At 42.6% G+C, this 120320-nt stretch overlaps 3 protein-coding genes across 12 annotated transcripts; all 3 read right to left on the reverse strand.

The window, feature by feature from the left end:
• Positions 1-27189: 27189 nt before the first annotated feature.
• Positions 27190-45155, reverse strand: LOC143514628 (CMP-N-acetylneuraminate-beta-galactosamide-alpha-2,3-sialyltransferase 1-like). 5 transcript variants are annotated; one of them, XM_077006049.1, is made up of 7 exons: positions 45033-45155; positions 40541-41418; positions 38756-38949; positions 37546-37725; positions 37244-37289; positions 36983-37102; positions 27190-27933 (listed from the first exon to the last, which is right to left on the reverse strand). In XM_077006049.1, the coding sequence occupies exons 2-7, from the start codon at positions 40820-40822 to the stop codon at positions 27751-27753; spliced, it is 1005 nt and encodes a 334-aa protein (XP_076862164.1). In that variant the 5' UTR covers positions 40823-41418; positions 45033-45155; the 3' UTR covers positions 27190-27750. The 5 variants fall into 5 exon arrangements, with proteins under 5 accessions (XP_076862164.1, XP_076862162.1, XP_076862163.1 ...); XM_077006047.1 differs by lacking the exon at positions 45033-45155 and adding an exon at positions 44762-44824; XM_077006048.1 differs by lacking the exon at positions 45033-45155 and adding an exon at positions 44758-44815.
• Positions 45156-65759: 20604 nt separating this feature from the next.
• Positions 65760-72812, reverse strand: LOC143514629 (CMP-N-acetylneuraminate-beta-galactosamide-alpha-2,3-sialyltransferase 1-like). Its single transcript, XM_077006052.1, has 6 exons — positions 71943-72812; positions 70010-70203; positions 67827-68006; positions 67435-67480; positions 67173-67292; positions 65760-66884 (listed from the first exon to the last, which is right to left on the reverse strand). Exons 1-6 carry the CDS (start codon positions 72204-72206, stop codon positions 66687-66689), a joined length of 1002 nt encoding a protein of 333 aa, XP_076862167.1. The 5' UTR covers positions 72207-72812; the 3' UTR covers positions 65760-66686.
• An 8019-nt stretch (positions 72813-80831) lies between these two features.
• On the reverse strand, positions 80832-106889 carry LOC143514631 (CMP-N-acetylneuraminate-beta-galactosamide-alpha-2,3-sialyltransferase 1-like). Of its 6 annotated transcripts, none has more exons than XM_077006053.1 (7): positions 106733-106889; positions 87091-87868; positions 85164-85357; positions 82886-83065; positions 82504-82549; positions 82242-82361; positions 80832-81953 (listed from the first exon to the last, which is right to left on the reverse strand). In XM_077006053.1, the coding sequence occupies exons 2-7, from the start codon at positions 87409-87411 to the stop codon at positions 81756-81758; spliced, it is 1059 nt and encodes a 352-aa protein (XP_076862168.1). In that variant the 5' UTR covers positions 87412-87868; positions 106733-106889; the 3' UTR covers positions 80832-81755. The 6 variants fall into 6 exon arrangements, with proteins under 6 accessions (XP_076862168.1, XP_076862173.1, XP_076862174.1 ...); XM_077006058.1 differs by lacking the exon at positions 106733-106889 and adding an exon at positions 106635-106715; XM_077006059.1 differs by lacking the exon at positions 106733-106889 and adding an exon at positions 106267-106374.
• Between the last annotated feature and the right edge of the window lie 13431 nt (positions 106890-120320).

A 120320-nucleotide genomic window follows, 5' to 3' on the forward strand; every position in this document is an offset into this window, starting at 1 on the left:
CCGTGACAGAACCCTCCACCAGGGGCTCGCTACTCCCGGAGCGTCCCGCGCAGCTGGAAAGCCCCGAACCTACACCGACGGGCAGATCCGGAGCCGCCGGGCTCACGGGCCTCCGAGAGCCGTCTCCCCCTTTGGTGGGAACCGCCGTGAACAGCTCTAGTACACCCTCCCTGGGAAGACAGGGGAAAATACATTCAACACGGGCATGTTGACAATCACACACACTGGCACGTTAAACACGAATGGCACAAAAGGGCATATAGGGTTAGGAAGAAACATAGGGACACACACACAGACGGGTACAGGCAGCCATGAGAGTGCACTCCCCACTTGGAAGCACGCAGCCAGCGGCGCAAACGCTCCCAGGGTCGCAGGAAAGACCGGAGGTGGAATCCCTCCGGTCCTCGGGGTCGGTCCCCCAGCGCGCGCAGCGCTGGGTGTTGCTCCAGGCGCACCAGCGCCTTCCTGCGTAGCTTGCGGCGCTCCTGCAGCTCCTTTGGGTGCCACCGGAGGACTTTCCTTTCGCCGCATGCTGGGATCCGTCCGAGGCGGCGCTCCTGCCGCTCCTCTGGACTTCACCGGAGGGCATGCCCTTGGCCGTTTGCCGGATGCCTTACGGGGCGGCGCTTCCACCGGCGCACCGAATCCCCACCCTGGGCTGCTGGCTGAGCCGGTGCCTTCTTGCACCTCTCGGGGCAGCTTTGTCTCCATCTCCTCCTCCTCGGAAGCCTCCTGACCGAGAGACATTGGCTCTTCAGAGGGCGGAGAGGGCGAACAGCTCATCTCGCTCCCAACCGAAGGAGCACGCAGAACTTCCTCTCCCTCCGGGCGCGCCTTCTCCGACCTGACGGTGTCCTCAGAGCGGACAGAGGGGCTATCGTCTTCCTCACCTCCGCTGTTGAACGCGGAGGAAAGAGAACCAACGGATGGAGAGGGGCTGATCTCTCCTTCCCCTTCGCCGTAGTATACGGTAGGTGCCGTATAAACGGACGGAGGGGGACTGATCTCTTCTGCGTTGGTCTTATCGGGAGCCCCCGACCTGGGGGAACAGCCGCTAGCCTCACCCTCGCTCTCTTCCTCTGAGCTTACGGAGGGGGGAGAGCTCCCTTCCTCTCCGGACTCCTCACTCCCGAATTCAAACTCGGGAGGAGTTAGAGCGAAGGCGCCTGCACCTACGATAATGGGCTCATCCGACTCCACCTCGGGGTATGCCAGGGGGATCGACTCCCTCAACAAGTCGCGGTAGCCCTCTCTCCACGCAGCCTCGTCAAACACGTCCGCATTCTTCACCCGGGCACGCGCCGGGGCAGAAGCGGGGGAAGACGTGTGTCGGCGCTTGGCCTTCTTCTTCCCTTTCTTGTATCCTGGCATAACGTCGGTTCGTCTTTCTGTGACGGGTGAAGTAGGAGGCACGACGAACGTAGGTAACGGTGAGAAAAGACACTTTATTCAACACAAACACAAAAAGCCCAGCTCTGACGGTGTAAGCACACAGACACGGGTGCTCACACAGGCATGAACTTTAGACAAAGACGAGCACTAGACACTGCGCGAACGCACATTAAATAGGTGAATTACACAGACCCACGTGACCTCGAGACAAGGCACAGGTGTTACAAACGAACACGCTCACAAACGACCCACGCCCACGGAAGTACAAACATGGACATAACGACACGCAGACGACATTATGACACGCCCACAGGGAAGGGTCCGGAGCTGTTCCGTGACAATAGTGATAACCACAGCAGTAACCACAGGGGAGCAGCCGGGAGTGGACCGGGCTCGACCAGCCCCCGACCCAGAACCAGCCATCCGCACTCATACACTCAAACTCATAATTACATTCACCCTTATACACCCACAAAACCCCTTATATACACCCCTACCATGCACACACCCACACCCATCCCCATACACATACACACACACCCCCAAACTCATCCTCACACGTAGACCCTCACACATATACACCTACACACACATGCACATTAACCCCAACATAAATTCCTCCACACATTCGACCACACCCATATACACTCCTGCGCACAAAGGCACACCCCCAAATGTACCCAAACCCCAAATGTACCCAAATGTATTCCCCCCAACATGTACTCATTCATCTACCTATACAAAAAGAGACAAGGACAAAGACACACATTCATCCAAACTAACACACCCTCCGTGGCGGGGGCAAATGGCTGGACCGGCAAGGACCGGTAGCAGTTCTAGGATGCCACCAGCCCAACCCCGCGCTTGTGACCCATCCCCGCTCCAGCAGGGAGCAGGAAGCAGGTGGAGGAAGGCCTTCCCACCCCTCCACCCCCAGTGCTGTGTTGTGTGTAGGTGTTGGTGTATATGCATGTGTGGTAGTGTGTGATACTATGGTGCAGTTAAAATTGAGGGGACTGGTGCTAGGACAAACATGGGCAAAGCCCCAGGCCACTGGTCAGTGTTTGTCCACACCGTCCCCTCAAAGGCCCTCAATGTCTAAAGTGCAGTAAAAACTGAGGGACAGACAGTGGTGAGGAGACGGGTGAACCATGGCAGCAGGCCCACCTCGTCAACCTCTGGGTAACATGCCTGCCCCCCAGGATCCAAAATGTACAAGGTCTGTGTATGTGTGTGTGTGGGGGGTGGGTGGGTGGGAATGCGTAGGTCCAGAGGAAATGGTTGCTAGCTGGCTCATTGAGCACCGAGCCTCACTGAAACCCCCCACCCCCCCCGGCACGAGGCAGGGAGTGGCCGACCCGGGGAGACTGGGGGGACACCCCTCTCCGTCACAGCATCCAAGCCCAGGCCCCCACCACCCCCACAGCATAGAGTAGCCGGTCTGGACATCCACATACACCTAAACACATTCTCTTTCACATACGTATACCCCCACACACACATTCATCCCTTATATATATCTGCACACACATATACACCCACACACGTTTGTCCCATATACACAACACACCTGTGTAAGCACCCACAGCCATACCAATCGCGCAGTAATCAAACGACAGCAGACATCAACAGGATTGAAGACATGCTGGTCTGAGTCCGGAACCCAGTGCCACCAGCCCAGCCAGATGCCCCCAACCGCCACCGCCCCACTCCCACCACCCAGGCACCTCTGAGCCCCAAGGCCCAGACCTGACGCCCCGACACAAGGCCGACCGACCCACCCCACCCAGCGGTGCGCCCACAGCAGCGCAGGCCACCCCGCACGGGCAGGGCCCCAGCACGGGGTCGGATGACCCCAGGCACCGGGCCCTGGGTCCCGCCACCTGGCCCCGCAGGGGAGGCCAGCCACCCTGCCCAGGGCCAGCACCTGCTTCCCCCGCACCCCCGGCCCCGCACCCCAAAGCCCAGAGGCAGCGCCACCCAAGGACCCCCCCACCACCGCCAGCCAGAGCAAACACACAAACATCCCAGGTCGGAAGCCCTGGCCCTCCAGCCCAGAAAGTGGCCGGCACGAGCAGTCCCCTCGGAGTCGACCCCCAGCCACCAACCAGCCACCTGGGAGCTGAGGCCCCAGCCAACCACCCTGACTAGCTAATGGAACTGATCAGTGGGAACCAAAGAGAATTAAATTCTTCCAACTGGTCTTTAGAGGAAGCAGACATTCTCTCCAGACAGATGTGATCGAGTAATACATTTTTGTAATGAGTAATATGAAGGTCCTTTTTTGCTTTCCAATTGATAAGAATGGTTTTCTTGGCAATGCATAGGGCAGTGAGAACTATGTGTGATGTGTTTGCCTCTGTAGTCAATTCACTGACGTCTCCTAGGATGCACAGTCTGGGGGATGTTGGGATGCAGCATTTAAGCCACGTGGACAAGTCTACACATATTTTCTGCCAGAATTTCTGGACAGGCCTACAATCCCATATAGCATGCATATAGTGATCAATTATATTGTCTGTACAGTGGGTGTATATATTTGACTGTGCTAGGCCCATTTGGAACATCCTTTGTCCTGTATAGTGTGTTCTATGAAGGACTTTGTATTGTATATGTCACGGTGACAGCTCCGGACCCTTCCTTGTGGGCGTGCCGTTACGTTGTCTGCGTGTCTCTATGTCCATGTTTGTACTTCCGTGGGTGTGGGTCGTCTGTGAGCGTGTTCGTGGTATCACCTGTGCCTTGTGTGGAGGTCACATGGGTCTGTGTAATTCACCTATTTAATGTGTGTTCGCACAGTGTCTTGTGCTCGTCTTTGTCTAAAGTTCATGCCTGTGTAAGCCTCCGCATTTGCATGCTTGCACCGTTTGTGCTGGGCTTTGCGTATTGTGTCATTAAACGTTTTATGTTCATCGCAAGACGCTCGTCGTGTCTCCTCCATCCTCTAGCACGCCAGCGTCACAGAAAGATGAGCCGTTTAAAGAAGACGTATGCCAGGATACGCCACCCGGGCACCGAAGGGAAAGAGAAAGAGCCGGCGTCACCACGGCTCTTCCCCGGTCCGGCGCCGCGAGGTCTCCGTCATCGAGCAGACCATGAAGCAGGACCCTGTCTGCACATACCTGCTCTGCGCCGCTCGAGAGACAGAAGATGCAGAGATGGCTGACTACTTCCGCCGATCCGCGTTACGCATATGGGAGGAGAGACACCCCCACGCGTCCCTGGAGCTGCCACCCATGGCTGTGGGCAGCAGCACAAAGGAGAAAGAAAGCGCACCGCTCCTGGTCCTCCCCGAGGAGGAGGAGACCAGTGAGCCATTTATGGTGGGTGTAGGCGCCTTTGCCCTCACCCCTCCCGAGGTTGAGTTCGGTAGCGACGAGTCCGGAGAGGAAGAGAGCCCCCCCTCCTCCGTTCGTTCGGAGGAGAGTGAGAGCGAAACCAGCTGCATCCCCTCCGTTCCCGCAGCTCTCCGGACGACCGAGGAGGAGAAGGTCAGCCCCCCATTGTCGTTGTTCTCGGAGTCGACGGTCGACTACGGGGAGGGTGAAGAGGACACCAGCTCTCTTCCCTCCAGCCACACGTTCTCCACTGAGGGACACGATGCAGAGGAGGACATCAGCCCTCCCCCTTCCGTATTCTTGGCTCCTACCGTATACTACGGGAAGGGGGAGGACATCAGCCGCCCTCCGTCCGTTTGTTCATAACTAGGCCTGTGTTGAAAAAATCGATTTTCCGATTCAGACTCGATTCGCATATGATGATCTGATTATCGATTCGTACGTCCAAAGATCGATTTTTTTGTGAACTTTTACCCCCGCCTCGTCACTGAATTCACGCAGGCGTGCTCGGTCTAACTAACTGTAAAACGACTTGGCGTCGGACAGTGCCGGTAACGACGATAGTCAAATCGGAAATCTAAAAACAGAAGGACAGTTTATCCAGTGTCAGTGACTATGTACAGTCCGTGTCACTGACCGTTTACCCAGTGTTTTTACAGTTTAAAAAAAGTTTAAAATGTTCTTGTAACGTTGGGCGCAAGGCGATGGACGAGACAGAATCCTTTGCACTTTCCAAATCATTACGTTTATTACATTTACCGAAGCGCAGACAGCGCACATAAAACACGTTTACATAGAACATGTGTGACTCAAACAACGACGAGCACAGGATGCTGCACGAGCGCAAATTAAATAGACAAACCACATCAACCCCACGTGATTACGAGACGAGCCACAGGTGAGGACTATCACAAGACGCACCCGCACCCACGGAGATACACCGACGTTAACACGCCCAAAGACGCAGACGACGTTAACACGCCCAAAACGGAGGGGTCGGGGACCGTAACGTGAGAGTTCTGTTCTTATATTCTCACTTTAAAGAAAAATACACGTTTACATTTTATACTTTCAGTTTATTAAGTGTGAGCACTTTTAAAATAAAAATGCATTTGGTAGCAACAGCTTTTGGGTGAATTCTTAATTATTTCAATCATAATAATAATGCACTGGTTAGTGTCCCAGTAGGAGCCCACTGTTGCAGATATAGACACCTCAAAGATGTCCTCTGTTTATTGTCCTGGATTACCTTTCTTGAAGGTAGATTTATGATGACCCTTTTCACCAGTCTTCCAGCCATCAGTAACTACCAACTACCAGTAACTATTTGCTGATTAATATCGATATAATACTAGTTTTAACATGTTGCTTCTGTACACAGTCAGGAAACAGCTCAAATACATTTTTAATAACACTAAACCCCGAATTAGATCGAATCGGATCGAATCGATTAAATCGGATTAAATCGGAAAAAATCGATTCTTAATCTTCAGAATCGGAATCGGATCGATTCTTGGAATTTGAATCAATACCCAGCCCTATTCATAACCCTTTGAGAGCGAGGACGAGAGCGAGGGTGTGGAAAGTGCCTCGGGTTGTTCTGGGAGCACCGTGCACCGCGGGAAGGAGGTTCCTTGGTCCCCCTCAGTGGCAAGCGGCATGGACTGATCCCGCTGCCCGACCCCGGAGGAACCCATGTCGCTGGGTCGGAGCGTCTCTGAGAGCGAGGAGGAGATGGAGACGTCGGGGGGCGAGGCAAGGGCATCCCCAGGAGCGCAGGGGGTTCCTGGTGTAGCCAGCGGTCCAAGGTGGGTGTGTCACGCGCCCTTGGAGCCGCCGCGGACACCAGCCAGCGCGCGGCACAAAGCCAGGACTCCGGCCGCGCCCCGAGGGAGGACTGAAGCTCCCCAAGGGAGGCCACCGGGAGCAAGGTCAGTGGGAGCCCAGAGCAGTGCAACACGCGCGCGGAGTCGGAACCCGAAAACCGGAGGGACTCCGCCGCCTGTATCGCCCGCTGCGTCTGCGCTCCCAGGAGGGACTGCGCCACTGTTTGCGCTTTGGCAGGCAGCCGGAACGATGCCATGGCTGCCTGTTCCAATATGTTTGTCTATTCCCCTGTCTCTCCCTAATTTCCTTTTCCCGTTCATACCTCTTGTGTTCCATGTACCTGTGTGCGTATTTGTCGCTGTGCCATTGTTTAATGTTTTCTCCCCTGTCTTCCCAGGGAGGGTGTGCTAGAGCTGTTTGCGGCAGTTCCCACCATCGGGGGTGACGGCTCTCGGCGGTTCGTGATCCCGGCGGCTCCGGACCTGCCCGTTGGTGTTGGTTCGGGGCTTTCCAGCTGCGCGGGACGCTCCAGGAGTAGAGAGCCCCTGGTGGAGGGTTCTGTCACGGTGACAGCTCCGGAACCTTCCCTGTGGGCGTGCCGTTACGTTGTCTGCGTGTCGCTATGTCCATGTTTGTACTTCCGTGGATGTGGGTCGTCTGTGAGCGTGTTTGTGGTATCACCTGTGCCTTGTCTCGAGGTCACATGGGTCTGTGTAATTCACCTATTTAATGTGCGTTCGCGCAGTGTCTTGTGCTCGTCTTTGTCTAAAGTTCATGCCTGTGTAAGCCTCCGCATTTGCATGCTTGCACTGTTTGTGCTGGGCTTTGCGTATTGTGTCATTAAACGTTTTATGTTCATCGCAAGACGCTCGTCGTGTCTCCTCCTTCCTCTAGCACGCCAGCGTCACAGTATAAGTTGTAAGTTGAGGCTCTTACTTATTTTGAAGATATTTGTACATATGTCTGTCCAAAAATGTTGATCTAGATTAATAGATAGATCTCGTTCTCATTTTCCCATCGGAAGGGAGATTGAGTCATCAAATTTTACCAATAATTTATACAGTTTTGATTTATACATTTAATTTATACTGTTATTTCTAAATTCAGTTGATTGCGGTTGAATCTCTTTTGAATGATGGATTTTAATTGTTGATATTCGAGAAATCTACTGTTGTTTATAACGTACTCTGATATAAGTTCCTGAAATGTGGCAAAGTTTCCATCTTTAATAACATGTTCTAAATTTTTTATTCCCTTATCATGCCACGATGCGAAATGTAGTAATTTCTTGTTCTGACAGATGTCTGGATTGTTCCAAATGTGTGTTAGTTTGCATGGGATGAGTGGGGATCGAGTTAATTTAAGGAATTCCCACCAGGCTGTCAGTGAAATGTTTATACTGAGGCTTTTAAAACAGTCCTGATGCTTAATATTAAGGCTAATGTAAGGGAGGTCTGAGAGTTTTAATTTCCTGCAGAATGCTTGTTCTATGTCCAACCATGGGCTGTCTATTAAGTTGTACTTTATCCATTTTAAAATGTACTGTAATCTGTTGGCTAAGAAATATTGATAAAAATTTGGTAGTTCTAAGCCACCATTGAGTTTTGGCTTTTGCAAGGTTTTCAGACTTATTCTTGATGGCTTGTTTTTCTGTAGGAATTTTGAGATGTTTGAGTCTAAGGATTTAAACCAAGCAGCAGAGGGTTTATTTGGGATTAGTGAGAATAAATAATTAACTTTGGGTAGAACCATCATTTTAATGGTAGTGACTCTCCCCATGAGTGATATAGGTATAGCGTTCCAGCTTGTGAGATCATCTTCTATTGTTTTTAATAGAGGGAGATGATTTAACTGCACTAATTCTAAAAGTTTAACAGAGACATGTATGCCTAAATATCTAATATTACCTGATTGTAGTGGAGTGGTGGTCGTGTTCTGGAAACTACAATTTATAGGCAAAACTGTTGATTTACCCCAGTTGTTAGAATATTTTGTTATAGAAAAGAAGCTGTCTATAAGTTTGATTGTATTTGGAAGAGAAGCTTGTGTGTTTCCAGGAAAAGTAGTACATCATCTGCGTAGAGACTTATCTTATGGTTTGTGGTTCCTGTGTTAATTCCTGTAATATTTGCATTTTGTCGAATTGCTGCTGCTAATGACTCAATGAAGAGTAGCCCTGCCTGGTGCCCCTCTGTAGAGTGAAGCTTTGTGAGGTGATATTGTTTGTCCTAACACATGCATTAGGAGAGCTATGTAGGGTTTTGATCCAGTTTATGAAGGATGAGCCAAATCCAAATTTGTGTAGAACTGCTAATAAATATTACAGGATACAATGGTAGTCTCTAATTTGTTAATTGTGCAGTAATCTATTATGTTTATTAGTCTGTGTGTATTGTTGGCAGATTGTCTACCCTTGATAAAACCTGTTTGGTCTGGATGTATTATAAGTGGAGTGATTTTCTCTAATCTTCTGGCAAGTGCTTTGCAAATAATTTTAAGATCTATGTTTATGAGCGAAATGGGGCGATAGGTGGAAGGAAGTGTAGGGTCTTTGCCTGGCTTTAGAAGTATGCTAATGTTAGCAGAATTCATGTCTGGGGACAGTACGTGATCATTTTGAATTTGAGTTACCATTCAAAAAAAGGTTGGTTCTAGCACAGACCATAATTCTTTGTAGAATTCTACCGGAAATCCATCTGGTCCTGGAGCTTTGTTATTTAGTAGCTGCTGTAGGGCAGAATGTAATTCGGGCAGAGCAAGTGGTAAATCCAGTGCAACAACTTGTTTGTTTTCCAGCTTTGGGAGATTTATAGCTATTATTAATAAATTCTTCAATAGCTGAATCAGATGGGTTAATCTGTGATGTATATAGGCCTAAAGCTTTATAAAACTCTTTAAAAGCTTTATTTATTTTAGGAATGTCCTGATCCAGCTTTTTGAACTTCCGATCCGATACCGATATTTATTTGCACTTCCGATCCGATATCGGCCGATACCGATACCGGCCTCTCCGAGCATGTATTAAAGTTTAAAGTTATTTAGCCAACTTACTTTGAAAAGCGTTTTACTCTTGATAACAAGTAGCCAGCTGAATTAGGTGTGTTTGAATAATACACAATGGTTGGTAAGGAGAAACTGACCTGTTTATTTAGCAATTAATAAACTCAAAATAGACAAAATATTAAATAACAAACAGAAATAGCATCAGTAAACCAAGGATTAAAAAGCCACAAGTGCAAATAATATTGTAAATTATATTAAAAAAAGCAAAACACACAACCTGAGTGGAAAATAGTCTATTAACAAATAGTCTATTAACATTAACATCCATCAGTGCTCTTGAACAAGTGTAAAGCAAAGCTTAAAAAAAATCCGTGCACATATCGTAAACTAATTAAAAGCAAAATGCCTTCTATTCCGCACTTTGCTGCTCCATCCCCATCTATACACTTCCTTCAATTCAAACGTTTCTGCCAGTGTTAGTTGTGTAGGACCTTTCTTTTTGTCTTCGGTTTTCTTTAGAAACTCGTCATGTTGTTTATGGTGGTATTTCGCTAAATGCTTGATTAGATTGGTGGTATTAAAAGTTCTTACAGCTTTACCACCACGCTTGATTTTACTGTGGCATATGTTGCACTCTACCTCTTCGTCTTTGTCATCCTTTAAGGTAAAATAATCCCACACAACTGACATTTTTACCGATAACTTCAAATTTACACGGTCCGAGATGCCACGGAGCTAAATTGGGGCAGACGCTATGCTCGTGTGCTGAAGGTGTGCTGGAAAATGCGGACCGGATTTTACTCTCACTGGCAAAACCACAGCAAAAACTGGAATGGATTATCTAAATGGGTGCGGATCGGATCGGACTTTAAAGAAAACTGGATCGGGAGTCTGGATCGGCATTTTCTCGTGCCTGCCGATCCGATACCGATACGCATTTTTTGCTAATATCGGCAGCCGATCCAATTCAAATATCGGATCGGGACAACCCTAATTTATTTGTTGTGGGTCGTGAATAATGTTACCTGTTGAGTTCTTAATAGAGGAGATAGTTGTTTTTTCCTTATTAAGCTTTAACTGATTAGCAAGGAATTTTCCGGATTTATTGCCATGTTCAAAATTCTGCCAACGTAGACTTTGCTGTAAAAATGTTGTCTTTTTATCGATTATTTCATTTAATTCCAGTTTGAGTTTTCTCAGCTTGTTCAGTGTGTGTTCTTGATGTGTAGTCTTTACCGATAACTTCAAATTTACACGGCGGTCCGAGATGCCACGGAGCTAAATTGGGGCAGACGCTATGCTCGTGTGCTGAAGGTGTGCTGGAAAATGCAGACCGGATTTAGTTTAGATGTAGTAGCATGGGCAGCTTCTAAAGATTTTATTTTTTCTTCCAATTCTAATACCTGTGTTTTTTCTGTCTTTTTCTTATGTGTGCAGTAGGATATTATTTCCCCCCGCATTACTGCCTTCCCTGCTTCCCAAAGAACACACGGTGAGGTTCCTGGTAGATTGTTATATTCTAAATAGGTTGCCCATTCTTTTTTGAAGTAATTAATGAAATTTATTTTTATTGTGATTGCCTTCCTTACATATTGTACAGCACTTTGTGTCAGCTATGATTGTTTTAAAGTGCTCTATAAATAAAGTTGAAGTTGAAGTTGTTCCCCCAGTGGCAAGCTTGAAATGCACTAGAGCTGCTTTGCCATTTAAGATACACTGACTTATATATTGACAAGTGTCACAATGTGTGACCAAAAAGATGTACATGAAACTGGTGGTACATATACACCACCATCATGACTTGAAAGATGTGGACTTATACAGAACTCCTGTTGTTTATTTACAGTCATTGTGTGTTCCACCCACACCCACAAAGTTTTGGCACACACAAAGTTCTTTGCTTTGTTTGATTTTATTTGCAGCACAGTTCCGCATACGGAGGTGAAAAGGCACAGGCCATTATCTGTCATCACATCACTGATCATACAGAGGTGAAACAGCACAGGCCATTGTCTGTCATCACATCACTGATCATACGGAGGTGAAACAGCACAGGTCATTAGAGGGTTTTCCATCCACCGAGTTTTTGCGCATTTTGAAAATGCACATGAAAAAAGCTGGATGGAAAAAGTCCAAAATTCGAAAAAAGCCCCAAATATCGCAAAAAGATTTTTACGCTAGGAGGAGGTGGAAAAGTTAGACTATCGCATCGCCAAAATTCGGAAAAACTGGATGGAAAAGGGTTTTTCGCATAAACGATGACGTATCATGCCTCCGTATCATGAATGGAAACAAGGCTTAATTAGCATTTTTTTCTGCCGAAACTTGGATATTGCGCATTATTTTTTCGAAAGGTTTGGATGGAAACCCGGCTATTGTCTGTCATCACCTCACTGATCATACGGAGGTGAAACAGCACAGGCCATTGTCTGTCATCACATCACTGATCCTTGGCATGTGGATGGTATGAGAGCAGAAACTGGTGAAAACGAGGTCACACCTTTGGTGAATGCCATGACACTGTTTAGTTGGAAATTGTCCAAAGCAATCCACACTACAGTAGATTAATGAATGGCTATAGAAAGTGGGCAACCTAGTGAAGCATTAGCACTCATGGCTGGGAGAGCATGTGTTAATTCACTATAAACCATCGTCAAAGACAATACTTATGAAATGACCATTTAAAGGTGCCAACATGGGCGTTGTCACCAGTCATTGGTCATGAGAGACAAAGAAGACTTTGACCACAAAGAGACAGAAAATATTTCATTTACATTTCTGTCTAGTCACACACAAGCAGGTGCTGCTTCTTTCAAAGGGTGTGAATTCTTGCATCATCTCTGTCCCACAGAGGTGACAGTCATGGCCTACCACACCAGCAGTGCTCCCTTGAGAAGGCTGGAAAAGAGGTACTCTTACATCAGAGGTGTCCAAACCTTTTGCAATGAGGGCCATATCATTGAAAAGTGAAACTGCGTGGGGGCTGACCATTATTATATTCTCACCATTAACAACCCTTTTCTGGGAGACAGATGTGCAATCTTTATATTTCTACAGCAGGAACTTGAATTACAGAATGCTACAAATTGCATTTTGTAGTTGCATACATGTCATAATACGGGCCCTCGTCCACAGCGGCAGTTGTCCTGTTGTTGTGTTGTGTTTGTCCCTCAGGTCAGCACTTGACTGCTGGTTACTGTATCCTTATATTGGATCATGTGACGGGTCTTTAGGTGGTGCACGTTATCATTAAACCCTCCTTTTCCCCTGAGACTTAGCATGATGTCGAGGTGTCTATCTTACTTGCGCAGATTTTACCTACGTGGTGAATAATAAGCGGAGCGGAGTTTCTCAATTATTTATTTTTCTTTATTATTATAAACATGGAACTGAACTTGAGCATGACTGCTCTCTTGAGCATGTTTCTCTTGACTGACAAGGATGCGTCATTACATCACACTCTATATTACATCAGTATAATTGATTGGCTGCTGAATCATATACACAACATTCCATATCAAAATAAGTGCATTACATCATATTTAACACCCCCCACTCTCTCTTATTCCATTGCATCCCATAGAAAACAAAATAACAGCTCACTAAACCAGAAAATATAACTCATTATATTCAATTACCAAACATGTGTCTTGTAAAACTTCTTAATTTCAGCTTAGTAGCTGGCTTGGTCAAAACATCATCAATCATTTGCTCAGTAGGACAATACTCCAAAATAAACCTTCCATTATTTACATTTTCCCTTATGAAGTGGTACTTAATGTCAATATGCTTACACCTCTGCCTGCTTACAGGGTTCTTGGCCAAGGCACCTTGGTTGTCTTCGTACACCTTTGTTTGTGCATACTGGTAATTGTCAATACCACTAAGCAGTTGCTCTAGGTAAATGCCTTCCTGGCTGATGCTAAGGCCATATTTTCTGCCTCATGTTGATAAAGCCACTGTTGGTTGTTTTCTTGTTTTCCAGGATATCAAAGAGCTACCCTCATTTAAACTGGCACAATACCCTGACATACTTCGGCCAAATCTGAAGCACAATTTGCATCACTAGGCCTAGTTTTTCAGTGTCATTTCTCCTGAAGTACAATCCTTTTTTCATTGTACCTTTGAGGAATCTGAACACGAGTTTGACAGTGTTCCAGTGCTCAACAGTTTGTTTTGCAAAGTGCAGGGAGAGTTTACTGACCACAAAACTAATGTCTGGCCTTGTGCATGTAGACAAGTAAATTAAGCTCTCTACAGCCTCCCTGTATTTTCTTGGTTCTTGCATTTTCTCAGATTTTTCTGTGTATTCTAGTTTAGGCTCACATGTTGTTTTTCAAGGCCTGCAGTCCTGCATGTCAAACCTTGCTCACCAATCTCTCCTGTGACATTGGTACTACACCATTTGTTTGTTCGAAATCGATCCCTAGGAAATGTTTCAAGTTTCCTATGTCTTTCATTTTTAACCTTTCAGTGACCATCCGCTTAACCTTTTTCATCACATTCTCATTAACCCAAATTATTAGTAGGGATACACCGATTCACATTTTTCACTTCCAATATGATTCAGATATCTGAGGTTTAGTATCGGCCGATATCGATCCGATAGAGTAAAACAGTCATGAAACTTGAAATTTTTTTAAAAAAACACAGACATACTGAATTACAAGTTTATTGAAAAATCTGCACCAGTACAGCACATTTAAACACACATGAAAACATATAAACAATCTATGTGGCTAGTTCGCTAGCGCAGACATCACGCAGAGCACAAAGCATGTAATGGCCAGAAATATGTGTACTACTGTCTCTTTAAGAGAGCAAGTTGAGTGCGCAGGCGCAAACTGTGTGTGTGTGTGTGTGTATATATATATATATATATATATATATATATATATATATTAGTGCTGTCAATTCCAGGTGCCGCGATTAAAAGTCCTCACCAGGATTTTGCTCAAGCTTGCTAGATTTTCTAATTAGCAATCCAGGTAAAATTAGTGGAATCAACGCAATCCAGGAAGCCTGAGCAAAATTAATCGCGGCACCTGGAATTGACAGCACTAATATATAATATATATATAATATATATATATATATATCAGTAGCGAACCGTGACCATTAAACCTGGGCCCGCTCTCATCCCCCCCCCCCCCCCCCCCCCCGAAAAAAAATTGCTTCCTTTCCGAAATTAACTGCAATAAATAAGAAATAAAAAAAAACTGAGACGACAGTACAGCTTTAGAAACGCAATACATAATAACATATGTACTAGATAACTTCTTAAGCAAAATAAGGTTCCAACAAAATAAGGTTCACAGTGTTACGACCTATCTAGGCTCTAGGCCGTAACAGGGGTGTGAAGGGGTGGAATATGGATGACAGTGATTCGAGAAAATGTAAAGTATTGGTGTATTTACAAATATTCACAAACAGAATATATTTACAGGACAAAGTGCACACAGGTACAAACGTCAGAAGTGACCCAGGCCAAAACAACTAACAAAAACCATACTAGAAAGAAACAGACATAACTACACTAACAGGGTGAAACAAAAGACAACACTACTCTGACTCCCTATGTCCAAAACAGATACAAACCCACAACCCAAACAAAATGGCAGCCACTTCCTACTCACCGTGTGCACACACAAACCACCAATATACATATATCTATACACAACTCTATACAGTTATATTAAAGGAGCACACAAATCCAAATCCAAATCACAAGGTCATACACAGTATATCCCCATGTGGACATGTTGGCTGGGCTGTAGCGTGTTTAGCTCCACTCGTTTGATTGTGCAACAGCAGGGTGTGATTTATTAATGTGTAGTAAGGAAGATGCCTATTGTTATTGCGCAAACATAATTTTTGATTACCGTCATTGGTGAGTATGCTACTGTTCCCTTTCTCTAAGATCACCGTTGCACCTCATGTGGCTGCTCTCGACACTGAGAAGATGTCCTGTTGGTATGTAGGCATGTAGAGTGCATCCCGGAGCTGTGCTCTGCGTTGCTGTCCTCTGCTGTCCAGCAGGTGGATCACCGCGTTTCCTCTCTGTTGTGCCATCCTGTTGCACCTGCTTCCATCCGCTAACTCCACGGAGTGGGTGCTTGATTGGAACGAGTGGTCGAAGCTCTCAAAATTGCTGATGTCATTGAAGATGTGAGAAGTCACTTCCACGTCCACCATGATCCCCTTTTCTTCTTCACATGGCCCAGTGGTTTCTCTCTCTGGATGTAGTTGGCCATGAAGAGGAAATCGTTGGCTCCATTTCGCTTGTAGCATTTTCGCGCTCTGTGTCCCTTTGTTCCACACTTGTAGCACGTAATGTCTGTATCGTGGGAGTCTTGGAGGGGGGGGGGGGGGGGGGGAGTTATCTAGTAATAGGCTTTAAGTTTTATTCAAAATCAAGTAAATACAGAATTGTTGTAGCCAATTACGCCACCCTGGGAATTACACCCAGAGAATTAACACAGGTTCATGGGTACCAAAGGGACAAAGAGACAAATTAAAAATAGCAATTTTATTAAACCAAATATCAGACAAAGACAAACAATAAAATGACAAAAAGAAAGAAACCAATGACTCGGTGCACAGACCTCCAGCAAAATCTCCTGGCCGCTAATAGACAAAAATAAAAGAAATAAGACCAGCAAGGCAGAGGCTCACTCGGTGAGGCACCTTAATCAAAAATAAAAAAATCACAACCATTCACATGTACAACAAAAGAAAACAAAATTCACAAATCACCCACAACAAAGTGAAAAGAAATCAAATGCTGACCTCACCTCCTGGAGCCCTCCGCACTTACCTTCGTAATAACAGAAATAAAACAGATAAAACAAGTCAATAGCAACTGCACAGACTGTAGTATACCCAGCTATCATCAAAGATTGCAGCTGTAATTCTATACAGTTCCTTGCTCAAACTGCACTAAGTGCACTAAACCTGGGCCATGAACGTGGTTACAGCCCAAACTCCCCAAAACGAAAGAAAACACATACAACAACACACGAAGGACAACAAACAAAAATGCCACTATTGCAGTACACCTCGGGTCAGCTGGAGACACATTCACACTCCCAAAGCACTTTTCTCTGAGGCAAAACGGCAGCTTATTCCCCAAGACTGGATATGGCTGTGCTGGAATAGCAACTGGTATCGCCCACAGCAGCGACTAGCTCCACGGAGGCACAACACGAATGTGCGCAGAAAGGTTTCGATTGGTCCAAACGCCAGCAGTCCCACCATGGGCGGATCTACGGGCGGGCCTGGGTGGGCCAGGCCCACCCTGATTGGCAGCTGGGCCCACCTAATCACAAGCTCAGAATACAGTTTTCCATATGAAAATTAATGAAAATAAACTATAATTGCTGCAGGATGGCGCCTAGCACACGAGTCATTTACTGACCAAACACCCTGCCCACCCCGAACAACTTTCGTTCGCCACCCCCCGGCAACAAATTTCGTTCGTGCTTGCCCACCCCAATTACACTTTGGCCTGTCCAAAAACTGCCGGCTGCATCCGCCACTGAGTCCCACTATAATTTGCATGGAAAACCAAACAAATCAATAAGGACAGATACAATGCAGTAAAATGATATTTTCATATCTTAGTTTGTCTTTACCTTAACATCTAAGGCAAACAGGCTCAGATAATGAAAATCGCGGTATGGTGCGGTGACGATAGACTTTCTAAATAATAAAAAAAACAATCAACATCTTCTGAACAACAACTACCACATGCGTCTCGACCGCATGCACACACACCTACCTCAGAGCAGAGCAGCGACCTGGAAGGGGAGGGGTGGATCCAGAACAGCCCTGATGGCCTCAATCGAGCCCCTTTTATAGGAGCCTCGCAATTAAAAGAAACACTAAAATATATATATACAGTGGGGAAAATAAGTATTTAGTCAGTCACCAATTGTGCAAGTTCTCCCACTTAAAAATATGAGAGAGGCCTGTAATTGACATCATAGGTAGACCTCAACTATGAGAGACAAAATGAGAAACAAAATTGAGAAAATTATTTTGTCTGACTTTTAAAGAATTTATTTGCAAATAATGGTGGAAAATAAGTATTTGGTCACCTACAAACAAGCAAGATTTTTGGCTGTCACAGACCTGTAACTTCTTTTTTAAGAGGCTCCTCTTTCCCCCACTCATTACCTGTATTAATGGCACCTGTTTGAAGTCATTAACAGTATAGAAGACACCTGCCCACAACCTCAAACAGTCACACTCCAAACTCCACTATGGTGAAGACAAAAGAGCTGTTGGAGGACACCAGAAACCGAATTGTAGACCTGCACCAGGCTGGGAAGACTGAATCTGCAATAGGCAAGCAGCTTGGTGTGAAGAAATCTACTGTGGGAGCAATAATCAGAAAATGGAAGACCTACAAGACCACTACTAATCTCCCTCGATTTGGGGCTCCACGCAAGATCTCAGCCCGTGGGGTCAAAATGATCACAAGAACCGTGAGGAAAAATCCCAGAACCACAAGGGGGGATCTAGTGAATGACCTGCAGAAAGCTGGGACCAACGTTAAAAAGGCTACCATCAGCAACACACTACGACACCAGGGACTCAGATCTTGCAGTGCCAGACGTGTCCCCCTGCTTAAGCCAGTCCATATCCAGGCACATCTGAAGTTTGCTTCTGGAGCATTTGGATGTTCCAGAAGAGTATTGGGAGAATGTCATATGGTCAGATGAAAAAAGTAGAACTATTTGGTAAAAACACAACTCGTCGTGTTTGGAGGACAGTGAATGCTGAGTTGCATCCAAAGAACACCATACCAACTGTCAAGCATGGGGGTGGCAACATCATGCTTTGGGGCTGTTTCTCTGCAAAGGGACCAGGACGACTGGTCCGTGTACATGAAAGAATGAATGGGGCCATGTATTGTGAGATTTTGGGTGCAAACCTCCTTCCAGCCTTCAGCAAGGGCAATGAAGATGAAACGTGGCTGGGTCTTTCAGCATGACAATGATCCCAAGCACACTGCCAGGGCAACAAAGGAGTGGCTTCGTAAGAAACATTTCAAAATCCTGGAGTGGCCTAGCCAGTCTCCCGATCTCAACCCCATCAAAAACCTTTGGAGGGAGTTAAAAGTCCGTGTTGCCCACCGACAGCCCCAAAACATCACTGCTCTAGAGGAGATTTGCATAGAGGAATGGGCCAACATACCAGCAACAGTGTGTGCCAACCTTGTGAAGACATTGCCAACAGAGGATATACAACAAAGTATTGAGATGAACTTTTGTTATTGACCAAATACTTATTTTCCACCAGTATTTGCAAATAAATTCTTTAAAAGTCAGACAAAATTATTTTCTCCATTTTTTTTTCACATTTTGTCTCTCATAGACCTATGATGTCAATTACCGGCCTCTCTCATCTTTTTAAGTGGGAGAACTTGCACCATTGGTGACTGACTAAATACTTATTTTCCCCACTGTACCAATTAAACTACCTCAAATAACACTGATCATGGATCGACCTAATTAAAAACAAACCACCCTGCTACACCAGCGTAATGTTCTCGCAGTGTCTTCAGTGCTTTTCTGCCATCTTCAGTAGCCTCATGTCGGATTAGCGAAAGGCTCTTGTCATCGATTAGCATTACCAGTTCAGCGTAGCAGTCAACATTCTTTTGTCGGTCATTATCGGTTGGCTGATCTGGATCTTACAATATTGTCTCCTTTAGTTTCAGGATGTGTAGGCATTTCAAAAACCTTGTTTCCCACAGGTTGTATTTCTCCTCAGACCCGTCGAACAGCAGCTGTGGTACTGGAGCCCCAGTGGCTCGGCTAACCATCTTCACCACAAGCCCGCCAAATTTTCTCCTCAGTTCCAAACTTTACTTTGCCGCGTAATTCGTTGCGCTTAACTAACTACTCATGCTCGCTAATCTTCATCACTGGGCCCATAACCTGTTGAGGTGTCTATCTTACTTGCGCAGATTTTACCTACGTGGTGAATAATAAGCGGAGCAGAGTTTCTCAAATATTTCTTCTTTGTTATTATAAACACGGAACTGAACTTGAGCATGGCCGCTCTCTTGAGCATGTTTTACTTGACTGACAAGGATGCGTCATTACATCACACACTATATTACATCAGTATAATTGATGAATCATATACACAACATTCTATATCAAAATAAGAGTGTTACATCATATCTAACACATGATCGCTTCTTTTTTCGTTCGCCTTGTATATCAGTCCCTGTTTCTCCCATGTCTGGTTATCGGTGGTTTTGTTTTCCCTGTTCACAGTCCTGGACTCTGTTCGTGAGTTTGCGCTTTGCATTTCTGTTTCCCATGTTCATCTGCCTGTTCAGTGTTTTCCCTGTCTTGTTTAGTTCGTTGTCCGAGTATGCCTGTTTACCTTACTTGTTCTGGCTGCCCTCCCGGTTTGACCCACGCCTGTCCCTTTGACCACGGTTTCGGTATTCCCTTGAATAAATCTCGCTCTTCTCAGCATTTATGTCCGTCTCCTCGCTCCGCAGCGTGAGCTGCGTTACACGCAGGAGTGAAGAACTCAAATAAGCAAAGGTTCAGAGAGAAAGATTGGTGACGACACACTGAGGACACACCAAGAGCGAGAGAGAGAACTGACTGGTAACCAAGCAGCATGGAGGATAATCACCCCAGCTATCCTCCTAAAGTAGCAATGAAGACAGCTGTGGCTCATCACTGCTGATTGTGGGAGCTCTGCCTGGAAGTGGCTCGCAAGCTCCTCCCTGTGGCGGCAGGAGGATACGCACTGGAGCCAGCCCTGACAGCCAGTACCCCTGCATCAGGTGTTCAGCTTCCGGAAGGTGCAGGTGTGCTGGAACCTGGGCTTAATCTGTCTCCCGGAAACTCTGTTAGGTGCAGAGCTCTTCTGGCCCCATCATCTGAAAGACTGTATGTCCTTCTGACATCCAAACATCCCCATTATCATCTGGCCCTTCATCAGATTATCTTGGATATTTATTAGCACAGTAATTATGCTTTCTGGGTATTGAAATGTCTCCTTTGTGTTATAAGCACCCGACTAGATACCTGCTCTACCTGTTAATGGGTAACGCACCTTTTCAAAGTCCTCATGCTTTTTGTATTTAGTAGTACCTCATAACTATAGTAAGTCTCCTGGAATGTCCTATGGAAGGTTTAATTCTGTTGCCAGAATTCTGTTGGATGGAGAAACCATGTGTCATATTTATCCATAGGCGATGCATAGGCGATGCTGATCAAACACATCAAGTCTTTAAAGTCTCCTTACTAAACGTCCGCTCACTCACAAACAAGTATTTTATAATAGCTAAATTAATTGAAGATTACTGTCAGGACTTTCCAACAGAGATTTGGCTTGATAGCAATGGAGCAATTGTGCTAAATGAAGCTTCGCCTCCCGACTTTAACTATTTTAATGTCTCCAGAGTAAATAAGAGGTGGTGGTGTTGCATGTTTTTACCATAAAGCATTCTGCTGTAAGCAGATCTCATTAGGGGAACATCCTACGCAGTACAACTCAACAGTACTTATTCAGTTCTTTTGATTGTTATCTATCATCTTCCCAGACTACATGCAGATTTTCTTGAAGATTTTGAAGAAATGCTTTCAAGGACTTTAATTGATTTTGATTATGTTTTAATCCCTGGGGATTTTAATATTCACATGGATATATCCACAAATCCAATCACTTCAGAATTCATGAGGATGCTTAACTCTTTTGACCTCATACAGCATGTATCAGGCCCAACTCATAAGCATGGCCACATTTTAGATTTGATCATTTCTAAACGTATAGAGGTTAATAATACTGAAATTACTGATGTTGCAATCTCTGACCATTTTGGTGTATTTTTCAATATGTCATTATCTACTAGAACACTCAGTGAAAAGCGCCCAATAACCAAGTGTTATCTCAGTGCTGGCAGTGTCGTGGCCTTCACAGACATGATACAGTCCCTCCCTCCTCTCTCAGAAAATGGGAATGAGCTAGTTGAAACATTCACACACAGAGTTAGGAACTGTATTGATGCTGTGGCACCAAAGGTAACTAAAATAATCTCTGGTAAAATTAAGATGCCCTGGAGAAACACTCCATCTATTGTAAAATTTAGGCAAGATTGTAGGCAGGCTGAGAGACGTTGGTGAAGGTCTAAATTGCAAGTACATTTTGATATTTATAAAACAACATTGCAGAATTACAACAGTGAAGTGAAATCAGCAAGGAAAAACTATTTCTCTACCTTAATCAATTCATCCAATAATAACTCAGCTGTCTTGTTCAGAAGTATAGATCAGCTAGTAAACCCCACCTCCTGTGTCTTCCCTGAGACAGTTTCAGTTGAAAAATGTGAGGAGTTTGCTATATTTTTTAGGGATAAGATTACTAATATAAGGCAGAACATAGCAACAAGCACTAATAGACCATCAACCCTTACATCAGTTACTCAGCCTCCAAGAAGTTGACATGGTAACACTACGTGATGTGATCTCATCACTAAAATCCTCTACTTGTGAACTGGACCCTTTACCAACATGCTTTTTCAAGCAGGTTCGGAGCTCATTAGCAAATGAAGTTCTAACAATTGTTAATCAGTCTCTGCAATTGGGTGAATTCCCTAAAATTTTTTAAACTGCAATGGTTAAACCACTATTAAAGAACAGAAATCTTGATCCCACAATTCTTAATAATTATCTACCTATATCTAACCTTTCGTTTCTTAGCAAAATAATTGACAAAGTAGTGTCAATCCAGTTGAATTACTATGTCAAAGTAAATCAAATAAATGACACTTTTCAATCTGGTTTCAGAGATCTCCACAGCACTGAAACAGCCCTAGTTAAGGTAGTAAATGACTTGAGATTGAATAAGGATGCAGGCAAACTCTCAGTCCTTTTTCTGCTAGATTTAAGTGCCGCTTTTGACACCGTTGATTATGAAATACTTCTTGATCGACTACAGAGCTGGGTAGGCCTTAGTGGCTTAGTCTTAGACTAGTTTAGATTGTACCTAACTGGGCGTGATTACTATGTAGCATTAGATACCTCTTCCTCCACACGTCAAAAAATAACTTGTGGCATCCCCCAAGGATTGATTCTTGGGCCGTTACTATTCAACCTATATATGCTTCCGTTACCACACATTATTAATAAACATGGTATTAGTTATCATCAATATGCAGATGACACTCAACCTTATATTTCGCTAGAACCTAAAGCCCTAAAATCAATTTGCTCACTGTTTGACTGCATAGATGATATACAGACATGGATGTGGATGTCTGACAATTTTCTGCAATTAAATAAACAGAAGACAGAGGTTCTTGTTCTTGGCAGTGATTCACAAAGGAATGATGTCCAGACTTATTTAAATCAAATGAATCTGAATGCCAGACAATGTGTTAAGAACCTGGGTGTCACCTTTGATAATGAGCTCAGCTTCAAATCACACATCATGATTACATGCAAGACAGCTTACTTTCACCTTCGAAACATCGCTAAGGTCTGAGATATGCTCTCTCCTGCTGACAGTGAAAAACTTGTCCATGCATTTATCACATCAAGGCTAGATTATTGTAACACTGTTCTATCTACTCTTCCAAAGAGCTCTATTTCGCACCTACAGCGAGTTCAGAACGCGGCTGCAAGTGTTCTGACCCGCAGGAGAAAGAAAGATCATTTTACACCGGCACTCCACTCACTGCACTGGTTACCTGTCAGCTTTAGAATAGATTTTAAGGTTCTAGTCATGGTTTTTAAATGTCTTCATGGTCTTGCCCCTCTTTACCTCAGTGAAATGATGGTTAGATATGTTCCAGTTAGGTCTCTCAGGTCTTCAAACAGTAATCTACTGGTGATTCATAAAAGCCGATTAAAGATTGGCGAGCGTGCTTTTAGCCACTATGGCCCAAAGCTCTGCAATTCTCTTCCTGAAGAGCTCAGAGGCATTTCATCCCTGCATAGTTTCAAGAACAGTCTCAAAACATTCTTGTTTAGATCTGCTTTTAGTTAAGAAACTCTCAATCTTATTTACTTTATTACATTATGTTGTCTGTTATTTTCTAAATCTAATTATCTTAATAGTTTTATCTTATTTACTTTACTTATTATGATCTTATTTACTTTACTTTTTATGTTATTTTAATATTTTTATCTTTAATTTCTTTTAACATTTTCTCTTTGTCTCTTTGTCTTATCTCCTTTTAATGTTTCTTTTTATTTATACTGTAAAGCACTTTGAGTTGCATGTATGTATGAAAGGTGCTATACTTATTATTATTATTATTATTACCCATGCCCGTACCTATAGTATGATGATCCGATGTTCTCTGAGGCAAATAGTTTTGTGCCAAAGGTCTATCACAAAAGCAGTTTTTTTTATAATATGTATTAGGTTAGGATTTCTGAATATGACCTTACACATATGGTTTTGACAAGGTAGAGTACAATGGGTGATTCATGTCTACATGACATCAGTACTGACCAATCACTGATGTGGTTGTAATGTTGTTTGGTTCTTGCACTGGTGTTTCAGTGAGGTGAAAATAGAGTTTCTGTGTTTATTTTTCACATTCCCACTGTCATTATCCTGTCAGCCAGATTTGTGGCCCACACTCTGTACACACACTCACACACACACACCCATAACCACACCTAAACATACCCTCCTCCTTCTTTTTTGTTGAATTACTCCTAAAATAGTTTGACTGACAATTACTCAATCAAACAGGCAGAAAAAGATAAAGTACTGTGGTGGAATTCAATTCCAAAGTTCCAATGGTGGAATTCACACCCCCCCCCCCCCCCCCCCCCCAATCTCTAACTCTAAGGGCGTACTCACACTAGGCACAGTTTGCTGGTTCCATGCTGGGGCCCGGTTATCCCCCCTCCCCACTCCCCCTCCGGCCTGCACTCACACTGCCTTCATCAAACCGGCTCGCACAACACGATGGAGTTCACAATTCTCTTTTTATTGTATTTTTGAAGTCATTTTGGGAGTGCAGAAATATGGTGCAAGCACAGATTTATCGATAATTTAACACAACGATTGTCTGCTAATCGCTTTGCCGCTATGACTGTTTAACGTGAGCGTCGCATCACTGACGTCATGTTTGAGTTCCAGCGAAATGAACCAATCAGAGGAGGCACCAAGCGGGCCCGGGCACGGATAGCGCTCACACTAGAAGCGAACCGTGCCCGAGTCCACATGAATCGTGCCCTGGCCCACCTCTTCAAGCGGGCCCGAGCACGGTTAACTGATCCGGGTCAGTTACCTCTCAGCACTGGGGTCTTGGGTTCAAGTCCCTATCTGAGTGGAGTTTCCATGTTCTCCCCGTGTCCCCCGCAGACATGGACATTCTCCCCGTGTCTGCGTGGGTTACCTCCAGGGTCTCTGGTTTCTTCCCACAATCCAAAGACATGGATGTTAGGTAAATTTGGAAGTCCCTGACAAATTCTCCCTAAGTGTGTCTGTGTCTCTCTTTTCAATAAAAAGCAGTTGTCTGAGTGTCTGTGCATGAATGTGTGTGTGTGCTTGTATGCCCAGTGGTGGATGGTGCTCTGTCACTAGGGTCTGTTCTCTCTCCCCTTCCTGCACCCCAGTCAGTCCCCCAGGGGGCTGTGGATCCCAGCAGAGAGTACGTTGTGTGCAATTGGCTGCCGCTTCTCGTCGGTGTGTGTGTGATTGGTTGTGTGAGACTTGTACCTGGGTTAAAATTGTAAAGCGCCTTGGGTATCCTGAAAGGCACTCTATAAATTGAACATCCATTCATTCATTCATTCACCAGATTACATCCCCTTCTTGAATCTTATATTGATGTGATGTCAAAGGGGGGTGAGTTATTAATGAATGTTTCTTTCTTATTTTGTGCAATTGTATTTTCATTATTGTAGTTATTTGCTGAAGGAGTTGGGGCTTGTGTGAAATGTGTGAAATGTGTAACATGCCTCCACCTGATGTATGCAAAGATATAATCTACTGTACATGTACTTTAGCAGTGGCTAAAGCTAATATTAGTTTTCATCATCATAATAGCTTTGCTATTTTTGCTATTTGTCATGGATGGCAATTATATTCCAGTTTCCCCGACTTAACAGTGAATTGCTTTTCCTAAGGTACTTCAGTAGGCCTACATATAGATTATATCTTTGCATACGTCGGGTGGTGGCATGTTAGTTTGGAACATTTCATGAGCTTGTTTCATATTTGTGAGGTCAGACTGTTTAACCAATTAATCAGTTTTGGTTTGAGGAGTGAACACAAGTCTACAGAGAGGAATCCCACATGATACTGTAGAAGAGTTTTCAGCCAGGATCATTATGAAACTATTGCACAGTGCATAAATGTTTTCTCTTTCATAACCAAAAGCAGTGCCAAGCATAATTCTTCCAAGTGTGGTCATTTAACATGGCTGTTTTTCTTTTCCTGTTCATGTCGTCTTAAGTGCAATAAGATTGTCGTGATCTTATAATATTAAAATAATACTGCAAAGTCATCACAAAACAATTCCTTCATTGTACTTTACCAGAATGTCTCCAGCCTGGTCTGTGGCTGTGGAATAATGTGGAAAAGCGCTTTGCCCCAGTTGGCACAATGAAGCAGTGAAACTGCAGGCAGCAGTCTTTAATTTGCCCTCCTGCTGCAGGTGCAGGAATGGACCCTTGAAGCCAATAATTCATCATTGTAATTAGTTTTTAGATCGACACCAGCCTTAAGAATGCTAACTGATGACTGTTGAACTTTTTTAAACATTAGCATACCATGATGACTATACTTGAGAAATTGCATCGAATCAGTGCCGTAAGGGTTAAGGTGAAACCAGGCTAACGATGCATATGCCAGTAAAGGCCAGTAAAATGACAGTGTGATACAGGCTGTGACAAAGGGGAGTTTGAAAAAGAACCAGTGAAACCAAAAGTCACCTTAGTTTTAAATGCCCTCTGCACACTGGTCTTAGACTCCAGCATGAAGACTTACATCTGGTCAGACTGAGCATAGGCAATGAACCCACATTCTTGAATCCCACCAATTATTTATTTATTTGTATCTAATGCATTTGGTAAAATTATTATGCATTTATTATTTTTTTTAATCTGTTGTAGTTTTATTTTGTGAATATCGGAATTTATGCTAATCATTATCATTTTTTGTTTAAGTTTTTATTTTTCTTTACATTAGATATTTTTATACCTGGTTGAAATTGTATTTTCTCTTTTTGGTTAAAAGGACTAATTTATTTTTATTTATGAATTGTTCTTCAAAGATTTCCCATTTGAATAATACTCAGATGGTGCAGTAAGGTAGGTTTGTAGTCTGTCTGGAGTGTAGTTTACAAGGTGCTAAACTGCACAGGATAAATGATGAGGTGTGGGACGTGGTCTCTTCTGTTTCCACATGTTGGGTTTAGTTTGAACAGTCAGCACTACAGCTGAAGTGTGTTTCCATAATCATCAGGTCATACTGACTGCTGGGGCTGTAGAAATTTACTGAAGAAAGCAAACCCAGATGATGTGAATCTGTGGGCCAGTCAGAAATGTATTTATATGTATTTTTAAACTACATATTTATTTTAAACTAGGTTATAATAAAAGATGAAACAACAAAATGTTTTTTTGTTTTTTTTTTATTCACAGAATTACTTTATGAATTGCAAAAAGAAAACATCACAGAATGTTTCTGTATTGCTGGTGGGAGTTGAAACAGCATAGAACAAGAAACAGAACGGAAACCCAAACATCAAATATTCATGCAATGTAAAAAAATTATTAGATTTTTAATTTACAAAATTAAAAGCCACTTTCTAAAAGTGTAACATCTGACACAATGCTGAAACAACAAACTTTGTGTCTCTCATGTACTCTCCCTGTTATTCTGTAAGTGATCAATGAAGTGTTCAACTCATCATTGCTGAGAATGTAATCTCTGAGATACGTCTGACTGAGATGCTATAACAGGCACAATGTCCTGTCATGTATCCCCGCTGGGAAAGGAAGTGTCTCTTCTTTACAAAAGGTGAAAATCCAAAAATCTAAACCTTCCATCACCATATGTAAAATATGTAATATGTAACATTTCTAGACACAATTTCTAGAGACTCTGTCATTTAAGTATGGATAAAAATCAACAGGAGGAAAAGTCTCTTTTCTTTGCTGACTTAGTGTCTCAGTGTGCACTGAAATTAAGACCATGTAATTCCTTTGAACACTGTAATCTTGCCTTTTTCCGCTAAAGTCTGAATGATGAAGTGCTGTTGGTCTCCATCGTGGACGCCCGTTTTCCGGAAGCCTGAGGGAATAGTGTTCTTCTCCCAGTAATGGTGCCAGTTTCCATTTTGATCGGCTCCGAACCCAAATACATTGACCTGGGAAGAGAGCATGTGTCAGGGTGCACACCTAGAGGAGTGCCAGACCCGCACTGGATGTCTCTCTATGTCAAAAATCATATTCATATATTTAATTTTTTCACAACCCTTTAATGGATCACATTTATTCAAAATGTCTATTTAATTGTTATATAGCTTCTTGCTGTGTTGCAGATCACCTGAAGTCGTCATTTTCATTTTATTACAACCCCTGGCAAAAGGTATGGAATCACCAGTCTGGTCATTCAGACATTTTATTCTGTAGAACAAAAAGTGCAACTTGTTGGCTTTCAGAAACACTAAAAGAAAAAAAAGCATTGTGGAAACAAAGTAAATGTTACTTTTATTGAGCAAGCACAGGGAATAAATATGGAATCACTCAATTCTGAGGAAAAAAATATGGATCACTCAAATTGGATGTAAAAAATAAGGACAAACCCAGTAAATTTCCATTCCCTAAATGGACATCTGCCTCAGATTAGATCTGCTCGTTAGTCTGCAGTTAAAAACACCTGCAGTCATGACACCTTGGAGGGCTGCTGGCCGAAGTGGAGTGGCAAGAACCATGGCTCCAACAAGAGAAATGTCTTTGGAAACAAAAGAAAGGATTGTGAAACTTCTTGAAGACGGTAACTCTTCACGCATGATTGCTAAAGATGTGGGCTGTTCACAATCAGCTGTATCCAAGATATGGACCAAATACAAACAGCATGGAATGGTTGTTGAAGCCAAGCGTACTGGTAGACCAAGAAAGACCTCAAAGCGTCAAGACAAAGAACTTACGGCCAATTTTCTTGAAAACGGGAAAAGAACCTAAACAGATTAAGCATAAATGGGAGAAAGCTGGAGTCAATGTATGTGACCGAAACATAAGAAATCATTTAAATGAAATGGGGTTTTAATCAGTGGTGGACGAAGTACACCCATTTATGTACTTGAGTAAAAGTACAGTTACCTTGCATTGAATATTACTCAAGTAAAAGTATTCACCTCAATTTTTTACTTGAGTAGAAGTACAAAAGTATCTGCCTTCAAAAATACTTAAGTACTAAAAGTAAAAGTAAAAACATTTTATCTTAGCGTCACATCAAAACCCCTAGGCCTAATCGATCAACAGGTGAACAGGAAACAAACCCTTGCCTTACATTTGCCTAGCAAACACAAAATACACAAAACTAGCCTATATTATCCTCACGACATTCATTTCCAAACTTTATCCATATTAATAATTCACACTAGAAAGGTAGACAAGTGGACAAACCGTTTAATATGAAAACATAATTCACCACCAAACAGAACAATAATTTCGAACCGGTCACTTCAGTCCTAGCTTGGGGGACTTTTTCTGAGGTTCTACGTTGTCCACCACATGGCGGGACAGGGAAGCTAGAAGCTACTGAACTCATAATATTAAACTTGGCCGAATAATTCATATAATAATAATAATCAGGGTTTCCAACTCTCACACAATGAGCGTGAGACACACTGTAACGTGGCTCGCGCCACGGAGCGAGGAGACGGACACAATCGCTGAGAAGAGCGAGATTTATTAAAGGAGTTACCATCATCGTCGTCGCTTAGCCAGGCAGGGTCAATAACAGGAGGGCAGTCCGTATAACACGCAAACACGGGCATAACAACGACAGGGGAACACGAGTACAGAAAAGAATCAAAAACAAGAACACACTACGGCCAGGTATACGATGAGCAAACAGTCAAACATCCAAATCAATCACACAAAATACCAGACAAAGGACAAGGGAGACTCAGGGGCTTAAATACAAGGAATCTAACGAGGGGCAGGTGACGGTAATAACACGGGGCGTGGTAACAAACAAGGTAATCACAGAGACGAACGAGCGGGCGGGGTAAACAGGTACGAAACACAGACACGAGGGAGTTTGGAGTGACAGCTAACGGAGGGGGGCACGGTCATACGTGACAGTACTCCCCCTCAAGGCGTGCCACTCCGGGGCACGCAAGGGCAGACAGGGCAGGGGACCACGGGACACAGGACAAGGGACCAGGGGCATGGCAGGGACTGGAGACAGGGGAGCAGAGCCTGGCCAGGAGCCGGGTAGGGACTGGGCAGAACAGGGGACACAATGAGACCCGACAGGGCCAGGGCGAGGAATAGGGGCAGGGCCAGACGAGACAGGACCGGGAACAGACACGGGAGCGGGGCCAGGGGACAGGGCGGAGGCAAACACAGAGGCAAAGACACCATGAACAATGGAGACAGGCACTGGCACAAGGTGGGTGACAACTTGGGGAACAGACATGGGGACAGGGACAGAGATGACACCACAGGAAACAGACACAGGAACAGGAACATGGACACGAACAGACACAACCATGGGGACAGGGACCAAAACAAAACCAGGGATGGGACCAGGGAGCAAGGGGAACACGGGCAACGGAACATAGGAGGCACATGGCGGAGCAGGGGGAACACAAAGTCCATGCCCAACAGGGGGCAGCACAGTCCCAAGGGCAACAGGCGAGGTCCGCTGGCGGGCAGCGGGGACAGGCGAGGTCCGCTGGCGGGCAGCGGGGACAGGCGAGGTCCGCTGGCGGGCAGCGGGGACAGGAGCCGGCAGGCGGGCAGCGGGGACAGGAGCCGGCAGGCGGGCAGCGGGAACAGGAGCCGGCAGGCGGGCAGCGGGAACAGGAGCCGGCAGGCGGGCAGCGGGAACAGGAGCCGGCGTGGACTGCCGACGGGCAGCGGGGACAGGAACCGGCGTGGACGACCTCCTCGGGATCGCGGGAACAGGCCGCAGACGTGACATGACGTCCTCGGGGGGCGGAGTCGCCGCACTGACGTCCTCGGGGGGCGGAGTCGCCGCACTGACGTCCTCGGGGGGCGGAGTCGCCGCACTGACGTCCTCGGGGGGCGGAGTCGCCGCACTGACGTCCTCGGGGGGCGGAGTCGCCGCACTGACGTCCTCGGGGGGCGTGTCCGCCATACTGACGTCCTCGGGGGGCGTGTCCGCCATACTGACGTCCTCGGGGGGCGTGTCCGCCATACTGACGTCCTCGGGGGGCGTGACCGCCATACTGACGTCACCGGGGGTCCGAGCCGGCCACTCCTGGGTTGAGTGGCTAGTACTCCCCCCCCAAAAATTTCTTGGGGGGCCTTCGGGGAGCGGCTTCCGGGAGGACGACGATGTCATGCGCTGTGGCGGCGGGGCTCTGAACCGGGGGCGTGGTCTTCCTTCCCCGGTCTGGTCTGCGCCTGGAAGAACATACAGACACAACTGCTTCTCGGTGGCTTTCATTGTGACTCCACCTCGTCGGAGGTATCGGGAGCTCACAATGGCTTTTGAAAGCCAACCGAGAGCCAAGCCAACGCTCGTCTGCACATTCATTCCGTCTACCCGAATCTCGCGCTACAGGTTGCTCCTCCCTGTAGCGTGTGTCGAGTCGGGCAGACACGTAGCGCTTATCAGGGAGCTCGTCGCTAAAGCTAGAAACCGAAAGTGATTTCGCCTTGTTTTTACAGCGACGAGACTCCCCTGTACCCACAGCGCAAGGGGAATTCCTGTCTCTGGTTCGTTCACGCTGTAATACCGGAGAGTCGAACCGAATTAAACCAGCCAACATCTCATTACAGCGATTGAACTTACCAGAGTCTCGCTCTCTCGCTGTGTCCTTGTAAGGTCTGGTATTATGTAACGTGGCTCGCGCCACGGAGCGAGGAGACGGACACAATCGCTGAGAAGAGCGAGATTTATTAAAGGAGTTACCATCATCGTCGTCGCTTAGCCAGGCAGGGTCAATAACAGGAGGGCAGTCCGTATAACACGCAAACACGGGCATAACAACGACAGGGGAACACGAGTACAGAAAAGAATCAAAAACAAGAACACACTACGGCCAGGTATACGATGAGCAAACAGTCAAACATCCAAATCAATCACACAAAATACCAGACAAAGGACAAGGGAGACTCAGGGGCTTAAATACAAGGAATCTAACGAGGGGCAGGTGACGGTAATAACACGGGGCGTGGTAACAAACAAGGTAATCACAGAGACGAACGAGCGGGCGGGGTAAACAGGTACGAAACACAGACACGAGGGAGTTTGGAGTGACAGCTAACGGAGGGGGGCACGGTCATACGTGACACACACGCATTGACTGTCTTTACCAGAGACCGTCTTCACTCGCTCACACGACATACATCCGATTTCTCACACTGAAAAAAAAAATCCAGTTTATTTATCTCCGATCTACATATATGATTCAATGAGTTAGGCCTACTAGTTCGCTCTGGCACCAACCACTGGCGATCGATCGATCGCGATATAATACTTAATTTGTGTCCAACAATTTACACTCGACGCCACCCCACCAACATTTTACACACATGCCGCCGCCCCGCCACCCAACCCTGATAACAGGGGCGAGGCTAGGGTATTTTTAGTGGTGCTAGAGCACCACCGTGAAGTTGCTCAGCACCCCCTGGCTCAACACATTTTTAAAATATTATATTATGCAAAAACCTTGCTCTGCACCTGCGCAATACTTTGGTATTGTGCCTCTGTGAGCACTGGGGGCTGGGCACCCCTAAAGACCAGATCCTAAAATCGCCCCTGCCTGATAATAATAATTTTTATAATAATTTTAATAATTTTGCTTCGCTCATATTTGCTTGCCTTCGCCTCCCTCATAGGAATGAATTGCGAAGTTCGCTTCGCTTGGCCAAATTCGCGTGTATGTGTCCCCGGCTTTAACGTTTGATGTGGGAGTCTCCTGTGTTAAACTGGCGTTTAGCATCTCCACAGATTGCAATTTGGGTACTAGCACACTGCTTTGGATAAAAGCATCTGTTAAATGTAGTGTATTTCAATGTGATATAATTAACCAGGGTATATAAACCTACTCATCTAACTCATCTTACTTCGATGTGTTTTTTCAAGTTTGACGGCGAGTTCATAAATGATGACAGCGATGTGTTCTTCGCAATGCAGAGGAGGAACACGAATCATTTTTCTTTTCGAGGAATTCAAACAATTGGGCTAAATAAGGTCAGGGGTGTTGGGGGAAGCCATCTGTTGCAGCCATGTCAGATCCTCAGCCATTTAGCGTACAAATCTTAATCTCTTACTGAGCGCTGATTGGTTATAGTCTGTGACACGGTACACTTTGACCTGTCGGTATTTTATTAAGCGTTGATTTAAAAATGAAAAAGGAACTAGATGTTTCTGTAAATGTAACGAAGTGAAAAGTAAAAATTTTCGCTTTGAAATGTAGTGAAGTAAAAGTATAAAGTCTCACCAAATAAAAGTTCTTGAGTAAAGTACAGATACATGGAAATGTTACTTAAGTACAGTAACGAATTACATTTACTTAGTTACTGTCCACCACTGGTTTTAATACAGGAAAGCTAAAAGAAAACCATAATTGACACCTAAATAGAAAAGAACAAGACTGCAATGTGCTAAGGAGAGACAATCTGTCAGGGCTGGCTCGGATGCCACGCCTTCTACCTCCACAAGAGGCACCCGAGTCAGTCCTAGACTGAATCGGTGCAATCAGCAATGATCCGTTTCACCTGTTGCCATGGCTTCTTAAAGAAGCTTGTGGAGACGGGTCATTGCTGATTTGTTTTGGTCTTGCCGGTACGCTATCAGCCCTTCTCTGTTTTCTCTGGTGTTGCATTTTGTTGTAAGGTGTCTCGCCACCTTAATCTCCTGCGCCGCTTACTGGCTCATCTCAAGTTTTCCTCCAGCTATCTCTCTTCCTATCCGTTACTCTTTTATTTTGGGAAGGGTTTTGTTTTGTTGCTGTGTTCGCCTGCTGCCAGTCTTCCCCTGGCGTCCTTAGTTCCTTTGTCATGCGTCGAAGTTATTCCGCATTCTTTCCATTGTCTTTGTTATTTCCTCTCCCGTGTGTTCACGGTTTTGTTTATTTTTACGCGTCGAGTTTTCCGCGTCCTTTTAGTTTCGTTATCACGCGTTGAGTTTATTCCGCGTCCTGTAGTTTCGTTTTTATGTTTGCTTGTGTGCATGTTTTCGTGTGCACACAGTTTGGGTTTGCTGGCTTTATGTCCTGCCTGCTTCATACTGCGCTTCGGTCTATCTTTCTCTACATTTTCTGACGCGGTGTGTGCCGATCGTACACACCCGTCGTCACACAATCATGGACTGTGGATGACTGGATGAAAGTTATCTTCAGTGATGAGTCAAGAATCTCCATTGGACAAGGTGATGATGCTGGAACTTTTGTTTGGTGCCATTCCAGTGAGATTTATAAAGAGGTAGATGTGGTTTCCCCCCATGAAGACTGTATGATGCTACCCTAACAACAAGCCATGGGTAACGCAGGAGGTCAAAGCTGTTCTCAACAGAAAGCTGCATTCCGGAGCAGGGACAGGTGAGCGATGAAAGCAGCACAGCAGGAGGTGAAATGCTGTGTGAGGGAAGCTACAGGAGAAAGGTGGAGCAAAAGCTTGAGGAGAACAACATGAGGGAGGTCTGGAAAGGTGTTAAGACCATCACTGGTCACAACACAAAGACCAGAGTCATAGGAGGGACTGCTGAAAAGGCCAACGAAATGAATATCTTCTTATAAGTAAACGTCCACGTTTACTTAAGACCTGCGCTGCGGAACTGGGTGAACCACTTCAACGTGTCTTCATCCTCAGCTTACAACTGGTGAGTGCCTACTCTCTGGAAGGCCTTGTGTATTGTTCCTGTGCCCAAAAAGAACCGGACCAGTGAACTGAACGACTTCCGACCAGTAGCACTCACGTCACACCTTATGAAGACCTTTGAGCGGCTCTTTCTCTGTCTCCTCAGACCACAGGTGCAACATGCCCAGGACTGTCTGCAGTTTGTGTGCCGGACAGGTGTTGGTGTAGAAGATGCCATCCTCTACCTTCTACACCAAGCCCACTTACACCTGGATAAGGGAAAAGGCACTGTGAGGATCCTCTTCTTGGATTTTTCGAGTGCCTTCAACACCATCCAGCCCCTTATGCTCCAGGACTGAACAGGATGCGAGTGGACCCCTGCCTGGTCACATGGATCTACAGCTACCTTACGGACAGGCCACAGTACGTCAGGCTGAAGGACACCACGTCTGACACTGTGATCAGCAGTATTGGAGCTCCACAGGGCATGGTGCTGGCCCCTCTTCTCTTCACCCTGTACTCTGCAGACTTTTGCTACAACTTGGAGTTGTGTCATATACAGAGGTTTGCCGATGACTCAGCTATTGTAGGGTGTCTCAGGGATGACCAAGAGGAGGAGTACAGGAGCCTGGTGAGGGACTTCACTGTCTGGTGCCACAGCAGCCACAGTGCCACAGCAGCTCAACTCCTCAAAAACCAAGGAGCTGGTCATTGACTTTGGGAAGTCCAGGCCAAAGTCACAACCAGTTCTAATAGAGGGTGTTGACGTGGAGACTGTGGACTCCTACAAGTACCTTGGGCTGTGGCTGGACAACAAGCTGGACTGGTCCTGCAACAATAACCACCTGTACAGGAAGGGACAGAGCAGGCTGTACTTTCTGCTGCGATCGTTTGGTATCTGCCGGAAACTCCTGTGGATATTTTATCAGTCTGTGGTTGCCAGTGTCCTGTTCTACACTGTGGTGTGCTGGGGGGGGCAGCATATCCAAGAAGGACACATCCAGGCTGAACAAACTGATCAGACAGGCTAGCTCAGTGGTCGGCATGAAGCTGGACTCTGGTGACTATGGCAGAGAAGAGGACCATGGACAAACTGCTGGGCATTATGGATGATGCCAGTCATCCTCTGAATTCTGTCATCGGTAACCAGAGGAGTGTGTTCAGTGACCGACTGCTCCTTCCCAAGTGCAGCACCAACAGACTTAAAAACTCCTTTGTCTTTCAGGCCATTGGACTGTACAACACCTCTTTGCAGGGGAGGAGGGGTCACAGGAAAACGGACTGATAAAAAGCAAAATAACTGGCTATATACTATAACTCCAAAGGATCACCAAACTGTGCAATATTTTTTTCTTTTTTAAAACTGAGTGCAATAGTTAAATTATGTGCAATACCCCTTCTGCTGGACACTTTGGCTCGAATATTCTATTGTTTTTTACTATTAATAATAATAATAATAATAATAATAATAATAATAATAATAATAATAATAATAATAAATTAAGTATTAGCTTTTTTAGTTATTAATCTGTGTGTATATCCATTCTTTTTTTCTCCTCTTCTCTTTTTTCCTACTGTAATGATGCTGCTGGATATATATATTGGGCAGCACTGGGGAGATGACTGTGGTTAATTCTTCTATCAATGCACAAGTTTACATTGACATTTTGGACAGTTTTCTCATCCCTTCAATTGAACAGATGTTTGGAGATGATGAAATAATTTTCCAAGATGACAATGCATCGTACCATAGGGAAAAAACAGTGAAGGCATTCCTTGGAGAAAGACACATTCAGTCGATGTTATGGCCTGCAAATAGTCCAGATCTCCACCCAATTGAAAAAAATGGTCCTCAAGAAGGCTCTGACCTACAAAGCTGATCTGGCAACTGCTATCAAAGAGAGTTGGCACCAAATTGATGAAGAATACTGTTTGTCACTCATCAAGTCCATGCCTCAGAGACTGGAAGCCGTTATAAAAGCCAAAGGTGGTGCAACTAATTATTAGTGATATATTTTGAATGTTCTTTTGTTTATCTGTTTTTCATGATTCCATATTTTTTTTCTCAGAATTGAGTGATTCCAAAGGAACATTTAATTTGTTTCCACAATGTTTTTTTTCTTTTAGTGTTTCTGAAAGCCAACAAGCTGCACTTTGGAATGACCTTATTATGGCATCATGTTTTTGATCTGAGTTTGTTCCACAGAATAAAATGTTTGAAAGTGTGCTCATCCCAGACTGGTGATTGCACACTTGTATAATTGCATGAATGAAAATAGCTGAGGTTAACACACAGGCCTCAAGAGGGCAGCACTGCACCACTGTACTATAGGCAAGTCTGCTCAGTCAAGTAAAACAGATAAAAACTGCTTCAGGATAAGAAGTTATAGAAAACGAAATCATTACAAATACCTCGTCACACACGTGAAGAGCAAAGATGAGGGCGATAAAACCAGTGGACGAATATCTCCCATGACCTTCAAGCCAGGAGTCATGGATGTACCTTTGGAAGGTTGGGCTAATCACCAGAATCTGTGAGACGAAACAACGACAAAGGACAGCAGTGAACCTCACTGTGGATGTAAATCTCCTTGTTCTAAGAGGAGATACAGGGGCAGCAGTAATCAGGGGGTCAAAGAATTGCATTTGATGTTTGATCAAAAAGAAACTCACCTTATTCCTGTTCGCTTTGATTCGAGACATGACACGGGCGTATGTGCTGAGACAGAGAGAGATGTGGAAAAGTCATTTAATGCTGTGAATGAGTAATTTTTAAAAAAAGAGTAACATGCTTTAAATGTAATTTTATAAAATTGAAATATAAAACAAATACTTTTAACATATTAAATAAATGCAGAAATTACATTACAAAAATAATATCATCATTATGATAAAGAGAGTCACGACCCTGTTCAAGTTGAATCAATATCTTGAAGATTGCAGTTCTACCTCCAGTTTAACTATGCGGTATTTACCGTGTGATGTTTCCTGTGGTCAGGGCACTAATAAGCCACTCCAGATCCAGGATTTTGAAAGGTACCAGCAATAGACTGGTGGCGTCATTCAGGTCAATGGCACTCTCTGGGTACATCACATGGTGTGTGGTCCTGGATCCCACATCACGCTCGTATCCCTTCGTGGGAGCCTTGTTTATTCTGAAAAAACACACAAACACACTAGTTACCTGTGTTTCATTCGTTTGTTTACACCACAACCTCTTCACAGTGTCCTCTCAGTTTCATTCCTGGGCTCTCTGTGTTTTTTAGGCCTCAAGAAAATTTACAGCCATCTACAGGACACTACTTCTGAATTCACACGTCATCCCCACTTTCACACATCTGTTTGGTGATGTTCACTGTCTACTTTAAATGTCTGTTAGGTGCCCGACAGCTCTGTATGAATGATGGACAGTAGCTGAGAAAGTCAGCAGTAACCTCAAAACCTTGGTGCTCTGAATCAGAGCTCAGTACTTTTTACATCACTTGCCACATCAGTCATCTTCTGTTGTTCAATTTACTATTTCAAATCAGAGAATACCAATTAAACAATACTATTTAAATTGTTGAGTTAATTCTGTACCTCTGTGCTTGAGTAGGGAAAGTCTGGACTCTAACTGCACTCAAATTTTCTTGTTTAAAATTGTACTCTAATTTTCTTGTTTAGAACTGCATTCTAATTTTCTTGTTTAGGACATTTTAATACTGTTTTAGTCTCTTTAGTGCACATTTGTAAAACCAGCTGTTGAAATTCAGCTGTTTGTGGATGCCAAAACCACGGTCATCCTCATAATCAATGGTGACCTGTGTGTTTGAAGGGCCGATGCCCTCATTACCATTGGCTGTTGCCATCAAAGCAACAGACACGCTGACCTTTATCCTATGACCTAGCACCGCCTCCCAGCCTTTAACATGTGTATTTTGCACTACTCAAACTCCTTACTAATGACAAATGCCTGTTTCAAAGTCAATAAGCTGTAGACAGAAATCTTACAAAAGCCTTTGTGCAAATATACTGATTCATTATCAGGGGTTTGCTAAATCTGTCATGGCACACTAGATAAAACCTCATAAAAATTTTTTTTTGAGGAAGTTGAAATGGGGAACTGGTTCCATCTGGTTCCATATAACTATATTGGAAAAAACTGTAAAACTTTTGTGGACTCTGATTCATAAGATGGCCTTTTACCGGATGACAAAATCATTGGAGTCAATGAAATCCCCATAACAGGATAAGCGGAGGTTTCCGGAATTCCCGACCACGGCACACGTGCGGCAGCGGGACGGTCTGGCATCCATGTAGTTCTCTTCTCCTGGGATGATGTGGAACAGCTTGTCTAGGACCTCAGTTAGGTTGGATGGCTTATGCTCCTTCTGTAGCTTCTACACACACACACACACACACACACACACACGTGGAAAGAGTTGTGGTGGTATGAATATGTGATATGTGCGTAATGCATATTCATAACATTGATCCCTTCATGACTTGAATCTGGTGTATAGTTTACGACACACTAAAAAGGTCTGGTGATCTAACGAACCAAAACAGAAAACACTTTCTGAAAAATCACAGCTTGGGCCTGGTATATTTGTCTGTAGATGAGCAGCAATGTTCAAGTTCAGAGGTGGATCCATAAAGCTTTATTGCATTGCACAAGTGTGAGCCAGTCCTGGTCTGCTTACTCTCATAACAGACAGAAATGCGCACGCACACACACACACACACACACACACACACACACACACACACACACACACACACACACACACACACACGACAAACTGTCACACACACTGTGCGAACAAAATCTGTGTTTTGTTCTCTTTTGTTCCCATTGGCTTAGCTTTAGATTTTATTTTTATTTTATTTATTATGGCATAGAATTAGAGATATCAGTTCATCTGTTATTACATGTTTTTTGTTAGTGATCTTTATATTTTTCTCATCATCAGGGGCCAGATTCTGAGCATAGTACGGATCAGAGTTTTGGGGTGACTGATCACTCTTGATCACTCCTGACCCAGCAGTGACATTGAAACATGCAAAACTCCAGCAGTTCTGCTGTGTCTGATACTCTTAATGTGCGTACTACACCAGCTGAATGTCACTGCTGTGTTGATAATGGTTTACTACCTAAATTACATGTGATCAGCAATTTGCAGTATAAAATGCACTGCAAAATGTATTTATAGGATATGTGTACCTCACATAATTGCCGGTAAAAGTAGGTCAAAGTTTGTTTCCAATAGTTTGTTTCTCCATGGCTGGAGAGTGCATTAAATACACAGTGAAACTGTAAAAGTTTTATTCCTCCTATAAAAAGGACTGCTCAGTTTCCATATGACTTTGGTATTCCCAGGATCTCACAATGGTGTTATGGTTAGCCCTCAACGCTCGGAGACAGGGTGCTGCACCAGCGATCTCCTTGATCCCAGTTCTACCTTCCGTCCCTGAGAAATGGTCATGGGAGACAGTCCAGTCCAGACCAGGCGCCACCCCTAAAGATTCCAACAGCCTTAACCCAGAAGACCATGGGTTTGATGACCCCAGCCACCTCAATACCTATGGAAAATACCTACCAATACCAATTCTCTGGGGGGAGGGGTGTCCCATTTATATATACAAAGTAAAATTCCAACATTATTAAAGACTTTTGTGTTATCAAATAACTCTGCACAGTTTTGCATATTCTTGCACACCTGCTTGAGCTGAGCACATAGTGGTTGAATCAGACCTGTGTGTGCAAACGTGACAGCACACACACATCTGCAGTACTAATGTTTCAGGGTCCTTCACGACTGGTCTTATTCAATATATCAGTGTATGTTAGTGGGCACCTTGTGCTTTAGAGTGTCTGATTCAACTAGTTAGGTAAAGAATACAATATATGGAAAACAATGAAAGGTGCAGGCGAGAGTTCACTTGACTGGGAAAAGGTGAAATATTAAAAGAAAAACACTTTTTACCCACCATCCACCATCTGAAGGTGTCACTGGGGATGTCCCTGTTTGATGTGGTCAGCAGCGGTTGGATAGACATGTTGAATTTACCATAGAACCATGTGTCATTCTCTTGCCCCACAATGCACTGCTGGCAGGCGCACGACTTGGGGCGAATGTTTAGGAACGATCCAATGAAGATCGAGATCTCCTGGTAGGAGGGATTGAGCAAGTACATGGTGACCGACATGGTACACAGCAGCACCATGAACACGTACTGCTGCCTCCACAAGATCCTTGTGGTGAGATGCATGTGGCCAGTCCAACGGTAGCTGGATCTCTAACCTCAGCAGGAGATGGCCTGGGATTTCTTAGGTGAAGAAGAGGAAAAATCTTCAACCCCAGAGTCAAGGAACTTTTGTAAGGCGCTCTGGATAAGAGCACCTGTTAAATGCCATAATATAAATATAAATGTTGTGATATGTTCTCTTCATGTATGTCTACATGTATGCACATCTCTACATAGTGATGGTTATGGCCAGTGGCAGTGTAAAAATCTTTCAATCCAAAAAATGGATGTGGAAATCATCAGGCAGGAGCAATGGCTACAATGCATAGAGTTAGAAGTTTTTGGTTTGCAAAGCGTCTGCATGCATCAGATCTCCTTTTCTCCTGTTCACTGTATTTTAACAATGATGAGCTTAATTCAAACGATTCCAGTAGGTATCAGCCGGGTTCATGCAAAGAGTCAAGTCTTCACCAGATGCCCTGTGTTCATCACCACGTCCATGTGGAAACAGGCACATGCAGGTTAGGAGAAGGACACTTGGTCAGACGTTCCTTCTCTTCCTGTTCACTGTGCTGCATTTACTGGGTGTGTGCAGACACTGGCCACGTGTGTGTGATCACCTAGGAGACAAGCACAGGACATCAGTCTAACCCAAAGAATTAGGAGAAGCTCTGGGTCAATAGGAATAACTTTATTTGCCATATAAACACATATATGCATGTACAGCAAGGATGTAGATTTGCTAGACATTGGTGGGGACCTATGAATCTACCCCAGGAGGGGATGAAATTATTTCTGTTGAACGTTACTTGTTCATTTTAAATTTATTTATGTTGTTTAGTTTTTAGTGGTGATAATTTTTTTTGGCGATGCACAGAAACATTTTGCATCAATGGTTTCAAATGCGCACAGCACAAAACGTTTTTGTTATTATTGTGAAATAGATCTACAATATATAGCTAGTAGGCCTACAACAGTGACTTATTGCCATCAAAACACAGCATGCTTACAGTCGCAGCTAGTAAATACAACACCTGTTTCTCAATGCACACTAGACCGGGACCTAAAAGATGGATATTGGATAATTGGCGAGAAGGACCGGTTACGTCCTCAGGATGGAGAAACGTCACTCACGCTAGTGTTACGAAGCGCTTCACTGTCAGCGCGATCACACGTTTGCTAACGTCCTACTGATCCTACAAATCCCATTTGCTGTTGATAAAAAAGAAAATACACATGAATGTTTCTATTTTTAGTGTAGCTAATACACAGCCAACTTCTACTTTCCAAAATAAAAGATCATGATCAAGTGGTGGGAAACATTTCAAATGTTTGTTTTTAGCTGTTTAGCTTCATTCACCCTCATTCATTCTCAGTCCTCGACGTTTTGCAGTATTTTTTTGACATAACAGGAATAATAGAAAGTGAACAGATTCCTCATAGACCGGCTCTGGTACAACCATTGATTCTGGTGACCTTCGGATTAATCTAACCAAAATCTCCTCTGGAACTACCAAAGGTGATAAGGACAGATAGCCTGAAGGTTTTATGGCCGCGTCTGTATCTATCAGACGTATGTATTTATCAGCTTTCATTTTTCTCTTTTGATCTTGGATTTCGGACTGTACTCTGACCACGGCTCGCACACCCAATTTATCACCGCCCTGCTCTACTTGTCCCGAACCCCTTTCCCCCGGATTGCCGTCATTTCTCCAGCATCTTCCCGTTTGCGACCGGTTACAGATTGACACGTTACCCTCAAACGAAGATTGCTTTTAGCAGGCGCAAAGATTTTAGATCTTTATACCTATTTGTTTGTCAAAAAAGCAAAAGGGAAACTTCACCTTGCACGCCAATAATGGAGATTAATATATAGAATAAATTTCTATTTTAAATGTATAGAAATATGAACTGTTTCTAAGGGAGTTTCTCTTTGTTCATCTTTACAAAAACAACCCAGAGAAAGTTTGCTGTACACATTAGCAACGTGGATCAAATAACTCCATCATCCAACAAGAATTTTTCATCAATGTTGTCGCAGTTATTTAAGTCTGCATCACTGACGTTAGTTTTTCTCTTTAGACCAGATAGCCTAATTCAAGTGCAAACACACAGAAGAAAAAAACATTCACATTTTCAAAAATATTTTTTGTGAACGGACTTTGTTATTTTATTGAATAGTGATAATCGCACTATTCAATATACTATGCTTATTTCTGGGGTGCGTTTCCCGATAACGAACGATCTTAGAGATTTACGAACTTTAAGAACGACGTAACTTTAAGAACGCCAATTTTACGTGAGTTTCCCAAAAGCCTTCTTAAACAAGTTTTAAGTAGTTCTTAGTTGATTCCGTCTCTGCATCTACGCTGGAAAAGCTCCGCTAAATGAAACCGGGATCACTGATTTACATTTTTTTTTCATTATTTATACCATAAAATATAACTGGGAAAATAATTAAGAAATAAATTAATAAATAATAAGTAATTACTTTACACTTTCAATTAGTCTCCATCGCATATAAATGCGCACACAATCAACGTTTCATGCATCAGCACCACAAACGGATTTTTCCAAGGACAAACTCACCCAAATACTGGAAGAAATTTAAAATCATCTAGACGTCTACAAACATCTACAAACATCACCAGACATCAGCACAAGAAGCTGAGAAGTATGAATGAGGATCATAGTGTCATCCACTGCACTGACAATTCCAGGAATGCCTCCAGTTATATGAAAACCTATTCTGATTTCATGATGCATCTTTAGGTTGCGGTCCGCAACCAAATGCCATCCCATCCGGACCCAGAATAAATTGTTAAAAATATTTTTTAATTTTGACGGGAGAATAAAGCATTTATTTCAGGGCTATTGAAAAAACACTCCGTCACGAGTGTTACGTAAGAACAGTTTCGGGAAACTCTCGTACATTTAAGAATATTAGTACGAGGTTTTGTCATTTAAAATAATATAGGAGCGCGGGTATAATGTAACACGCATTTATGCAGGCTGTAGTTAAAACAGCTCTTTCTCATATTTCTATTTTGCCCGTATTCGAACAGATATTTCACCAGATTTATGCTAATTATATTATAGGCCTATGCTACCATAACTTAAGCTATTTTCATCGTGAATGTTTTTCGATTCCTGAGTTTATACTATAAGTCACAGAATTTACTCCGATATTAATTGCTATGCTACTATAACTTAAACTATTTTCATCGTGAATGTTTTTCGATTCCTGAGTTTATACTATATTTCACAGAATTTACTCCGATATTAATTTAATCTAACTCTTGTCTAGCTTAAACAATATACAACTGTAATTAAATTAATTGTGTTTGTATCAGTCTACCAGATTTTTTTTAGCTAAATTGTTCAGAAACGGTCGGTTTCACAAAGTTTACTTGGATCTTTTGTAGCAGAAATGCTTGCATACAAATTAATCGCTTATGCTAAACTAATTTTAAATATATTTAACAAAAAATCTAAAAGCGTTAAGCTTCCCCTCAAATTAAAGAAAGCACGTTTAACAATGCCCTTATTGGAAAGCAACCACAACTTAATTAACACCCGCTCACAGTAGCTAATCAAACAATATATATCCTATTTTATACTGGACTTTTCGAATTTAGTTGACCTGGCCCACCATAACAATCCCAATTTCTCATGTGGCCCCTATGAAAATTAACTGTTAATTTCTTAAATCAATCTGTCCCCCTTCTTCATTTGTATACGAGCATGTCATCCCTACCCTAATGTTACTTCAACATAGAAACAACAAACGAAGAAAACAGTTCAGGCGAAATTGCCTGCAACAGTAGATTACGAACATATAACGACGTGAAAACCACCGAAGTATTCCCCCCTTAGCAGTTTATCCATTTATAAGTAAGTACAGGGAGCCAAACAACGGGACTCTCTCGTAACAAGACAGCAACATGAAGACAGATCACCTACTGAACTTTGGGAGGTCTTTCCGCACACTGTTTCCTCTCAGCACTTGGATCTAAACGAAGGCGTCTGTACGGCGCGGACTGATCTCCCTCCTGTTTTAATACCTCGGTACAGCCACACGTCCAGAACGAGGTGCACGTACGTCTAACGTATTAGCTCCCTAATTGGTCCGGTAGTGAAGAGGGCTGACGAATAAACTTTGTTATGGGACAAAACCCTGCAGGACACACGTCGCGCAAGTGAGTGTGGAATATTAAATATGTCTGTTACATACCTGTTTCCTGCCGTGAGTGTCTGTCCGTTAATGGGTCAGACTGCGTATCTAAAATACCTCAAAAAGCAAAAAATATCTGTCCCGGTTCTGGCCCACATATATTGACATGAGCGCTGATCAGGGGCGGATCTACGGGCGGGCCTGGGCCCGACTAATCACAAGCTCAGAATACAGTTTTCCGTATGAAAATTAATGAAAATAAACTATAATTGCTGCAGGATGGCGCCTAGCGCACGAGTCATTTAATGGCCATACACCGCGCCCAACCCCGAACAACTTTCGTTCGCCAATCCCCCCCCCCCCCTCCCCCCCCCCAATCTTTACCTGTCTTCAGAACTAGGCTTTAAAATAAGTACACAGTATTCATACTTTTTTTTATCCCACACAAGCCAAGATAACTTTCTATTTGCAGTTATTTGTGTAGAGCTTCCATTGAGAACTGTATAAGTTGACATGGTGCATAATTTAAAACCTAAGACAGAAAATCTGTAGTGTCATTTGTGAAATAGACTAGTAGTGTTTTATTTGTGAAACAGCACTGAAGTGGGCAAAAAGTACTCTTTGCTATGACTACAGAGTCCCTGGTAAGTATGGCTGTGGTAGTGAATCATTAGATACAATCTAGACATTTGCCACGTGTTATTATATGTTAATGCAGTTATCCTATTTTAGAGTAGGCTATTTTATGTTTTAGACCATAATTATGTTACTATGTAGGCTATATTATGTATATAATATGTATAGCCGATCTCTGATCTTCACCAATTGAGATGAGAAGAGAATGAGAGAAATAAAGGAGTGTTTTACCCTCTGAGGTAAATCCAGAGAAACAGACCACACTGGTCCACACTATGCTGTGTCCTACAAACAGAGACCACGTGTAGTTCACACTTGGCCAGGGAAATCCTGCAATCAGGATAATAAAAATCATCTGTCTTATTGAACAATATGTTATTGTTATAACAGGTCTCTCTTGTAAAACAGGTCTCTCTTGTAAATGAGACGCCAAGTCTCAATGGGACTACCTGTATAAATAAAGGTCTAATAATAATAATAAAAATTGATATTACAGTATTTAAATTTTACTTAATTTTTATGTAGGCCTACATTATTATAAACAACATCAATCAATCTTGAGGTGAAGTTCAAATATGGCATCTTCAAAAATGAAATCAAATGCGTGAAATGAATGCGACTGGCATGCGTTTCCATATTCTGTAAAATGGATTTGTACAGGAGTTTAGATTCAAGACGCAAAACTCAACTGGAGTCTGTCCAAATCGGCAGAATCCATATGAATTATACATGGATCTGCTGGAAGAAAAGTTGAGCGAGATTGAACCAGGTATCTCAACAACTCCAGTATCAGAATCTGAACAGGCTTTATTGGCCATGTATGTTTGCACACACAAGAAATACGTCTTTGGCTACAGATTAGCTCAAAATACACAGCAAATTTGTTTCCTTACAAAAATTAAAACCCAATAGCATAATTTGCCGTTATTATTGAAGGATTTTTGGTGTTCTATTCATGGCCTGTCTGTGTAAATACATGCTTGTTTGGAGTTAGAAATAGCTCAGTTGAGTAATCATGTGGAACGCACATATCACATAACCGGTGTGTGTCACACGAGCCATATTAGAGTCAAGGCTAGAATAAACTCACGTATTCTTCACACACAGTGACTTACTATGTGATGTATAGACAGGTAAGGGTAGAGGGTGAGTGCAAACTGCTGTATCTATATTGTTTATTTTGGGTAGTTAGAATCTGTAAATGATTGGGTAGTTTTATTTGGGCTTCTGTTTGTTTTTTTTTTATGGTTTCTTTTCTTCGATGCTTTCCACAGTCCAGATTCTCACACCATCTGCATGTTTGCACATCTTGGTCTATCTATTGTATTTGAACATTTTTTTTTGTTCAGAAGAAATCAGATGTGTTCTAACAAATAAAGATCTCCCTCTGAGAAGTCCTCTCTGTAAGCTTGATCCTATAGTATTTTCCTATTGTACACTCTGATCAATCGAAGTCTCCCTGTTTCCATGTGCAGAGTTTGGACATTTGTCACCGTATAAAGCAGCATGTAACTCTTGCTGCCTTGGCAGCTAGCCCTGACACACCTTAAGGCTCCAAGAATATGTAATGACAGGTGTGTAATAGCCATTCATTGACGAAAGGAACATTGCTCTGCAAACAAAACATTTAAAATGTTTGCAACCTAACCCTAATCAAGCCTGAAACATTAACATGGAAAATACACCATGTTAAATACACATGCATATATACACAGCACTAGTCCAAGGTTTGGACACACCTGTTTGTGTGTGATTATGCTGTGATAAAGAAATATTGACTGTCTTAGAGTTTATATTCTTTGAGGTGACTCTCTTAAACTCTGATGACAGCTATCTTTGCATGCTCTTTATGTTCTTGAGCCTGATATCCATGATGATTCTCCATCAGCTTTGAAGACATTGTCATATATGCAGAGAACTTGTTTGGTGAGGAACTAAAGTTCTGAAAGAAATCCGTTTGCTTTCGGTGCATATAAAATAGTGTGTTATGAAATTCATTTAATGTATAGTCAAGAAACAAATGTAAAAATTCATTAGATTAAAATGTCTATTTCTGTCATTTTTTTTACTATTATATTACTAACAGTCAACCAGCGATGTCCAAATTGTATTAAACATGTGCAACTAATATCACAATAATTAAAACAAATTACAGACAGATTATATTCTTGGCAGTCAAAATATGTGTAACATGACGTTGGTGTGGACAAGACATGTGCAGGAGAATATAAATTTAATAGCAATGAGACTTAAAAAAAAGAAAATAGCGACACTAACATTAGTCAACACCTAACCAAGCTACAGAATACCAACAAGGACAGCTAACTGCAAACACAACAACATTACACAGTAACACAAAACACATACGCAAAATCGGGGCTAGACAACACGAACATTAGAACAAGGAAACAAGCTGCTAGGTGAAGGAACCTGCATAAGGAAATGCACACACGATAACCCACAAACATGACGGACAAACAGGGATAAAATATACAGCCCACACGAGTAAACAAAAGACACATCTGAAAACAGAGACATATGTGACAGAACCCTCCACCCTGTTAAGCATGCCACTCTGGTTGCCACGCAAGGACTAATACAGAAAGTCTTGGGGTGGGAGGACAGTAAGGCCCGGTGAACTAGGGGAGAGGGGATCCACGGGGCACAGCCAGGGGCAGAGGCAGCAGACAACAAACCAGAACACAGGACAGAGCACAACTAGACAGAAGACGAGGCACTGGGACAGGACTAGGAAAACCACTAGGGAAGGCAGGATTAGAAGACAGAGCAGGTCAGGTGGGACCAGGAACAAGGGGCATAGCTGAGGGGAGATATGCAGAAATGGGCACAGCAACAGACTGGGATGTGATGTTGGGAGACTGGACAGAACACTGGGATATGGGGCACTGGGTAGGGTTCGGACTGACAGAAACTGGGGTCTCTGGGACAGGGATTGCCAGACTGAGGACAGGTGAAGACATTGGAAAGGACCCAGAGAAAACAGGATCTGGACTAGGTGTGGAGGTCATGTAGATATATGCAGTACAACAGAAACGGGCACAGGGACAAGATACTTAACATTTAGGGAATGACATGGGCATACGGACAGAAACAATGACACCAGACACTGACACAGACACACACAAAATGGCATGGCTACCACAACTGGGATTAACCCATAACCTGGCACAGGAGAAGGGAACATTGGCATGAACTGTGGAAAAAAAAACAAGTCAAAATGTCAACACTGAGAGTCCTAAAGAGTCCATCTGTGGTGCGACTCCAGGTATAGTAGGGAAAGTGCAATGAGGCATATTTGCAGTAACATGCCCCAGGCGAGCCTCAGGAATAGGAACTCTAGCAGGACTCTGAAGCAGGCCAGGTGGCCCTTGTAGCCCTCTGATGGGGCTCAGGAGAAGGCATCTGGAAGGCCTCAGGAACAGACTGCTGCTGGGCCTCTGTAATGTGAGGTCAGTGTGGACAAGACACAAGTGCAGGAGAATATAAATTTAACAACAATGATAATTAACTAAAAGGAAGTAGCGGCACCAACATAAGTCAAGACACTACTACAGAACAAGGACAGCTACAAACAAAGACAGCTAACTGAAAACACAGTGATGTTACACAGTACAGAGAAAACTGACACGGAAAAAACACATACGTGAAATCGGAGCTAGAGAACATGAACGTTAGAACAAGGAAACAAGCTACTAAGAGTTGGGAACTTGCATAGGGAAATGCATATGCAATAATTGATAAACATGATGGGCAAACACATGGATTAAATACACAGACCAAACGGGTAACTAAACAAGACACAGCTGAAAACGATATCCAAAAGATGGGGACACAAAGTACAGGGGCGTGGCAGACAGAATGGAAAACAAAATCAAAAGGCAAAAGCACATGACAACAAGACAGAGGTAGAGGATGGAATCATACATTACAATATGACCCTAACTCACCAGCTAGTTTTTTATTACAATGATTAAACTGCAAATCTAAAATGCTTCAAAATACGAAGGTTACTTTTAGCTACTGTGACGGGCAGGGTGAGCAACTAAAAAGGAAGCGATCACGCCAAGTCTCAGGGAAAGAAGATGGTTTAATAGAAAGTGCACAAACCAAAAACCCGTGACATTGTTCCAGATGAAGGAAATAATAACCAGCAGTCAACTGCTACAAAGACAAGACATATATAGACGAACAAACGACCCTCAGGTGAGACGGATCACGGGTCCCGCCCACCTGAGGGACAAATATCACGTGACCAAAAACAAGACCGCTGCTGCTGTAACCGGGGGCGACCGGCAGGGGGCCCCCCCAAAACGTGACAGCTACTAGATTGTACACTGCGATAAGCATGTGCATTACTGCAATCTCAAGATCCACAGCACAAGATCACTGCCACATCTGAATAATAATGTTTGGTTTAAACTTTTGTCTGGAAAAAATTAGAGGACTACTCAGAGGAAGCTATTTAATTATATGAACACATTTGATTTCTTCCAAGTATTTATTATTGTATGCATTTGATAATTTTGCCTTTTCTGTTTCGGGACATGCTTTACAAAAGGTGCCAGCCAACACATGTAGGTGATGGTTAGATGGGAGTCTGAGCAGTTCAGAGGAGAACAGGCACTAGTATTTACTGGGAGTCTCAAGGATGGGAAACACTCCAGATGCCTGGTGCTCTGATCCTGGACCAGGCCTAGGGGGTATTCCAAGAAGCGAGATAAACGATAAAACTGGGTAAGTTAACTGAACAAGGTAAGCCTGGGAAACCTTTGCTGTGGTTCACATTCCATTTTAACATGGTTTCAGTCTATATCACTGCATTCTTTTTGTGCTTACAGGACAATACAATGGTCTTCTTCTGGCAGACAGAGGGTATCCCTGCCTTCCGTATGTTATGACACCATACCATGACCCCAAGCCAGAACCACAGTCACGCTACAACCTGGCCCTATCTAAAACTAGAGCAAGGGTGGAAATGACAATCGGGATACTCAAGGCCAGGTGCAAAGGCTCAGGGTCACTCCAGAGAGGCCGTTTGACATTATAGTGGCATGTGCTGTGTTGCACAATATTGCCACTATCCGAAGGGAGCAACATCCTGCCATACCCAAAATAACTGATGAGGAGGAACCACATGATATTGTATCGGACCACAGAAATGGTCGAATTGTTCGAGATGCTTTGTGCAGCTAATATTTTTCCTATTCATTATTTTCTTTTCTTGCACCCAGCTGATATTTAATTATACAAATAAGACAACAATGTGTTTATGAAAAAATAAACAGTAAGTTATATTCCATGTTCTCATTTAGTAAAAACCTTCACATCTATATATTCACAGCAATTACCCCCACCTTTAACTTGTGCTCGAGCAACTCAGTTTCAAGCTGTGTGAGTTTCATTTGTTGTTTTATTGCTCCATCTCCGTCTTCTCAATTTGCTTCTGGAGGTGTAGTTTATACAAATCCTTAACGGCCAACTTGGAAACAGAGAGGAAGAAAAACATACCATATGGTCAAACTAAGATCTTTGTGTTCTTAAATATTTTGACTATTTGATAAGACATGAAACTAATCTTCCTGTTCCAAGCTGACCTCTGGATGCTGATGGTCCTGCATTGGGCTGCACATTTGTCATGTTCTGTAAGAGAGCAGTCATATGTTATCACTGTAGATCGCATGAAATGCCATAGTCAATATATTTAATATAAGCAACATCTACTGTACATCCATAGGCTTCCCAAGTGCATCATCCCACTCAGAGGCAGCAGAGACGGTTTCTTCATCCTGGATTAATGTTTTTGTGGTTTACAAGAGAAATATTTGTACACTTCAGGTAAGATATAGATACTTAAAATGACTTACAACTGCAGGAGGCTCAGCTGTTAGAACCACACCATTGATCACTGAAGAGATGGAATTAAGATTGTTCAGATAAATATGGTTTAAGCACTATAACGAATAAATGTAATTAATACACCTTTAACATAAACGTTCATGTCCTGGGTGGTAGTTGGCTCGGTTGAGCTTCCTCCAGGGATGCCGTCAGTTATAGGCCGGCCTCTGTTCTGTGATGGTGCCAGCTCTTTAGCCTGGGAGAAAGGCGGTGGTTGTGACCCCCCTCCGGTTTTGCACACCTCCGCCTTTTTCCTAGTAGCTACAAAACCATAACCAACTGTAAACTATACAGGACTGGGCTGGATATATGTAAAACATTAGGCAATTATGTACTATGATTCATACCATTCATGATTCATCAGCTTTTGTGGAACCAAAAACTCTGACTATAACACAGCGAGATTAGTCAACTTTGAGTTCCGGTTTGAGTTTAGAGTTTGTTAAACCCGCTTCTTGGAATACCCCCCTGACTAACAGGAAGCATGACAGGTGAGAACACAACTAGGAGGAAACACTATTGAATTTCACCCAAAATACCATATACCACATCACTGAATTTAAGCAGTAGTAAAATACTAAAATAAAAATAGATATGTGAAAAAGTATAAAGACATGCAGGTGGTGTGAGAACTTGGACTATGGGCAGAGCCAAAGAAAAGAAACCACAAAATTAAACAGACACCCAAATAAAGCTATCTAATAATTTACTGATTCTACCCAGAACAAACAACATAGATACAGCGGTTGACCCTTTACCTAAGATGTCTATACATCACATAGCAACTCACTGTGTTCGAAGAATACGTAAGTTTTATTCTAGCCTTGTCCAGGGCTAAGATAGCTTGTGTGACATACACTAGTTATATGATGCGTGTTTCACATCATTACTATTACAGAGCTGTTCCTAAACAACTAAACAAACAGATTGCATCTTCCAGGTGAATGAATAAATATTAAAGCAGGTGTACATGTGAAGTACATGTATTTCAGTGTCATAACTAGCACCTGCACTCATTACGTGTCCTTGCACGCAACACAAGTTCTGAACCAGGTCCTGGTGGAGAGTGCCATTACTTTGTGAAGACAGTCAGTTCAAATAGTCAGAACTGTCTCACTACTCCATTGTTATTTGGAATAACTCTTACTACAGAACCTATTGGCCATTTTGACTCATCAGTTTGTCTTTGAGTAGTACAATGTCTCTGTTCTGCTTGGGTTTGTTTGCATGCCACAGAGAATTTATCTACAAACCTTTGTCACCAGCAATCCTCCTCACTAGAGTTTTAACTAAAGTGGGACTCACCAGAGACAGGAAGGGAATCTGGACCACCTGCATAGAGAGTCAGAGGCCAACTGGGTGAGCCACCGTGGGGTTGGAAGGTAGGACTGGACATGTGAGTATTTAATAAAGGAATGCCTGTAGAGATTGGTATTAGAACACGAGTTACCACATTGGTAGACTGGCACTGTACCACCGTACTGAAGAGACCGGGCGAAATTAGAGAACAAAATAAAGAAGAAATAATCCTCAATATGGTTTGGGCAGGAAAAAGTGAAGATGGACACCAGGGGAAGGACTGACTCGAATACTGAAACAACTGAAAAAGCTTCCCAACTAAAAGAACACGCAGAACTGAATACAAAGAGAGAAGGACACAATTTTCATTTTTATTTCAGGAAATACTTTTTGTTAAGGGATAGAAAGGTACAACCTGAGTAGAGGAAAAGACACAAGCAAATTAGAAGAGGAAGAGAAATGAGGCCCAAGAGAAACTCTCCAGAGCTTCTCCCTGGGTTACCAGCTAGTCCGTTAACAGAACACCAACAAAGACTCATCTGCCTGTGTCTTCCTCTCAGCTCTTGTTAAAGGCAGCTGAGCAGGTGTGACTAATTTGGTTTGATTGGTCCGTTGGCTCCCTCTGGTGGCCGATGGCGGTGTGGCACTGAAGCCAATCCATATATTAACTTCATCCCTATTGTTACTGCAATCAGTATCACCTCTTCCTAATCACTTCCTAATCTTATAAATATTTGTTTAAACCCTCCAGGCATGGTATTCTCATATATCCCCGGAGAACATCAGACACCCTCTTCTCTAATTGGGTGCACCCCGTTACCTCAACATGAGATGTTACGGTTTGTACGGTAGCAGTGCCCCGTTGCGCCTACAGGGCCTTCCTAGGACCCTTTCCTGAGATTTGGCCTTCTTTATTGATTGGTTACAGAGTTTTCTTCATTTTCATTGGCTGGGGGCCCCCTCACTGGACAGGAAGTGGGAGTGTGACTCCTCTCTGATGATAAAATACAGTGAACCATGTCAGCCATGCTTAGCTTAGATACCTTTTTTGTGAGGACCTGATGACAAAAGGAAAAAACAAAAGGTGATCCTACAAATTACAGGTTAAAGGTAATTTTAAAATGAATACTCTGCCATTATTATCTACAAAATATACAAATAACACACAAGGGCATATAATAATCTTTATAGTAATAATAATAATAATAATACTGTGTATAAGAACATACACATGAATTACAGATGTATGAAATCATATGAAAACCAGCCTCTTTATGAATACATAAACCAAACTCCATGATTATAAATAATTTGATTATAAATAATTTGACTATCTGGAGTTAAACACCATATGTCCCATACCTGCCTGATGGTGAGGTGGCACCAGAGGAAGTGTAGCCCATAATAAGTGGTGGGCTATTCTCTTCACTTGCATGAGCACCAGAGCAGTGCATATAGAGCTCGTTGAAAGCATGGACTCACCCAGCTGCATTAATGCCTTGAGAATGTTTTTCGCTCTGAGGGGGCCAGCAAAGCAGCTGAGATCAGATCGAGGTACAAACTTTGTAGGGGCCAGTGTCGAACTGGGCATGAGACCAGATGACCTAAAGCAAGTCAGCATTTTAAAGTACCTTCATCACAATGGCTGTACGTGGGAGTTCAACCCACCGCATGCCTCTCACATGGGGGGTGTGTGGGAGCGCATGATTGGCGTAGCCCGCAGGATACTTGACTCCATGCTCTTACAAAGAAAGCAAAGAGACCTGACTCACGAAGTGCTGTGTACCTTGATGGCAGAGGTGTGTGCCATAATCAACGCAAGGCCACTAGTTCCAATCTCTACCGATCCTTCATTACCAGTGCTGCTGACTCCTGCCATGCTGATAACTCAAAAGCCTGGGGTGTCTGCTCCAGCCGGCACCTTCACTGGAAAGGATCTGTTCAAGTGTCAGTGGAAGCAAGTCCAAGCTCTAGCGAATGAGTTTTGGACGCGATGGAGAGAAGAATATCTCCACACTCTACAGCCAAAGCGCAAATGGCATGTCGCAACGCCGGATTTTCAGGTGGGAGACGTTGTGTTGCTTAAAGAGGCTCAGTCTCCCCGCAACGTGTGGCCTATGGGTCTGATCACTGCCACTTTCCCAAGTAGGGATGCTAAGGTCAGGAAGATTGAAATAAAGACTGCCTCGCAAGGAAAAGTAAAGACCTTCTTTAGACCTATTACGGACGTTGTCCTACTCTTGCCCAAAGAGGACCGGAAGTTAATTGTGGATTAATCCTTAGGTGACATTAAATGTCAGACAGGGAGGGTGCTGTTTGTGTTTTGCGTGTTTGACTGACCTTTGAAGAGAAAAGAAAAAAGAAGAAAGAAGGGAGAAGCCTGTTTCGTGCGGTTTTGTGTGCGATGAGCGGAATCTTGTTTTTTAATACACACAGAAGTAAAAAGATGTTGCGTTGCAACCTAATGCAGTGAGAAACGTTCTACCTTTACATACAGTTGTATTATTGCTGTCTGGTTCATTCTGTTATCTTAACCCTTCAGAAAGCAAAGACTGTAAGTGTAATGTGATTCTGAGACGTTCATGACTTGAATGTAATGTAATGTACGAACGCGTTAAAACTTTGATGTTATTTGATCAGTTACGCTCGCACTAATAGTAACGAATAGAATGTGTTCAAGCCTTTCTTTTATTTATTTCATTTTTTCTCTTGCATTTGTAGTTTCACCCGAATTTGAGTCATTAAAGGAACGAGCAAGTTCATCATCCTGGCTCTTAAAAGGAGTTTGGCTGGCTGTTTTTAATCTACGTTAACGTTTTGATAGCATAACACGTAGAGAGAGCAGTACACTGATCCAGAAGTATCAGGCATGTTGAGGGAGCATAGATATGTGTAACGATCTGCGTGACGCAGAACATGGAGGCGGACACAAACGCTGAGTCGTAATACCGGGCAGTGGTCATAACTGTCAGGCAGTCCCAACATGAAATGTACATGGGCATGGTAGCACAGAGAACAAAACAAGGCAGGGGAACAAAGGCTAGCTGAACGTACTCACAACGATGACGAAACAGAAACAGCGAACTCCACGAGGGCATTAAAGAACAAACAGGCAAATAGTACAACGGGGCTAACAGTACAAAATAACCGACAACCGACATGGGAGACACAGGGACTATAAATACATTGAACTTAGACACAGCTGGAAACATTGATGACAATGGCGTGGCAGACAAGGGGAAACAAGGACAACAGACAAGCTGGGCGGGATCAAGGAGCAGGGTGTGCTCTGCTTGTGTGACCACTAGAGGGAACCTTTCAATCAGGCAACACCTCGTGCTTCTAGGTGTTCAGTCTTGAGTTTGTCAAAACCCAGGCTCGCATGGTTCTTTCCTGACGGGTATTCCAGAAAGCGGGTTTAACAAACTCTAAACTTAACCCTGATTTGGAACCCTGATTTCGGTTCCAAAACTGCTGATCGGAGTTAAAGTAATCAGGTTCGCTCAACAGAAGCGCGTTCACGCGAAACTATTAAAAAGGCATTCTTAATGTAACGCAGATAAATAATATTTATCATGGACTTAAATGCGAAAATCAGCCGAGCATCGTATTTCACACCATTGTAGCTTGAAGTATTAATGACGTATGCAGAATATTTTGATATTATTAAGCGTAAATGCGTAAATTAAGCATGTCAAAAAAATGCCAACAGAGTTAATGCGTGAGTGAAAATGATTTGTTTTATATTTAGCAGAAGGGCGCGATTATATTAATATATTTTCCACATTTATAATACTGTATAATACTGAGTTTTTAAAATATGTTTAAATTGAACACTTACTAATTCCAGGTCTAATCCGAGTGGTGTAAAACGCACATGGCATCAGATAAGAAGTAACCATCCAGGGAGAGTGACAGTCTACCATCTCGGACATGCCCACAAACGAGGAACCTTACATGCATGTGGGTAACAACAGAGATGGTAGAGTTGTCAGAGACTCTATCTGCAATCACTGCTTTCACATTAAATCATGCACCACTATCACCCACCCCACTATCCACCCTGTAATCTACAGTCAAATTCACTTTGTTTCATTATTTCATTTTTCCTGTAAATAAATATATTTTAGAATATATTTTTCAAATAAGATATAGGTTATAAGATATAGGTTATGTACAGCCATACCACTTTGTACTATATCCTTAAGGAGACGGGTGAACCATGGCAGCAGGCCCACCTCGTCAACCTCTGGGTACCTGCCTGTCCCCAGAATCCTAAGGACAGCAAGGATGTGTGTGTGTGTGTGTGTGTGTGTGGGGGGGGGGGGGGGGGGGGAATGCTTAGGTCCAGAGGAAAGGGTCCTCTGGAAGAGGAGAGCCAGCTTGCTAGCTGGCTCATTGAGCACCGAACTTCACTGCCCCCCCAGCTCAAGGCAGGGAGCGGTCGACCCGGGGAGACCAGGGCGGCAACCCCCCCCACCACCACATCCAAGCCCGGATCCACACCACCCCCACTCACACACATTTAACCCATAAATATATACATATATACACATATACATACATACATCCATCCATATATATAAATATATACATACACATACATACATATATACATATATATCTACACATACATATACACCCACACACGCTAGTCCCATATACACCACACCCCTGTGTATGCACCCACAACCATACCAATCGCACAGTGAACAAACGATGACATACATCAACAGTATTGAGGACATGCTGGTCGGAGTCCGGAACCCTACCTCCCGGCCCACCCCAGACATCCCCATCATCCACCACCCCACTCCCACCACCCAGGCACCTCGGAGCCCCAAGGCCCAGACCCAACGCCCCGACCCAGGCCGACCGACCCACCCCCCCCCAGCGGCGCAACCGCAGCGGCGCAGGTCCCCCCGCACGGGCAGGGCCCCAGCTCGGGGTCGGGGGGCACCAGGCCCCGGGTCCCGCCACCCGGCCCCACAGGGGAGGCCAGCCACCTCGCCGAGGGCCAGCACCCGCTCCCCCCACGCCCCGGCCCCACACCCCAGAGCCCAGAGGGAGCGCCACCCAAGCCCCCCCCAACCACCGCCCGCCAGGGCAAGCACATGCCATCCCAGGTCGGCAGCCCCGGCCCCCCCGCCCAGAAAGTGGCCGGCGCGAGCAGTCTCCCCGGGGTCAACCCCCAGCCACCAACCGGCCCTCCGGGAGCTGAGGCCCCCGCCAACCACCCCGACTAGCTAATGGAACTGATCAGTGGGAACCAAAGAGAATTAAATTCCTCCAACTGGTCTTTAGAGGAAGCAGACATTCTCTCCAGACAGATGTGATCGAGTAATACATTTTTGTAATGAGTAATATGCAGGTCCTTTTTCGTTTTCCAATTGATAAGAATGGTTTTCTTGGCGATGTAAGTTGGGGCTTTTACTTATGTAATACCACATATGCCATTATTATGTGGCACGCCCTCTCAGGGGTAACTCTGAGACCCTTCAGGCACTGGAACCTGGCCTCAAGGATTCCTAGGGTAATTTCAATTCTTGCCCTGGTTTTGCTGTGGGCCTGATTGTATTGGGACTGTGGTCCAGGTGCAGGATCTGAATAGGGAGTCATGAGGTATAGGGCAGGCAGGGATACCCTCTGTCTCTATGAAGGAGGCCGTCATAGTAGGGGTGTATTCAACTAAGGATTTTCATAGTCGAATCTGATTCGTCAGCTTTTCCCTTTAGTCGACTAATAGTCGAATCTGGTTTATTTTTATTTATTTTTTTATTTAGAGCACCTTAAACGGGATCCCGTTCTCATTCAGGACTTTTTTCCTCTTCAAAGTAAAAACCTAAAACTCAGATAAATGAATAAAGAAAGGTTGGCTTTATTCAGCTTTTATTTATTTACTTGTTTATTTTTTTATGAAACGTTAGAGAACATTAACCGTCAGTGCGCATTGCGCATATCGAACTGTCAGACAGGCACTGTGCAGTAAAAAAATATTTTAAATAAAATATGCCTGCCTGAAAATATAAAAAAAAAATGCTACACAACAGCAAAAAAGTATAAGGAAAGGTTCAAGTAACGGGGTTTAAAAGCAAACAGCGTCAAAAAATGTTTATAGGCCTACTTGCCGAGACGCACCCCGACGAGACGACACGACCGAAACAACAAAAGGTTTTTTTTTTCGCCTTGCGCGTTTTAAATGGTATTCAATGTTGGTTGTTGTCGTGCGAAATGAAAGACGTTGATGACATAACTTGCACTTTACTTTGTTTGATTAATCTTTATCTTTTTCAAAATACTTTTGAAGTTTTTTAGTAGCCGTTATAATCTCGGCAGATGCTGCGTATTGTGTTGCGTGTTCAGCTCCGCTTGTTTGGATTGTGCAACTGCAGGGTGTGATTTATTAATGTGTAGTAAGGAAGATGCCTATTGTTAATGCGCAAACATCATTTTAAAATATTTATTAACAGAAATTAGGATGGTTTTATTTCACAAAAGGCTATATATAACGAAAACAAGACATTTCATGTAACAACTAATGCATAGCTGCATCCGACTATGACGTTCATAGTCGAGTAGGCGGTCTAGTCGACTATAGTCGAATCAGCGACTATTGCAGGTCACCCCAACGTCATAGTGTCCTATAATCGCACTAGTGTTTGCAATGATTTAACTATTACCCTGCATGTGGACAACAAAACTACCACAGGCCTACCCTGTTCAAATTTGTTGTACAGTGTGGAATCATGTACGGATCCTGGTCATCTGGCTTCAACATTTGTGATGAGGTGGGAAGCATCACATATGAACTTGATGGGGAGAACGTTCAGTTACAATAGCAATAGCAGTGGCGTGCACAATTAGACCTCAGGTGGTGCTAAAGCACCACCAACTCTGCCCTTTATCAACGAAAGTGCCCTTTTGAAACTTCGTTTATTATTATTATTATTATTATTATTATTATTATTATTATTATTATTATTATTATCATCATCATTTTACTGAGGCCAGTTTGAAATGATCTTTTGAAAACCTGAGCGATTAAAAACAATGCCCTGAAATGAGCCACCACCTCGCACACACCCGACCTCTCTCTTCCTTTAACACCAGATGCGCTGCAGCAGCAGTTCAGTTCAGCGAGTGGAAGGAAGCGTCTTCAGTACAGCACGCACGATCACAGATAGACTTCTTCTCCCGTGCCCCACCAGCCAGGTTACATACACATCAAGTCAAATCGTACCGTTTGCCCTCTAAGCCCAACGTGAAATCATTTTGTTGTGCAGTAAAATGTCTCATACAGCACCAAACTACTAAGCATTTTTAGCCGATGGTCACCTGATAAACTAGTCGCACTAGCCCAAATCAATGATAGATAACGTGAGGACGACCACATACAAATAATTAAGGTAGAGTGTGCAAATATATGTGTTAAGTTGAACGTTTTCTGTTGTATAGGTTTTGTTAGGCAACATAAATTAACACATTCGTTTGTGAAAGAAGAAACGGGAAGTTCCCCATTACCTGTGAAAAATGTCCATCTGCATTCGTGTAATGACAACAGTCATAGCCTATAACTCCTTCTCGTACTTTTTGGTCTTTTTACTGTCTTAATTGTAGGCCTATATTGATTTACTAATTGCAAAATATATGCAACAATGCCTGCAGACAGTGGAGGATAAACAGAAGTTAACTGAAGGACAATGACTATAGTTAATATTGGATATGGATTTTATCAGTTGGCGGTGTGACTTTTTCCATTGAAAACTTACGTTTAGAGAATGTTACTAATAAAAGTCAAATTTCATTCAATATGCGCTTGTAATTTTTTTAATAATGAATTGATAATGAATAATCCACGTTTCTTGAATACTGATTAGTTCTACCTGTTCCTCATTACAATATTTAGATATCCGTTCCTTTTGCTCATTGCTAGTTAACCTTTTTATTCTCAGGCCTTTGAAACAGTCCACAATTAACTTTTGGAGTGTGGGGGTTTTGCTTAGTTTTACTTAATTTTGTTACTTACTTATTTCATTTCTTTTATGTTTTTATATGCTATGCATTTTATGTACAATTTTCATGTTTTTATTGATTGTCTTGTATATTTTATTTCTTCTTTATTTTTTCCATTTCTTTTTTAGAGTTGTAAAGCACTTTGGAGCAAGGGCTCAAAAAAGTGCTATATAATTTACATTTACATTTACCTTGTGCCTGAATACTAAGTGGTTTCTCTGTTCTGTTTGCTCTCTGGTTTTTGAACCTGCTTTTTCTCTGGATTACATCGTTACATTTGCCCCTCTGTTGTGTTGCGTTTTTACTGCCTGCTTTGTAGTAAACTTTGCCTGTTTTTGTTTACACTCTACAGACCCCTTGTTGTAATTATTTGCTGTTTATTCCTATTCCTATTTTCTTTGCCACTGTGACCCTGGCTTGCTGATTATGGACCAGGCCCCAGACTCCATATTTAGCATTATATAGAGTTTTAGATCTAGATTCTGTAAAACCTCTTTGTGGTAACATCTGTTGTAAAAGGCTCTGTACAGATAAATCTTACTTGTACTCAATAAATGGCACATGCACATGCTTCACATGAATAAAAATGCTGCAAGAGTTTGAGCTCATCTGAAATTCAAAGCAGTCCTTTGTCACTACCTCTGTAATGATGCTAAAAGAATATATTTAGCATTCTATTAAACTTGCCTTTAGTAATAGATTAGATTAGATTGATTGCCCTTAGAGATTGGGTCATTTTCATATGGATATTGAAATCTTCATGTCAGTTCTCGGAAAGCAATTATATAATCATTCAGAAAATTCTCACAGAAAGCAGTGTATGGTCCCAATGTAAACAGATATTTAATATTTATTATTATTATTACTATTATTACCTATAATCTGCTGTGGCCCCACTAACACATCACTCCAGTCTGCTGTGGCCCCACTAACATATCACTCCTGCCTTTCACCACACAGTCCGGTCTGTAACTCTGCTGGTCTCTTCTATTTCCACATGTTGGGTTTAGTTGAACAGTCAGCACTACAGCTGAAGTGTGCTGGGACTGTAGAAATTTACTTAAGTTTAACAAGGGTATAATTCAAGAGCCTTATTTTCCACTATTAACAAACCTTTGGAGCCGGCAAACAGTTTTCCCCTTACATATTCTTCAGCCCTCTGCAATGATTTCATGTTGTTCTTTAATGAAAAGGTAAAGAAGATAAACTCTGAGTTCAAACCCGACATGTTATCAGAATTTCCAGAACCAAGTGCAACAGTTACAAATCCTCTATCCACTTTTGATCCTGTTGATAATAACTTTACAGCTAAACTAATTATGGGTTCTAGAGCGACTACCTGCACTTTGGACTCACTGCCCACCGCCCTGGTTAAAGCTTGTCAGCCATCACTTTCTCATCTTTTCATGGACATAATACTTCTCTTACGTCAGGTTTTGTTCCCCCCAGCTTAAAATTGTCTACCATTACACCCGTTTTGAAGAAGCCAGGTCTTGCCCCTGATGACCTTAATAACTATTGACCAATATCAAATCTGCTTTTCATCAGCAAATTAGTTGAACGTACTGTTTCTGTCCAACTGAAGGAACAGCTGAGTGCAAACAAACTGTTTGAACAATTTCAGTCTGGTTTTAGAGCAAATCATAGCACCAAAACTGCTCTTTTGAGGGTACTTAATGATCTCTTTCTGGCAGCTGATTCTGGTCAAGTAAACAATCTAGTTCTACTAGATCTTAGCATTGGACACAGTCTGCCATGAAATACTCCTGCACAGCCTAGAGACATCAACCGGGGTGACTGGTACAGCTCTTAACTGGTTTAGATCATATCTTACCAACAGTCAGCAGTTTGTATCACTGGGTAAGTTTAGATCTGACACCACAACACTGTCCTATGATGTTCCCCAGGGTTCAATTCTTGGTCCACTTCTTTTTGTTATTTATATCCTTCCACTGGGAGATATTATCAGATGGCATGGCCTCCAATTTCATTGTTATGCCGATGATATGCAAATATACATCTCATCAAAACCCTCTGACACACTCCCTCCTGAATCTTTGGTTAGCTGTCTTGTTGATGTTAGGAACTGGATGGCTAAGAATTTCCTTAAACTAAATCATCTCATCACATCAGCTTCCACTTTCAAGAAAATGAGTCAATCCAGAATATCTATCCTTAGCTTCATTCAGTCCTCTGTGGCCAAAATTCGCAAACTTGGTGTCATTTTAGACTCCACACTCTCCCTTGAGAGCCACATCAATAATGTAACTAAAACAGCATTTTTTCATCTGAGAAACATTGCCAGGCTGCGTCCCTCTCTCACAAACTCTGTGGCTGAAACCCTTACACATGCATTTATTTCGGCAAGACTTATTTATTGTAACTCTGTCCTGGTCGGGCTCCCATCCAAAAGTCTAAAAAAGTTACAGTACGTGCAGAATTCAGCAGCAAGAGTTCTCACACACACTAGATCAGGGGTGGCCAACCCGTCAGAGACCAAGAGCCACTTTTTTTTACTGTGTTACGGCAAAGAGCCACATCATACAGGGACATGTAAATTGTTGAGGGGGGGCGAGTGTAGATTGTTGATGGGGGGTAATGGACAAAAAAATAAGTATTATATCGCGATCAATCGATCGCCAGTAGTTGGCGAATTAGTAACTCGTGTGAGCGTGTGAAGACAGTCTAAAGCCTGGTTTATACTTGACGCATCGCGCTGTCGGTTCGCGAGTTCGTGCACCTCTCGAATTTTGTAACTTTGCGCGCGCCGCGCTTCAGTGGAATGAACAAAGTCATGTTTGAGGGTTCATACACCTTTACAAGGTGGAATTAAAGCACTTGTACTTCACTTTAAAGGTCCATTTCAATATTTCCCAGCACGTTAAACTTATTTAAGTTAGATATTTATACATATACTCGAAATAATTCGAAATAATTCGCTTTTTATCACATTATTTAATGGTTGTTTATTTTCAAAACGCCCAATCTTAACGTCTTCACGTTCTCTCATGTTTCGTCCTGGAATTACAAGAGGCTCGTATTTGTTAACGTAATACAAGAAAACTGTTCAGTCAGACAGCTATTTGTTGTGAAACGAAGTAGTTTTTTCAAGCATTTTCAAGTACTTTAGCCTAAATTTCAGCACTTTCAAACCTGAAACACAAAGCAACATTAAAATTCATCAGGTAAATGTTCCTTCCCCTGTTTTTGAGGAGTGTTTCTTTATACTACCACATATCGTTTCGGACAACACTGCACGCGGAAAGTATGCGTGTTTTCCACTATGCCGGTTTTAAAAGTGTTAAGCCTGGTTTACGGCTCGCTAGGCTTGTAAACAAACCGCGCAGCACGAAGATGTAGCAGTGTGTCGCCATCAGAGCTGATGAGGTAACCGGGCCCCGACACAGACCGTTAGTGCAGGTGAGAGTGCGGACCAGCTGGGGAGCCGCATGAAACCAGGCAAAGAGCCGCATGCGGCTCGCGAGCCGCAGGTTGGCCACTCCCGGCTTAGATCACCCAATGGTCTCAACAACAGGTCAGAGGTGTGTCTCATAAACCTTTACTGTAATTGGCAAACATTTATAGACACTAAACACTGCAGTATCATAAAGGATAAGACAAGGCCATGTATAGGGTGAACTGCCAATAGAAGAAGTAAGACTGTGTGGTGTAGAGGGGTAAGTCTGTGGTGTAGAGGGGTAAGACTGTGTGGTGTAGAGGGGTAAGACTGTGGAGTAGAGGGGTAAGACTGTGGTGTAGAGGGGTAAGACTGTGTGGTGTAGAGGAGTAAGACTATATGATGTAGAGGGGTAATACTGTGTGGTGTAAGGCTGAGGGGACAAAACAGTGAAATACAGTAAGGGCAACAATTGTGGACCATGTTTTACATGTAAGTCATGGTCTCACACTGGCTGAAGCTGGTTGCTTGGTGCAGCCGAATATTGAAAGAACTTCAATCTTTCAAACATTTAATAGAGAAAACGTGTGTAATTCAGAAATGTGCTCTCTGCTGTAATGCTGCACATTGACATACGTTCTGACATGTTATTCAATTACAGTATTTATTTATTTTTTGCATTTTTTCATTCTTATACCATATAGGATATCAAGAGTAGCTCATAGTGGTAGCAGAGGTTCCATTTTCACACAGCAAGAGAAGGCTGTATGTGCTCAGGTTGTTTTGAATGTGTAGAATAAGTTTTTAATTTTGCAGTTTTTCCAGTCAGTCTTTTCTGAATTTCAATCAATTTGTTTTTGTCAATACATTCCAGTGCGAACAATACCGTCAAACAATATTGCTGTACAAATTTGATTCCAGTCCAATTTCTTGCTATCAGTCTTCCACATACAGTCATGTGAAACTTTGTGTTCCATGTAAGTTTGTATGTGTGTAACATGTATTTGATATACCACAGAATGTGCAGCGTTCTTGAAATCAAAAGCTTAGCTAGTTTCCATCAGAATATACAGTCTACACTGACTGTGACTTATAGTTGCACTGACAACATGACTAAGTATTTTGACTGCCTTGTTCATAGGCAATGGCACACAGACTAGATATTCTGATGGCACTGACAAATTGAATGACCTAAATATTTGATTTTGAGGCAAAAACAAAGAATTTTGAGTGAAGTATCTGCTTTTGCAGGTATTTCATTGAGTTTTGCTGTTTGCACTAACTGTTTTGAGAAATGCACTAGTTGTGATGCCAATGTAAAGCATGATGTGAGAAATGAACCAAATCAACTGAGAAAAGCTGTAAATCTCCAGCAGCCTGCGGTGGTCGGTTCTCATCTGAGCTGTTTAGCACATGAACACAACACCGCGACACATGGGCTACAACAGCAAACCCAAATGATGTAAAAACTGAACCCGTGGCCCAGTCAGATATTTGAACTAAGTTATAAAACATGATGAAACAAATTAAATGTTTTCACATTTTATTTATTACTATTATTATTCATTACTTTCTCACTTCTTTAAAGAATGAATTCACAAAATAAAAAATGCTGTTAGAAATGAGAGCAATATAATACACGATTAAGAAAAATAAACACCTTCAACAGTTATTATATGTGAAAAATGAGAATTGGATTTTTATAAAAATAAAGAAAAGGCACTTGGCTGGAGTTTTAACTCTGTTCTCTGTCTCTTTTATTTCTTGTTCTTCTCTTCTTCTCTCTTCTTCTTTCTTTTTCTTCTTCTGCTCATTTCCTCAACAATCAGCAGTAAATAGACTGCCTGGTGGTTTCATATTACACACATACAGTATGCTACCAGAAATACATTAAAAGTGTCATGTCACCAAAATTATAGAAAAACACAAAGGACACATGAGTTTGAACTATTTTCATGCTATAACTCTGGCATAGTGACTCAGAGCCACACCCTGTCAGCTCCCGTAAGGACGTGGGGAAGCATGGAAGATTTACTGACATTGCTCTGAACACTAAAACACTTGAATCAATGGACCAAAACAAACAAACAGGACTTCCATTGCTTAAACATGTGTGCATTCACACCACATCATGTGTGGTCAGTGCCACAGTTCAGCATTCACATGCACCACACAGCTTCTCATACCCATAATCCTCTGCTGACTGACCAGCAGTAATACAGTTTGTGTCCTGTCACGCTCCTCGCAGGGTAAGGGAGGTAGAAGGACACACAGGGTGGAAATTTAACTCTAAAATTTCCATCACAATTCATAATAACACCAAGAAATTTGCTCTGCGAAGTCCAGAAATTCCAAATGTCTCTTAAAAATGAAAAAAAAAAAACCAATAGAAGGAAAGATGAAAGTGGAGGTTTCTGAGGACGTCTATATCCAAACAGTCTCTGTCTGTCTGACTATTCCTCCCACTTAAACGAGGACCATGAGACTCCTTTAAACAGCGTGACTTTGCCTTTCTTGGCCAGGATTCTCGTGATGTTTTGCTCTTGATCTGCATCATGGACACCTGTTTCCCGGAAGGCTGAGCCCAAGTTGTCCTCCCAGTAATGGTGCCAGTTACCACGGTGGTCAGCACCAAACCCAAAAACGTTCACCTTGGGTAGAGAGCAGAACATGTCAGGGTGCTCAGGGTGCAAATGTCAGGGTACACAGGGTGCAACATGTCAAGGCGCTCACCTACAGAAGAACCGCTGGGGAGTGGGGTTGTCTAACTTAATGTAACTCATTTATCATTAAATGAGTATCTTAACTGAATAAGTTAAAATAACTGTGGTTAACACACAAACCTTAAGAGGGCGACTCTGCACCATTGTAGTAAAGGCAAGTGGACTAAGTCAAATAAAGTCATTAAAAAAGAAAATGTATGAAAAAACATCAAATACCTTGTCACATATATGAAGAGCGAAGACAAGTGAGAGGAACCCCGTGGATGGATATCTTCCGTTATCGTCCAGCCACGAGGCATGGACATACCTCATGAAGGTAGGACTGAAGACCAACACCTGGGAATTAAAATGAGGAAACACAAAAAACAAAAAGGATGAACCTCAGTGTGTCTCCGTGCTGTGAGAGGAGGTGGCAGGGATGGCAGGTTTGGGGTCAAAGCAGTAATGGAAGTATCTACAGTATTAAAGGGAAACTCACTTTATCTTTGTTAGTCTTGATCCGTGATTGGACAGGCTGATATGTGCTGAGACATAAAGAGAGAGGAATATTTTAAAATCTTTTTTTTTAATCCTGTAAATATACAGGAAAAACATACATATATAAAGTCTGAAGATTTTTATCATTACTCCAATGAACAAACCTGCCCTTGAATATTCAGATACACACACACGCAAAGGGTGAAACCTTGCAGTACCCGCTGGGTAATGTACCCTGTGATATGAGAATTTACCATGTGTGAGGTACCCTGTGATATGAGAATTTACCATGTGTGATGTACCCTGTGATTTACCATGTGTGATGTACCCTGTTATATGAGTATTTTGAGTATTTTACCATGTGTGATGTACCCTGTGATATGCAGTATTTACCTTGTGATGTTTCCTGTGGACAGGGCACTAACAATCCACTCCAGGTCCAGGATTTTGAAAGGCACCAGCAGTAAAGTGGTGGTCTCATTCAGGTCTATGGCACTCTCTGGGTACATCACATGGTGTGTGGTCCTGGATCCCACATCTTCCTCGAAACCTTGCGTGGGGGCCTTGTTTATTCTGAATAAACACACAAACACAATTATCAAATCAACCAACAAACCAGCCAATTGATGTTAATAAATAAAAAATAAAAATCATCCTCACTGACCATATAGTGTTGGCACTATATGTCACTCATATGCAGCCTTTATGTCACTCAAATGCAACCTTTATGTCACTCAAATGCAGCCTATATGTCACTCAAATGCAACCTTTATGTCACTCAAACGCAGCCTTTATGTCACTCAAATGCAGTCTTTATGTCACTCAAATGCAACCTTTATGTCACTCAAACATAACCTTTATGTCACTCAAATGGAGCTTTTGTAGCAACAAAATGGAGCTTTTTGTAGCTGTTGCCAGTGGGTTGTATGTCCGAGCTCTGCTGAATGAAGAGGCACAGTCCAAGATTGTTTTTCAACATTGCCCAAAATTGCCTTTAGTTTACTATGGTGCTGAATGACAAGATGGAATGCATTTGAGAAGCAAATACATGCCAATCCAGTAATCCGCTCTTAATTAAGACAGACTAGATTTAGACGTACAGGAATCCAGTGAGAAAACAATCAAATGGGAGAGTGTGACATATTAGTTAAGAGCAAATCAACCCTCACATATCAGAGAATGTATAAGGAAACTAAAACTTTCACACACTTCTGTCAATATGTGCAGAATAGAATTAAATGGAGCAAAGACCTACATTCTTTCCCATTCATGAGCAACAAGTCATATAGTCACACATTCATCATTGCCAGCGCACACTTCACATTCATTAACCCTCACACTCCTTAGTCCCCTTCCAGTTCTCCCAGTCTGCTCTGAGTCTGTTCACGGTCCCCTCCCAGTCCTGTCCCACTCTCCTCCCAGTCTCCTGCCTACAAGATGCTACTTCTAATCTCACACAAGTCGCCTTCTCTATAGTCAGCATGTTTGTTATTTTGGCAGAGATTGCCAGAGCTGCTTTGTACAGACGTTACGTTTATGAGGGATTAAATCATTTTAATAGATCTGTCAGTACTGGGGTTTTTGAAAACAGCCTTAAGCATAAAGAAACTCTTTTTGCTGATCTAGATCAGTAAAAATGACTTGCTTCTTTTCGCTCACCATACAACCACACACACACACACACACACACACACACACACACACACACACACACACACACACACACACACACACACACACACACACACACACACACACACACATATTTATATCACTTGTAATCTCAGGCAATTTCTATAGTTCAATCCACCATTTCAAATCATTCAACGACTTCAATAAATGCTAAGTAAATACTAATACTAATACTATTGCATCTAAACAGCAAATGGGCAAGTTTTTACAAAAACTCTGAACTGTGTCCTTCTCAGCTACAGTAGTACTCATGTAAATGGACTCTGACAGTTTTAACCCCATGAACCAGAGGGTCGGCAGGATTGTCAACTCTCACGCATTGAGCGTGAGACACATGCATTTGACCGTTTTCACACGCTCTCACTTAACCTCAACAACTTTACATTTATGTACATGTGTTGACTGGGAAGAAAACACGTGACAGGTGAAACTGGGAACAGGCTAGCAAGCTAACATGGTAGGCATGGCAACAACTAAACACACGCATGGGTTGACAGAAAACAAAATCTACAAAACCAAAACACAGCGCTGTGTGGCGATCCTCATGGAGACGAGAGCAAAGGGGAGGGGCTTATTCTACTACAAACTACACACACACAAAGCACCAATGTTTGAGTTGATGCTCATTTTGACAGTGTCTGTCCAAATGACCAGTTTACAACCAAAGTAATGAGTGTTTGCTGAATCGCATTTCATACATCACACACATCAGCTATATTAAAAACTGTACGCTGCTTTGGAGGTATATTTATACTTAAAATAATGTGGAAGTATTTCAATTACATCTAGATTTCACCAAAACACTAGAAATGTATATGTCTATATATTTCTGTTTTTAATATAAATTTGTGAAACAGCTAAATCCCTAAGACAGAGACTCTTACCGGATGACAAAATCATTGGAGTCAATGAGCTTCCCATAGCGGGATGAACGGAGGTTTCCAGAATTCCCGACCAAGGCGCAAGTCCGGCAGCGGGAAGGTCCGGCATCCATGTAGTTCTCTTTTGCTGAGATGGTCTGGAACAGCCGGTTCAGAACCACAGGCAGGCTGGATGGATTATCCTCCATCTGGAGCCACTACACAAACATAACACAAAGAGTCATGGTCACTTTGGCTGTATCGAGCATTATTGCCCATGTCTTCATGAGTTGAATTCAGTGTGTAGAGCACGAAACTGCACGAAACTCCTTCACGGATCAAGAGATCTCCAGAAAACCACTGTTCTGGCCTTTAAAATGGGTATATTTGGTTCACCAGTTCAGGTATGCCTTATGTCAGGGAGTCCTTCCAGATGAACTAAGATTAGCCAGCAAATTCCACAAAAAAGTAAATTCTCTCAAAAACCTATACACATGTAGACACACATTCCTGAAACTCAGACACATATTTGAGTAAACAAAACCTTTTTTTTCCAAGAAAAACTTTAAAATCACAAACCCCACCATTCACTTCATTATAGACATTTATCTATTAGAGATACAGAATTAGAGACTTTCAGAGTCCTTACTGCAATGTGTTGCTTAATTTGAGTTTTTTCTTGTTTTTTGTTTATTTTTTACTTTGTCTATTGTTTTTGTTCATGCAGTTTGTTGTCACTGTGTTTGATATCTTATAAATGTAACATTATGTAAATAATGTAAGTGTAAATAATATGTATTATATGTATTTGTATACATAATATGTATATGTATTAATAATAGTAATAAGTATTATTATTCAATCTGGTGCCATGACCATTTTTTGTTGTCATTACCATCTTCTTCTTCATTAATCATCATCTTCAACTTCATCCAGGGTCATATTAAAACACGTGTTACTACAGCAGCACTGCTGTACCACAGCGCTGCTGTACCACATTACTAACAGCTCAGTGTCAATGATCTGTTCAGAATGGTTTTCTACCCAAATGTTGTGTGGTCAGCAGACTGTCGAAGTGACCTGGACATGCAGATGTCTCCAGGTGGCAGTTATTTTTATAGTGCACCTATTTACCTTAGGTCTGGACGATCTATCGGAAAGCAATGGGCCAAGCGTTTATGGGGTGGGGGGGAGGACTGGTTAAGGCCAGGTGTGCATGAGGAGCCTTTCATTGCAGCTTCTCTGGAGTTGGGCAGAACTTTGTTCCTCTTCCTTCTCATTTACGACTTCTCTGGACAAGTGAATTAAATAGCTAAATTTCATAGTGCCATGCTTGGAGTGTTCTGTGTTCAGTTTAGATTCAGCAGGTTTTGATCCAACGGGCTTTCATTGTTTGACAATGAAATGGAACCAATTTGGGCACCATCACCATCATCATCATCATCATCATCACCATCATCATCATCGTCCTCTATGGACCAACTCCGAACACACCCAGCACCACAGCTTCTTTCTTGACAACGTTTGAGTTACATTTGAGTTTTTATCATCAATAACCAGAGAGATTCTTCCTTTTTCCCCAAACGATCTCACATTTGCCTGTTTATATCTACAAGGTTATATTCCAATATAGTTTAAAATTGGAAGTCAGCTTCAAATAACACTGCACAGTTTTGCCCGTTTCCTGTTCATATCTGGTGTAGTTAAACACTTAGTTGATTAATCAGATCACAAACATAACCAGCTGCAGTACTGATGGAAAAAAAACCTATTTATTTTATAGGTATTTATTCACCTTATGTCAGTGTTGTCCAGTCCTGTTTTGTTATTGTGTTTTTAGTGGACCTGATTCATTATGTAAGGAACACACTGATAAGTGCAGTACAGTTGTTCTCTTGGACCTTTACAGGGAAAAGTTAAATGGTTAAAATAAAACAAAAAAATGTATTTTACTGACCATCCACCAGGAGTAGGTCTCGTTGGAAATGTCCCTGTTATTCTTGTTCAGCAGTGGCTGGACTAACGGGTTGAATTTCTTGTAGAACCAGGTGTCATTCTCATGTCCCACAATGCACGATTCGCAGGCACATGACTTGTGGGTGGCGGTCAGCACTGGGCCCAGGAGTGAAGGTTCTCTGTGGGACAGGCTGAAGAGGTACATGGCCACCAACAGAACGCAGAGGACAGCCGTCAGGAACTGGAGCCTTTTCCGCAAGATCATTTTTGTCCAGAAAAAACATCTGACTCCTCCACCTGGAGATGGACCCGCAGCGCATAGGCTAGAGATGTACTGAGATTCACAGAAATGGAAAAATAAAATTCTATAATGTAATGCTGTGCTCTCCCTTATATCTCCGCATGTTAACGCTTGTGTCCCAGCGTTAAGAGTTTTTGAAGTCGCAATATAGATGAAAACGTCAGGCAGGATCCCTAAAAGGCAAATCCACTAAACGTTCGTGGTTTTCACCGTCTGCGTGCATCAGTTCAGTCCTGTTCACTGTATTTTAATTAAACAATGATGAGCTTAATTCAAACGATTCCAGTAGGCATCAGCCGGGTTCATTCAAAGAGTCGAGTCTTCACCAGCTGTCCTGTGTTCATCACCATGTCCATGTGGAAACAGGCACATGCAGGTTAGGGGAAGGACACTTGGTCAGACGTTCCTTCTCTTCCTGTTCACTGTGCTGCATTTACTGGGTGTGTGCAGACACTGGCCACGTGTGTGTGATCATCCACCTAGGAGACAAGCACAGGACATCAGTCTAACCCAAAGAATTAATGACTTTCTAGAAAGTTGCTGGTCATAAGTATTTGAGTAATTTCTAGGAAAATACAACCACACACCTGCATCATGTCTCATTTAACATAGCAAGCAGCGATTCTGATTCTACAGGTTTTTTTTGACATTGTAAATTCAAATGCTTCCTGTGGGAGTGGAAAAATTCTGATCTGTAAACATTCCCATGACATGTAACATACTGTAATATACACTCCCTGTAGTAACTCACCCCCATGAACAGAAATCAACCGACAGAAATCAACACTTCAAATTCAACATGACTCAATAGCTAAATAAATGTTTCCTGCTGAACATGCCTCACACAGCTCATGCAACGAACCACATACCACCTCCAACCTGCCATCTTAATGTTTTAATGGACTGAAGAAAGAAAGAATGACATTTTGTTTGGTAACACTGCTATGCAAGTTTGCTTTTTCTTGTTCTCATTTTCACACCAGGATTCAGGCCAACTTGATGGGAATGGAGATATAATCTGTTTAAGATCATTTTCACATGGTAAGGCATGACTATGCTGTTTTATTACAACAAAGATCTTTGATAATTACTTTGTTTACTCAAATTTGTCTGTGACTTGTTCTGTGTGTTCGTGCTGTGGTTTCACACTGGTTCAATATACCTCAGTGCTTGCACGATCTCAGAACCTGTATCACCGTACAGGTGGCATATCGGTGACACTGTTAAAGCCAGCAAATCCACCCATTTGCATAAACACAGCTTGTTTTGCATGACGTGTTCATGGTAGTATGATGATCAAATACGTCCATGTTACTAGAGGCACAGAGTGGTTTTAATAATATCTCTGAAGAACTGTGGGCTGTGATGCACCTGAATCATTTCTGATTCTAAGCTGCATTTTCTTTATTGCCAAAAAGCTCCAAGACCATATCACACACAAGATAAAAAAATATATAACTTTTCAATCTGACAAAAATATTTTAATACGCCTATTGTTGTCAAGAATTCGTAACATACCTGTCCTTTCCTGGACTGGGAGTGTGAGCTCTGTCTGATTTCTGATTTTTTCTGATTACCAGACTCTCCAGTACTACCCCTGCCCCTACTAGTTTAAAACAGTTCTTGAGTGCTCCTTAATTCTGGTATGAATATGACCACAGCCTGCTGTCACCTTTATTGTCAGTGCTCCATGGATATAGTACAAAAAGATATTGTGCAAAAAAGGCAAGGCAGGGCAAGTTTATTTATATAGCACCTTTCATACACAACGGTCATTCAAAAAGATGTTTGTTACACAACAAAAAGTGACAAAAATGTTGGAAATGCAGGACACACAAACCACTGGTCATGTTTGCAAGCCTGTAGTATAGGGTAGTACAACAGTGTATGTTCAATGGCTACATCATCTGGCTGGGATTGGGCAACACCCCCGTCAGCAGCGGCAGGATGGGTGACAAGGGTCAACAGCAGCCTCTGTGGTTTAAAGTGTAATGGTGAGAGTGTAGAGTAGTCTGACTACCACTGGACAGAAGCTGTTGGCCTGGGTGTCCTGGGACCTCCCGCTGAAAGGGGTGGAGGGGTCATCCACAATCCTGCAGGTGCGGTGCTTGTGGTCAGAGATGTTGATGGTAGGTACAGAGACCCCAATGCTTGTTTCAGCTGTTCTCACAGTCCTCTGTGGGACTTTGGATGGTGCAATCTAAGTGTGCTCCTCTGTGATGTACACATCAAGGAGCTGTGATTCTCTGCACAGCGAAAAATGCAATTTTCAAATGCTTTAGATTACAAAGATATTGTACGGATTGTCTGTTGAATTGTCTTACACTCCCAAACATTTAGTCTTGAGGTCATCGCCTAGGTCATTATATGCAAAAGTGCTGAACATGTTGTCATAATCTCTAAAGCATCATTTTACATTTATTTTTTAGTTAATTTTTTTGTTATATTTTGGTAATTTATCCTAATTTGATTAAGTTGTTTGCAGGTGAACATTCAGTTACAGTAAGAAAGGGAATTGGTGAAGGCTTAGATCACCCAATGATCTCAACCACAGGTCAGAGGTGCGTCTCATGAACCTTTATTGTAATTGGCAAACATTTATAGACACTGAACACTGCAGTATCATAAAGGATAAGACAAGGCCATGGATGGAAAGACAAGGCCATGTATAGGGTGAACTGCCAATAGGATAAGTAAGACTGTGTGGTGTAGAGGGGTAAGACTGTGTGGTGTAGAGGGGTAAGACTGTGTGGTGTAGAGGGGTAAGACTGTGGAGTAGAGGGGTAAGACTGTGTGGTGTAGAGGAGTAAGACTATATGATGTAGAGGGGTAATACTGTGTGGTGTAAGGCTGAGGGGACAAAACAGTGAAATACAGTAAGGGCAACAATTGTGGACCATGTTTTACATGTAAGTCATGGTCTCACACTGGCTGAAGCTGGTTGCTTGGTACAGCCGAATATTGAAAGAACTTCAATCTTTCAAACATTTAATAGAGAAAACGTGTGTAATTCAGAAATGTGCTCTCTGCTGTAATGCTGCACATTGACATACATTCTGACATGTTATTCAATTACAGTATTTATTTATTTTTTGCATTTTTGCATTCTTATACCATATAGGATATCAAGAGTAGCTCATAGTTGTGACGGGCAGGTGTGAGCAACAAAAAGGAAGCGATCACGCCAAGTCTCAGGGAAAAAGGGTGGTTTAATATGAAGTGTGCAAACCTAAAACCCGTGCAATAGATCCAAATCAAGGATATAATGACCAGCGGTCAACTGGTACAAAGACAAGGCATATATAGACAGACAAACGACCATCAGGTGGGAACGGATCACGGGCTCCGCCCACCTGAGGGGCGTACACGACGTCACAAAACAACAACAACACAGCCGCTGTGGACGGAGGCGGCCGGTAGGGGGCCGCCTCACCGTGACAGACCCCCCCACCAAGCCGCACTCCCCTCCACTGGGTGTGTGGCACACAGCGGCTGCACAACAACACGAAGGGGCAGGAAGGCAAGGACAGGCAGGGACACACCTCCTGCAGTCCACGAGCTGAAACACAAAACACATAACATTAGTCAGCTCACCTCCCTGGGCGGGACCCTGGACCGACCGGGCCGTTAACAACACAAAACCACGCCCCGGTCGGTCACAGGGCCCTCACGCCCTAACCGGCATTCAGCTGGTAAGCCCCATGGGTGTGAGGACGAGGGGCTACGGCTCCTCTCTCGTCCCTCGTGTGTGTGTGGGTGTGCAGGCTACCTCTCCAAGGCGTGGCTACTTCACCTCCTGGACCTACCTCCTCCCAGAGCTGACCCCTGCCTTCTGCTAGGGGTCACCCCAGCCTCCAGGGGAGCCAACCCCTCCCGGGGCCTCTCATCTCAAGGTGGACTCCTCCACCCAACCCAGGAGCGCCAGAGACCGAGGCCCAGAGCACCCCCGACGCGGGCTAGGGAGCAGCCCCAAGGGCCTCCTGGTCACCCCGGGCAGGAGGGAGGATCTCCATCCCCAGCAGGAGCTTTTCAGACCGGAGCCCCATGGTCCCCAAACATCCGGGGGCCCCAGCCCTCTAGGGAGGGGCTCTTCACGACCGGGCTCCGGTCACCCCACAACACAAGGGGGCTCCTGCCAGGTGGAGATCCCCACAAGGTCCAGGAACACTGCCAAGGAGAAGCACCTGCACAAGGAACACAATCACACACACACACACACACACACACACACACACACCACACACATATACAAACACGAAACACAAACGCGCCCTACCCTATTCAGGGCCTCCCTTGGGAGAGACGCCCTCCGTGCCACACCCCCTGGCACGGGACCACAGCCGGTCCACCCCCAAACACACATTTAGGGGAGGAGCATGCGTGGAATTACATGTAACAGTTGACAACACGCTAGGACAAAACACACACGCAAATACTAGACAAACAAAACTGTGCACAAACAACGAACGGAACGGGATCCATACGTGCACGCTCGATAGACACTGACGCGCCGCTCGGGTTCGCAGTCGCTCCCCCACATTAAACACAAGACGACGGGGGAGCGAGGCGACGGTGATGAGCGGTACCCGCGTCACACATGAAACATTCAACACAAACACAAACGAGCGACGCACACTGACCAACATTACCATTCATACGTACACAGACACCACACAAGACGAAGAGCATACCCAGGGAGACTGCCCTGGTCCTCGCCGTGCCACACACACAACACGGGCACGGCGGAGCTCTTCAAACAAACAGACAACAAACACGAAGAGTTTTTCCCAGAGCAGACAGCCCTGGTCCTCGCCGTGCACACACAACACAAAAGCACGGCGGAACTCTTCACAAAACACCACGCAGACAAACACTTACCACGAGACATGACCACGAACGAAGGAGAAAGTAAAAGAGACTCGGCGGCTTCCGAAGGGTGGCTGGTCATTCTGTGACGGGCAGGTGTGAGCAACAAAAAGGAAGCGATCACGCCAAGTCTCAGGGAAAAAGGGTGGTTTAATATGAAGTGTGCAAACCTAAAACCCGTGCAATAGATCCAAATCAAGGATATAATGACCAGCGGTCAACTGGTACAAAGACAAGACATATATAGACAGACAAACGACCATCAGGTGGGAACGGATCACGGGCTCCGCCCACCTGAGGGGCGTACACGACGTCACAAAACAACAACAACACAGCCGCTGTGGACGGAGGCGGCCGGTAGGGGGCCGCCTCACCGTGACAATAGTGGTAGCAGAGGTTCCATTTTCACACAGCAAGAGGAGACTGTATGTGCTCAGGTTGTTTTGAATGTGTAGAATAAGTTTCTAATTTTGCAGTTTTTCCAGTCAGTCTTTTCTGAATTTCAATCAGATTTGTTTTTGTCCATAAATTCCAGTGCGAACAATACCGTCGACCAATATTGCTGTACAAATTTGATTCCAGTCCAATTTCTTGCTATCAGTCTCCCACATAGTCATGTGAAACTTTGTGTTCCATGTAAGTTTGTATGTGTCATGTGGTCCTGCCTCCCCCCTGTCAGTCTAGTCTTTTGTTTTGTTCTCTGTGTGTTTGAGTGTCTTTTATTTTGACATTTCCTAGTTGTCTCTGTTTTCACACCCCTGCCGTGTTTTCTGCCCCTCGTTATCACTTTCAGGTGTGTCTTGTTGTGTTCCTTGTTTAGTCAGTGCATATAAGTCCTGTGTTTGGTCTATGTGGTTGTGGGTTATTGTATGTTGTCAGTGGAAAGATTAAGTTCTATGTTCTAGTCGTGAGTAGTGGTTTTTTGTTCAGTTAGTTCATGCTTTTTGTGTCTTTTTGTGTTAACTTGCTTGTCTTCTTTGGTCTTTGTATGTATTATACTCTTTTGTGTTAGTCGTTTATATTAAACCTCCAAATTCTGCATCTGCGTCCTACCTGCCCAGCCCAGTTTGTTACAGTATGTGTGTAACATGTATTTGATATACCACAAAATGTGCAGCGTTCTTGAAATCAAAAGCTTAGCTAGTTTCCATCAGAATATACAGTCTACACTGACTGTGACTTATAGTTGCACTGACAACATGACTAAGTATTTTGACTGCCTTGTTCATAGGCAATGGCACACAGACTAGATATTCTGATGGCACTGACAAATTGAATGACCTAAATATTTGATTTTGGGGCAAAAACAAAGAATTTTGAGTGAAGTATCTGCTTTTGCAGGTATTTCATTGAGTTTTGCTGTTTGCACTAACTGTTTTGAGAAATGCACTAGTTGTGATGCCAATGTAAAGCATGATGTGAGAAATGAACCAAATCGACTGAGAAAAACTGTAGTAACTCGTGTGAGCGTGTGAAGACAGTCTAAAGCCTGGTTTATACTTGACGCGTCGCGTTGCGCGCTGTCGGTTCGCGAGCTCGTGCACCTCTTGAATTTTGTAACTTCGCGCGGGCCGCGCTTCAGTGGAATGAACAAAGTCATGTTTGAGGGTTCATACACCTTTACAAGGTGGAATTAAAGCACTTGTACTTCACTTTAAAGGTCCATTTCAATATTTCCCAGCACGTTAAACTTATTTAAGTTAGATATTTATACATATACTCGAAATTATTCGAAATAATTAGCTTTTTATCACATTATTTAATGGTTGTTTATTTTCAAAACGCCCAATCTTAACGTCTTCATGTTCTCTCATGTTTCGTCCTGGAATTACAAGAGGCTCGTATTTGTTAACGTAATACAAGAAAACTGTTCAGTCAGACAGCTATTTGTTGTGAAACGAAGTAGTTACAATTTCAAGCATTTTCAAGTACTTTAGCCTAAATTTCAGCACTTTCAAACCTGAAACACAAAGCAACATTAAAATTCATCAGGTAAATGTTCCTTCCCCTGTTTTTGAGGAGTGTTTCTTTATACTACCACATATCGTTTCGGACAACACTGCACGCGGAAAGTATGCATGTTTTCCACTACGCCGGTTTTAAAAGTGTTAAGCCTGGTTTACAGCTCGCTAGGCTTGTAAACAAACCGTGCAGCACAAAGATGTAGCAGTGTGTCGCCCTCAGAGCTGATGAGGTAACCGGGCCACGACACAGACCGTTAGTGCAGGTGAGAGTGCGGACCAGCTAGGGAGCCGCATGAAACCAGGCAAAGAGCCGCAGGTTGGCCACTCCCGGCTTAGATCACCCAATGGTCTCAACAACAGGTCAGAGGTGCGTCTCATGAACCTTTATTGTAATTGGCAAACATTTATAGACACTAAACACTGCAGTATCATAAAGGATAAGACAAGACCATGGATGGAAAGACAAGGCCATGTATAGGGTGAACTGCCAATAGGATAAGTAAGACTGTGTGGTGTAGAGGGGTAAGACTGTGTGGTGTAGAGGGGTAAGACTGTGGAGTAGAGGGGTAAGACTGTGGTGTAGAGGGGTAAGACTGTGTGGTGTAGAGGAGTAAGACTATATGATGTAGAGGGGTAATACTGTGTGGTGTAAGGCTGAGGGGACAAAACAGTGAAATACAGTAAGGGCAACAATTGTGGACCATGTTTTTCATGTAAGTCATGGTCTCACACTGGCTGAAGCTGGTTGCTTGGTGCAGCCGAATATTGAAAGAACTTCAATCTTTCAAACATTTCATAGAGAAAACGTGTGTAATTCAGAAATGTGCTCTCTGCTGTAATGCTGCACATTGACATACATTCTGACATGTTATTCAATTACAGTATTTATTTATTTTTTGCATTTTTTCATTCTTATACCATATAGGATATCAAGAGTAGCTCATAGTGGTAGCAGAGGTTCCATTTTCACACGGCAAGAGAAGGCTGTATGTGCTCAGGTTGTTTTGAATGTGTAGAATAAGTTTCTAATTTTGCAGTTTTTCCAGTCAGTCTTTTCTGAATTTCAATCAGATTTGTTTTTGTCAATAAATTCCAGTGCAAACAATACCGTCAACCAATATTGCTGTACAAATTTGATTCCAGTCCAATTTCTTGCTATCAGTCTCCCACATACAGTCATGTGAAACTTTGTGTTCCATGTAAGTTTGTATGTGTGTAACATGTATTTGATATACCACAGAATGTGCAGCGTTCTTGAAATCAAAAGCTTAGCTAGTTTCCATCAGAATATACAGTCTACACTGACTGTGACTTATAGTTGCACTGACAACATGACTAAGTATTTTGACTGCCTTATTCATAGGCAATGGCACACAGACTAGATATTCTGATGGCACTGACAAATTGAATGTCAAATCAAACTAAATATTTGATTTTGGGGCAAAAACAAAGAATTTTGAGTGAAGTATCTGCTTTTGCAGGTATTTCATTGAGTTTTGCTGTTTGCACTAACTGTTTTGAGAAATGCACTAGTTGTGATGCCAATGTAAAGCATGATGTGAGAAATGAACCAAATCAACTGAGAAAAACTGTAAATCTCCAGCAGCCTGCGGTGGTCGGTTCTCATCTGAGCTGTTTAGTACATGGTGAACACAACACCGCGACACATGGGCTACAACAGCAAACCCAAATGGTGTAAAAACTGAACCCGTGGCCCAGTCAGATATTTGAACTAAGTTATAAAACATGATGAAACAAATTAAATGTTTTCACATTTTATTTATTACTATTATTATTCATTACTTTCTCACTTCTTTAAAGAATGAATTCACAAAATAAAAAATGCTGTTAGAAATGAGAGCAATATAATACACGATTAAGAAAAATAAATACCTTCAACAGTTATTATATGTGAAAAATGAGAATTGGATTTTTATAAAAATAAAGAAAAGGCACTTGGCTGGAGTTTTAACTCTGTTCTCTGTCTCTTTTATTTCTTGTTCTTCTCTTCTTATCTCTTCTTCTTTCTTTTTCTTCTTCTGCTCATTTCCTCAACAATCAGCAGTAAATTGACTGCCTGGTGGTTTCATATTACACACATACAGTATGCTACCAGAAATACATTAAAAGTGTCATGTCACCAAAATTATAGAAAAACACAAAGGACACATGAGTTTGAACTATTTTCATGCTATAACTCTGGCATAGTGACTCAGAGCCACACCCTGTCAGCTCCCGTAAGGACGTGGGGAAGCATGGAAGATTTACCGACATTGCTCTGAACACTAAAACACTTGAATCAATGGACCAAAACAAACAAACAGGACTTCCATTGCTTAAACATGTGTGCATTCACACCGCATCATGTGTGGTCAGTGCCACACACAGCATTCACATGCACCACCTTCTCATACCCATAATCCTCTGCTGACTGACCAGCAGTAATACAGTTTGTGTCCTGTCACGCTCCTCGCAGGGTAAGGGAGGTAGAAGGACACACAGGGTGGAAATTTAATTCTAAAATTTCCATCACAATTCATAATAACACCAAGAAATTTGCTCTGCGAAGTCCAGAAATTCCAAATGTCTCTTAAAAATGAAAAAAAAAAAAAACCAATAGAAGGAAAGATGAAAGTGGAGGTTTCTGAGGACGTCTATATCCAAACAGTCTCTGTCTGTCTGACTATTCCTCCCACTTAAACGAGGACCACGAGACTCCTTTAAACAGCGTGACTTTGCCTTTCTTGGCCAGGATTCTCGTGATGTTTTGCTCTTGATCTGCATCATGGACACCTGTTTCCCGGAAGGCTGAGCCCAAGTTGTCCTCCCAGTAATGGTGCCAGTTACCACGGTGGTCAGCACCAAACCCAAAAACGTTCACCTTGGGTAGAGAGCAGAACATGTCAGGGTGCTCAGGGTGCAAATGTCAGGGTACACAGGGTGCAACATGTCAAGGCGCTCACCTACAGAAGAACCGCTGGGGGGTGGGATTGTCTAACTTAATGTAACTCATTTATCATTAAATGAGTATCTTAACTGAATAAGTTAAAATAACTGTGGTTAACACACAAACCTTAAGAGGGCGACTCTGCACCGTTGTAGTAAAGGCAAGTGGACTAAGTCAAATAAAGTCATTAAAAAAGAAAATGTATGAAAAAACATCAAATACCTTGTCACATATGTGAAGAGCAAAGACAAGTGAGAGGAACCCCGTGGATGGATATCTTCCGTTATCGTCCAGCCACGAGGCATGGACATACCTCATGAAGGTAGGACTGAAGACCAACACCTGGGAATTAAAACGAGGAAACACAAAAAACAAAAAGGATGAACCTCAGTGTGTCTCCGTGCTGTGAGAGGAGGTGGCAGGGATGGCAGGTTTGGGGTCAAAGCAGTAATGGAAGTATCTACAGTATTAAAGGGAAACTCACTTTATCTTTGTTAGTCTTGATCCGTGATTGGACAGGCTGATATGTGCTGAGACATAAAGAGAGAGGAATATTTAAAAATCTTTTTTTTAAATCCTGTAAATATACAGGAAAACATACATATATAAAGTCTGAAGATTTTGATCATTACTCCAATGAACAAACCTGCCCTTGAATATTCAGATACACACACACGCAAAGGGTGAAACCTTGCAGTACCCGCTGGGTAATGTACCCTGTGATATGAGAATTTACCATGTGTGAGGTACCCTGTGATATGAGAATTTACCATGTGTGATGTACCCTGTGATTTACCATGTGTGATGTACCCTGTTATATGAGTATTTTACCATGTGTGATGTACCCTGTGATATGCAGTATTTACCTTGTGATGTTTCCTGTGGACAGGGCACTAACAATCCACTCCAGGTCCAGGATTTTGAAAGGCACCAGCAGTAAAGTGGTGGTCTCATTCAGGTCTATGGCACTCTCTGGGTACATCACATGGTGTGTGGTCCTGGATCCCACATCTTCCTCGAAACCTTGCGTGGGGGCCTTGTTTATTCTGAATAAACACACAAACACAATTATCAAATCAACCAACAAACCAGCCAATTGATGTTAATAAATAAAAAATAAAAATCATCCTCACTGACCATATAGTGTTGGCACTATATGTCACTCATATGCAGCCTTTATGTCACTCAAATGCAACCTTTATGTCACTCAAATGCAGCCTATATGTCACTCAAATGCAACCTTTATGTCACTCAAACGCAGCCTTTATGTCACTCAAATGCAGTCTTTATGTCACTCAAATGCAACCTTTATGTCACTCAAATGCAGCCTATATGTCACTCAAATGCAACCTTTATGTCACTCAAACGCAGCCTTTATGTCACTCAAATGCAGTCTTTATGTCACTCAAATGCAGTCTTTATGTCACGCAAATGCAGCCTTTATGTCACACAAATGCAACCTTTATTTCACTCAAACGCAACCTTTATGTCACTCAAAAATAACCTTTATGTCACTCAAATGGAGCTTTTGTAGCAACAAAATGGAGCTTTTTTGTAGCTGTTGCCAGTGGGTTGTATGTCCGAGCTCTGCTGAATGAAGAGGCACAGTCCAAGATTGTTTTTCAACATTGCCCAAAATTGCCTTTAGTTTACTATGGTGCTGAATGACAAGATGGAATGCATTTGAGAAGCAAATACATGCCAATCCAGTAATCCGCTCTTAATTACAGTAAGACAGACTAGATTTAGACGTACAGGAATCCAGTGAGAAAACAATCAAATGGGAGAGTGTGACATATTAGTTAAGAGCAAATCAACCCTCACATATCAGAGAATGTATAAGGAAACTAAAACTTTCACACACTTCTGTCAATATGTGCAGAATAGAATTAAATGGAGCAAAGACCTACATTCTTTCCCATTCATGAGCAACAAGTCATATAGTCACACATTCATCATTGCCAGCGCACACATCACATTCATTAACCCTCACACTCCTTCCAGTTCTCCCAGTCTGCTCTGAGTCTGTACACGGTCCCCTCCCAGTCCTGTCCCACTCTCCTTCCAGTCTCCTGCCTACAAGATGCTACTTCTAATCTCACACAAGTCGCCTTCTCTATAGTCAGCATGTTTGTTATTTTGGCAGAGATTGCCAGAGCTGCTTTGTACAGACGTTACGTTTATGAGGGATTAAATCATTTTAATAGATCTGTCAGTACTGGGGTTTTTGAAAACAGCCTTAAGCATAAAGAAACTCTTTTTGCTGATCAAGATCAGTAAAAATGACTTGCTTCTTTTCGCTCACCATACAACCACACACACACACACGCACACGCACACACACACACACACATATTTATATCACTTGTAATCTCAGGCAATTTCTATAGTTCAATCCACCATTTCAAATCATTCAACGACTTCAATAAATGCTAAGTAAATACTAATACTAATACTATTGCATCTAAACAGCAAATGGGCAAGTTTTTACAAAAACTCTGAACTGTGTCCTTCTCAGCGACAGTAGTACTCATGTAAATAGACTCTGACAGTTTTAACCCCATGAACCAGAGGGTCGGCAGCATTGTCAACTCATGCATTTGACCGTTTTCACACGCTCTCACTTAACCTCAACAACTTTACATTTATGTACATGTGTTGACTGGGAAGAAAACACGTGACAGGTGAAACTGGGAACAGGCTAGCAAGCTAACATGGTAGGCATGGCGACAACTAAACACACGCATGGGTTGACAGAAAACAAAACCTACAAAACCAAAACACAGCGCTGTGTGGCGATCCTCATGGAGACGAGAGCAAAGGGGAGGGGCTTATTCTACTACAAACTACACACACACAAAGCACCAATGTTTGAGTTGATGCTCATTTTGACAGTGTCTGTCCAAATGACCAGTTTACAACCAAAGTAATGAGTGTTTGCTGAATCGGATTTCATACATCACACACATCAGCTATATTAAAAACTGTACGCTGCTTTGGAGGTATATTTATACTTAAAATAATGTGGAAGTATTTCAATTACATCTAGATTTCACCAAAACACTAGAAATGTATATGTCTATATATTTCTGTTTTTAATATAAATTTGTGAAACCACTAAATCCCTAAGACAGAGACTCTTACCGGATGACAAAATCATTGGAGTCAATGAGCTTCCCATAGCGGGATGAACGGAGGTTTCCAGAATTCCCGACCAAGGCGCAAGTCCGGCAGCGGGAAGGTCCGGCATCCATGTAGTTCTCTTTTGCTGGGATGGTCTGGAACAGCCGGTTCAGAACCACAGGCAGGCTGGATGGATTATCCTCCATCTGGAGCCACTACACAAACATAACACAAAGAGTCATGGTCACTTTGGCTGTATCGAGCATTATTGCCCAGGTCTTCATGAGTTGAATTCAGTGTATAGAGCACGAAACTGCACGAAACTCCTTCACGGATCAAGAGATCTCCAGAAAACCACTGTTCTGGCCTATGGGTATATTTGGTTCACCAGTTCAGATATGCCTTATGTCAGGGAGTCCTTCCAGATGAACTAAGATTAGCCAGCAAATTCCACAAAAAAGTAAATTCTCTCAAAAACCTGTACACATGTAGACACACATTCCTGAAACTCAGACACATATTTGAGCAAACAAAACCTTTTTTTTCCAAGAAAAACTTTAAAATCACAAACCCCACCATTCACTTCATTATAGACATTTATCTATTAGAGATACAGAATTAGAGACTTTCAGAGTCCTTACTGCAATGTGTTGCTTAATTTGAGTTATTTCTTGTTTTTTGTTTATTTTTTACTTTGTCTATTGTTTTTGTTCATGCAGTTTGTTGTCACTGTGTTTGATATCTTATAAATGTAACATGTAAATAATGTAAGTGTAAATAATATGTATTATATGTATTTGTATACATAATATGTATATGTATTAATAATAGTAATAAGTATTATTATTCAATCTGGTGCCATGACCATTTTTTGTTGTCATTACCATCTTCTTCTTCATTAATCATCTTCTTAATCATCATCTTCAACTTCATCCAGGGTCATATTAAAACACGTGTTACTACAGCAGCACTGCTGTACCACATTACTAACAGCTCAGTGTCAATGATCTGTTCAGAATGGTTTTCTACCCAAATGTTGTGTGGTCAGCAGACTGTCAAAGTGACCTGGACATGCAGATGTCTCCAGGTGGCAGTTATTTTTATAGTGCACCTATTTACCTTAGGTCTGGATGATCTATCGGAAAGCAATGGGCCAAGCGTTTATGGGGTAGGGGGGAGGACTGGTTAAGGCCAGGTGTGCATGAGGAGCCTTTCATTGCAGCTTCTCTGGAGGTGAACTCTGGAGGAACTTTGTTCCTCTTCCTTCTCATTTACGACTTCTCTGGACAAGTGAATTAAATAGCTAAATTTCATAGTGCCATGCTTGGAGTGTTCTGTGTTCAGTTTAGATTCAGCAGGTTTTGATCCAACGGGCTTTCATTGTTTGACAATGAAATGGAACCAATTTGGGCACCATCACCATCATCATCATCATCATCATCACCATCATCATCATCGTCCTCTATGGACCAACTCCGAACACACCCAGCACCACAGCTTCTTTCTTGACAACGTTTGAGTTACATTTGAGTTTTTATCATCAATAACCAGAGAGATTCTTCCTTTTTCCCCAAACGATCTCACATTTGCCTGTTTATATCTACAAGGTTATATTCCAATATAGTTTAAAATTGGAAGTCAGCTGCAAATAACACTGCACAGTTTTGCCCGTTTCCTGTTCATATCTGGTGTAGTTAAACACTTAGTTGATTAATCAGATCACAAACATAACCAGCTGCAGTACTGATGGAAAAAAAACCTATTTATTTTATAGGTATTTATTCACCTTATGTCAGTGTTGTCCAGTCCTGTTTTGTTATTGTGTTTTTAGTGCACCTGATTCATTATGTAAGGAACACACTGATAAGTGCAGTACAGTTGTTCTCTTGGACCTTTACAGGGAAAAGTTAAATGGTTAAAATAAAACAAAAAAATGTATTTTACTGACCATCCACCAGGAGTAGGTCTCGTTGGAAATGTCCCTGTTATTCTTGTTCAGCAGTGGCTGGACTAACGGGTTGAATTTCTTGTAGAACCAGGTGTCATTCTCATGTCCCACAATGCACGATTTGCAGGCACATGACTTGTGGGTGGCAGTCAGCACTGGGCCCAGGATGAGTGAAGGTTCTCTGTGGGACAGGCTGAAGAGGTACATGGCCACCAACAGAACGCAGAGGAGGGCCGTCAGGAACTGGAGCCTTTTCCGCAAGATCATTTTTGGCCAGAAAAACATCTGACTCCTCCACCTGGAGATGGACCCGCAGCGCATAGGCTAGAGATGTACTGAGATTCACAGAAATGGAAAAATAAAATTCTATAATGTAATCCTGTGCTCTCCCTTATATCTACGCATGTTAACGCTTGTGTCCCAGCGTTAAGAGTTTTTGAAGTTGCAATATGGATGAAAATGTCAGGCAGGATCCCTAAAAGGCAAATCCACTAAAGGTTTGTGGTTTTCACCGTCTGCGTGCATCAGTTCAGTCCTGTTCACTGTATTTTAATTAAACAATGAGCTTAATTCAAACGATTCCAGTAGGCATCAGCCGGGTTCATTCAAAGAGTCGAGTCTTCACCAGATGCCCTGTGTTCATCACCATGTCCATGTGGAAACAGGCACATGCAGGTTAGGGGAAGGACACTTGGTCAGACGTTCCTTCTCTTCCTGTTCACTGTGCTGCATTTACTGGGTGTGTGCAGACACTGGCCACGTGTGTGTGATCATCCACCTAGGAGACAAGCACAGGACATCAGTCTAACCCAAAGAATTAATGACTTTCTAGAAAGTTGCTGGTCATAAGTCTTTGAGTAATTTCTAGGAAAATACAATCACACACCTGCATCATGTCTCATTTAACATAGCAAGCAGCGATTCTGATTCTACAGGTTTTTTTGACATTGTAAATTCAAATGCCTCCCGTGGGAGTGGAAAAATTCTGATCTGTAAACATTCCCATGACATGTAACATACTGTAATATACACTCCCTGTAGTAACTCACCCCCATGAACAGAAATCAACCGACAGAAATCAACACTTCAAATTCAACATGACTCAATAGCTAAATAAATGTTTGCTGCTGAACATGCCTCACACAGCTCATGCAACGAACCACATACCACCTCCAACCTGCCATCTTAATGTTTTAATGGACTGAAGAAAGAAAGAATGACATTTTGTTTGGTAACACTGCTATGCTAGTTTGCTTTTTCTTGTTCTCATTTTCACACCAGGATTCAGGCCAACCTGATGGGAATGGAGATATAATCTGTTTAAGATTAAGATCATTTTCACATGGTAAGGCATGAATGACTATGCTGTTTTATTACAACAAAGATCTTTGATAATTACTTTGTTTACTCAAATTTGTCTGTGACTTGTTCTGTGTGTTCGTGCTGTGGTTTCACACTGGTTCAATATACCTCAGTGCTTGCACGATCTCAGAACCTGTATCACCGTACAGGTGGCATATCGGAGACACTGTTAAAGCCAGCAAATCCACCCATTTGCATAAACACAGCTTGTTTTGCATGACGTGTTCATGGTAGTATGATAATCAAATACGTCCATGTTACTAGAGGCACAGAGTGGTTTTAATAATATCTCTGAAGAACTGTGGGCTGTGATGCACCTGATTCATTTCTGATTCTAAGCTGCATTTTCTTTATTGCCAAAAAGCTCCAAGACCATATCACACACAAGATCAAAAAATATATAACTTTTCAATCTGACAAAAATATTTTAATATGCCTATTGTTGTCAAGAATTCGTAACATACCTGTCCTTTCCTGGACTGGGAGTGTGAGCTCTGTCTGATTTCTGATTTTTTCTGATTACCAGACTCTCCAGTACTACCCCTGCCCCTACTAGTTTAAAACAGTTCTTGAGTGCTCCTTAATTCTGGTGTGAATATGACCACAGCCTGCTGTCACCTTTATTGTCAGTGCTCCATGGATATAGTACAAAAAGATATTGTGCAAAAAAGGCAAGGCAAGGCAGGTTTATTTATATAGCACCTTTCATACACAACGGTCATTCAAAAAGATGTTTGTTACACAACAAAAAGTGACATGTAAAAAAAAAAAATTTACATGAGGTGTAATGCATTATGTTGCATGGAAAAAGCTGTTGTATGAGCTAAATTCAAACATGATTTCATGATTCAATGTCATGATTTGCCTGAATCACTGTTGCGACTGGCGAAGTTTAAATCTAAAAAACTGGATATTTTGTTTTGTTTCTGATTTGCTGTTTTGGTGGCATATCAAGGCTTTTGTGTTATATCAGTCCTCATGTCATGGCACTGTACTGATGAATGTATTGTACTGAGGGCTGGGCATTCGTTTCCAAAAGGCAGTGTTAAGAGACACTTCATTATGAGTGTGTGTAATGCATGACAGTGTGTGGTGAGTCTTGGTTCCTCTCAAGGTTTCTTGAGTGTTAGGGAGTTGTTCCTTGTCACTGTCTCCACTGGTTTGCTCACTGAGTGACTTAGACCTGGACATCTGCAGAGCTGCTTTGTGACATTGTCTAGTGCAAAAAGTGTTATATGAATAAATTTGACCTTAACTTTGATTCAGAAAGTCCCCGGGATTTTGTTCCAACACCTCGCTTCACTAATCAACTCTGGCCAGCAGGTAGAATTAATTCATGAAACGAGAGAAAATGATGACAGGACTTTTACTTTATGAACCTGGACTTTTCTGCCTCTTCGTTCAGGGGATAATCACTGTGCCATCGGCACGGCATCCCTTGACTGACAAGGCAGAGTCCGTGCTGGGGTTCAGCTGGCTCAGAGCCCACTGGAACTTCAGTGAGATCACCTTTACTGTCAGCGCCGCTTGATATGGATACAGGAGTAGGGGCTCAGAGGTACAATACTGCACTTTTAATTACCCGTATGCAGTAGGGTCTGGAGATAGGCAATTTCTGTGACGAGATGCAAAAGTGCTGTGTGTGTGTGTGTGTGTGTGTGTGTGTGTTCATCTGCATGTCTGTCTGTGTGTGAGCTGGTAGAGTAATTAATATTTGTGGGATGGAGAGTGCGCACAGCAGGATGACACTGAGAAATGAGTGTGCGGAGTATGTACAGAGTGTGTGTGTGTGTGTCTTCGAACAGATGGTGCCATGGCTGTGCTTGACAAACACACAGGCGCTCCAACAGATACGTGAAATGACCCTGTACTGCTGGAACCCTGCAAGCTGGCACTGATCACAGATTCAGCACAGAGAGACTGTCTATCCACTGAGAGAGAGAGAGAGAGAGAGAGAGAGAGAGAGAGAGAGAGAGAGAGAGAGAGAGAGAGAGAGAGAGAGAAGAGAGAGAGAATGGTGGGAGAGTAGGTATTGGAGATATGCTCCCCTAATAAAGGGACATAGAGGAAGAGAACGATCATATGAGAGCAACATTGAAGAGGGAGAAAAAAGACTGTGAAATGACAGAGACAATGATGAGCCATAATCACATAATCACAATTGCTCTGTGTAAATCCAAAATGGCTGCATTTTGAAACACATCAGATTTTTGTGTGCAGTTTCAGGCAAGAACCATTTGACGCTATGATTACAAAAGGAAAATCATTCTCTTGGTCTCAGTAACATATGTCACGGTGCTTACGAAAACTAGAAAACAGAAAACATTGCAGATTCTTGCTGGAAAAACATCTGCAGAGCAAATGAAAGTAAAATATAAATTAAAAGATCAGATTAGGCTTATTGTGTAATGGCATAGACCTCAAGAGAAGCAACACCAGCAAACAGCAGCAGCACTTCAGCCAATCTCAGACAATTAATTAGTGTGTGTGCATGTGTGTGTGTGTTTGTGTGTGTGCGCATGTGTTGTCAGTCGACTCTATAGACATGAATGCAGAGGGATAGGAAAAGAGGAAGAACCAGATTGGGGCAGCCGACCATGTTTCTCTTCAGTCGTGTGCAGGGCAAGGGTTTGCTCCATTTGGCACGTGACAGCAGGAAGTGCCCACTGTGCCATCTGGAAGTGGCATGTAGCACCCGATGCCTCTGACTGTGGCTTCAGTCCATGAGAAATGGGTTCTGAAAGGTTTCTGAAACCAACTAAATCACTAACAAAACCAAACGAACTTCAGCCCACGTGGAATTTGTGACAATGTAGATTTAGTTTGTTTATTTACAGTTCTTGCTATGTGACTAATAATAGCTTGGGTTTCTATTATAGCAGACATTATTTAGGGACGTTGGCTTCATTGGTTGACAGTTAACAACAGCATGTTAGGTTAAAAAAGAAAAAAAAAATTAAGAGGATTATCAATGTATAATGTGTTATCATTGTATGTTTTAGGCTTGTCCCGATCCGATATTTGGAAAAAATGCGTATCGGTATCGGATCGGCAGGCACGAGAAAATGCCGATCCAGACTCCCGATCCAGTTTTTTTCCAGCACACCCATTTAGATAATCCATACCAGTTTTTGCTGTGTTTTTTTCGCTAGTGAGAGTAAAATCCTGTCCGCATTTTCCAGCACACCTTCAGCACACGAGCATAGCATCTCCCCAATTTAGCTCAGTGGCATCTCCTAACCATTAAGACGGCCATGTAAATTTGAAGTTATCGGTAAAAATGTCAGTTGTGTGGGATTATTTTACCTTTGTTGGAATTGAAGGGAGTGTGTAGATGAGGATGGAGCAGCAAAGTGTGGAGGAGATTAGGGAGTAGAAGGCATTTTGCTTTTAAATAGTTTACGATATTTGCACTGATTTTTTTTAAAGCTTTGGTTTACACTTGGTCAAGAGCACTGATGAGTACAGCACTCAAGAGTACTGATGCTGTTAATAGACTATTTTCTACACAGGTTGTGTGTTTTGCTTTTTTAATACAATTTACAATATTATTTGCAAGGCTTTTTAAGCCTTGGTTTACTGATGCCATTTCTATTTGTTATTTATTATTTTGTCTATTTTGAGTTTATTAATTGCTAAATAAGCAGGTCAGTTTCTCCTTACCAACCATTGTGTATTATTCAAACAGACCTAATTCAGCTGGCTACTTGTTATCAAGAGTAAAACGCTTTTCAACATGAGTTTGACAATGAAGTAAGTTGGCTAAATAACTTTAAACTTTAATACATGCTCGGATAGGCCGGTATCGGCTGATGTCAGTATCGGATCGAAAGTGCAAATAAATATCGGTATTGGATCGTAAGTTCAAAAAGCTGGATCAGGACATCTCTAGTATGTTTGCTATTGACATCATAAGCGAAATTAGATCTATGAGAAAAGAAGGCGTGTGTTGTTTTGTTATTTAGCTTATCATAGTTGCTTAGCTTGTAACCGTTAGTAGTTACAATATACTAGAACTTAGATGAAGGCCACCAGCACCAGTCTCCAACCACCGTGAGAGGCGGGAGCCTTCACAATCCAGCCACCAAACCTTCATCCAAGCTTTTATAACAACAAAATATACAATCTAACTAAAATGGTCGAGTTGTAGGTTATGCTACACTGTTTTACATAGGGGTGACCTGCAATAGTCGCTGATTCGACTATTCGATTGGAGGACCCCTAGTCGACTATGAACGTAATAGTCGAATGTACCATCCCGACTGCATGGGGGTGCCCAAGGATGCTGCTAAGCATTAGTTGTTACATGAAATGTCTTTGTTTTCGTTATATATAGCTTTTTGTCAAATAAAATCATCCTAAATTCTGTTAATAAATATATTTAAATGATGTGTGCGCATTAACAATAGGCTTCTTCCTTACTACACATTAATAAATCACACACTGCAGTTGCACAATCCAAATGAGTGGAGCTGAACACATGAAAAAAAAAGAGTTCAGCTGTTTTTCGTTTCGGTCGTGTCGTCGCGGTGCATCTCGGCAAATAGGCCTATAAACATTTTTTGTTGTTGTTTGCTTTTTAAACCCCGTTACTTGAACCTTTACTTATAATTTTTTGCTGTTGTGTGGCAAATTGTTTTTATATTTTCAGGCAGGCATATTTTATTTAAAATATTTTTGACATTTTGCACAGTGCCTGTCTGACAAAGTTCGATATGCGCACTGACGGTGACTTTTTTTTGGTTAATGTTCTCTAATGTTTCATTCAAAAATAAATAAGTAGATGTCAGGAACAGCACGTAACCACCCAAATTAGTCCATACACCTGCCGCTTATTTACTCCCACATTCACAAATACTTAAGCTTCCCCTCTCACTTCCGGGTTGTGAAGTATTGTTGGCATGCCACTTACCAAGCGTTATATCTCCGTGTTTGATCTCCTGTGTATTGACCTCTGCTCTCGTTCCAGACCTTGTTCCCAGCCTAGTCCTCTTGTACCTTCTGCCATCTGTCTACCCGACGTGAACTTGGACCGTCCTGACCTCGACCACCGCACTCATACACTTCACACACTCTACGGAGTTATTCATCTGTACGAGTACTCCGTATTCACTTCACAAATAAACACTACTGCATTCTGCAATTGTATCCATGTCTTCCTGGTTGCATCGTTACAGTAGATAAATAAATAAATAAATAAAAGCTGAATAAAGCCAACCTACCAGGTTTTTCATTTATATGTTTTAGGTTTTTCCTTTGAAGTGGAAAAAAGTTCTGAATGAAAACGGGTTCCCGTTTAAGGCACTCTAGGAAAAAAAAAACCCTGATTTGACTATCAGTCGACTAAAGGGAAAATCTGACGAATCAGATTCTACTTAGAAAATCCTTAGTTGAAGACACCTCTAGTTTTACATAGTTCATAAATCCTGCCAGCTAAAGTGTATTTATATGGATTAATAATTACGGTGATGGTGTCGATATCTGGCTGGTACCTCTGACATGCCTGGTTTAACCCCAGAGAGACAGGTGATGACAGCAATCAGGCCACTTGTGGTGGTATTAATTACACTAAGGGTCTCGATACATACTCTGATAGTGCATCCTTCTTAATCATTTTTATTTATTTACTGTGCTCTTTTTTATTTACATCCTTGAACAAAAGTCTAATCTAAACTTGACATATTATTACTGTTACCATCACATGACATTAGTAACAGAGCTCATAATTTAGAGAATGCTAACAGATGGCTAAAGTTATCCACCATCTATTTGAGCACAAATTCCATACTTCCAATGTTTGCAACCACTTAAAGGAATTGGTCTGAGATACCTGTCTGAGACACCTGGAGATGGCACTTCTTAAAGAGCGCTACACGCCATTTCCAGGTGTAGTAACGACTTCCTGCTGCCTCATGCCAGATGGGGACCAAAGCCTCCCCTCCACAGCCAGAGGAGACATGAGACATTTTGAATGGAAGGACACAGGAACTGTTCGCTGCTCTTCCTGTGGTCATTAAAGCCTGGACCACTGTGGGTCACATCCTTAATCCAATCAAGTACAGGAAGTACCTCAACTCAGCTAGTCAACAAAAACTGACACTGGAGTTTAGCTTGTACTTACTGTCACTCTGCAGTCTCCCACTCTCCTCCATGTTTATGTCAGTTTAATAGGACATGAAACGAATGCTCCGCTACTTCCAAAAGTTCAATCCTGTACTCTACCTGCTGCTGTGAGCCCTCAAATGCGAAGCCCAGACGTAGAACAACAATTCCTAAAGCCACATTCCTTGAGTTCGTCAGAAATCACTAACACGTCAAAGTTGTTGAGTAAACAAACAAACAAAAAAAAAACAAGCAACTAAAAAAAGAAATATCACCAGTGAGAGTTTAGTGCTTCATTCTGGTAGGTATAAAAAGCATGTCTGGTAAAAGACGGAATATCCAGATCTTGCCTGACACGCACAGAAGCCTGCCGACAACGCCATGAACATGACGACTGCTTACACCCCAGCAAAAGAATGTATGAGTCAAATGACATTTTCATATATGTAACAGGAAAGTTGGTTAACAGGTTAGGTGACAACAGTAGCAGGCCCTGGGGCAGCTTAGGCCTTGAGCGTCTTATTAAGAAGCCCCATCTAAAAGAGAACAGCTATTTGTCCTTCCTTCATCTGCATGCTTTCAATCCAACCCACTGGTGAGACAGCAACTACATCATGGAATTACAGGACTTACTCTTATTCTCACTGTCTTTCTCTCCCATAAACATGCAAAAATACACACAGGTGAAACAACAAAAATATGGAATTAATGCATATCTTTTTAGAGATATAATATTAAAAACATTTATAAATGCAACTGGCCTAAACTGACACTGTGACAACTCAGTCTTGTTTTCTCATTTCATCTACGTGAACACTGATCAAATGCACACCAGTTTATCACTGACAGGTCAGCCGATAAAACCACAATGTCACCATTGACTCATGAAACCTGATGCATGTTCTCTCCTTTAAAACAAAAGACTTTCTCAGTTCGGGAGGGGAAAAAAGATTCCATATCAAATGACTGTTCACTAAAAGTAGCATAAGGACAGCCTAAGTATGTAAATTATTTAGACATTGGTGTTCTATTATAAGCAGACACGCTTTCAAATAACAGTGGGTATTTTTCATTGCCAACGTGTTTGTATACCTTTAACAGGGCCATTGAAATCTGCTTGCTGAAACCAGCAATTTAGAACACACAGCCATGCAACAACCCAACCTCACGGATCTGGTACTGTAATCTTTCAACTGTCTTAATCACATTTTGGGTCTCACTTTTACAGTTGAATCTCTTTCCATATTTAGGCGAATTGTTTAATATTTATACAGACACACATCTTAATAACTCTTATACAGAACAGTTCACATCAGCACTGTGTTTCGCTCCTAGTAGTAGTACTGTGTTACTACTCTTCAGTTTGGAAATAGGCCTAGATCTGCAAACATCACGTGACATTAAATGACTGCCGGTGCCATAAATAATTAGGTATTGTTTAAGTTGCATATTTAAAAACAAAGTGCTTGAGAGTCAATGAACAGGGTTGTAAGACCACCAGTTCTGCATCCATCAGTGTCATCCACACTCAACTGAACAAAGTGAGACCATTACACACAGTCCTCAATCAGCATTACACATAAAAAATTACTGCATGGCAGTTGAAAAGAATAAGCTTTGAGTTTAGGTTTAAAATCACTAACCAGGTATGCGTTTGTAGCGTCAGCTGGTGATAGACTTCAAGATTTGGTGTGATAACCCTGTACTAAGACAGAAATGTGTCAGATCAGAGCTAATTAGGAAGACCACCGTACAGATCTTGTAGGAATATACAGGCAACGTATGTCCAAATAATTCTTTAGCTAATGTAAGCTAATGGAAACAGCCCTTACTGCAGAAACTTTAGCATAAGAATCTTATAGCACATTGCAGCGAGGAAAAATACGTCAAAAACTATTTACTTATTTTCTGTGGAAACAGACAAGTCACACCATGTGGATTTGTAATTGTTTGGTAAATTGAAGCACATAAACAATTTGCCAAAAAGAGAATACACAGCACTACCCATTAACAAATATTACTATATAAACACATTTCGTTTTCAACTGGTGAAATGTGTTTTAATAACAGTGTCTGTAATATGTGAAGGATCTGAGTGGTCTTTCCCCACTAGCATTGTGCTTGTGAAAAGCTTCATCTTTCCGCTTTTTCTCCTTCGTGCTGGCCTTTGTGTTCTGCTAAAAGAGTGACGTAAATGATGATTTAGGGGACAGATCCGTCATGAAAGACTGACATTCCTGCTAAGGTTGCTCAACCTGCCGCAGATAGCTTGCTGACGTTTCTAGTGAGATCCAGCACCCCCCCCCCCCCCCATCCCTCAACCCCCATTTATTTAATGGACTGTTCCCCTCGTGTACACAGCGATCACAATGGAAATGTTTTTTCCATGTTTTTTTCGCAATGGAAAAGATTCATTTTATAGATAAATAAATAGATAAACGGCGGTAATGAGCTCAACACCGCAGTAGCCATTACATAACCGTGGTGTTGCGGTAATGCAGTTATCGTCACAGCAATAGCTACACATGCACACAAGCAGACACTAACAAAGAATTAAATGCAAGTTCTCTCAAGTTTCCTCTCAACACACACACACGCACACACACACACACAAACACACACACACACACACACAGACACACACACACACACACACACACACACACACACACACACACACACACACACACACAAGCCTGATATTCAATCTTGCCAGAGCTTTACTGTTCTATCAAAACAGTAATCTAACTAGAACATACATTGGTAGGTTTTACTGTCAGGCTCTGGAATATCACATGAAGCTGCAGACATTTCAGCACATTTTAAACTGTACCAAAAACTACAGTTTTTGACGACTGCTAACGTGCGTTTGTCCAATCTGTAGTCACATTTTCAAAACTCCAAACACAGTGAACACAACATCAGTTTTCAGTGGCTATACTATTAGTTCAATTCATGTTGTTATGGCACAAAATGCAGTCATTTTACATGTTTTACATGTTATGTTCTACATAATGCTTAAATTTTCTATACACACAAGGTTATCCAATAACAAAATTCTGGATCGTTTTTGTCTTATTTACAATTGCTTGTACACAGCATGCCAAAAATTAAAACCTAAGGTTCAAAACCTTAAATATCGTATAAAATGCCAAGTTCTGCAAAAACAAAGGCAGTTGAAAAGTTATTACTGTTGTACACATTTTTTGCACATATAGATAAATGAAGTATAGTATAAAATATATATATATATTTATAAAAAGTATAAAATGAAGTACAGTAATGTACCAGGTCAGAAAGGAGCAAATATAACAATTTGTCCTGCAATCTCAAGTGCTGGTTTGGTCATTCACAAATGCCAGATTGGTCCCTATAACAGTGACCTCCTTCTTTCGTTTTTGAATGAACTCTACCAACAACTTGTTCCAGAAGCAGAAAGGGAACAGGTGAGAGGAAACACGAGGACAATTGTGATGGGACAATGTAGCATTTTGTCATTCTCATGTCATCACAAACTGGTTTATAGACCATCCAAGAGTGATGTCCCTTTTCCTCCTGCCCTACTCGCCTTTCCTCAACACCACTAAGGAACTTTTTTCAGTCTGGAGGTGGAAGGTGTATGATCATCGGCCCCATGACCAAATGTCCCTGCTGCATGCAATGAATCCCGGCTGCAGAGACATTTCAGCTGAAGACTGCCAGGGGTGAATAAGGCATACCAAGCTTTTCTTTCCCAGGTCCATGGCAAGGGCCAACATCAGATGTGATGTGGATGAAAACGTGGCCAACTGCTGAAGGCTGTTTAGATTAGACCTAACAAGACTGTTCAGTTTTGTATTCTGTTTTTCCCCCTTGTGTGGTTTTTTTTGTATATGTGTATTTTTACACATATGGGACCATGGCTAATTATGTTTACAATTACGATCATTATTTTTTGGGTTAGGCCACAATTTACAGTAATGTCCCTAATACAGTAAAATATACCCTTTACTGCAAAACTGTTACTGACTCCTGTCACGGTGAGGCGGCCCCCTACCGGCCGCCTCTGTCCACAGCGGCTGATGTTGTTGTTGTTTGGTGACGTCATGTGCGTCCCTCAGGTGGGCGGAGCCCGTGATCCGTCTCACCTGAGGGTCGTTTGTTTGCCTATATATGTCTTGTCTTTGTACCAGTTGACCGCTGGTCATTATATCCTTAATTTGGAGATTTAATGCCAAAAATGCACGCATTTGAAAAAAAAGTCCAAATGAAGCGGATTACAGTAAAAATGAACTGACTAAGAAAACAACAGATGTTACTGTAAAATGTCTGTTGTTTGCTGGGAGAGGGTAAAATATTACATGTAATACTGTTTCTGTATTGCCATCAAATGTTAGTTTTTTTACAGTGGTTGTGCAGTGATTGACTATGTTCATCTCGAAAAGAGAATATGTGCTAGTGTTTGAAAGAATGATTGGATACTGAACCAGGTTTGCTGTGTTTTAACAAAGTTGTTTGCATTGTGAAATGCAGAGTTGTTATTTAGTTAAGAAAATGCGCTTTTGAACACGATATTAACTATTTGGCTATTTGTGTGAGGTCAATGTGTTGCTGTGTTTAGAGTTTTGACAATGTATCACAAGTATTGGGAAATGCAGTCGTCAAAAACTGTAAGTGACCTTTAGGTCCTTCATGACCTCACATGAACATTGTTAATCTGCACAGGACATGCACTTCCTTGACCTTTGCATTAGGCATGTAGGCGCTTTGTTTACAGAATCACTGCATCAGATTGAGCAATGCCCCTCAGGCATCAGACAAACAACAAGAAAAAAACCCTCAGCAAGGGACTTAAAATAGTAACTGTACAGCAATCAGATAAGGTGTAAGAACATGCGTGTAGAGTGACCTCATTCAGACGGCTGTGCAATAGCATTCCAGAGGAAGGCTGGATCATTGCGAAACTTTCATTACGTCCAAAACTCTCCAAATTTCCCTCTGCCCTGTTACTTCAGTAGGTTCCAGTGTGTGGAGGCAAGTTCTCCGCTGCGAGCACACGTACAAAGAGGAGATGTCTCTTTTCAGGCGTGATATCAGAGAAGTGTCCCAGAAGTGGATGAGGAGATTTAGAGAGCTGCCACACTCTGACCAGCATTGTTTCACAAAGGACAGAAAGACAAAACAACAGCAGAGACACAAAAGACACAAGGAACAGGATGAAACAAAAGGCAGAGAATGAGAGGGAGGGTGAAAAAGCAAATCAGTATGGGGGGAGTGTGTGTGTGTGTGTGTGGGGGGGTCTGCATTTGTATGCAAAGAACTTAAAGCACATAATTCAGAGGCAAACAATAGTCCCATTCAACAAACAAAATCTGTCTTTTGTCAGCTTGAAGAAAAACAAGTCAAACATAAGTAAACAGCAACACAGGCATCAAAGAGAGTTTGCAGGGGAGTAGCTGTGACAAAGCATGCCAGCGGTTTCAGTAGCCTCACTGCGTCTGCGGCCTGCCCCGGGGCTGCTGGAAGAATGCGTAATGCGGACAGACCAAACCGGCAGGCCAGCCACAGTGAGCTGGGAGTCATTATGGTGTGACTACGAATGAGCGCTTCACCGTGGACATGAGGCATTCAGGGCCTGCATGGCCCCATGCCCATTGACGGGATCCGAGCCGTCTCGCGAGCACGTGCCATTACACCTTTCCAGCTCATAATGTGCTGCGCGTGATAACATTTGCGGTTTTAATGGCGGACATTTCGGATTAGGCCTGGAGTGACTGTGCCAATTAGCGAGAGAGAAAATCCCGAGGAGATGAGCGTCTGAAGCCACAGCCCTGGGAACGCCACGCGGAGCACGTGCTTCTCCTCGCTCCATTACGCTGGGCTTAGCTGGAGCCAGCCGCAGTAATGAAGTGATATGGTGGACTGGAGGTCTCAGTGCAGAGGTGGAGGTCCCAGCATGGAGTGTGATGATGCCCTGTGAGGGCAGGGTGGCTCGGCAGATACCGGGGGCAGGAGTGAGCGGCAGCTGTAGGGTTGCACATGGTAGAGCAGATGTTGTGTGTGTGATTGAGATAGGAGTATATATGTGTGTGTGTGTGAGGTAAAGGTGTTTGTGCAAGAACTCGAGATGTTGAGATGTGACTGAGAAATACGTACATAGGTGTAATGTATAAAAAAAATTATACATTTAAGGTATAAAGTCAGATTTATAAGGCATATTTAAGCATGTGTGTGTGTGTGTGTGTGTGTGTGTGTGTGTGTGTGTGTGTGTGTGTGTGTGTGTGTGTGTGTGTGTGTGTGAATATAAGGAGTGTGTTTGAGAGATCTCCTTTTACGTCACTCACACTCCAATACCCCAGCACACCTTGTGCTTGGGTATTGGAGTGTGGGTGACGTAAAAGGGGTGTGTATGTGGGTGTGTGAGGTAGAGGTATGTAATGCAGGTGTGTGCATGCATATTTGTGTGTGTGTGTGTGTTTGTTTGCGTGTATGTTTGTGTGTGTGTGTGTGTGTGTGTGTTTGTTTGCGTGTATGTTTGTGTGTGTGTGTGTGTGTGTGTGGTCGAGGGTACACTTTGGTAATGCTGTTACTGCCTAATCACCTTTTGAGATCTGTCAGCACTGTCAGAAATGGTGACAGGTGGGGAAGAGCTTCATTGAGCTGCCATTTCAAAATTTATAAACAACTCTGTAACACATCATTGTGCCAGACAACACGACAGACGAGTGCTTCCAGCAAGACCAGATAAGACAATCATGTTTCTTTAAGTGTAGCCTACTTGCTAGGGGTGGGAATCTCCAAGCACTCTACGATTCAATTACGATTCAGAGGTCTGCGATTCGATTATAAAACGATTATTGATGCATCTTGGTAGTAGCAATCCATGATGAATTAACTTCAATTTTATTTCCATTTTAAAACTCCCATTTTATTTAATATTTAATCAAACAAAAGCATTATGGAAAGTACAAGGCCACACTCCAGAGAACTGAACAAAGAAATACAAACTGAAAAAGTGCACTTGTAGCAGCATTTTTGCAGTAAATTAACAGATTTCAGCAAATGCCAACTCTTAACCAACATGTGCAAACAACAAACAAATATGTGGTATCAAAACCACAGCTTCCACACAAGAGTAGATTTATATGCTAGCAGCTGACTTAAAACAATATCCTGAGAATAGAACTCCTCAGACAAAATCAGAAATTTACCAAAATCACAAACAACTTTTCATACACACATTCAGAATTCTGTGCTATCAGCTTTAATTAAAAAATTATGATTGTACACTTCAGCATATTTTGAATACCAGACACCAAAGAGAATCAGAATAATTTTACATCAGTGAAAGCTACTGTTTCTCAGTTTGATCATGGAGTCTAAAAACTGGAAAGAGCTAAGCTTTCTGATGTAAAATTATTTTGTTGAATTATTATTGAAAGTTTAATTATTCTGATTCTCTTTAATGCCTGGACCATCCATTTCAACCCAGGGACACAACAGTGATCAACAGGCAGAGAGGAAACAATGACATTACAATCATCTGCTTCAATCACATAAAGGCCATACGCTGCTCACCTGTTTGTCTGTTCGACTCATATTGATTCAGGTCAGCCATTTAGCCTTCCACACACCACTTTTAATTAAATGAACTCCTCTGATCAGAAGGTCACACAAAGCTAAATGCAGGGTTAGAACAAGTTCAACAGATGCTGCTTAATTACACACGCTGCAAACCACAATTAAGGGCATGACTGAATGTTTGTGTCTCTGAATAATAATGTTCTATAGCACACATTAAGGTAACCTGTTACTGCCAAAGACCAACACAAATGCTGCCGTATGACTGCACATCAACATGCTTTTAAACCTGTTTTAGTACCTGTGTTGTGAAACTCTTTGGGATCAATACAAGTATGCTAACCAATTACACATATGTAATCATCATTTAGAATGTTTTGGCATTAAATATTTTCTTCCAAATTTTCTTGACATATCACATTATTACTTTTAATAAGCTTCACGAACAGATACATTTAAAAAAACCATGATGTCTTTAAATAAGCATGTCAAACTTGCTACCACTGTAGCACTACAACACTTAAACACTGTACCACTAACTCTGTAGCACTGTAACACTATAGCACTGTAGCATCACAGTATTTGTCTTTGACCACTCTTTGTTTGTTTTTCAGTGAATTGTACCATATACTCCAAAGATCCAACAGTACATACAGACCTTCGTTCCTTACATGAGCAACATCACATGTCTTAGGATTTAATAAGCCCTATTATACCTCCTTTACAAATGTTACCAGTTCCCCGGGGTCTTAATGAAACCTCTCTGCCATGCTTTATTCAAGCACTACAGCTCCCTCCCCACCCTGTGAACACAGTGCTGATCAGGACAGCCGGTCTGAGGGCCTGTTTCTGTAAATAAGCATGAGCAAACACCCATCCCACCCCTTCTTCAGCGAGCTGTGATGATGTGAATTCGGCATTGCGCTACCATGGCACTACCTGAGGTTGCTCTGAGATTGGCTCACTACGCTCTGCAAAGCATGCCTTTTGGCCAATTGGACATAAGTGGAACACAACTATAACATTTATAGCCAACACACATGCACACACTCATACCTACGGGCAATTTAGAGTGACCGATTGACCTAACAAGCATGTCTTTGGACTGTGGGAGGAAACCGGAGTACCCGGGGAAAACCCACACAAGCACAGGGAGAACATGCTCCACACAGAGGGAATCAAAGTCTTCAGCCTTTGCTGTGAGTCGACAGTGCTAACCACCACACATCTCCTCACATTATTATTTTTCACATTGATCCCTTCTTTTAGTAAAAGGTTTGTTGTTAGTCCTGTGTTGTACTGACCCAGGCTGTAAAATCAGTCAGACACTAAGTGATTAGCTAGAACACACATAGCTACAGGTTTTCGCCGACTGTAACTGGGCCATTGCCATCAAAAATAAAATCTATCCACTCAGCTCTTCTGTCCTGTGAAGCTGGAGGCAGATATAGCGCTATGTACTGGTCTGTGCTGCCATCACCACAGCAGACCATCGCTTAGCTCTGTGCACAGACATGAGGATAGACTGATAGCAGGTCCTTCTCAAAGATAGGTAGTAGATGGGAGTGGAGATACTTACATGAAGGGAGCAGCATTACGAATCCAATGACTCCCTTACTGGTGTGTAAAGGGAGGCAAATCTGAACAGCTTGTTTTTTCCCCATATTTTCTGATGTAGTAAGCCCAATAGGGTTGTTTTATTTTACAGGGTGTGGGAGGGCTGGCACTCCCAAATGTACATGCACACACACAGAAAAATATTTCTGTTTTTCATAAAATATCCCCCTTCAATAATTAAATGGCATAAGCTGAGATATTCAGAACATAATTAAAACAACTAACGAGAACAGTTTACAGGTTAAAAAACTGTGTAGAAATATAAAACACACATGCACACAAACACACAAATGGAGAGTTTGATTCTATTTACAGTGTTTAAGCAGCTGTTCCTGTCGTTTGACAGTCTTTCAACATTAGCAGCGTTTCCAAAAGTGACCAATTGGTGTAACCAATACCACCCCTTGAACTTTAAGCAAGATGTCAAAAAAAGACCTTTCTCTGACCCAACACTGTATCTGACCTCGGTGAGTGTTACTATTTTAAGGCCAAAGCTGTCCTGGATTCAGCAGGAGCAAGTCATGGCTGCCCCTTGCTGAATTAGGGCTTCATTATTACTAAAAGCACAATGTTTGGATAGCCAACAAAAGATCTTATGCTTAGTAGAAATTGCACACATTCACACATTATATTCTACTTATTGCAATATAGTAGATTATTTGAATTTAACATTAAAAAGGACATATATGCTCTTGTTTGCAAAAATACGTGGAAGCAAAATCACTCCAGCTATGGACCAACATTCCAGTTAATGTGCACCACTGACACAGTTAAGTCTACACTTCCTTGTGTAGTCAGACCACTGTGTGGCGCTAGAGATTCAAGGGGAAAGAAAAGCACAGTACATCCAGTTGGTTCTGCCGCCTCTCCTCTCCTTACATGATTATTCATGCGTGTTTTTAGACATTTGTAGGATTGTTCATGTCTGAGGAACCCCCCAGCTCTGTGCATCAGGCTGGTTGTCCCTTTAAGCTAAGCTGCCACAGATAAGACTTGCCATGGTCTCTGTTTGGACTATGCCGTCTGCCTCTGACATGACAGCTACTCGCAATCCGTTTATTCAAACATGCTTTATAAAAAACATCTATGGTCTAATTAGCAGGCTAGCCACCTGGATATTACAGACTTTACTATAATTGGCCTGTCAAATTTTACTATTTTACTACATTTCATACAGTACTGTACCTCACCAGGGGACCATACAGCACCACAGTTTCTAAAACTGCAGCCTCACCAACCTTAAGAGTTTAACTATCCTGGTGGCTTACTCAAGCACAGAAAGTGAAATCTACACTCAAATGTAACAACAATAATAACAATAACAATAATAATAATAATAATAATAACAATTATTATTATTATTATTATTAGCACTAGTAGTAGTAGTAGTACACCGTACACAAACACTGATTTGAATGCAGTACAGTGGTACACTGGCACTAAAACTCCAAGTTTTATAAGTAAGAAAACACAATTTTAGAAAGAAAATATAAGAAAATATAAGCTGTGCCCAACAGAGTCACAGCCACTGTGAGGAAAGTTATGACAGTTATGCCTTAATTTGGAACTGCGGATCTCTTTTGGACTTAAGTAAAAAACAAAATAAAACTAAATAAGAACCAAACAGAGACTGCAGGGAAACTAATGTTAGTATGTTACACGATAAACACTGAGGAAAATGTTACAATAAATCCAAACTCAAATCCAGTACCAAAGTTTCATGGTATAATGTGTTGACCAGATATTATATGGAGCGCAACCTCACCGAGACTGCACAACTTTAAAACCGCAGACAAGCCATGTGCGCGTAACAGCTGCAGTTTGTTATTTCACACACAGACCGTACACATCACAGAACGACTAATACGTTACACCTTTCAATACTTTCTCCACGAGTGGCGGGGATTTAGTATCAAGGCAGACTTTTGTATTATATTATTTTTATTATATTATTATTACACACGTTTCATGCGTGAAGCGTTATAATGCGCACTATTTGTCTACGTGGGGACTTAATGCAGTCAGCGATTACATCAATCAACAAATCGATAGGGACCAACAACTGGAGAAAATTGTATATTTCTGACATCTTACGATCTGATAACGCGTTAGAGAGATCAAGTCAGCTTTTCACCCCCTACTGCGCCGCACGCGCGAGAGCCCCCTGGAGCGAACACATTTTTTACTCTTGAATCACACATTTTACACAAAGCGCCCTTTAGCTTTCCACATTGTTTTAAATCTGTAACGGTAAATACCGGAGAGAAACGTGGAATTCGAGCACCCGAGTAAAGTTATCTTCACAACGCGTTTTTTTAGGCAAAACAACTACAAAACTAAATATTCAAATAATTAAATAAAAAGAAAGAAAGAAACATAAAAACTCGTGTGCAGTCTCAGTTCTTCGCAACTAACCTTCACTAGGTTCCCAATCAAACGGATTTTAAAAGAACATCTAGCATGCGAAGTATAAACACAGTGTCAGCGCCACACATCACCGTGTGCACTTTGTCTCCGCGCTCGTGCTGGTCTCACCTCTCTGTGTCTCAGTCGCGAGCCTTTCCGCGCGAGCTGCCACCATACATCCTTCATGCTACGGTAACGCCAAAACATTTCACTTGACACAAACGGCTACTGCTTAGAAAATAACCCCAGTCTAATTTACGTGGTTTAAAATGGCCACAATCTTTATTTTTTCCATTCCCCGCCCTTAAAAAATGATTTGTAACCGTAGCACAGACGTCGTCCGTTCCCAACCTTACGATACACAAACTGAACTGGAAACAACCAAAAGCTGAAAACAGTTCAGCCGAAAAATCATGTTAAAGTACTAACAAAACGATATGAACGCCAAAGAAGTAGTGCTTAGGATTCAGTACACCAGTATCAATTTATTCACTTACGTTTGACTCCAGGAAGCCAGAGAACAACAATTTTATCTCCGGACATTAGATTCTCGCGAAAATAAAGCAGCACGATTAACTCGATGTCTTTTACTCACCGTTGGTAGATGTGTCGCGTGTAACGTCTCGCTCGCGCGCACCGTGTTGTTCCTCAGCAGTGAGATGCGCTTACTGACAGTGTATGTACCGCGCGACTATGCAGGCTGGTCTCTCGCCTCTGTTTTAATACCTTGCTGCAGCCACGTGTACAAGACGAACGACACCCTTCTTAGCTCATACATTTGTCACTTGCGCTCCCTATGTCCCTATATTGCCCGATGATGAAGAAGGCTGAGAAATAAACTTCATTATTAACCTAGATTCTGTTCAAATGAAAGAACACCACGCGGCACACATGGGCAGGTGGGCTATGCCTATCAACCTGTTAATCTCATACGAAGACTATATAATACAGGAAAGAAATGACATTTCTCTGGGGAACTGGTTTTGTCAGTGTCAACTACTCCAATATCAGAATCAAATAAATAAGACTTTATTGGCCACACAAGGAATTTACACAGTAGCTTATCCAGTCCTCATAAATGTATATACTGTATATACACTACTCACACAAAAGGTTAGTAGTATTTGGCTTTTGGCTGAAATTTCTTTTGAGTGAAATTTCAGGATGAACCTAAAATGCACTCTAATCCTCTAACCTTTACAGGTGAATGTAATGTGACCTTCTCTAAACCTCTGAATGCAGTCCAACTGTTAAATGTTTCAGTACTTCTGGCCCAACTTGCTGTTCTCTAACAAGGAGATTAACTGCAAAATTGACAACAGGTGTTTGATCCATGAATCGACTGAAACATTTCCTGGTTCATTTGGTATTTTTTATTGAAACAGTCCTCCGCATCATGCTGTTAACATTATGACATCATGAGGCAAAGATGACACCTAATAATTGATCAACAGTACTTCACCTTTGTGAGGATTCAAAGAGGATGAGTGGCTACTGATCTTAGAGTGTCACAGAGTGTCATCAGTAGGTTTCAACAGAGATACAGACTGGAAGAGTCATAGAAAGTTGTAGAAGTGGACGTCCTGTGGCCACATCCCACACTGATGACCGTTTCATTGTGAAAAGTGCCCTGCGGAACCAGATGATGAATGCCACACAACTCCAGGCACATTTAAGGGAGGTGACAGGCACCCAAGTGTCATGTCAGACGTCATCGTCTTGCGTGGGCCAGGGAGCATTTACACTGGACAAGGGACCAGTGAGCCTCAGTGCTGTTCACTGATGAAAGTCAATTCACACTGAGCATACTGATGGCCGCCAATGACGTTGGAGACGTCAAGGAGAGCCCTCTACATCAGCCACTGCTGTCACCAGACGAGCCTTTGGTAGTGGTGGTGGAGTTACAGTGTGGGCAAGTGTGTCTAGTCAATACAGAACTGCCCTACACTTTGTCTAGTGACAAGCCCGTACTACTTGAATAACATCATTAATCCAGTCATTGCGTCTCTGCATGAACAACACAGGCCTAATTTCATCTTCATGGATGAAATTCTCCAGCTCATGGGGGCTGCATCATTAGGGAATGACTGCTGGAGACTGGGGTACCTCAAATGGAGTAGCCTGCACTTTTTCCAGACCTGAATCCTCTAGAAAAGCTATGGGATCAGCTGAGTCACCGTGTAGAAGCTCATAACTCTGTACTCCAGAACCTCAATGACCTGAGGGCCGCCCTTCAAGAAGAGTGGGATGCCATGACTCAGCAGACAATAAGTCTGTTGTGAACAGCATGAGACGGTGTTGTCAAACTGTAATTAATGCTTAAAGGCACATGACAAGATATTGAGATACTGACATTTTTGTTGGGGTATACCCACCACTGCTATTGGATTTAGTTTCAAAACATTTTTTAAGATAAGGAAACTACCAACTTTTTATGTTTTCCATAAATTTCACCCAAAAGCTAAATATTTATATTGAGGAAACAAAGAGAATGCTTGTTATCAGTTTCAGGGTTGCCAACTTTTCGAAATCACTTGGAGTGAGATTTGTGTGTCAAACGTTGACTGGGGTTGGTGTGTGCCGGTGGGGCTGCGCCTAAAGCGATTGATCACTAGTGGTTGGCGCCAGAGCAAACTAGTTACTCATTGAATCATAGATGTAGATTGGAGATAAATTAACTAGAATTTTTTCAGCGTGAGAAATCGGATGTGTGGCATGAGAGCGTGTGAAGACAGTCAAATGCGTGTGTCTCATGCTCATTGTGTGAGAGTTGGCAACCCTGCAGTTTGTTGAACACATTTGGACCATCTGTATTAAGGTTTAAAAATGGATGCATTAACTTAACAGTTGTTGAAACAACAGAGAAGTATTGGGCATTATCAGGTGTTAATATAACACCAAGGAGAGAGAGAGATATTTAGAAAGTGTGAACATCTTTAATATCATCTCTGATAAAAATTAAAGGTATTAAATCTAATTTTCAAAACTACCCTCAGTCATTAAAAGAAGATAAATTGCAACTGTTCTTAACAGTAGGAGATGCATAGCTTCATAAATGCTGTAATTTGTGAGAAACCGTGGGCCAGGGGAAAATCACTACACTTAAGCCAACTAACCTGAGGGCATTCTGTAAAGGTACTAGATGAAGAATTCTATTCATGAGTCACCTTCAGAGTGTCTTGATTGTGTGTGTGTGTGTGTGTGTGTGTGTGTGTGTGTGTGTGTGTGTGTGTCTAATGGCATATTCTAATGGAAGTCAGTGTAATGGAACATTCTAATGGAGGGGGAGCAGCCACAGTCTTGGCAAAGACTGCCAGTACTGAAAAATGACTAAGAGGCTACTAGTAACACATCATATTAATGCAGATGTGCATTAAAACATTTTGCAGTATAAGAGTGTATTCACCACTTATGAAGATTATGGATCACATAAACAGTTAATGCGATTATTACGTAGTCACAGTGACAAATCATTCTTGCAATCACCTTGATAGGCATCTGCAAACGTGTACGTGTGATGACTTATTAATATGGCCGGCGCCAGAACATATACAGTGAGGGAGCGTCAGAAAATTTCGGGGGGGGCGAACGTAAGAGTTGTTGAGCGGGGGGTGGCGGCGAACGTAAGTTGTTGAGCGGGGGGGGGGGGGGGGGGTGTTAGGGGGGTGGCGAACGTAAAATAAATGGGTCTTATTTTACATTGAGGGGGCGGGACACCTCGCCTGAGGGGGCAACGCCCCCATTCGCCCCCCCGTGGTGCCGGCCCTGCTTTGCATGCACAATGATGGGTTAATGAAACACTGACGTTGTCATAAAGCTTTGCCAGTGGTACATCAATTTCTCTGTCACTTTCTAAAGCAGCAAAAATGAGGCCTTATAAATAACATACCCAACAAAAAATGCAATAACATAAAAATGGCAGTACAAATGTTCAGTGCCAGGAATCTCAGAGCTGGTCCACAGAGTCCATGAAACAGACTGATCATAGTGGAGACCGGGCCAGAAGCTTACGTAGTACGTATTACGTTGAGAAAGCTAGCTCGAAAAACGGCTTGTGGTGGCAGCCAACGGGATCAAACCACAGAGAGAGAAAAACTCAGCTAGGAGGCAAAAAAAATTGAAAATTGTTGAAAAAGAAAGATTGTGTTGGAAAATGTGGTAGATAAGACAAAGTGATGGATGGAGAGTGTAGGAATGAGAGAGGAAGGGAGGAGTGATGAGGGGAGATGGAGACACAGAGACAAAGAGATTGAAAGATAAAGTTGTCTCCTGAAAAAAAGAAATCTGTCCATTACTTTTGCCCAATCGCCCTGTGTGAGTGCTGCATCTTCAGTGTATGTGTATGAGTGTGTATACGCAAGCACACATGTTTTTATTTGCCAAATATCAGTGGCTTTTTGCATGTAGCTAGCAGACCCCCCCCCAGCTATATCCTTCAGCTATATCCTTCACTTCCTGAACCAAGGTCAACAGGCTTGCCATGAGACGTGTGATTGGCTCAGTTTCCTCTCATTGCCCTCCCCTCCTAAATCCTTGTCTCCTCCCCCTAATCAAAGCCCAGAGGCTGTGTTCAGTGTGCTGGATATGCTGCATTGGCTGGTCAGTTGAAGAGCTGCTGGCTTGGTCCCACTATGCCTGTTATCTGTCACATTCCAGTACTTAACAGAAACAGGAAAAACAGGGAGTACATCTTGAACACTGCAAATGTGACAAGCATGCACTATGTAAGATATGAGCCACAGGGTTTGATGCAGAGCACAACAGTTGTTAAGTCAGCTCTGCTTATATTAGGTCACTAACAAAGAAACCACACTTAATTCATGATTTTATTATAACCCACAGGCTTCATTATGTTTTTAACTGAAACATGGTTAAATGAATGTACTGCTACAACCGTACTGATTGAGTCAGCACCATCAAACTTCAAATTCATAAATGTCTCTGGAGCCAGGAGTAAAGGTGGAGGTATAGCTGCTCTATTTAATAGTTCCTACCAATGCAAGCAGTTATCATTTGGTTATATGACATCCTTTGAGTGTCTCTGTGTAGTTCTGACTGGCATCCCAAAAATAGTATTATTTATAGGCCTCCAAGGTACAATGCAGAATTTACTGATGAATTTTCAGATTTGCTATCTTTCATTTCCATTGATTTTAAGTGGTTCGGATAATGGATGGATGGATGGATGTTGACAGTCTGAAGGATAGTTACACCAAGGAGCTCTGTGCTGAATTAGAGTCATTTTGGGTCTCTCAGCATGTGGCTGGGAGTACACATTGCCATGGCCACATTCTGGATTAAGTTATTTCAAAAGATCTCAACATATCAGCCTCTGTTAAGGATGTAGCTTTATTTGATCATTACTGTGTGTTCTTTGATACATGAGCCTCAACAGAACGGATGACCCAGCATGTCTATTTTAAGAAGAGGTTTTATCAATGACAAAACAGCTACTTTTCACAAGCAAAATGAGCACCTCACCATACGAATCGTTTGGATCTGTTGATTATTTGTTGAACAATTTTATCTCAAAAATTGTTAGTGTTATGGAAGAAATTACTCCACTCAAATCTAAATCAATTTCAGGTAAACATAGAGCACCATGGAGAAATGCTACTGCAGTTCAAACCCAAAAGAGAGAATGCAGGAAGGCTGAACGCAGATGACGTAAAACAAAACTTCAGATCCACAGAGAAATATGCAAAGATATACTGCATGCTTACAATATAATCATATATGCAGCAAGAGAAACATTTTACTCCAACATTATCAAGAATAACATTAACAATAGCAAATTACTCTTCTCAATGGCTGACAAATTAACTAATGTGCACACACAAATGGTCCCTGAACTTATATCAACCAAACAATGTAATTAGTTTGTTTCTTTCTTTAATAAAAATTTTTTTCAAAATCAGACAAGATATTAATCTCTGCTCACAAATCAGACTGTGATTTGTCCATCACCATGTAAAATGATCATGGAGATGCCACAATTTAGTGCTGTTAACAATGAATTAATTGAGACAGTGAGGGACCTTAAATCATTGACATGGAGCCTCGACCCTCTACTTACTACCTTCCTAAAGAATGTGTTTCACTCAATAGCAGATGACATACTTCAGATAGTTAACACTTCAGTAAACACTGAACACTGCAGTGGTGAGTACATTATTTACATAGTCCGCTAGCTAGTAGCCACACGGCAACCGCGGACAATCTCTAATAGTAGCAAAAAAAATAAAAAATGCAGCTCATTGGTGCGTGGCACTATAGTGAGCTATTTTTAGAACAGGTCTGCGGACGACTCATGACGTCCTTGCGGGCGACCTGGTGACCGCGGGCACCATGTTGGTGACCCCTGCTGTAGACCATAACATTCTTATAGATAGACTAGAGTGGGTTAGCCCTAAAATGGTTCAGTTCTTACCTGCAAGGCAGGAATTATTTTATTGGAATTGACAATAAGATTTCTAAAAGAGTGCCAGTGACATGTGGTGTTCCACAAGGTTCGGTTCTTGGGCCACTCTTATTTAATTTATAAGTATTGAAAGGGGAAAGGGTGTGGCAAACGAGAGGCAGGTGCAGCTAATTATTAGGACAGAGGGACTCAATGCTCTTCCTAACAGACTCCTTTGGGTCTTTTTCTGTATATGACAGAGGGCATCAGCCTTCATGTTCTTTGAGCTGGGTCTGTAGGAGATAAAGAAACGAGAAAATAAAAAAACAAAGCCCACCTGGCCTGTTGAGGGTTGAGATGCCTGGCTGATTTTATGTACTTCAGATTCTTGTGATCGGTGTATACTATGAAGGAGTGTTTAACACCCTCAAGCCAGTGTCCCCACTGTTCCAGAGCAAGTTTTATGGCCAGAAGCTCTTGATTACCAACATCATAATTCCATTTTGCAGGTAGTAATTTCTTGGAATAGTAGGCGCAGGGTAATAACTTAGGGTTGCCCTGCCGTTGGGAAAGGATAGCACCCACTCCCACCTCCAAGGCATCGACTATGATGATGAAAGAGAGCTGAGGGTCGGGTAGATGTAACACGGGAGCTGATGTAAAAGCAGCCTTGAGCCGGGAGAAGACCGGTGCCTCCTCAGCAATCCAATTGAAGTGCCGCCGGTTACCATCCCTTAGGAGATAAGTGAGAGGGGCTGCTAATTCACTGAAACCGCTAATAAAACGCCGGTAAAAATTAGCGATGCCCAAGAATTGCAGGTCTTTTGTAGACTGGGGAACATGCCAGTTCGTTACTGCAGACACCTTATCCGAGTCCATAGGAATTCGCCTCTGGGAGAGCATGCAACCAATCAATTAATCAAAATTTATTTATATAGCACTTTTTACAACAGTTGTCACAAAGCAGCTTTACAAGTGTCAAAACCCCCAGTGAGCAAGCCAAGGGTGACAGTGTCAAGGAGAATCTTCCTAAGAGCATGAGACCTTGAGGAGAACCAAGACTCAGGGGGGTTCCATCTTCCTCGGGCCGACGCCGGTCACCATAACAACAATTATAGAGATACATAAACAAAGAAAAATGGGAAGGATAAATAATTATCATCTTTGTGTGTATTTAAATACATGAGTTCACTATGTAATTCACTCAGTTCACTCAGTCCTAAACTTCTTGATGGTTGGTAATAGTAGTCCAAGGCCGCAGAGATACAGCCATAGCAGGGAAGAATTTGGGGTGGTGAGAGGGTCCAGTGCAGTGGGTTGATCCTTCATCATAGCTGGTTAGACAGCAAATGTATGTATATATAAATATATATATATATATAAATAAAGTTGCCTTGCCTTGCCTTGGTTTGTAATGTTTTATAGTGCAGGAACTGCTAGACTGTCCCCCAAGGATGCTTATGATGGGAGGATAGCATCAGTGCTCACTGAAGGGGGTAAATAGGGCCCAAGACAGAAACCTGGCAGGAATGATCTCTCTCTCTCTCTCTCTCTCACACACACACACACTCACCCACACACTATAGTAGGGCTGAAGTAATAGTTTGCTTTCCAGACCATTCCTACAGCTGTTCCCAAACAGTCTTATTATATTGCATTACTCCTTACTCCCAAATCATTCTCTGCTACAGGAGAGTACTCCAGACTGGTACTCCCAAACCATTCTCAGCTATAGGACAATATTCCAGACTGGTACTCCCAAACCTTTCTCAGCTATAGGACAGTACTCCAGACTGGTACTCCCAAACCATTCTCAGCTATAGGACAATATTCCAGACTGGTACTCCCAAACCATTCTCAGCAATAGGACAGTACTCCAGACTGGTACTCCCAAACAATTCCGAGCTATAGGACAATATTCCAGACTGGTACTCCCAAACCATTCTCAGCTATAGGACAGTACTCCAGACTGGTACTCCCAAACCATTCTCTATTGTAGGTCAGTATTACTACTAGGGGTGACCTGCAATAGTCGCTGATTCGACTATTCGATTCGAAGACCCCTAGTCCACTATGAAGGTCATTGTCAAATGTACCATACCAACTGCATGGGGGTGCCTAAGGATGCTGCTAAGCATTAGTTGTTACATGAAATGTCTTTGTTTTCATTAAATATAGCCTTTTGTCAAATAAAATCATCCTAATATTTTTAAATGATGTGTGTACATTAACAATAGGCTTCTTTCTTATTACACATTAATAAAGGGAAAGAGGATGGTTTAATAGAAAGTGCGCAAACCAAAAACTTGTGACATAGTTCTAATTGAAGGAAATAATAACCAGCAGTCAACTGGTACAAAGACAAGACATATATAGACGAACAAACGACCCTCAGGTGAGACGGATCACGGGTCCTGCCCACCTGAGGGACGAACATCACGTGACCAAAACAGGACATCTGCCGCTGTAAACGGGGGCGACCGACAGGGGGCCCCCCCACAACGTGACAGACCCCCCCACCAAAGCCGCACTCCCCTCTGGATGTGCGGCTTACAGCGGCAGCACACAAAACACAACAAAGGGGCGGGAGGGCGGGGACAAGACAGGGACCCTGCCGTCCTGGAGCTAAAACACAACACACATGCTCCTCGTCAGGACGCAGACAAGGCAGGGACCTGTTAAACAAACATAAAACGCCGGTAAACATAAAAACAGACACACAGGTTAGCTCGCCTCCTGGGCGGGACCCTGGACCGACTGGGCCATCAACAAGATGAAAACCACGTCCCGGTCGGTCACAGGGCCCTCACGCCCTAACCGGCCTTAAGCCGCTTAAGCCCCACCGCTGTGTGCGGACCGGGAGCACATGGCCCAACAAACGTCACAGGTGTGGATGTGTGCAGGCCGCCACACTAGGGTGCGACCACGGCCTCCACCGACCACCTCCCGAACCTACCTCTTCGCTCGGAGCTGACCCCTGCCCTTTTCGCTAGGGGTCACCCCAGCCTCCTGGGGAGTGAACCCCTCCCGGGGCCCCTCATCACACGGTGGACTCCTCCACCCAACCCAGGAGCGCCAGAGACCAGGGCCCTGGCAATGCGCAACAGGGACACGCTGGTCACCCCGAGCACACAACACAAAACGCGCTCTGCCCTGACCTTTGAACCCGCTTTTACCCAGGGGGGAGGGAACCCCTTCTTGGCATGAGGAGACACCCTGTCCATACACCCCAGGCATCCTCTGCCTACATAAAGGGGTACAGGGGCTCCTCCCTGCTCAGGGGTCCCTCCCAAGGTCAGGTCTCCTGATGGAGCAGCGCCTTCTGAGCCATCTTCCTGGCTCAGGAACCCCATAGCTCCCCCCCAAAAACAGATTTGGGGGGGGCCCCTCCGGGGAATAACAAAATAAAAACACAGACACAACATATAACATTTACGCACCTTAAGACGCGGCACGGGACCTCAAATGGACCCCTCCCCACACACAGTGAAGAGGGGTGCAAGCGAGGAATTACATAAAACAAATCACGCTACACGCTAGGACAAAACGAACACGCAAAGACAGAAAACACAAACAAACGGACAGGATCCACCAATGTGCGCGCTCTGTAGAGCGTGACGCGCCTACTCCAGCTCTCTCTCTCTCACCATTTTCGCAATGGGATCCGAAGATCTTTGGAGAGAGAGAGAGCTATCCAGGAGCGGCTTGCGCGTCACGCCCACAGCGACGCGTCTCTCTGGCTCGCAGTCGCTCACCCCCGTCACCACCGGATATCAGGTGAGCGAGGCGAAAAGAGCAGAGAGACTCTCACGTCTCACGCGGTCTAGCATGCAGCACGCATCGGTGGACCCGTCCACACACACACACAAACACCACCAGCGAAACACACACTCAATGGCACACTCACACACTCGCTCACAGGTACCGGCAGTTTCGCTGGGTGAGAGCGGAGTCCACAAGTCCCCAGCTCTAGTCACCGCCGTGTAACTTACGGGTCTTAACACAAACAGCATTTAAACACGGCGGGACGAGTGGGGACAGACTCAACACACTCTCGGACAACACAGAACAAACACACAGCACGTAGACAAACACTCACCACGAGACATGACCACGAACGAAGGAGAAAGTAAAGGAGACTGGCGGCTTCCGAAGAAGGTTATTCTGTGACGAGCAGGGTGAGCAACTAAAAAGGAAGCGATCACGCCAAGTCTCAGGGAAAGAGGATGGTTTAATAGAAAGTGCGCAAACCAAAAACCCGTGACATAGTTCCAATTGAAGGAAATAATAACCAGCAGTCAACTGGTACAAAGACAAGACATATATAGACGAACAAACGACCCTCAGGTGAGACGGATCACGGGTCCCGCCCACCTGAGAGACGAACATCACGTGACCAAAACAGGAAATCTGCCGCTGTAAACAGGGGCGACCGGCAGGGGCCCCCCCACAACGTGACAGTTCTCTAACATTTCATAAAAAAATAAAATAAAATAAAATAAATAAATAAAAGCTGACTAAAGTCAACCTACCATGTTTAGTGGTTTTTCCTTTGAAGTGGAAAAAAGTCCTGAATGAGAACGGGATCTCGTTTAAGGTCCTCTAGAAGAAAAAAGCCTGATTCTGACGAAAATCTGAAAATCTGACTAATCAGATTCGACTTTGAAAATCCTTAGTTGAAGATACCTTTAATTAATACAGACTATTACTGTCCTCTGTCCTCAAACTGTCCTCTGTTACGTGCTCTAACTCAGAGGTGACATAAAGCCTTCTCCCAGGTTGTGCATACTAGGTTGCTTATCTTCGCAGCCACAGTGCAGATGCCTTGCCTGAGGAGAGGGGCAGAAGAAGCACATCTTTGGGAACGTTACTGCAGCCAGACTGCAGCTGGACTGGGGCTGGAATGTAGCCAGATGATAAGACTTACACCTAGACGTTGTGTCATTTTTTGCAAAGAAAACATGCCAATATTTGTAAAATCCAATTCTAAATCTAATCTAACCACACACAAATGACTACTGCACAGTGAGGGATTCTGTTTCAATATTCCTGCTTGGCCAAACTGGTTGTGGGGGAACATTCCTCCCACTAAGGTTTCTGAACCAAACCCTCATGGCTGAAAGCACGAGGAAGCAAGTGAACATATGCAAACTGTTTTAATCAGCTGACCTACTTTGTTCCCTCACTGGAACAGCCTGTATGAACCATCAGTACAAACGGGCCATGTATCGTATAATGCCAAGATGTAGCAATCGAAAATTTTTTTACAGTAGAACAACAGAATGCAATGCGTCTGGAAAGTAATAAATCACTAACAAAACATCCCGAGGTGTGCAGACACCAAACCAAATCTGTAAACATGTTCAAGAAGGAGAAAGACAGAGATATGTTAACACATGCTGTACAAATGGAGATCACAGTATTTTAAAAGAAAAACAATAAAATTCTATTTTTTCTTTTCTTTTTTTCTGGGCAGCAATATAAAATACATCCCCAACAACCAATGAATCACTCAATGTTTCACTCAGCTGCTTGTAATTGTCTCCTTGTCCTGCCAACATCCTCCTTTATATTATCTTGGCAGTCCTGTAGTCCTGTTTTTCCTTGTGATATAGACGGAAACAGACAGCCAGACAGAAAGATAGAGAGACAGACAAACAGACAGAGAGAGAGAGAGAGAGAGAGAGAGAGAGAGAGGGAGAGAGAAGTTGAAAAATCTCAATGGGTCCCAAAAAAAATCCATAAGAAAATCCAGTCAGGATAGATTGGTGGGAGAAGCTAATGTAGGTGAACTGTAAGTGAGGCTGTAGGTCAACTGGTCTATTAAAACAAACAAACAGCAGGACAGCTTGGGTAACACCTATATTATTATGGTCTATATTATTTTGTATAAATTGTCATTTCCATGTAATCCTAAAATTTTAAAACTGCAAATCATACATTTTCTACTGTGTGGCTGTAGAAATTCCTCGGCCGTTTTAATCTAACCTCGTCCCTCTGTCTATGGTTACACTTTAAGCCTTTTCAGAGCTGAACTGCATGGGAAAGTGAATGGTCAGCACTTGGTGTTAAACACGCATGACCTCACAAGTGTCTGTTATGAAGAAGAACTCGTTTCAGCGCTTCAGCATGGCTGAGAAGCCCAACTGAGTGGCAGTTCCTTAATCCTGGGCTGTAGGGAGAGAGTGTGGAAAACTATAGACGCTGGTACATGTTTTGAAGGGAATCACAAAGAGCCTTTTGGAGGCATGCAGCGTATGGATAAATGCCCTTATCAGCATGGAGAATTCATGAACTTTAGAACTAGGCCTCCCTGACTCTCTCTCTCTCTTATGGACACACCTGCTTCATACCTGTCAAGTGTCCCGTTTTGGGACACTCTGTCCCGGCGTCATCCCGTATTTTTATTTTCCCGTATTTTTCCCGTATTTTCAGTTTTCAATTTTTATTTTTTTTAAAGCATTCATGTGCCGCTCCAAACAGAATTCTGTCACTAGCCTCGCTAGAACTGCCACCCAGAATATTGCAGGTGGCAGTTCTCGTGAGGCTAGTGACAGAATTCTGTTTGACGAGGCACATGAATGCTTTAAAAAAAACAAAAATTGAAAACTCGCGGGTTTAGTCCCATTTGTAGTTCAAAACATATTTGGGGTGTTTTTTCTTCACTTTTTGCCACTCCAAAGATGTTTTCGTCTCTCCTACAGCCTTGATTGCAGCTATATGCAAATAACCAATTATGCAAATTAGGCGATGACATCATATACGGGAAATGTCCCGTATTTCTCAATACAAAACTTGACAGGTATGACCTGCTTACATATGTGGTTTTGACATTTGCTGTTTCCCATAAGAACCAGTTTCCTTAGTAAAATTCCTAAAAAAGTTTGCTTTTGTTCTTTATTTTGTTTTTGTTTGAAGATATGTCAATTAAATTAAGTGTTTTAACAATGCAGGAAAGTCATTTAACGTCAAAAGAAGTTCAAATATCAACTTTGTCTTTTACTGTTTTCAAGCCTTGTAAAACCACCAGAGACAAGCCTGTAAAAGCCTCCCGTTGGAGGGAAGGGTATGCATATTAATCCCATTGTCATACCAAGGTCATCTGCTGCCCTGTGTTTGCTCTGAATTGTAATAAGGCCACAGCAGCATGAAAACATGCTGCAGAAGACTGCAGAAAAATCATGAAAGTTCTAGTCCCTTTGAACTTTTATTTTTTTGGAACACCCAGTGCACTCACAGCCAGTTACAGAGTGATATAACACTCTAGGATCATGAACCACTCAAGGTGTGTGCAGACCAGAACATTTCACTCCTCTGCTCTAGCCGTGTTCCAGAGACACCTTGCTGCATTCCAGTTATTACACTGAAATGCCTGTCACACCGATTAATACTGATTAGTTTTATCACTTCAACTTCTTTCTTCCCCTTGATCTCTCTCTCTCTCTCTCTCTCTCTCTCTCTCTCTGTCTGCCCCATCTATTTATCTCTGTGTCATTCTGCCTATTCTCTTAACTTTAAATAGGTAAACTCTTTGGGACAACTGCCAGTGTGAAATAAATTACTGATATTTTTGATTGCATGGCCAAGGATAGAGAGACTTACATCCATGTTCTGTCATTTGGGATTCTGGCTATGATATTAGATCACAGTGTTATTCGTCAGCCCTAAAGGGAGTGCCCTGAACTGCTCTGTGCTAAACCTATAATAACTCAAAACATACCAAAACATGTGCTGTGTGTGTAACTATAGATCAAATTACAATTCTAACTCAAAACAAATCAGT

This window comes from Brachyhypopomus gauderio, chromosome 5 (assembly GCF_052324685.1).
Source record: "Brachyhypopomus gauderio isolate BG-103 chromosome 5, BGAUD_0.2, whole genome shotgun sequence".
NCBI classification, from domain to species: domain Eukaryota; kingdom Metazoa; phylum Chordata; class Actinopteri; order Gymnotiformes; family Hypopomidae; genus Brachyhypopomus; species Brachyhypopomus gauderio.

Coding starts and splice junctions, on each gene's coding strand:
- LOC143514628 (XM_077006049.1), bottom strand. CDS start 40,822: ATGCATCTCACCACAAGGATCTTGTGGAGGCAGCAGTACGTGTTCATG. Junction 37,726..38,755: donor TCCAATGATTTTGTCATCCG/GTAAAAGGCCAT, acceptor GTGTTTTTTCAG/AATAAACAAGGCTCCCACGA. Junction 37,290..37,545: donor ACCACAGGAAACATCACACG/GTAAATACCGCA, acceptor TCTCTGTCTCAG/CACATACGCCCGTGTCATGT.
- LOC143514629 (XM_077006052.1), bottom strand. CDS start 72,206: ATGATCTTGCGGAAAAGGCTCCAGTTCCTGACGGCTGTCCTCTGCGTT. Junction 70,204..71,942: donor AGACCTACTCCTGGTGGATG/GTCAGTAAAATA, acceptor ATGTTTGTGTAG/TGGCTCCAGATGGAGGATAA. Junction 68,007..70,009: donor TCCAATGATTTTGTCATCCG/GTAAGAGTCTCT, acceptor GTGTTTATTCAG/AATAAACAAGGCCCCCACGC.
- LOC143514631 (XM_077006053.1), bottom strand. CDS start 87,411: ATGCGCTGCGGGTCCATCTCCAGGTGGAGGAGTCAGATGTTTTTCTGG. Junction 82,550..82,885: donor TCCACAGGAAACATCACAAG/GTAAATACTGCA, acceptor TTTATGTCTCAG/CACATATCAGCCTGTCCAAT. Junction 82,362..82,503: donor TCAAGACTAACAAAGATAAA/GTGAGTTTCCCT, acceptor TTTAATTCCCAG/GTGTTGGTCTTCAGTCCTAC.